At 48.0% G+C, this 144,179-nt stretch overlaps 1 protein-coding gene and 1 long non-coding RNA gene across 2 annotated transcripts; both read right to left on the bottom strand.

The window, feature by feature from the left end:
* Positions 1-9,437: 9,437 nt before the first annotated feature.
* Positions 9,438-40,619, bottom strand: LOC125945497 (uncharacterized). Its single transcript, XR_007466935.1, has 3 exons — positions 40,513-40,619; positions 40,363-40,433; positions 9,438-9,568 (listed from the first exon to the last, which is right to left on the bottom strand). It is a non-coding gene; the product is annotated as an uncharacterized LOC125945497 (long non-coding RNA).
* A 6,788-nt stretch (positions 40,620-47,407) lies between these two features.
* Positions 47,408-110,489, bottom strand: LOC119461841 (frizzled-5). Its single transcript, XM_037723216.2, has 2 exons — positions 110,248-110,489; positions 47,408-53,054 (listed from the first exon to the last, which is right to left on the bottom strand). Exon 2 carries the CDS (start codon positions 52,977-52,979, stop codon positions 51,228-51,230), a length of 1,752 nt encoding a protein of 583 aa, XP_037579144.1. The 5' UTR covers positions 52,980-53,054; positions 110,248-110,489; the 3' UTR covers positions 47,408-51,227.
* Positions 110,490-144,179: the final 33,690 nt, after the last annotated feature.

Genomic DNA, 144,179 nt, shown 5'->3' on the forward strand with positions numbered 1-144,179 from the left:
AACTTCACTTTTCTTCTGTCGTTGTAATGGGGAGGCCGCGTTTACGGGGGTATGAGCCATTGCTTAAGGGGGTATGAGACATTCATTGTCTGACCGTAAAAGACAGATTTAATTTTGAAGCAATTAAATTTTGAACCACGCCGCCGAGCATACTCGATACATCGAACGCAAGCTACAACGGCGGACTGCGGGCATACCATCATGTAACGTCGTTCTCTCCGTCGCAGCGGAACTTGTGTGTAACCTCATTAAGAAACACAAAGACGTAACCAATAATTGAGAAATAGTTCAATGAACCATCGGGATTAACCCAGTCATAAACACCGAGGCCGCACGTTTCAGCTTCGCTATCTGTGCGGAGTGCTTGGGTGGCGATTTTTTCTTCATCGGTCTCCACTTGCCCCATTCCTACGCCAGCAGAGTCCACCCTATGCCTGAACATTTTCTAAAACTCATTACTTTATCTAATCCTGTACTCACCTTGTCACCAATAATCTTGTGGCGTAAGCGTGACGGCCGTGGGGTAATCGGCAAGAAGGTATTTTTGTGCATTCGCCTTTTCAAAGCGATTAGCGTTTCAACATAAGGAGGCTTGTAGCGCTTTAGGGTTGCTCAAAGGTCACAACTGCTTCTGACTTGTCGAAAGTATACATAGGGCTAACAGGTACTTGTGCTAATTATGTTAGTTTAGGGATTGTTAATGGAAATAAATTAAAAAAAAGACCGTTACTGTCACCTGGTCGCGCACTGCACTTAGAGCATTTGCGTGCCTCTCTTGGAGGAGATGATTATTATTCGTAAGAGAACGGAATACAGGATCAATACAGTACTGAATATCGCACAACCATGGCACAACGCGATAGTACCGTCACTGAAATGCTTGACTAGTACATTAACTACTAGTACATTACAGAAGTAACAGAGCCAGCTGTTCATATGCAACGTGAAAGGCGTTGCTCAGGCCACGTAGAATGCGTGGCTTGATCAACTATGACCCTCCTCTAAAGGTGATGGTGATGTCTCCTTCCGGTTGGCTACAACCGTGTGTGTTCCCGCCTGTCTGTTTGACGAATCTTTTTTTTTCGTTACTGCGCTGGTGTGGCCTGAAAATGTTTACGTGGAGTCCTTGCGTGCTCTACAGCGTGACGCCACGGCAGGTGATTTAGCAGGAACATTAAAATACTAGCTCCGCTTTATGAAAATACATGAGGAAGTAAGTATACAGCGTTAGTAACATTCGTGTTTTCTTGTCTGAAGAACACATCGGCTGCACTAATTTCTATGCTTGGGTACGGGATCACAACTTTACGTGAGATAACCTCATCCACGACCCACTAGCCGCGGTAGCCACCGCGCATTGTTTCTGACCCCTCCCTTTCTACATCCACGCCAGATGCATGCCCAGCGTTGTTTTGGACTTTCAGGATCCTGGAAGACGTTGGCGACCTTTTTTTTTTTGTGAATCATCATGAAAGTCTAGTTCCCTGTTTCTACATTTCAACATTACCATGTAGAACAAAGTAACAGCCGTCAGGTCATTTGTTAAATTCACCTCATTACGCAAGCGGCACCGCGAAGGGCGCCTTGCTGTGACGTACGGGGCGGTGTTAAGTGAAGCTTCGTCACATACCACGCGATAAGGCGGACTGTCTCGACCCTGCTGCTGAAGTGGTTAGGCGTTTAATCTGAAGCCATGCAAAGCGCCAATCGGGCAGCTCTCGCGGGAAGAGGGAAATGCCAGTGCGCGGCTTCCTTTTAAGCAACCCATCTACGTCACAGAGGAGGTAGACGGCGAGCCGCGCGTCGCGGTGCCGCGTGCGTGATCAAAGAAATTGAACGATTAAGTTGACGCCTATTATTTCGGTCTACATGGCCATATTGAATCGAAGAAACGCGCAACTAGACTTTTACGGCGATTCCCTCCAGCTTTCTTTCATAAACACGTGCCGCACAGTTCGTAGCTAGAAAGCTAATAATGTAATTAGTACTAGTGAATTGATTGCTTTCGTTCTTCTTGCAAATTATCTACGCCTGGGCAGATAGTTCATCTGTAGTGACGTAATTAGGGTAAAATTAGTCGGCTTTTTTTACAAGCGTTTGAAGTAAAAAGAACCCACTGTATATCCCACGAAGGCATTTTGTTCAATCTTACTGAACTTACGCAGGGTAGAATCACCTCTTGTGTAATGAAGCTCGCTTTTGACTGTCGTATATCTGTGCTGCATTGTTTCATATGGGCATCTTCCTTATCGGTGCACCTGCTCATCTCAGACTGGATTACAGCCTCGTCTATGCGTTTGGAACTCGGCATACACGCATATTTAGAGAGTCTGTGTGGTGTCAACTTGTCCTCGCCTTTTCTCTGTATATGTTTCTTTGTGTATATACTGTAGATATGTTGAACCTATGACGTCATGTCTTCGTATCTTACTTATTATTAATATTTGAAAATGAGTAGCAGTTACTATTATACGATGACTACATCTCTTTCATTTTCATTTCTATAAAAGAAATGCAATACACATTTAAAAACTATACCACACCCAATGGATATTTGCAATGGGAAGTATAGGGGCTCGTATATGAATGGTGCTGCGTTGAATGTTGCCAAAAGCAAACCAAATACTTCTGGTGCTGACGTCACTTTCATAACACCGTATATGTCAATGCGCTGAAAGCATCCTTGACCCCATCTTTCTACCTTAAAGAGTTCTCCCCTAAGATGTCAACCATCGAGTGAGAAAGTCACCGCGCTTTTCCGCCTCCAATGATTACATTCCACTTCTTTGCTTCTCCTGCGCTGTGTTTGCGTGCTGTGCTACCGAGCACGAGTTCACGTTGCCGGTATTTCAGGACGCACTGTCAACTCGGAAGTACTGAAATGTGGTTGTGCGGGGGTACGCTGCGGTCCGTAAGCTCGGTAGGCTCAGATGCGCCGACGGTTATCACTGGAGCCCTCGCCCCACATGACCAAAAGATTCCGGCACTTCTAGTACGACAACGTGGCTGTTTTTACCACTGGTACCAACGCTGCCTTACGAATAAAAAAATTAAAAAAAAACCACAAAAAACGCGACTTTGATCACATGGTCCATTTTTCACGAAGGTTTTCGTTCGTAAATGCGATTTACAATGACTGGCCACCTTCACTGTTTTATATTTCCAACATCGCGATTGGCTGGCAATTGTTCTGAAAAATATTTCGCTAGAGCTGTTTCTATAAATACGGACCCAGTTTCTCCGACGCAGCCGGAGTAAGCGGGGCCTCTCCTAAGCTTCTATTTGCCAAGCGCTGAATCGTTCGGTTTCGCTAGGCCGCAGCTGCGCTGTACAAATGCAATCGATAGGCAGATGTAATTCTGGCGTTTATTTACAACCGCCGGTGATTATGTTGGTCAACAGGTCACCACAGTCGTGCAGGAGGAGGCCGCCGACGCTTTTTGCACTCTGAGTGAGGTGGATGGGAAGGATTATAGCGGGGCGCCCGGAGGTCCTCGGAACCCACAGGACGCCCTGAACTGAGATCTGCGAGTGTGCGAAATTAATGTGCAGTGATGATAATTTGTTCTGCCCGTTCGCCCCGGCATTGCAGGGATAACTTACCAATGAGAAATTCCAGGGCCCCATATTTGCAGTCCGAAGCTGAGAGAGGAGATTGGCGCGGAACTTGCAATATCGTGCGTGAACCCTTTTCTCAGTTCAGAAAGCCTGCTCTGTCAAAAATGTCACGAAGGAGCGTTTGGGAGCCTATAGATTCTTGTTGTTCCTCCCGCGCAGTGTTTTACATTTTCTTGTGCATTTTCATTGGTGGTTGCTGAGAACCGTAGAATGCGTTGGGGTCTGCAACGTGAAGACGCGCTTGGTTGTCATGCCGGAAGGAGAATGCTCACTCTGGTCTTCGTAACATAGATTTGACTTATCAGGTTTCCAAAGCATCCCTCCTTTGTCCTCCTGTCCTTGACCACGAGGCAATTTAAGGATCGGCCGAGAAGTGAAACACTTAGGATGGGACGCAGTTCGTTTCTTCATTATCTTCCTTCTTGTTTTGAAACAATGAAAACAACCCAGCAACGATGCAAAAAGTTGTCTGGCATCAGTTCAGATACATGAGGTTTACGACAGCTTCCAGCTCTATCTAGATTTGAAGAGCGGCTTCGCGCAGATCCCAATGTATACCGGTGCATATGTGACCATCGCCAATGACCATTATTAATAACAGAGTGCTATATGCGCCACATTTTGCAGTGTAATAACATACGCGCTATCATATAGTCACAGCCCAGAAAGATCGAAAAAAGGTGTTAGAAGCGATATCTTTGCGTATATTTTCGTGCTTCACCACTGTCTTGGTGCGCCGTTTGTGATGTGACTACTCTGCAACGCTGAAAGTATCACCACTATGGTGGGCCTACTTGACCATTATAGCGGAAGAGCAGGGGCGCTGTTGTATTGCAGTGGGCAGTGGTTGGTTTGGTCAAGGCTGATGTATACATTGGCCTTGTCTTGTTCCGTATCTCCAAATTGGTGTCATTCTGGAAATTCATTCCAAGTGGATAGCCTGACAAGCTCACCGGCTACAATTCGTAGATTGCAATATGTGTCGTAAAGTAATTAACTAAGAAGTTAATTACTGAAGTTTTGTTAATTGCTTGAATTTGTGTTTCGATTTCTAGTGCTACTAATGTCTGCCTCATCGAATGACCCAGCTCAATGATAAGAATTATTGCTACCTGCCACAGGCGATTTCTAAAAATTCTGTAAAACTGATGTATATCGAATTGCCTCCCGAATGGCAACAATCTCTGCCGTCGTTAATGTAGTTTGGTGGCAGATATGGAAGCGCTTACTGATTTTCATATTCGGTATTACGAATGCCGCGGTTGGAATGAGGAGGCGATATTCATGAAAGCTAGCCTTCGCAATGCAGCTAATACATGTAGGAGGTATGCATGGAAGCGAGGAGGTATGGAACAGGAGGCATACATGAAAGCTAGTCTTCGCAATGCAACTAATACATGGAGGAGGTATGCATGGAAGCGAGCAGGTATGGAATGGCAGGAGGCATATATGGAAGCTATCCTTCGCAATGCAACTAATACATAGAGGAAGTAGGCATGGAAGCGAGGAGGTATGGAATGGGAGGAGGCATACATGGAAGTGAACCTTCGCATCGCAACTTAGTCCAACACTGATTGTTTTGTCTGCTCGCTTATCACCGTGCCATCTCAAACAACGGCCGATGCACGACATAATCGTCCGTACCCGCGTTTCGTTCAAGACATATTTCATAGCGAAGATATATTCAAAACCGCTTTAATATAGTACTTTGCGGGCCCAAGGCACTGTGGGAATCGGATGTTTTGCGAAGCATTGTGCAGGTGGTTGGCTTTACGATAGCATGATGGCAACGGGGATGACCTGATGTCTGACTTATTGCACTCTGGTGAAGAAACGTTGCAACCTGTCCGTTACGACTCGTATCAATCACAAAAGTGGCAGAATGTCACAGCGCGTCTACGCAGCGTTAGATGCTAATCGGGAAAAGAGTAGGGCATATGGGCTTATCCCGAAGACGGTTCAGCGTAACACAGCTCCTGGAAGTGAAAGCAAGCACGTTGCTTGACAAAGGAATGCACTCTGCCAATGCGTTCGGTGAGCCTGAGATTCCGAATGCGATAGACGCTTAAGCTACGACGACAGCAGCATGCGAGGCGATGACGACAGCGACAGTATGACGGCGAAGGCCTGACAACCTAATTTGTAGTACTCTGGCGAATTTCAAAGGGAGCGGGAACATTAAGAGGTCACTAAGGCAATGTTCCCATTAAACGGCAAGGCACGACATGCTATAAGTGCCACCTCTCTCTACCCAACGCCTATAGGTAACGTTAGGTAACATGAGCCTGGCGAACTCGACCAGCGACGCCATCTTGCAAGCTAGACGCTCGCAGTGCAACCTATGCTTTGGAAATGAATATGATTGCGCATGCGTCCCCCGAGACCCCCAATGGAATGCATGAACTCTCGGCCTACCTGCGAAGCGTCGCGGTTGAAAGCTCGCAAGCCTCCTGATATCTATGAAGTGCTGAACCGTTATCCTTTGGCTACATGCGCTGTCATGTCAGCCCACTGGAATGATTCCACGACTAGTGGCGTAGCCAGGGGGTTGCACACAGGGCACGTGCATCTCCCGAAATTTCTGTGTTAGTATATACAGCCTTCCCCAGTCCCTCGCAAAAAAAAAAAAAAAAACGTTCTGCTTACGCCATTGGTCACGACTTATAGACATATCTCGGACGTGCTGCCGCTATGGACGTGCTGCCGCTATGCACACTTTTCTGCAGGCCAGTCCGTGATTGTTTCTTCGTTTGTTTGTTTTTTTTTTTTTTGGTTCAAGATGCCCACAAGCGCGTCATTGAACAAAGAAGCCACATGTGGCGGGTCTCACTCCTCTCTCTTTTAATTGCGTAAGCATTTCTATGCCCTACCCAACAAGGAAATCCGTCCGTCCGTCACGTGACGATCGCTTTCAAGATAGGCCCCGCAGCAGCGACGGAATTGACCTTCGTGCTGCCTCTCGCTTCAACGCGAACTATGCGACGAGAACACAGCGCACACGAAGCTAACAGCACTCGCCGCACTAGGTCCCCATCGCAGATCGCTTTCAAGATAGGGCCCGCGCGGGCGTGCCATACGCAGCCGCCGCCGCAGTACGGTTGATCAGGATTCATAATGGCTTGGCGCGGGTGGATAAGGCGCTAAAGAGCGATAACGGCTTGTAATGATCGGAACGTTATCAGCGCACCTGGCGCCGCCGTCCGCGGAGTTCGTGTCGCCGCAAGCGCTGTCGTTTATACTGGTCGGATCAAGTTTCCTAACATTGATAATGACACCAGGCAGCGTGGAGAGGAGCAAGTGGCACAATGCTTACGCATACTTAGACAACAGTTTCTGCGTGAATTTCTTGAGAGAAGGTAGCGCATAGCTAATTCATAAGTTGATCGGTAGAAGAAATAGGAATCTGTACATTGACCCGTCGGGCTGGCGTATAGTGGCTTTGGCGGTGCGCTGCTAAGCCGGAGGGCGCGGGATCGAATCCCGACCGCGGCGGCCGCATTTCGATGAGGGCGAAATGCAAAAACGCCCGTGTACTGTGCATGGGGCGCACGCTAAAGAACTCCAGGTGGTCAAAATTAATCCGGCGTCCACCCTTACAGCGGACCTCATAATCATATTCTGGTTTCGACACGTAAAACCCCAGAATTTAATTTTAAAGATGATGTACTGCAATACAATTACTACGTGGCATGTAATTCACCGGGACCCGTCCATCAAATTGACGAAAGGAGATGGATAAGACAGCAAGTCGGTTTGTGTGAAAGCAGTGATGTGGCTGCGTCTGTGATGGGCGCTGCAGAACCGTTTTGAAGTGTCCCGCGATACGAGACAGCCAGCGAGAACGAAATGCAACTTGGCGTCAACGCTCTAGATGGCGCTACATGTCCTCGTTCAGTATTCTGGCTCGTTCTCCGACAAATTCGGAAGATGCGAATGGCTGTAGCGCTTTCGGTGGAGGTGCCATGTGAATGAGTGGTGCTATCTGCAACGCTTATTCCTTCGACGCGGCGTAAATATTGTAATTTGTTTACAGCTTTAATAGCGACAGCATCACCATTCGGACTCGCTTTCCTCGAGAATAACATAGGCATATATATATATATATATATATATATATATATATATATATATATATATATATATACCATATTGATAACTAAGCGAAATTGCATAGCCCACTTACTGATAGCGCAATAATCTACAAAACACAAAAGAAGATGCGCATACACAGCAAATATGTGCACTGTTCTCTGTGCTAATAAAAACTTCAAGAATATCGTACGACAAATATACACAAGTAACACAGGTCTCCGTATCACTGGAGAGCTAGCTAACAAATAAAGGAAGAAAACCAAATGTGAAATACAGTTTGGATTTATATGTGGTCGAGAAAACATTAAGAATTGGGTCAACTTTCAGTTTCAGTTTCAGTTTCAGTTTATTTCTTTCGTAAGTAGAATACAGCTTACATAAGTATACAGAAGGAGGTCCCAGAGCATGTAGCTGAAAGGGGACCTCCTGACAGAAAATATACATTTGTGTTAATATATAACTTAAAACAGCAATGTAGTAATCACTAAGTGGAATATTAGGCAAAGTAAATAAAGTACGAACTGGAAATAATACAGAGTCACTAGCTATTAGTACAATTAAGGTAGTAGCTAAAGCATTCAAAACAAAACGAATGAAAAAAGTTTATTATGTGCATAATTGTAAATCATATAAAGGAAATAGACAGGAAAAATAAATGAGCCGGAGTGAAGTGAATAGATATGTGATCAATTTTGTTTTACTAGTAGAAAAGTGAATAAGGTTTTCTTGAAGAGACCTAATGAAGAAGAGCGCTTGACATCTAGTGGGAGGCTGTTCCAAGTGGATAATGCTGCGAAATATCCAGATTGTTTTCCATAGTTAGTATGAATTAGTGGCAATAGGAAATTATTGTTAGCTGCAAACCTTGTGCAGTTCAAGTTTACCAATGGCACCTCCAAAAATATATTTACTGGGGGAGGACCATTTATTACTTTAAAAAGCATTACGGCTAAATTATATTTAACAAGTTTATTTATTGGCAGTAGATTGTGGTTTTGAAGCATATCAGAAGCACTGCAGTAGAATGAGCTGAACGATAATATCCGGATGGCCTGATTCTGCAAATGCTGTAGCGGTGCTATATGGGTTGGGTATGTGTTACCCCACGCTGTAATACAATAATTGATATGGCTATGAATAAATGAATAATACAGAGTTAGCATTGTTGTTTTGCTAAAATAATACCTAGCTTTAAGTAGAATTCTAATACCGGGAGCAAGTCTGCGCTTCAAATAACAATACAATACTTACAATAATACTTACAATAATACTTACATACTTACAACAATAACAATACTTTCAAATAACAATACAGGTATACCGATATTGTTATGTATAAGAAGACGTTGTATAAGAAAACATATGTATAGGAAGACGTGGATTGAACGTATATGTTCAATCGACGTCTTATACATACGTATTCCACGGTAACGCTGTCCAAGACGTACATTAGCCGTGACATCACTGCGTAGACGTATCACACTGTACATCCACTTGAACTGCTGTTTGCATTTCGGCATTAGCTTGTGAGTGGCATACTCCATAAAAAATAGCCGGAAATAAATGTTGTGACCTTTGTGGTGGATAAACATAAAGAGTGCATATGAGGCTGTACACTGCATAGGATGAAAGTACACAAAGTTGTACGCTTCATTGTTGGTTCTATATGATTTAATACACACCGCTTCAATAAAGTTTCGCTTCACATAGATTCCAACATATGGGCTGGACCTGCGTTTTTTTTATCGCGATAGCAATTATATGGCCACTCCAGGTGAACTTGCGCCTTGGTCGTCGTCGGCAGCGTCGCCGTGAGGTTCCGTATAAAATCCTAATACCATGTTGCGCCTTGCGTGCCCTATGTTGTAAGTGCGAGGGAATCGAGGGAAACGGGCGAGGATGAGCCAAGAAGCGTTAATGCGCGCTCAACATGGCACTCAATGTTGAAGGTCACATAGTAGGGATTTTTAGTATAGCGGAAAACAGCAAATGCAAGGATTTAGCGTTAGCGTTGCGTGCTGCAAACTGCGCATGCGCGGAACGTAAACGAAGCCAGAACTCTTACGTACGTACGCTATTTCCGGAATATAGCGTTCAGCGCTAACGCACGCAAGGGATTCCGTACGTAGGGCAAGATGGCGACGCCTGTTGAAGCGAGAGCCGTCCACTTCGGATCTATCGAGTCGTCGGCCTGCACTGTTCGGCTCATTCGTTTGCTACTAATGCTCGTGTTTGCTTTAGATTTATGTGATTATGCTTCAACAGCGGCGTACAGTTGACAAACGGATGTTGTTTTCGATATACGTTCTCGATTAGCGGCGGAGTAGGCTTAACGAGAAGGTTTGCTCATGTTTGCTGTATCCGCCTCGAGATGGCGCCCAAGTGTATTTGCGTTAGCGGTAGCGTTTTGCTCCGTTCCGCTATTCTAAAACACTACCTTGTAGCGCGCAGTGCAGCCTTTCTTTGTGTTGGCGTTGCGTCGCACGCTAACGCTAACGCAAGCGTTTTCCGCTATCCTAAAACTCCCTGGTAAAGCGTGTACAAAGCTAAGGGGGGAGTGTGAGGGGTAGGTGCGCGCGCTACCGTGAATATGCGCGCTAAGGGGGGGGGGGGTGAGCGCGCATCTCCTTCGCTAGCCCGGCCGTGGCTGCGCATGGCTGTTCGAGCGTCTGAGCGCGTACACCGCTCTCGCCCTATCTTTGAAGTAATCTCAGGCGGGTGAAAAAGTGGGCGAGCCCAGATGACTGGTGGTTTAATGTGCGCTGTCCTCACGCGCGCCTGGCGCCTGGACGTCGCGTGATCTCAATTTTCGGAGACGTGTTGAAGCGAGAGGCAGCCGAACCGATAGTTCCCCTCTGCCTGCGCTCTTTTGCTAATGATGTTTCTGTGTAGTCCGACACTTCGTTGTATAAAATCTGTTTAAATTATGTTAATATCTTCAAGTAACTGACTGCTGCATGTTAAAATTTAACATCATATGTCTCATTAGGGTGTCCCCCCCCCAGCTTTTAACTTTGGGACACCCTATCGTGCTACTTATCTGTAACTGGTAAAATGTACCACATTACTGTAATAAATCGGAATCGGAATCTTAATCACGCCAGCGTTGTGACAGCGAGTGTTCGCGGTCGTCAAGTGAGATCTGTTTATGTTTGCCTGTGCATGCGTGACACCACGAGTCTTAATTTAATTAGTAAGTGAATGTTTACTTTAAGATACTCGCATACGTACGCAACCTGTAACGTTGCTCTTACGTTCTACGCATGCGCACCTTTGATATGCAACTGGCTTGCGTACGCAAGGTCTATTTACCCTAAGCTAAAGCTGTCTCATATTGATGAGGGAAGGAGAATAGTGAACATAAAAAGACGCAGTTTCACCCTAAAAACGAAGCATCGATTGCGATAACAAATTAGTGGACAGCTATACAAAGTAAGGATAGTAGTTTTATCAGCCGTATAGACTTGTAACATAGGCATACCAACTAAATTAACAACCATGGTGTCATGCGCGCACAAGCAAACATGAACACATCTCACTCGATGACCGCGGAAACTGGTTGTCAAAACGCTGGAGTGAATGAGCGCAGCAGCAGCGAGCCAATTTAGCTTCGTGCCGGCGCTCGCATCAACGCGCTCTTCCGCGAAAACGCAGGGAGGGCGGACTGTGCCCCCGCTGCAGATGGCTTTCAAGATAGAGCCGGGCGGGCGGGCGCTCGCTCGCAGCGCAGAACGCTCTCCCACCGAACCCTCCCGGCCCGGCGGAAGCTCGCGGCCCCAGTAAAGCTCGGCCCCTCTACCTCCCAACCCTCCCTTCGCAGCGTTGTGCGCGACTGTAAAAGCAGCACTTGCTTCCCGCTTCCCGCCCTTGTGTGCGCGAACCGCGATTGCCGGCTCAACGTCGCATGCTTTCACTCGCACACACAGCGTACGGCGCGCGGCGACGATTTCATCGCCCGTGGACTTTATACGGAACCTCACGGCGACAGCGACGACGGTGGAAATTCGCCTAGAGTGTCCATATAAGGCTATCGCAATAATAGGTTGGAACCGCAACAACGTAGCATGCCTTTTTCTTTGAAGGAAATGATGACACACGAACGCTCGACGTTCTTGAGGTTATCAGGGAAAATACGGGAAACATTTAGGCTAATTTAGTAAAACAACGTGAACTCCACTTCTTGGGCCTTAGGTTAGAGTTTTGCTATTATGAAGTACGCTGGGTGTGTGTTTCATGAAAGGGGTTATCACGCTTTATGGGGTGGGGTGTCTCTTTTTTTTTTCAGACCATACACAGTTTTTAAATATCGCCTGTGGCAGATGGCGTAATTTTAGCCGTTGAGCTGCATCACTCGAAGCGGCGGACATTATTCGAACGAGGGAACGAAATGCAAAATCCACTAATTAACTTTTTAATTGATTACTTTACAGCAGATATTGCAATTTACGAATTGTAACCTGTGAAATTGCAAGGCATATCCACTTGTACCGAATTCTAAGGATCGCACGGGTTTCGAGATCTGCGCCTTGAAACATGCTGTAAGACTTAATTATTGTTGTACTTACCTTTCTTTTTTAACTAACCGCCGTTTTATGCTTTGAAGTACAAAAGTAACTGGAACGCCCATGTATTCAGCCACACACTTTGGGAATGAATATCTCAAAACTCGTGTCACCCTGAAAATTCATACCGAGTGGATACACCTCGATAACTCACCGGCTGTACGTTACTGGTAAATTGCAATATCTACTGTAAAGTAATTAATTAAAAAGGAATTAGTGATTTTTGTTAATTCATGGATTATGCATTTCGATTTCTCGTGCAAGTAATCTCTGCCTCTTTGAGTAATCCAGCTCAATGACTAGAATTATGCTATCAGCCTCAGGCGATAAAAAAAAGTCTGTATAGTCATGAAGTGGCACGCTGGTTAAGTCGAATGTAAGGCAAGCAAGAGATAGATGGATGGATGGATGAAGAACTTTATTAGTGTCCTTTAGGGCGCGCGCTAGCGCGCAGCGGGCCGCTCCCACGTCGGGACAGAGAGGCCGAGCCTCTCCAAGAGATAGAGAGAGAAAATAATATATGAAAGGCAGGGAGGTTAACCAGGACTGAGCCCGGCTTGCTACCCTACACTGTGGGAAGGGAAAAGCGGAGGGAAATATTAGGAGAAGAAGAGGAAGTCCATGCATTGTGAACTGCGAAATGGCTAATTAACTTCCGTGCCATATGTTCACAGTTAGGCAGTCAACTCGAACAACGCCGCCTCACGTTACGGCGTCAAAGTTGTGTTTTCAGCGTCTTGTAACTGAACAACCCGCCGCGGTGACTCAATGGCTTTGGCATTCTGTGCATGGGGAACACGTTAAAGAAAGCCATGAGGTAAAAATCAATCCGGATCACCCCACCGCCACTACATGACGTTTCTCAAAGCCCCCATGACTGGTTTTGGGAGATTAACAGCAGTAGCACGGTGTGCGATAAGCTTGCTAGCTACATGACTGAATGAGTACACCAACAGCTTTTTCTCCCTGTTCCATGATTGTTGATGTAGATGGCACCAAGTTGTGTGGCACTCACCACTCAGGAACGACACGTGCGCGAGAAAATTTCAGGTTATTTTTTTCACGTTTCATGCTATCAGGCCTGGTGATGAGCCAATCAGCCAATCAGAGAACTCATCGTCAGCACTGTCTACTATGGCACTTGGTGATACATTCACAAATTAGGAAAACAAAACAAAAATAAATAGATCTAATATGGTGCAACCAATGATACAGGGTGATCATTTTTAAGTTTTATGGAATTTTTAAAAATCGCCTGTGGCAGACAGCATAATTCTTGTCCTTGAGCTGGATTATTCGAAGAGGCGGACATTACTAGCATGAGAAATCGAAACACATATTCAACTAATTAACGAAAATAAACTAATTATAGTTCTTAACTAATTGCTTTACGGCCATATTGCAATTAACGAATAGTAACCAGTGAGCTTGCAAGACGTATCCACTTGAAATGAACTTCTAAGATAACACCAGTTTCGAGATATTATTTCCCAAAGTGTGGGACGAAATACTTGGGCGTTCCAGTTACCTTTGTGCTTCAATGCATAAGAGAGCATTCTTTTAAAAAGTAACTGCAACAACAGTGAACTTTAAGGGCCAGTTTGATGATTGTATATCTTCAAACTGGCGTCATTCTGTAAATTCATTCCAAGTGGATACGCCTTGCAAACTCACCGGCTACAATTCGTAAATTGCAATATGTGCCGTAAAGTAATTAATTCAAACGATAATTAGTGGATCTTTTTTAATTAGCTGAATATGTGTTACAATTTGTCGTGCAAGTAATGTCCGCCTCCCTGAATAATACAGCTCAAAGTTAGAATTATGATACCTGCAACACGCTATTTTTAAAAATTCCGTAAAACTTAAAAATGATCCCCTTGTATAACATATGTGTATAGTATACATGAGTCATAACATATGGATACAATGTTTTGCGGGACTGTAATATACATTAAAAAACGAAAAGAGAAAACAACAACGCATCTATTTTAAATTGTATTGTTTACAAGAAGGCTTCTGACGTGGTATTTGAATTTGTGTTCAGTAAGATTAAATTTTACTTTCTGCCTTGTGCGATTCAGTAACACAGACACACGATAAGTCAATAATTTTCGATACCACGTTCTTGTGGCAGGCATCTGCATTGCAAGCCTCCGCAGTGTCTATTTATGCGAGCATTGATATTCCGAAGTTAAGTGAAATCTACATTTGTGGACGAAAAATAATAGCTTGTACCCGTAAATATGCCTCGTTTTAAGAATGTAATGTTTTATGCATAATGGATTCGTAGGCGATTCCCTGGGATGGGCGTGTCATTTTTTTAAAGCGTTGTATTTCCTTTGGAAGAATGTCTAACTTGTTGAAATTCTTCCACATTAGCCTCCACACTAGCATGCCATGGGCAAAGCGGGAATACACAGCTTCCATGCCATTCCCACCCAGACGAGGCTGTTCGCAACAGCAGAAGTGCTTCCGGACAAGGTAGACCAGTGAATGGCGAGACAGGGGGCGGAACAGCTCCACGACACAGTGGGGAGGCCAATTTCGGCTGGCTGAGCCTGACTTGACGGGCAGCCGAGACGTGATTTTCTGCAAGGCGGCCGCCACGCTGTCGAACATCGAAGGCAAGATCCTGCTTTGGTGAGCATCGTTATGAAAGTTACTGTAGATCAGCAGCGACAAATGGCGCAACACAGTTAACTAATGCAAACACAACTTGAGTTACGCATAATAGAGAAACCAATTGTGAGCTACTCCACCGACGTAAAGGCATTCTGCACCGGTCAGAGGACGTATGCCGGCCTTCCAAACGCCGACATCGATGCTTGTCCGAGAGTCCAATGCTGGTCAAGCTTTGCCCAGTCCAAAACCCAACCTTGATAATGCTCGTGGGTAACCCTTGATAATGCCCAAGGTGACCCTTGTCTCCCGATAACGTTCCGAAGCGTCATCGGATACTGAATCAAGTCCGAATCACGTCCCTCCAATTTTGCTTCTTTGGCTCGCGAGGCTGTGGATTTTGGCGCCCCTGTCAACTATGAAATGCTTCAGCGCAAGGCGCTTATACGCTACAGAGGAATATTGTTTATTCAAACTTGCTTCGATATACGTACGGCCGCTCACCCCGACCACGCCCACCTTCGCACCCTTCTCTTCTTTTAAAAGCGGAGCGGTTTAAGCTCTTGGTTAGGCGGCGTAGTGCGAACAAAAACTGTGGACCGATCCTGGAGGTAGTGCAGAAAGAGTCCAAGCGCAATGGCACATACCCTTGTGAACTAGCGAAGCTGTTTAAGCTTGAAGATGGTCTGTCGAGTGTACGCCGCAAAAGCTCCGCCTGGCAATGACGTCACCATCCGTCGACCGCGCCGAGCCTCGCCACAGCTGCGTGAGCCGTGACGTCGTCGCTCGCGCCGCATCACTTCGCCTTAGCTTTGCTGAGCCATGACGTCACCACGCCGTGCGGACTGGTTGCCGCGGCTGCGCAGACACGGAGCTAAGACGTGACGTCACTGCGCCGACCCACCTGATATATAGCTCCGCTTCGCCGCTTCGCCGCCACGGCGACACCAAAGCCCCGCCGTCTCCGTGCCGAGCACATCGCCGCGAAGATGGGGCGGCCGAAGAAGCGCGTCACTCCCGAAGAAGAGGAAGCGCGGCGCGAAAGCCGCCGTTCCGCTACTCAAGTGCGAGTGAGACAACTTCGGTCCGATCCCGAGTATCGCGCCACCGAAGCGGCGGCGAAACGTCGAACCCGCGAAACCGAGCAAAATCGTTTGAGCGTCCAGAAACGTCCAGATACTTTAATGACCGAGTGTTCGTTGCTCCTTGGGCTTTAGATGATTCTGAGGTGATGTTGCGCAAAACGTGGGTGACTCTCGAACCATAACCTCGCAAAAACTTGGCCGAACCGAGATTAAGCTAGGTGGGGTCGCCAGCTTCGCTGTTTGCCAAGTCTTCACACCACTAGTGTGAAGCTGTCCCTATTTTTTTCTATTGCTGTTCACCGCCCTGACATTAAAATTATATAGTGGTGGCGCTAGGGATGAATAAATATTGCTTCTTATACTTTGCAGAAATTCCTCCGGCCAAGTAGTCGAAAATCTCTGGTCCAACAAGTGTGTCCTGCCAAGTGTTTGCCTACATCGACGTCGAGCTTATGAGATCCAAAGCAGCCGTGACGCAGACGGAAACTGGAAAGAAGTGCCTGCATTCAAGTTTAATTTCACTGACTGTGCAAGCAAATGTTCCAACTCCAGTGCAGTTCTCCAACTAGCGAACGCTACCGCGTGAAGAATAATTTTGGAAATGCGCTCATTTTTTGTGCCGTTTGGAATTAAGACCCTCTTTAGACTTGTCGGTTTCTCCAGCAAATGTATAAAAAGCTACTATTGGTGAATGGTATCGAATATATTTAAGCAAACCCCGTTTAAGCGTCATGTCGTCTAATGATTTGTAACAGCGTTCACATGGTGTTCCCTGCGCCTTGTGCATTAATGATGATCTTGTAGCATGACGAAACAAGAGAGAGGTTCGTAGGAATATGGTGGCTTGAATTAAGTGATTAACAGTGCTTGAACACGGAACGTCGCTGAAGCCAAGGTATTCGACAAGGGGACTTGTTTTCGTAAAACGGAGTAAAATGATAGGAGTCGTAGAACTACGTGGCCGCAATCAGGAGTACTCGTGAGATATCTTGTCACTGTGCATGTGCAAAGAAAGCAGGGACGTTCTGTTTTAATGTATAAATCTTCATCATCGTCGTGTTGCTTATGTCAACTGTATGACGAAGGCCTCTTGTAACGATTTCCATTTACCCATGTGCTGCGCCAGTGAAGTCTATCCTATGCCTGGAAGTTTCCATAATCTCATCACGCCATCCGATCCTTTGCCTACCTTGTCACCACAAATCTCTTGGTGTCAACGCATCGGTGGTGACTAATAATCGGCAAGATATTTTTGTGAACTCGCTTTGTTTTTAAGCAAGCATTCTTGCACCAAATAGAGTGTTTTTTTACTACATACATTATTTAAAGCCTACCAAATTTATTCGGATTACTTTAATGCAGATGAATTATCTACCTAGGCTAACACGCAAGAAAAACCTGAACACTCTATTCACTAATTAAAATAAATACATTAATTATCTACAAGCTTTACGGCTCATGTTTACATTGGAGAGCTGAGGGGAATTGTCATAACAGACTGGTTCCGTGTTTCTACATGTTATGACTGAAATAACTGGCGCATAATTATGCAACACCCGTGTGACGTAGTAGGGTGGCGTAAAATAAAGCTTCGCCATACCACGCTCCTGCTGCTGAAGTGACTATACGCATGCGGTCATTTACGAGTTGTAAAAACTGCCAATCGGGATCAGCTTGTGGAAAAATGAAAGTGAGATGGCCGCCGCTTCACTTTACGCCACATATTTACGTTACAGAGGGTTTGGATGGAGATCGACCTTTAGCGGTGCTGCGTGCGCAATCAGGTAAATTATACTGATAATTTGATGCCACTTATTTCGACCTTGATAATCATTTAGAAATGTGGAAACTTGTAGCTAGACTTTTATGCTAATTGCCTTCAACTTGCCAATATCAGCATGCACCGTAAAGTTTGAAACTAAGAAGTTAAGTAATGTATTTAGTTTAATTAGTGAATGAATTACATTGTTTTTTTTCTTGCAAATGATGTCTGCCTCGGCAGTAATTTATCTGTAGTGATGTAATTCAAGTGAAGGTTATAGTTGATTTTAAGAGTTTGAAGTTCTAAAAAAGAAAAGAAAAACACCCACTGTATTAAAAACGCGTCTGGCCTGTCGCGGATGCTCTCGGGGTCGTATAGCGGCGTCTGACGTGTGGAGGACGCCTACATGGGGCTAAGCGGTGGAAAAAGAAATAAAAGAAGACCCGCTATTTTCCCCTACTCGGGCACTACATTTCGCGAAGTTGCGTGGAACGATTATTATATATACGCGAAAAGAGCACAGTAAAGGATTCATTCTGCATTCCATGTCATATAAAGCATTGTCCTAAGCGACAAGATCAATCACAGAAATCCGGGAGTCAAGCTTGCTGGTATGTCGCATAGGTAACCGGGTCACTGATTATGCAACTTAAAATGCGTTGCTCAGGGCACGCTGGCACGCGAGTGTTGTGCACTTCCGGTGTAATTGAACCTGGTATGTTCCCACGTCTCTTTCTGACGCATTTTTTCTCGTATCTGCGGTGATGCTGGCCTCAAAGTGAAGTGTACGTAACGCACTCGCATCTTCTACAGCGCTGTACATTTCACTCCTTGCACACACCAGAAGCGCAGAAATGCGAGTCCTGGTTTCTGAGAATACATATGGGGATATGAGTACACCACTGGCACCATCACTTATTTCTGTCCTTGAGGTAAGGATCACAGGTTCGTGCGAGATAATACCGGTGGCCTCCCACCGGCGCCTCTTTCAGCAATGCACATTTATTAAGTGTTGTCGCTTTATTTCTCACTCCTCCACTGCCTACACGCAGTCTTACACATGTATCACGGAGTTCATATTTTTGGAATAAACTTTTATTTCGCCCCATTCGTCTCTCTCGCGTACAAGTGTCCGTGTACGGACCGCAGCTGCAGCAGACAATCCGCGTTCTCAGGAGGAGATGCAGCATTAGTTTCAAGAAAACATTCAAGTTTGTTGCGTTATTTGTTTACTTAATTTCTGATATGCTACCGTTGCGCCACCGAGTCATGCCCGTTTACTTAATTTCTACCAGTAAACAAATTACGTATACGTATACAATTGAAAACAGTATTAGAGGAGCTCCATACTTGAATGTTCCCAATGACGTTTATTTTTTTTTCCGTTTATTCGTTTATGAATTACTGAATTATGAAAAGATAGGCACAAATATGGAGACAAGTTCGCAGTCTGAAGCCAACGCTTCGACGTATGGACAACCAAGGAGTTCCTACGAAGAGAAATTCCCTTGTTCCCTCCCGTCTGAGGCTTCCCTTGTTTGGCTAAGAGTGGCCTCAAGTACCTCCTCGACAAAATTCATGTGATCCTACACAAGACTCTGAATCATTTTAAGGCACCTTCAAGCAGAGCGAATCTGAAAATGCAAGAACTTTAAAATTTAAGCAAAGTAAATTATTAGTTCATTCCGCCAAGTTACTTTTGCAGGACTCGGCTATTAATAGAGAGGCAGTGAAAATATAATATTTGACATTATAGAAAGTCATTCCTGCATGCAATGATTACGATGTCCAAAGAACGAATATCTCGTGCGCGTGCATGCTCACCAAAGTATAAATTACCAAAGTAAAGACATGAAATCTGGTAAAGCTATCGTAGGCAAAATATTTCCATAGACCACCGGCGCCGCCGCGGCAGCGTTTCAAAATTTGTGCGTATGGCACGTGCTGTGCTTGCTTTCCTATGCGACAGAAATGCAGGTGTTGGGTTGTGGCGGTCGCATGCTGGGCTGTGATAGTGTAATATTTGGTGTAGTATTTGCTTTTTAATGTTAATTTCAACACTGTTAGTTTCATTTTTCAGATGCATAGTTTTGGCATTGTAAGCTTGTCGCTTCCTGTTGCTCATGTCAAAGTGCAATTATCGGGTGTAGAACCCCGTCAAGCCTTTTTTGTCTTTTAGTCTGTGCCCCCAGCATTTTGTACATGCTATAATGTACAATAATGCAGAAACAAAATGAATGAATGAATGAATGAATGAATGAACATTACAATCGCCCATAGCCTGAAGAGAGCGCGTGGAACTGGCGTATGAACAGCGTGCTGGCCACGTATGCAGAAGGAGCACGCAAACACGCGCCAGCTAAATGGCTCCAAAGCGTGCACTCAGCGTCGGGGTCAGTCCCAGGCCGGAAATAAGCATCGCGCGGTACAGGAGCGTCTTCGCTACGCATTGAAACGTGGTGCAGACCGCGAATGTATGCTGGCTCGAAGACGTGAGGCAAGGCAACGAGGCGTGGCGGCCACGAAAGACGACTGTCGTGAGCACTACGACCAGAAGCGAGAAGCGGAACAACAACGCGTGGCGTCCATGGAAGCCGAAGAGCGTGGTGAGCACCATGACCAGAAGCACAACGATAGTTAGAGATAGTCAATCAAAGCAAACAGCATACAAAGCTTCGCTTACATCGATTCCCACAATGCCTGGGATCGGCATATATATATATATATATATATATATATATATATATATATATATATATATATATATATATATATGCGGTAGCTCAATGGTGAGAGCATCGCACGCGTAATGCGAAGACGTGGGTTCGTTCCCCACCTGCGGACACTTGTTTTTTCATCCGTTTTCATTTCCATTAATTTATCATTTCTTTAATTCAATTAGTGTGTGCAAGTAATTTCCCCTATGTTGTTCTTGGTGTCAATGTTTGTTGGCTTCTTATGATATGATTAATAAAAAATCGGGCCCCTCGGTTCCCTTTCTTCTCGTTCATTTACATAACGAGGGCTCGAATCCGGCAACATTGATGCCTTCAGGGAGCATATGTGGGTTTATTGACCAGTTGCCATCACCCAAAAAAGATCACGCGCTCGTGACGCCTGCGGCAGAAAGGATGTTCCACATCCGCCCCTAGGCTTGTGAGTGGTGGCGCTGGCTAACACTCCCAGAGTTCTAGTTGTAAAACATAAATACCCCAGAAAGCGGATGGGAAAACGGTTCCGCGGTAGCTCAATGGTGAGAGCATCGCACGCGTAATGCGAAGACGTGGGTTCGTTCCCCACCTGCGGACAGTTGTTTTTTCATCCGTTTTCATTTCCATTAATTTATCATTTCTTTAATTCAATTAGTGTGTGCAAGTAATTTCCCCTATGTTGTTCTTGGTATCAATGTTTGTTGGCTTCTTATGATATGATTAATAAAAAATCGGGCCCCTCGGTTCCCTTTCTTCTCGTTCATTTACATAACGAGGGCTCGAATCCGGCAACATTGATGCCTTCAGGGAGCATATGTGGGTTTATTGACCAGTTGCCATCACCCAAAAAAGATCACGCGCTCGTGACGCCTGCGGCAGAAAGGATGTTCCACATCCGCCCCTAGGCTTGTGAGTGGTGGCGCTGGCTAACACTCCCAGAGTTCTAGTTGTAAAACATAAATACCCCAGAAAGCGGATGGGAAAACGGTTTCCGCGGTAGCTCAATGGTGAGAGCATCGCACGCGTAATGCGAAGACGTGGGTTCGTTCCCCACCTGCGGACAGTTGTTTTTTCATCCGTTTTCATTTCCATTAATTTATCATTTCTTTAATTCAATTAGTGTGTGCAAGTAATTTCCCCTATGTTGTTCTTGGTGTCAATGTTTGTTGGCTTCTTATGATATGATTAATAAAAAATCGGGCCCCTCGGTTCCCTTTCTTCTCGTTCATTTACATAACGAGGGCTCGAATCCGGCAACATTGATGCCTTCAGGGAGCATATGTGGGTTTATTGACCAGTTGCCATCACCCAAAAAAGATCACGCGCTCGTGACGCCTGCGGCAGAAAGGATGTTCCACATCCGCCCTAGGCTTGTGAGTGGTGGCGCTGGCTAACACTCCCAGAGTTCTAGTTGTAAAACATAAATACCCCAGAAAGCGGATGGGAAAACGGTTCCGCGGTAGCTCAATGGTGAGAGCATCGCACGCGTAATGCGAAGACGTGGGTTCGTTCCCCACCTGCGGACAGTTGTTTTTTCATCCGTTTTCATTTCCATTAATTTATCATTTCTTTAATTCAATTAGTGTGTGCAAGTAATTTCCCCTATGTTGTTCTTGGTGTCAATGTTTGTTGGCTTCTTATGATATGATTAATAAAAATCGGGCCCCTCGGTTCCCTTTCTTCTCGTTCATTACATAACGAGGGCTCGAATCCGGCAACATTGATGCCTTCAGGGAGCATATGTGGGTTTATTGACCAGTTGCCATCACCCAAAAAAGATCACGTGCTCGTGACGCCTGCGGCAGAAAGGATGTTCCACATCCGCCCCTAGGCTTGTGAGTGGTGGCGCTGGCTAACACTCCCAGAGTTCTAGTTGTAAAACATAAATACCCCAGAAAGCGGATGGGAAAACGGTTCCGCGGTAGCTCAATGGTGAGAGCATCGCACGCGTAATGCGAAGACGTGGGTTCGTTCCCCACCTGCGGACAGTTGTTTTTTCATCCGTTTTCATTTCCATTAATTTATCATTTCTTTAATTCAATTAGTGTGTGCAAGTAATTTCCCCTATGTTGTTCTTGGTGTCAATGTTTGTTGGCTTCTTATGATATGATTAATAAAAAATCGGGCCCCTCGGTTCCCTTTCTTCTCGTTCATTTACATAACGAGGGCTCGAATCCGGCAACATTGATGCCTTCAGGGAGCATATGTGGGTTTATTGACCAGTTGCCATCACCCAAAAAAGATCACGCGCTCGTGACGCCTGCGGCAGAAAGGATGTTCCACATCCGCCCCTAGGCTTGTGAGTGGTGGCGCTGGCTAACACTCCCAGAGTTCTAGTTGTAAAACATAAATACCCCAGAAAGCGGATGGGGAAAACGGTTCCGCGGTAGCTCAATGGTGAGAGCATCGCACGCGTAATGCGAAGACGTGGGTTCGTTCCCCACCTGCGGACAGTTGTTTTTTCATCCGTTTCATTTCCATTAATTTATCATTTCTTTAATTCAATTAGTGTGTGCAAGTAATTTCCCCTATGTTGTTCTTGGTGTCAATGTTTGTTGGCTTCTTATGATATGATTAATAAAAAATCGGGCCCCTCGGTTCCCTTTCTTCTCGTTCATTACATAACGAGGGCTCGAATCCGGCAACATTGATGCCTTCAGGGAGCATATGTGGGTTTATTGACCAGTTGCCATCACCCAAAAAAGATCACGCGCTCGTGACGCCTGCGGCAGAAAGGATGTTCCACATCCGCCCCTAGGCTTGTGAGTGGTGGCGCTGGCTAACACTCCCAGAGTTCTAGTTGTAAAACATAAATACCCCAGAAAGCGGATGGGAAAACGGTTCCGCGGTAGCTCAATGGTGAGAGCATCGCACGCGTAATGCGAAGACGTGGGTTCGTTCCCCACCTGCGGACAGTTGTTTTTTCATCCGTTTTCATTTCCATTAATTTATCATTTCTTTAATTCAATTAGTGTGTGCAAGTAATTTCCCCTATGTTGTTCTTGGTGTCAATGTTTGTTGGCTTCTTATGATATGATTAATAATAAAAATCGGGCCCCTCGGTTCCCTTTCTTCTCGTTCATTACATAACGAGGGCTCGAATCCGGCAACATTGATGCCTTCAGGGAGCATATGTGGATTTATTGACCAGTTGCCATCACCCAAAAAAGATCACGCGCTCGTGACGCCTGCGGCAGAAAGGATGTTCCACATCCGCCCCTAGGCTTGTGAGTGGTGGCGCTGGCTAACACTCCCAGAGTTCTAGTTGTAAAACATAAATACCCCAGAAAGCGGATGGGAAAACGGTTCCGCGGTAGCTCAATGGTGAGAGCATCGCACGCGTAATGCGAAGACGTGGGTTCGTTCCCCACCTGCGGACAGTTGTTTTTTCATCCGTTTTCATTTCCATTAATTTATCATTTCTTTAATTCAATTAGTGTGTGCAAGTAATTTCCCCTATGTTGTTCTTGGTGTCAATGTTTGTTGGCTTCTTATGATATGATTAATAAAAAATCGGGCCCCTCGGTTCCCTTTCTTCTCGTTCATATATATATATATATATATATATATATATATTACTGGATGTCTTTTTTAGTAAAGGCAGTTTTCGTCCAGACACGGCAGCGAGCTTGGGGTGCTTCCGGGCACGCGAAAGAGCGGGAACAGCGGTGGTCCACGCGAAACCGGAGACCGCGGCTGCGACCGACACACGAGTCTTGTGGCCATGCCAGCGGCGGCCGGCCGATCCATGGCCGGATGTCGCGCGGCACTCACTAGTGCGCGCAGCCTGCTCACGGTTGTGCGCGCGCATATCGGCTCCAGCCGCTCATCACGTGCTGCGGGCTCATTTGTGTGTGTGTGTGTTTTTTTTTTCTCCGGCGCGCGTACGCGTCGCCCTATCACCGCTAGCCCGTATCTGGGCGCAATTAAGGCCGCCACCGAAGCAGGGCGTTGGCTCCTTGTCACCCTATGCAGCGTACTCGTTAATGCGCAGCCTGCCGTATGCTGCCCCCGGCTACTACGTCTTGTTCGTTGCGCAACCATCGAAGTTGCATCGGTGCCGGCCACCAACCCGCATATTCTTAGTTTTCAGCTAACGGCATTAGAAGTAGAAGATTAAAAAAAAGAGAGAGAGAAATCACTGACTCAAACGGCTCACTCTATATCCAAGTTGGAAAATCTTGTACAATGTGTTCAGTGCCTTGCAGTTTTCTCCAATGCTTGTCATTATATGCAATTCCCTCCAAATCTACCTCCGAATAAGTCCCCAGTTTAACCTGCACAATCTTTCTACCTGATTTTTGCTGACTAGTAGTATACACTGAAAATACGCACGTGATTGACCCACCCGTATCCCTTTTATGCATCTGTCCCCAGTTTTATACGCCAGCCCTGCTACGTAATGCTGCAGCGCGAGCTGCGCTTCGCAGTGCTGTCAGCCGTAATCAGGTAAATTCAACAAATGATTTGAAGCCAATTATCTCGTTTTACTTGGCCGTTTTGAAATGTTGAAACACGGAACTAGACATTTATGGCGATTCCCTTCAACTTTTCAATATAAACATGTGCTGTATAGTTCGTAACTAAGAAGTTAATGTAATTAGTTTAATTAGCGAATTTGTTGGCTCACTTTTTAATTCACATGATGTCCACCTAGGCACATAATAATATATCGTGACGTAATTCGACTAAGTTTTGCGGGCTTCCTTAAAAAAAGTGTTCGATGTAAAGAAAAAACACTGCGTCTTGATTAATATTCCTACTGATAGCCTATTTTTTAGATTTCAAAAGGCATTTGATAAGACACCACGCACTCGTCTTTTGCTGAAGTTATCGTGCCTAAATATTCACCCTGTTGATTTTACCTGTATCCATGGTTGCTTAACTAACTGTAAGCCGTTCGTATATGCTAACAACCATGCATTTTCCGTTTCCGCCGTTCTGCCTGGTGTACCTGAGGGCAAGTGTTCTTGGGCCTCTCCTGTTTTATTGCGATAGCAATTATATGGACACTCCAGGTGCATTTCTTCCATCGCCGTTGCCGTGATGTTCCGTATAAAGTCCAAGGGCGATAACATCGTCGCCGCGCGCCGTATGCTGTATGTGCGAGTGAAAGCGTGCGAGGATGAGCCGATGCTTCGCCTTTCGGGCGAAACTGCGACTTTTTTTTAATATAATCTATAATAATGACCTGCCATTTTCAGTAACCTCTGAGATCCGTCTTCTTGCCGATAGTTGTGTTCTTAGCCACCCTTTCAACAACTTCACTGAAGTCTCTTGCCTCCGGAATAATCTTTCAAATTAAAGATTAGTGTGCAACTTAGCTCATGTCACTAAACGCTAGTAAGACTGCACATATTTACACCCATCGTCGTCCTCCCTATACCTCCCCTGCGTATAAGAATAATAATAGTACTACAGCTACCACTTACTCCTACAAGTAGGCTACTTAGGCATACTCCTCTCCAAATATTTGTCTTCGACGAATCATGTTACCCGCATAATCAATTCAGCTAACAAAGTTATCGGTTATCTTCGCGAGTAATCTCTTGCGTGACACCGTCTTCCGTAAAGACAGTTGCTTACAATGTACTCGTACGACCAAAACTTAAATACGCATGTGCTAGCTTTAACCCTCACGCCAATCTAATCTCACTAAAACCCTATAATCAGTTCAGAACCGCTCTGCTGGATTCATTCTTTCGGATTACTAATACCACACTATAGCACCTCTTCACCAAAATCTAAACTATAGCTTTAGACTCTTGCCTCTCGTGGCCGAATTATTTATGAACACTACCGGGCTATGACGTTGCGCAGCTAAGCCCGAGAGTGCAGGATCAAATCCCGGCCACAACAACCGCATTTCAATGTGGGCGAAATGCAAAAACTCACTTGAGCCATGCATTGGCTGCATGTTAAAGAACATCAGGTGGTCAAAATCAATCGGGAGTCCCCCACTACGGCGTGCCTCAAAATTAGATCGTGGTTTTGGCGCGTAAAACCTCACAAATTAATTAATTTACTTAGTAAGAGAACGTTCACAGCTGATAAAAGGACTAACCTTATACTTCGTGTAGCTGTTTAAAAATTTGCTATCGCAATCAATGCTTCGCCTGTCGGGCGAAACTGTGACGTTTTTGTTCAAATGTTATTGAATGCGCTGGTTCGCGATGGGCTTCCCCCCACCTACAGATATTCGAACTCAATAAAAGTTTTGTTTGGCGTCTTTGTTTCATACCATGAGAAACTGTTTCCCTGTATGCCGCATCCTATTATTTCAAGATCATCTGCCGACACTTTAAACAAACATTGTCACTGCGACTGATGCATCGCGATGCGAGGAAAAGTCCGGCATTGGCACCTTTTTGTCCAGCACTTCACTGGTGTTCTTCTTTTAGATTGCCCGATTTAGGGCCTTTTTTTTTTTGGCCGCGTCCATTGCAGCATCTCTAGCTCAGCGTAAATTAACTAATTTGAATGCATACTGCACTTTTGCTGTCGTATTTTTCGGTGCTTTTTGTGAGTTCATTCTTTGGCATTCGACGAGGAGTAGCTGGTGCTAAATCTAACGGCGCCAAACTCTATATTAAAGTCATGCTATTAAAAGCAGTTATTTCTTGCTTATTGATTCCTCATTTGTCGGCTCTTCCCTTTTAACAAATCAAAAGAGACTTGGCAGAAAAAATTTCAGACATTATTTTGCATTCATTAGCGGGAAATTGAAAATTGACGAATATCTCAAGACTAATGCTAGTATCAGAATTATTACTAAGAGCACATGCATTGAGCACTGACCGGCTTCAATTACACATCTGCAATACGTGTCTTAATTAACATACTCAAGGCTAAACACCAAATAATAGTTATAAATGCGTTATAAAACCATTATAAATGCGTTGCAGAAAAGTAGGCGTGTTATCTATACTTCATTCTCTTTAAAAATTACGAACCTTCCCATTAGGGTCTATTGTGGATCTCCCCATAGCGCGAGCTAAGCATAATATCGCTCACCGTGATGCCTTTTAGCCTATACCTGCAGATTAGACCACCGAATTATGGTCACAGCAACGCGAACATATGCACAGGACGACAGCAAGCCCAATTCCAAGCTAATAACTGCTGTCGCAGTAAAAATAATTTGTTTCTTTAAATAGGAAACTATATGAAACCGTATGAGATGGCTTTATCTGCGGTTTGAGAGATTTTGTCACTTTAAGGGAAAAAGAAAACAACCGATTACCGAAACGGGACTCAATTATCAAAGCCTTTCGCTAGTAAATGATCTTTGTCATTGGCCATTGGCCAGCATCCATCACTAACAATACGTCCGGCATCGTACAATGGGCTTGAATTTTCTCTTACAGTATATATATATATATATATATATATATATATATATATATAGCTTGGGGCCTTTATATATATATAGCTTGGGGCCTGTGCGGAAAGAGTGTGCATCTATACATCAGCGCCCAGCGGCAACGGGCTCAGCTCCACATCGCCAGCGATAGATCCAGTATAACCCGGTCCCCTGTATTTCATTCTCATAGTTGACAACAATATGATTCAGACTGAACGCTGCATGACTTCTGGACAAGCACGCAATTCAGTCATCGTATGTGCTGCAGTCACGAGTACGTGGTTTCGAACGCAATCAGGATCAAAGGGGGTTGCTTTTAGCATGCACGCGCAATGAGAGTTCCCAGGGCTCGTACAAGCCACCCCGCAAGGGTCCGGAGCTGTCATCTTGGTCCGTATGCTCGCGCCCTTGTGGAATTCGCGGTCACTTTCAGTGCTACCGAAATGCGCCGCCAGGTTTCCCTCAAGACCCGAGTGAGCCCGACCAGAGCTACAGAAGCGCCGACACGGGGCTCGCTGACAGCTTTTGTAACTCGCGCAGCGGCCTTGCAACTTTTGGAGAAGAATGAGTATGCCGGTTACGGCTCCTCCGCCAAGTACGTGAAAGACGCCGCGGCCACTTTCGAGAGCCACGGGCACGCAGCCGACTCAGCACGTGGCGGCAGTGGCGCCCTACAGCACAGACGCTTGGGAGGGGGGGGGGGTTCACGGGTTCTCGCGCATATGAGGGCGCCAATCAATAAATCAGGCAGGCTGGCTGGTGCAGCTCGCTACTGCTGCTGCCAGGCGCGCGGCTTCGTAACAGGATGGGGTTCGCGACCGGTAATCCATCAAATGTGCTACGCTTCTTCGGCGGTTGCCATGGAAACACTGCCACCGACAACACGCCCCCCTTACGCTGGCGGCAAAGAATGAAAGCGGAGGGTGTCACTTGGGGTGCCACCGTAGTGAACCGACGGTGGCTACCGTTTTTGCTTCTTTTTTTCTTTATGTTGTTCTTCACGGGAATATATTAGTTCTCACTTGTGTATCAGCGCTTTATTTGCGTTGGAGTCATAAAAAATCTAAAATGCAGCAATCACGAAATTCACTTTCAAAAGACGTATGTCGCCGGCTGAACGCCTAAGAAGCCAGTTCAGGCAGAAGAATGCGACAGGTGCAATTTGACGCACCCTTGTGACCTTAAGCAATAAAACTGCGTGGTATCAATCAAAATTTACTTTTAATTTATATATTTATATAACCTGGTCAACAGTTGATACAAGGTCCGTGACACCATTCGGCCTAGATGCCTTTGTGTCATAAAGCATTATCAATCATCATCAAAAATGCACGAGAGTGATGTGGCTTGACCGTGCCGCAAGTTGATTGTAGTGCATTACTGACTCAGCCAACTAATCTTTTTTGATTCTCTTAGATATTTTTTAATTGGCCTATTTCATTGCGCTGCAGTTGTGTGCTACCCACTTCAGTATTTTGCCGTCTTTCCTTTCCTCTTTTTTCTTTTCAATTTTTTTCTTTCTTGCGCTTGGCAGCTTTTTGGCAACCAATCAGCGGATTTAATTTTTTGCGTTAATGTGTTAGCGAGGCTCTTCAAATTGTTGATATATAAAAGGGTCAAGGCCCCGTCCTGTCTGCCTTGCTGCACTGCCTGAAGATAACCACTCAGTACATGTACTGCGGTAGTCGTGTATGCCCACTGGCACACTGCATGCACCCGCATATTGGCCTCGAGGGCCACCACTGGAAAGACCGGCGCTGCCATCGCTGTGACGTAGAAAGTGCCATCACGTGACTCGCGGTCGCGCCTTCTCCACCTTTGCTGCCTTAGCCGCAGTCAACGCATACAGAAAGGAATTCTAAATTCGTTTCTCTATGGTCAACGCAGCTCTCTAGCTGGGTGACTGAAGCCTTGATTGTAGGGTTCTGGGTAACGTGTTTCATTCCAATGGCAGCAATTTACTTGCCCACTCTTGCAGCATCGTTTACTGCTCGGTGTGGCAGTGTCGGACGTATTCGGCCGAGCCCGGCGTGAGTTTTCACGCGTACCCCAAAACGAAGCGGCAGCGAGATGCTTGGCTGATGAAGTCACTGAAAACGTAACAGTATGATGATCGTAAGAGTCGAGCAAGCAATGCACACACGGCTTGTGGCGCGCTCGCTTTATATGACATCAGTCAAAATACCCCGCGCAGAAATGCATGCGACTTGCATGCGCGCACACGGCGGAAAGCGCGGATTGAGGCGATAAGATATAAGCAGTTGAATTTCCAGTTAATATAATAGACCGATGATAAATAATCGTGATGGGAAAAGCGCTACTAAAACGGAGACTTAATTAGCAAGAAGACCGAACAAAGCGCTGTTCTTGCTAAGTCTCCGTTTCAGTTGAGCTTTTTCCATCATGAAAGTTTACCAACAAGCTCAACTGACAGCTATTCTAAATGCTATTTCTAGTACAAAGGACCCTTTTCCATGTGTTAATAACGCCTTCCTCTAAGAAAAAAAAAGTGCTTTGTCCTGTGTTCTCGCTAAGTATCCGTTTTAGTAGCGCTTTTTCCATCATGAACGTTTACCAACACGCCCAACTGACAGATATGATAAATCATCAACCCGCGGTAATTCTGGCGAAATTGGCAAGCCACACTACCCGGACGAATGTTGTGAACAGCACTGTTATTGCGGCAAAAGTACTCATAACTACTTTTATGAAAGATCATGCGAACTGAATAGCCAATAGGTCGCTCGCTCGCTAAAATCCTTCGCTTCCCTATACACACCAGACTGGGACGTGCGCGCTAGGTTGTTTTGCAGCCAGGACGCCGGCGTACGCATACACCACTTAAAACATGCAAGCGCTCGGAATTAACCGTGGCTGCACCGCTGGAGATGCCGAACCCTTAGCAGCCAGTATCGCGTGAAGTCGCTTTCTACGTCACGGAGAGATTTCAGCAGATGGAGCCATGGTATGTCCTCGATGCCAATATAGGTGAGGAAGTCATATGAACGAGGCTGCAAGTGATGAAGGCTGTGTGCGCTCTTGCCTTGTTACGAATATTTGTAACTTCTGTAAGACCTAGAACTGAGTGCTCTCAGAATGGCTCGTATACTTCGTGAGACGCGCACGCACGCACACAAGCATGCCTTGTGCGCGCGCACGCTCACAAGTGTGCGGCATCTTCCCTGGCCGCATTCAGCTGCCGCCTCGCACCGCTGGGTGCCCCGGTGTGCACGTGACGTCGCGATCCCATTCATCGAAGGCGCATGCTTCGTCGCCGTTTTACTCGGATTTAATGAAAACGCGCACAGCCGAGGCAAAGTTTCAGAGTGCGTGTGGGCCGCGTTTCGTGCAGACAGGCCCCACGTACGAGCCCACCGAGTTTTTGAGATTGTCGAGGGAGGGGGGATGAAAATGCGCGCGCCACGACGCAAAAATGCGATGGCTTTGTCCCGAAGGAAGCTATAGCGCTGCGGGCACCTTTTCAGGCGTCGTCCTCTCGTCAGTAATTGATTCCGTAATTAGATCCGGATAATGAACCCTGTTACAGCGTGCATTGTGAGAGGGGAACAGCACGGCTTCCGCCTTTCGCGCCCCGTTTAATCACAGGAACCGAGCAGAGGAGCGCCTCTGATTCTTTGCGACGTGGCAGCTGAGAGTCCCAGCGCGGCATCCGTCGTCATAAGCGGTCATTCATTCGCCTCCGTCTCTGCGCGCGGAGTGCCGGCGTATTGACTGGCTTCCGCAGCCGGCCGGTGCTCCGCCCAGGCTGATTCATCTGAATAGACTCGGAAACTCCGGGAAGCCCGCATGCGGTACTCGTGAAAGCGTGCTGTTAGCATAAAAGACTGAGGTCAGTTAGGATTGCTTTTAAGAACACCGTCTGAATTATTTCGCAGCAAACGTGTTCGCGTGTGCTATATATGTTTTCTTGCACATGCATGCACACGGCGCTTTTATCATCGAGTGGAGTAGGGGTGCAATATAAGAAATGAATAGCGAGTGATTCAAAGGCTAAAATGGCTTAACATTTAACATGAATTGGCGAATGAAGTTTTCTGGCTCAAGAGAGAGGTGAGATTTTTTATATAAAGGGCAGAAAGGTCGGCCTGAGCTCAAACTTTTCTAGCTTGCTATACTATATGCGCAGAGGGAATGGGGTAAGTAATGAAAGGTATCACGGTGGATGAACATAGTAGCCAGTAAAATAAATGCTAGGGATTTACGTGCCAAAACCACAATCTGGTCTTGGTATGCAATTTTGACCACCGGGTTTTTTAACAGTGGAGCTGTTTAAGCCGGCCGTAATTTGTGCCGCGAGCCGCAAAACCTCGCCGAGCGATGACGTCACTGCGTTGCCTAGCAACCCCATACAAGCTGTGCGATAGTTTCGCAAGACTCCGTGCTTAGACACTGCGCGCAGCGCGTCTGCTCCGCTTGCCATAAACGTTCCGTGTAGCAGGTGCGAAGGCGGTGTTGCTAGTGTGCGGGCGGCAGTAGCAGCCATGGGAAGACCGAGGAAGAACCGCACTCCCGAGGAAGAGGCCGCTTTCCGGGAATCACGCCGCTTGGCCGAACAAGAATACAATCGCCGGCGTCGAGCCTGCATGATCTAGCACAGAGAGCCGAGGAAGCCTTAGCCAAGCGATCGGCGCAAAGTCGAAGATCCCGAATACGCCGATCGAGAAAGGGAACGAAACCTAGCAAAACCTAGCAAAAACTTAGTAAAACTACAAGAACTACATGATCGTCACGAGCGTTTTTGCATTCCGCTCCCATCGGAATGCGGCTATGCGGCCATGGCTTTGCGCTGCTGCAGCTGCACAACGCCATATAGCCACTGTGCTTTTGCAGCTGCTATGACACGTAGTAAGACTTTAGTACACACAAATTCGCGACTGAGAGGCCGTATATCACTGTCGTCACGAATAAAAACCCGTTTTGCCTGCTTAGTTGACATAAATTGTGGCCAAGGGCCCAATGCGACGCTCTCTGTCTCTGTCACCTGCCCCACACAGGCATATTGGGTGCAAACAACAACAACGGGCTCCACAGTCTCGGGGTCTTGGCACAAATCACAATTTTGCTACACGTTTGGGTATTCGGGTGTCCTCGCCGGTGTCCTTTATGCGCACCAAAATCTCAGTTCACGGGTGTTCTTGGTTTCCATTCGGCCGCCGCTGCTTGGAATAACGGTACTCACTGCCTCGTGTGTGTGTGTGTGTGTGAGTGATTTTGAAAAAGGAAGAGAAGAGAAAAGTACAGCGCCGTAACTGCCTCTCGTGAGAGGGCACCTCAACAGCGCTGTACCGCAGCCCTACCGCAGTAGGTTTGCACCAAATTATGTGAAGTCATATTGACGCGTGTACATTGGTTCACTTTTGTTACTTGCCGGCGGCCGCTTTCTCCGGATGATCACTGTTATCAAGTTAGTGCTTTTGCGTTCGCTGTCGACATTCTATATATAGAGAGAGAGGTGAAGACTAATCAGATCGAAAGCGTGACGAGAATACTGGGGCGCGATCGGAGATCTTCGTTCGTTTCGCGTTCTGTTCAGTTGCTGCGACGTCACAAAGTGGCAGCATGCAAAATACATTGAGAACGGGAGAGAAAGAGAGCAGCCAATCGGCAAGCGGTAAACCATTCCGTAGCCGCAGCCGCCGTTTGGATCCAATCCACGACACGTGCCATGCGAAGCCGGTCGCGTAACGAGCGGATGATCACTCGAACTTCACATCTCTCGTCGCGTTCTGCTCCTAGCAGACGACGTGCTCGTAGTAAAAATGATTCATAGGAGCGTGTCGTCATTTTCACGTCACCAAAACGACGAACTCCGCGACGTTTGTCGTTCGGGGAGTTCACCGCTTGCCGATTGGCTGCTCTCTCCCTCCCGTTGTCACAAATTTTGCATACTGCCACTTTGTGACGTTGCAGCAACTGATCAGAACGCGAAACGAACAAAGATCGCGCTCCGGGGGCGATATAACGTAAAATGATTCCAAACTGTTTTGATTCCAAACTCCTCACGTCAAATTTACGTAACCACCGACGCAAGCATCGGGCGGTGACCCGCAGCCTTGTCTGAACAACCCAATCAAACACTCTCCTCGTTTATAGGAGGTCACCTTTGTTCGCTTTCAAAACCAATAACATTGTGTACACTCAGCGGTTTTTCTTATCTAATTGGCTGACAAGAGGCGAGGAGCACGCTCCAGTGGAGAGGGTTTCGATGGGACCGAGCCAGCACAGTGAAAATAGATAACCGCATGAAGAGGGTGGTGCCGGCTTCTCCGATTTTTGGTCCGCTTCGCCTTACTTAGCTTGCGGTGGCTGGTCGAAAATCGCGGCGGCGTGCAACGGAAGGATAAGAATGCTGCTAAAACGGATCCTCAGCAAGGAAGAGTTGGCAGAGCGATGTCGTATGCAGGCCGAAAGGGCTCGATAACGTTTTACTGCCACGCAAAAAGGTTTATCATGCGCAAATAAATACATGCTCACCAGCAGGTGCGAGTAGCGAGGGCCTGAGCGATCGGCGGGCAGCCATCTTTCTATTCCTTTCAGAACGGGGCAGTCTGTGGCTATTCAGAAAAATTTTCAGTTTTGTTCGGCATATTAATGCATTTTTTTTTCGCGTACACGTCACTTTGACGTGGTGAGTTTTCGCGGTTTTGTGAGGTCGCGTGACAGACAGGCGAAGTGGGCGTAGCCAGAAAACATTGGACCAATAGCAGAACGCTAATGGTGAAAAGCGTCGAATCAGGAATGATTATTTTTCTTTTGTGCGGTTTAATCATGCATATATAATCAGTGTGTACATGTTATATCAGATGGGGAGCTTTCGCGGTTTTCGTGACGTCGCGTGACAGACAGGCGAAGTTGGGAGTGGCCCGAAAATGTTTTGACCAATCGTGGAGGCTGATTGCAGAAGTTGGAAGCAAGACAGTTTGGAATCATTTTACGTTATAGCGCCCCTGGTCTCGAATCTATGTGAGCACCAGCAATTGCTCTGGAATGTACGATAACTCGTGTAGGTGAACGGACTTGACCGCTGCCATGGTGCGCTTGGTTTTTCGACGACCGCCGATCGTGCTCGCCACTAGCGCTGTCACGTTAGCGTTGCTTTGCTTTCTGGATACAAGTTGGCCCCAATAAAGCCCTATTATTTGCTGACACTTTCTGGAAGTATTTCTGTTTCTTTACCGTCGCAGAACCTTGACAATCGTATACCGCGCGTTTCAACGGTGACTCTCAAATTAGTGCAATATAACGGAGTCTAGACACGACGTGTTATACTATAGTTTTCGCTGGCCAAGTTTCACAAAAGGCGAGGGCAAAAAACGTTGTGATACATAATTGAGCAGCTTAATTAACTCATAACAAATCGGCTTTCAAAACGAATAAAAGGCCATTACCATTATTTAAAGCACGTTGGCACGTAGAGTTCCGAACACCCACCGGGCTACAGCTTAATTGGCTATGGCGTTGAGCTGCTGCGTACGAGGTCACGGGGTCGATTCCTGGCCGCGGCGGCCGCATTTCTAGGGCGGCAAAATAGAAAACGCGTCTCGTCTGCTTGGATTTAGGTGAACGTTAAAGAAGCCCAGGTGGCCAAAATTAGCCCGAAATCACTCGTTAAGGCGTCCCTCACACGTTCATAAACCAACGTGAAGTTTCGGCCAGTTATACCCCTCAATTTAACAGAGTTCCTACTCACTTTCAGAGAGAAACCGAGTGCGTCCGGAATACGCTTGATCACGCCTTAAAAGCTACGTCATGTGGTGACGTGTCGCAGCATGTGACAGCGAGTAGCGTACCGGCCGAATTATCAAGCATACCCACGAAAGGCGATCTCCACTGGCTGCTGACACTTGTCGCTCGAAGTGCTTGACACTCGAAAGTAATGCCATTGGTGCCAGCTGGTCGACAACCGATTCGCAGTGTTTAGCACAGAGAGCCTGCTTTTCAGCCAATACTATCTCGTCTCTGCAAGGTTTTCTTGTTTTTGTTTCATGGCGTGGCGTTCAATTGCCATGCAATGTAGCCTTTGTCATGCGTCGTAACGACGTAACTAACGTGGTTACACGCACTCCTGACGCGCTCGGTTGTGGCTTCACGCTGAAAATAAGTCAGAACTCTTCGTACAAGCGTGCATGCTTTAAATAAGGGCTTTTGGTCTGTTTTAAAAGCTGATATAGTATGAGTTTGTCATTAGCTAAAAACGTCCAATTAGCATAGGCAGCCTAAGAATGAGACAAAGAGAAATGAGATGCGAAAGGCGGCGAGGTTAACCGCAAGATAAGGATCCAGTTTGTTACCCTGCACTGGGGAAGGGGGAATGGGAGACAGGAACATCAGGAAAGAAAGCACAGAGAGAAAGAACCACGCAGGCACGCACGCACACTCACACGCACACACGCACACACACGCACTGCGTCTATCGCATGCGTGTGTGTAGATAAAGGAAGCGGGAGTGTCGCAGTCGTTCAACTAGATGAGCCTAAGAATAAAAAGAAAGTTAATTAGAGAATTTTAGGTAATTAGGCTACTAAGTGATCCGTCACATAGTTTTCTTTTGTCCGGCCTTGTTGCGAACCTTGTCCTGCAAAAAGCATAACTGCGTCTCAGGTATCCTGTTTTTAATAAGGGACAGCCGTCTCTGAAACACACATACCCATATGCTGCTGAACTCGAGCTGCTCACCAGTGTCTGGGCCCAGTGCACGCGTGAACGATAGACGCTGACGTCCTCTTCTTTAAAAAGGTTCTGACCGAAAGTGCTTGCGTAGACAGAAAAAGTCGCGTCGACAAAAGTGAATCCACAGTAGCATGCATGCTGCGCGCCGGCGGTGCTCCGCGGCTCCGGAGTGGATGGCGGAATAATAAAACGTCATTGTGTACCCATCGACGTCTGCGCCTCGTTTTCTTGTGACGTCGACATCGCTCTAGCGACGTTTCAGCAGTTGTGCTTTGGTCTTGCTATGGCCAGGGCCGGTATTTTGTAGCGATGTCTTATGACTTATTCTACACTAGTCTTATCATCCACCGCTCACGGCGGGCTGATCCCGTTTATAACGCGAGTGGACCGTCGCTCTGACCACTGACAAAGCGCGATACGCGCGAAAAAGGCATTAGCACCGGAATGGCATCGCTACAAAATACCGGCCCTGGACGCCCTAGTCCGTACTGAAGAAGAACGTGCATGGAAAGAGCGCCGCCGTGAGCAACAGCGTGAATAGGGGCGAAGGCGACGGGAAGCCGCTATAGCCGAACGCGTGTCGTCCGAAGGATTCGTAATGTCGGACAACCGCTCTGTGACCGATGAGGAACAACATCGTGCCCGTGAGGATCGCCTTCACGAACAGAAGCGGGAGTGGGCGCGAATGCATCGGCGACCAATTGCAGTATATCACAGCGACCACAAAGCAATGGTTACCATATAATGACAAAGTAAAGAGAAAATAAAAGACGATAACAACAAAGAAGTTACGTGTATGTGTCTTTAGTCAATCAATATAGCAATTAACCATATATAACTCAATATAGTTATTAACATGTACAGCTTCGCTGGTCTTCCATCTTCACATAGTGGATGGGCTCTGATTTTTTCTTTATTATTATTATTATTATTATTATTATTATTATTATTATTATTATTATTATTATTATTATTATTAACTGCGACAGTATGGAAAGTTTGGGTATACTGAAGAGCCGGCGACGTCAAGATCGTAGCTAAACACACACACATTTAAGAATGCACTACACTAAAGAATGGTATAAATAAAAATAAATTGCCAAAAGCTTTTAGAATCCCTTATAGAGTGAAATCAACACTGTATAATTCACTCTACAAATATACAAGGAATTTGATATAAAGTTGTAAATCTATGCAAATCATGCATAATGCAGAGTCAGCGTATGACCTGTGACAATTAGGCCCGAGTAGCCTCTGCTTATGTTTAAGTATGTATGTTGAAAGCACAGCGCATAAGAAGTCCCTGACGCGAAAAGTTTTCATAATAATAAATTGAAATGAAAAAGGAATAACACATCAAAGCAAGCAAAATGTCGATGAAATGACAAAGCCACGATGACGTTACCGTGAGTCAAAAGATTACGTCACTCAAACAGCATTATTCACAACGAACTAATAAGGTCACCCTCAACAAAAAAATCGCACAATGCTTTCACAGCTTCTCTGTGTTTATAGGGACAGGACCAGTAACCAATCAATTTTTTGTTTAATTTTTGTTATGTTTTACTGCTATACTAATGTTTACCGCTTACGCGGTAAGATACTGCACCGCAACTTCAGGTATAGTATACGTGTTCTGTTATACGGGCTCTACTTTGTTCTGTTGCATGTGCGGCCTGCTCGTATACGTTCGAGCTCTATTGCATCACACTTATATTCTGCCTCTTTCAATGTTTTTCTTTTTTTTTTTTTCCTGGCACTCCAAGTGTAACGGAGTCTCAATCACTGGTTTATTTAGGTTAATGACAAGTAACTAAAACTTACCAATCAACGGATTGCGTGTAACTGAAACCACCGACGCCGTCTCGGGCGAAAACTGTGCTGGATAGGGCGACGTCAAGGACGCTGCTTTGCGCCACCCCCAGTTGGGTGCCACGCACGTTCTGGCCACACCTCTGCTTTGTCTCCCGCGTCCGCGCGCAACTTGCGCGCACGCCGGTCGATTGCGCACATCGCGCCGAACTTTTGTGCCTTGCGTCAGCAGCTGGCATTTATTCTTTCAGATGGTTGAGTTTCCTTATCTACATTAGTAACGCCGGCTGATGGGAACATGGACACGAAGGCCCGCCGCAGTGGTGTTGCTCAGCGCGACCGGCGCCGTTTTGGTTCTTCCGAGCAAGAACATCACGCGAGAGACACGCCATGCGTGTCCGACAGCCGCATATCGCGGTGCACTCTGGAAGTTGAATGCTTGCGACATGTTCCGCAGGCCGCAACCGCCCCGGTTCGGACACTGTTGCGGCGCTCATGATTTTAGGATTGCGCCTCACGAGCGTACAGCTCGCTACAGTGCTTGCCACACACACATATGAGGACAGAGAGAAAATGAACTCCGTTGTATATAATTTCGATGATGGATGTTCTGGGGTCGGCGGCGCGCGCAAGCAGCTGAACGGGCTGCTGGAGATATCGTGAGCAAAACTAGGGGCGTGGGTGCATCGGCGGCAGTGTTGCGGAAGCCGGCGGCGGCTGTGAAGAAATGCTCTGAACGAGCAAAAAAAAAAAAAAAAAAAAAAAAAAAAAAAAAAAAAACAAAGGAAAACTGTAGACGCTACATTTACTTCGACAGACATAGCCCGTAGCAAGAGTTGTAACGTGCCTATAACGCTAGTATCGAAAAAAAAAAAAAAAAAACGAAGCGGTTCACTTTCCATTGTGCGTCTTGCTATAAGCGTCTTCTGCGGCGGAAGACTGTGGCCGTATTTTTGACAGACGACTTCCATAGACGCTGTCACTTTTGCGTGACGTATACGTCGTGCGCCCAGAAGTACAGTTAAGGGAGTACGACACATACTTTTGTCCTGCAAGTTCTGCACCAGTTTACGGTTCTCCTGCACTCACAAAGTGCTTTGGAAGTGCAGGCGTCGTCGTGCAAGCTTTCGGATAGCAGACGACACGGCGCAGCGCTGGTTTAATAGCGCGTGGACGTAAATATATCCCGCTTTGGCTACAACATTTCTATAGCTGGCATAAGTATGTCAGCTACAATTTCGATGGCTGAACGGTTGTGAGGGTATTTAGTAAAGTCATGTGACGCGTTAAATTGCTTTAGATCGTCAACTTGCTTGGAACGTTGTCTGACTTAGAAACCAGCATCCACGTCCCCCATTCCGTTCTCACGACGTAGTACGGTAGTACTATCACGATAGCGCTTACCACGATAACGAAAAGAAGATGCACTTGGTTTGATACACTGGGAATTTCTCGAAATGGTTCACGACAGGCCTGCACCAACTAGGTTGATAAGAGGCGCTGCCATATTGCAGAAGCATGCCCGCACGGGAGCCAAACTTCGAGCACAGCGTAGCGCCGCACAAAAGGAGCCGCACTAACTCAAAAAGCCCCCGTAGAACGATGTGGCGACAACAGCAAACGCTACGACACGCCCCACAGCACGCTGTGGCGCGTCACAAAAGCCGACGCTTCGACGCAATGCGCCTAATGCTCGAAGTGCACCGAGCAGACAAGTATCGCACCTTTCTATTAATTTTTGAAATAAACGTACAGTGCTAGTGCAGGTATACTTCACTTGAAATTTCTGAACTGGCACTGCACGCTGCTGCACTCGCACTTTCTATACGAGTATATGTATACCGCAACGGAACTAGTGCAGCCAAACCGAAGAGACATTGTGACTCCTTGATGTAACGCTTAAATTTAACGAGATTAATGGCGTCGAATGAGCATTGATATTGTCGAACAAACAAAGATATAAAACTTTAACTAGCGCTTTTGGCAGTTATATTATTCACCGTCCCTACAACGTGACGCTATCTATAGTTCTTGATGTACGTACCTTGAGGGAAAAAGCTGCAACGCCGATAAATGTGATGCCCTTCCAGTATACCTATGCGTATATCTCCGCACCTGAGTGAAATAGGCATTGATTAAAGCGCTCATTCCATGCTCTGTGTAAATATACAGGCTGCACACTGCACGTACTCACAGCCTGTTGAAACGCAGCTGCACATTTATCGACAACAACGAGTTGAATCCATCGTCGGTTGTGTATGCAGCTCACGAGATTGTGATTGTAACGCTTAAAATGAAGTGCGGTCGTTGTCTCGAACTTGTTTAGCATCTGTGCTGCCAAAGATCCGCGCTTTAAAAAAAATACACCTAGTCAATATTTAAACTACAAAGCTTTGCTCCTCCCTGACTGAGTATTATTAATCCGTCCTTCGGAGCTCATGCCACCGTGTCTTCGACGTTGCATATAACAGTCATGTAACTCGGTGCCGCTCTTTTGTCAGCAATCTTTCCGGCCTCATTCATCAAAAGTCTCGCCTACTGTCGTGACCTCGGATGCGTAGGCTGCCCGAGGATCCCGCGAATGTAACCAAAATGAGAAACGGGAGAAGAACCCGGCAACAGGCGTGCAGCGCCTATGAGGCCTGAACTGCGCGCGCGCGTCGCGGAAGGACTGCCGAGCGTGGGGGCAAAGCGTCGAAACCTGCCGGTGGCGGAATTTGCGCCCCCCTAATCGCCTGCTCCGAGAGATAATTTGGGAAACTTTGCGACCGGGCCGGGGCGTCATCAGTATTCCGCGACGGCAGCAAACCGCGTTGCCTTTCTTGGTTTTTCGCTCTCCGCCTCGTTGCGCCGCGCGTGTCGATTTGAAAGCGAAATGCGAAGACACGCTTTGCATCCTAATGGCGCGCGCGGCAGAGCCCCGAACAGGTCTAGCCTCACGTCGTCTCCCGCACCTCCCCGGGCGAGCCCGAGGGCGCGAACGGCCCGAGCAAACATCCCGCGCGGAGGCGAATCCAATGAGTGGTCGCGGAAGCCGCGGCCTCTATCAACGCTACCCCACGCGGATTTGGCACCCGATATCTGTATGCTTGCCACCGGCAGAACTCCATCACAGTCTCCATGTATTTTGTTTAGTTTTAAACAGCGCGGCTTATCAGTCAACGCCTGCCGAGGGAACGCTCGCGGTGTACGCTCAGCCTTCAGGTTCAACTATCTTCGCTGTAACACCCAAGTATACGACTATATACAGTGGAAGGCGTCGCCGATATGCTCGTTTTGCTTTCGTATATCAAATCGCCAGGCTTCGAATCCGCGAAGCTTTTCTCCAACTAAGAACTCATTTTCACTGGCCGACGTCGGTTCTTATAAGCCGCTCTAGTGCACAAACGGCTCTGCAAGTATACGAGTCAAGGTTAAGGTGGCATAAGTGACAGTGTAACCATTCTGCGCACGCACATTTTCACATTTAAATATTTCAACTGCGCTGTTATAGCCAGTTATAATAACATCTTTACTGGTTTTGATGTTCTCGGTGTTTCTGATGTTTTTAGACAGGTTTAAATGTAACAAGGGTCGGAACAGTGTAACGATTCCATACCATTGCTATTCCTTTTTGCGCTTCGTCAGTGGTGCAAGCGGCGTTCCATCCACGTTATCACCGAGATCGGTCAGCCGTGAATGGTGGTTCATTAGAAATTGAACCGAGCGAAAAGAATCATTGTATTACACCGACCATTGATAGTATACTGACATTTTCGGGAGCAGTTACTAAACGTAGCGCCAGGCGTCGCGTTACACGCGTTATGTAGCGTACGAAATGGACTCTTGATATCGCACGTCCCCAAGACACGCCAGTCGCAATAGCTGTGTTGAGAGCTGCTCTGCGAGGTGGACTGAAAGCGTGTCCACACCGAGTACTTTTGTCCTCCCTTCGGGCTAGTCTTCCTGACCATCCTGCGGTTGTGGTGCTAAATATACGTGATGAATTCAGGTTCAGCGCTTCGTATACAATGTGACTGGCATTTTTTTTCCTTTAATGCGACGCATTCATTGGCTCATTTCGGCTACTCTGCGGTAGGTTCCTATCCGGTATCTTTAATAGCAAAATAAATAAATAAATAAATAAATAAATAAATAAATAAATAAATAAATAAATAAATAAATAAATAAATAAATAAAGTGTCCGATGGTGGTCTCACAGCACAACTCCATTCTCTATCCATTAGGCCACGTTTTTTTTTCTTTATGATAGGATTTTAGCAATACACTAATTGTGGTACATATCAAGAATGTGAAAAAAAAATGTCACAGTTTCGCCCTAAGAGCGAAGCAATGAATGCGATAGCAACACAGCAATGTCATACGAAGTATGGTGAGCGGCTTTGGTAGCAATATGAATTGTAGTAAACATGAGCTTATTAAGTAAGCAGGTGTGCTGCGGCGTAAGTAGACCGACATGAAAAGAGAGAGACTCGATGACCACGACAAGGCGCGTGTGAAACGGAGGTGTTGATGAGAAGCGCTTTCCGTGGGCAGCGCGTGCGAAGGGACACACCTGTAGCGCTGCACTGCCGATCCGGGCAGCGTTGCATGTGTAGCGTGCGTTGGAAAATGTGGCCCGACTATTACTAACTGAATTAACAAGCGTGGTGTCAGCGCGCACAAGCAAACATGAATAGATCACACTGAATGACCGCAGACAACGACTATCAAAACGCTGGCAGCAAGCGCACCCGCCGCAGCGGGCGAAGGTTCGTGCGGTCTATCGCTTCCACGGAAACTGAGCGGCGAATGCACAGCGCATACAAAGGTCAGAGCCGTGTGGAGATAAGAGACGGTGCGGGCAAGCGACACAGCTGGTTAAAGTACGAGCGCAGTTGTTGGCAGAGTAGAAGTGCGCCCCCCCGCCGCTCCCTCCCGCGCTGCCTTCCCGCTTTCTTGCTTGCGCGTGGGAGATTGAGTGGCAAGTTCCCCTTGCGTCCGGTTGCAAGATACGCCTTTGGTGCCGGAGCACCGCATCACCCCGCCTCCCTCCCTCCCCACCATCCCCCACGGCCTTTCGCGCGACGGTCGCGTTTGCTTTCCGCCGTGCGTTCCCTCTCCGTGATAGCGCGCGTCCCCCGCACGCTTTCGCTCGGGCATACGGCGCGCGGCGACGATTTTATCGCCCTTGGACTTTATACGGAACCTCACGGCGACGGGGACGCCGACGGCAGAAATCCGGTTGAAGTGTCCATATAATTGCTATCTCAATAAAAAGTCGACATAACAGACATCAGTAATTAGAAGTGCCTAACGCGGCAACTGGCGTTGTCATTTATGATACGTTTGAGATTGTTAGGGGTTCCCCCCTAGTCTGCCACGGCAAGGTCAACTCTGGGTTTTAATTGCCTCTAGAAAACGACTAACATGATCTGGAAAATACCTACGCGTGCTGGCGTTCTGTCTGGATCGCAATAGAAGCCAGCCATGCGGAAGCGCAATACGGGAGCGGCTTACGAGAGCACCATACACATTAGAGACCAGTTTCCATTATAATGTGAATGGATATACTATTTTCATTATCTATTGCTATTTACCTGATAACTGGGTGATCTAAATAAAATTCTTTCTTTATTGTGCGCTGCAGTATTTCCCAGAAATAAAGGCCTTCCCATCAATGAAGGAACACGTGATCTATTATTCTTTTATGTTGCTTAGATGTGAAACACTGCGAGTCACCTACGCATACTTCTCTCGCCAACTTGCTTTTCGAGACGACTGGCGCGACTAACACGCCGCATAGCACGAGTGATAGCACGTGCCAGTTTCCGTTCGGCCACAGACTTGTCACTGTCTTTCGCGTGCGTCACGTTGCATATCAACAAGCTGCTTATAAAAACGGGAGCGTGTCAGTTCCTCCTTTTCTTCCATTGTGACAGTCAGTACCGTTGAGAAGCAGTGCTAGTAGCACGCCCGCCTTCGATATTGGCCCACATTTCCCAGTCCTTTCCTCCTAGCAGCTAACCCTAAGTATAGACGATGTGCGTTATTCTACCACCTACGGAAACGGCCGACTTCGTAATGGTACAGGTGCTAATGTTTCTTCGCCGGAGTGCGAAAAAAATTCACCGATTGATTACGATATTCCCTAATGCGAAATTTGAGCGCCGTTCTATACGTGTTTTTATTTCGCGATATATTGACTGGCGCGGACAATCTATCTCGTGCGGCACGTTCCAAACGGAGCGAAGTGTGGGGCGACTGCCTCGCTAATCGGGAGATCGCGAGAGCCAACGCGTGGCCGACACGTGGGCGCGATTCACAGCACCCGCCGCAGACAGACCTCCGCTCATGCAGCGCTTTGATGAACAGACGACGCATGGATTGCCTCGATGCGCGCGCGCGCCCCCGCGAACGGAGCAGAGGCGAGCGAGCGCATCGAGGCATCCTATTATAACAATGATGATGATGATGATGATGATGATTTATTGGCATTAACCACGCACCGCAAACTGCGGCTCGTGGCCCAACATCCCTACGACGTAAAAGAGCTGCTTAAAATGAATCTGCCTTCACGCTTCACTCTTTCCACAAGGTTGAAGCCAATTGCCGCTTTGTGCAACTCTGCGGTGCCAATGCGCATAGTTATTTCACCTGCAGGTGCGAGGCAGGCCTATTTATCGCTCGGTATGACGAATGGCGCGAATTAGCGGCAATTGAATAATTGAAGGCCTAGTTTTTCAACTCCTGTTGGGATGTTAGCTGTGACATCCTGCAGGCACAGTGTGTTGTCTGTAAAATGAAAGTGCACAGCCTTGCATATTCATATGTCTTTGCGTCTTCTTCAAGTCCAAATAAGATACAATTATGTTTGATGCAAAATAATTTATTTAAGGAAACCGTCGTTCGCGCTCTTTTTTGTGGCATATCAGAAACGTCCACTGCGGGTCTCCAGAATTGTACTTTGCAATCGCGTTTTGCCGTTCGTAACAGGTTTATTTCAGCGCTCGCAACACATCGTCGACGACATGACCCCCGACAATTCCACATTGTTGTTCACCCCAAAACTGCCCTCACTTCACCTTTATCTACTTGATCCGAAACCCTGCTTTCACTCACTTACCTTTACCTCGTGCTCCGCGATAGCCTATAGGCTTGACTGCTCGTCTCGTACCTGAAAGGCGCAAGAGGATCTCATGCTGCTCTAGTATGTGTGACACGTGTGGGTGAAGCTGAGCTGGGAGGACCGAGTGCACATTGTGGAAGCAACTTGGTTCCAGGCAGACATTTTGTTTATTTATTGTTCGTTTTTGCAACAAACTGCTAGAAACCACGCCAATACCCCCCCCCCCCCTTTCCCCTTCTTCGTCCGCATTGTGTAGAAGCGCGATTATCGTCAACAACACTTATACCGGTGTCACACGTACACTTCTGATCACGATCGGGGCCGATCCACATTGAGCTTGATCCGGATCGAGTGTTGCTACACGCTCATTTGCCATCGCGATCTTGCGAGATTCGGATCCGCACAATCGCGATCCATGAATCGCGATCAGGCCTCTTGATCGCTATCGCAGGCTGACGTCTGCACCCCCTAGCGCAGTATTCTGAAAATGCTTTAAAAAAAGGTGAAGGCAGCTCAATAAAAAAACGCTTAAGAAACTTTTTATCAGCAATAGTAATCTGTAAAATTGAAATATTGTCCAAATGTAACCATATTTTGCAAATCTGAATTTAAAACCAAGACATGATGCAGTTCTGACAGTTGCCTACTATCAGCAGACAATAATAACTCGATCCGCATCGTTGTACCGTGTAGCAGCGACCATTGTTGATCGCGATCAAGAAATCTGATCCGAATCGGCTCCGACCGCGATCAGAAGTGTACGTGTGACACCAGTATTACACTTGCTATTCCCTGTTTTTCTGAGACGACTGTGAGAAGTTTTTTTTTTATATATCGCTTCGCTAATCCTCGCAGCTTTAGTGGAAATGTTTATCGAAAATTTCTCCCGTGAAGTCTACATATAACTGGATTACTTGAGGATGTGAACATTACTTGCACGACAAATCGCAGCTACGTAACAGTGTTTCACTTTACAACTTTGTAATTATTAACTTTAAGGTACATGTACCATGCACTTGCGTTATACTGAAGCCGAACAGCAATGAAATTATATCCATTTAGCAGAAATCCCGTGCTTAGCACCAAGTTTCTTGAAATACGCCCTCCAAATCTCGCTCCAGTTAACACTTCTCATCACTGTCAGAAAATAAAATGTTATCTGCATTACGATATCTGAGGAGCGATTTTCAAAATTTGTTTCGAATAAAAATCGCACGATACTTTAAAAACACCCGTAATGACGCCTCTCACTGTGAGTGATGGCTTTCGGGTGAAAGGTTTGCGAGATATACATGTTAGACTTCACTCCAGCCGCCTGGATAGGAGGGCAAGCCACACAGCCCCTTAATAACGCATAGCGTCCGCGCTTGGAACCGCAATATCACAAAAGTGCACTGACGTATCTAAAAGCAGTTTGCGTGAGTAAGCACCGTTGCTCTCATTTCGTGCTCATCTATGGGCTGTCTGTCCACCGCTGTGACGTCGAGGCTCACGCAGCAAATTTCCCCTCACTTTGCCCAGGTGGTGCTGGTCAGGCCCTGCAATCCGCACCAGACAAAAGGACATACGTGACTCGAGGGCTGGAGTTGTTGGCAGAGATCCTTGTCGCGCCCATAAAAGCTGCGCAAAGATCTCGGGTGATGGGTTCATTCATCATGCTGAAATTAATGGCAAGTGTTACCTCGGCTGCCGTTGCAGGTCTGTGAATCTGGGCCGGAGAAATGTGCTCAGTGCTCTCATCTGTATTACCTGTTAAGTGTTGTCTGCACCTATTCCAGCCGGTCGTTCGCGTAGAAAGGACCCCTTGCCTAGCTCCACATGTGCGCTAAGGGGTGTGCAGACACTCGCTAGTGCTTGGCTCAATCGCGGTGAGGAACCTTTGTGAGTTGTGGGAGAGAGAAGTCCCAAACTCGTTCGCGTCGCCCTCGACGGCAGTGCCAAGGTGAAGGGAGAGAAAGAAGAAACAGACAGCACGCACATATTATATCAACAATACGGTTCTTTTCTTTAATGGTAATGTACATTAAATTATACACACTCAACGGATGCCCAGCGAACGTTGCTTAATGACGACGGAAGTGACAACGTCTGGTGATAATTGGTAATAGCAATGACAATAGCAATATTTCTTTATATATACATAAACAAAATGTACACGAGTTATGCTACACCTAAGCGAACAAAAAAATGGCGTGACAAATGAACGTGGAACATGAGCATGTATACATACACCTGTAACGTATAGCACGCACGGATAATCTTTTTTTTTTCCTCTTCGTCAGCGTAGACCCTGTGGTTTGTGCAAAGTGGTAGACACAGAGAAAGTGTTTGTACAGCGACGCGACTCGTTCCAAATAGAGGTGTAAACTGTTGGCCACTTATGATATGTTCCTTCTTCTGCTGCCGTCCCGATGGCTGGGACAGCGGAACTGAAAAAAGTTGGCCGAGCTTCGAGGACATTGCATTCGAGACAAAGTGAATGGGCTCGCGCTGAGGCGGCTCAGCTGCAGCAATACGTATGGCGTAACGAACGACACCCGACCCAGAGGGCCTGCAGACTGGCAGAGCCCCCCCTTTGGCGATCGCGTTGACACTCTTGACGGCTCCTTCTTATTGGGCCCGAGCCGCAATGCACAAACTCTTCGGGAAGATACCTACGGCTGGAAAGAACTAAGGTGAGCGCCGATTTAGCGGACTTTGGAGCGCACTGGGCGGGGCGACTTTCGTCGTCCACACAAGATGTCGCCGGCCAGTGCTGAATTTGTTCAGGGCCGGAGTAATGTAACTATTTTATTCATGCTCAATTAATTTTCGTTCTACGTAGTTGGCTCGTGCGGCGTCCCATTTACGTTTATCAGCAGAGTAGGCCGGTCCGGACCAGCGGATGTTAAGAATAGAAGAGAACTGGATGAAAATGATCGTTACATTATGCCGGTCCAGAGTTATTTCTTCAATTCAGCTGCGAAACGGCGATTCAGGCTCCAGCCATCTCCAGTTACCTTTTTTTTTTTTTTTTTTTTTGAAGCCATGGCAGATGTGTGCGGCTCTCAGGATGGGACCAGAACATGCGCAACTGTCCCTGCAACGTTACAACATGGCAGCATTTCTTCGTTTGGTTGTTCGCCGCAGGATACGCGAAAAATTAGCCGGCCTCCAAATGCCCAATCAATGGTGGCGTCTTCTTTCTTTTTCTTTTCGCTCTTTTTTTTTTCTTTTTTTCGCAGTGTGCTGGGGAGTTTCACAAGTGGTCTGATTAAAGAGCGCTGAAAAGAGGCGGTATTCTTGTTGCACTAATTCGACATACTGTCTGCAATATAAAATGAGCGCCGAACTCTCTCCCGAAAAGCATGTACAAATCTGACCTGAACCACTCCGTATGAACGACGAGGTGCAGCCTTTGACTCACCCGTGACACGTGCCACACAGCGCGTCGAGGAGCGCATCTGTCGGTGCTCGGTAGGTGTACAGTACAAGAGCGCCGCTGCTATACACACAACAAGATTGTTACCTGGGCATTGGAATCCGCGGCATCGAGCCCAAGTCGTTATCGGCATACACGGCGCTGATAACAGAAGGAAGCTGACACCACCTAATAACGACGAGAAGTTTCACGTTGGGCGGCGACACTCCTTAGTTGTATTTTTTTTTCCTTCGACCTGGAGACCACCTAATACATGAAATACATGATGCACGGACTTTGTGATAACATACAAAATGGATTTGTGTACAAAGAATAACCTATGCACATGCGGTATTTTGGCGCTACGTTGAGCAAGTGCACAGAATATTTCCTTCTTAGCTCGGCCTTCGTAGACCACTTGACACTTGAGCCAGCAAAATTTACCCAAACGCTGTCGAGCACTTTTCGCGTGCTCAGCTTTTTGGAAAACATACCAGGCGAGACGGTACAGTAAAGATTGCATGGACACTAAAACAAACTTCTCTTGGCGCTTTTTTTTTTTTTTTCGCAGCGTCGGTGCACGATTCTCCATCTAGCATTAACATCGAAACACACGCTTCTTTGTGTTGTTTATGCTAACACCAGCCCACCGATTGCGAGGTCGGAACCACAAACAAAAGCATTCATCTACAAACGGCTTCACTTCACCACAGCTCGGTTGCAAAGCCCAGGGCCTTTCACAAACGACGCAAGCTCCGACATCGAGGGGTTGTGTGCGTGTAGGGGCGAAGCGGTGTGGCAGGGAGCCGGTACTGACGCCGTGAAATAGGTCAGCCGAGGTACAGAGCCCACGCGGCGTCGCGCGCTGCATACAAATGGCAGAAGGGCCCCTCGCCCCGTCTTGAAGCTTTCCAGAGACACAGCGCGGACAGCGGGAGTCGCGGCGGGCATTCCTCCGTCTCCGTTTTTGAGTCGCGTTCCTCTCTGGAAGGGCGCAGTGCCCGACTCGCAGCGAGGTGGCATATCCGGCGTCGCTGCCGGGGCATTGGGCGAGACGCCCTGTCCGCGACCGCTTGGCCCTAGTCGCTTGCTCTCCCACTCGAAACCAAACACCCAACATACATCAACGTAGCCTTGCTGGGGTCCCCCCGCTGGGGACTCTTCTCTACTATACAGGACAGCTGACACCAGCGAGGTGACCCTCTCGTTGTGAACAGCGCCGGCGGCGCGCTTCGACTGCGGTAAGCTCCTACTACAGGAGAATCGGGGCGATCCGTGACGGGTACGCCCCAGGAGACAAAACAGATATCAAACGTGCACTAATAATCGACACACATTTCAATCACGTATCACGCAGGGGACGAGCCTTTGTCCACTGCGAAGAATATCCAGCAATGCGACAGAGTGCGCGCCACAGTATTGCAGAGTAAGCAGTACGAAGAACCTACAGAAGGGTGTTCAGTCATCTAAAAGCAAAGGGTCAAGGACGTATACACGGATGTGATGGAAGCGTTTGTTCGCGCCGATTTCTAATGTAGATTGGTATTACCCACGGGAAGATCAATGCAACGTCAATAAATCAAAAGGTAAAGCATGTTCTAGGAGTAGTCGGGATAGACGTATCTACACTACACACAGCCGTAACGATAGCGTTGCATTGACTTTCTCACCTGTGTCATACACTTTTCTTACGCCTCAGCGATCCATGGCTACACATAAGCCACCATTATGATCTCCATTCGAAGTTCTGCAACCTGAAGTCCCCTTTTTGAGCACGGAAAGGTGTGCTACCGCTTTTCAGTGGCGAGCGAAGTTTTACACATCACACACAGGGTACAACAGATAGTGTGGTAGTCATTACCAGCGTCCAGAACCACGCGACTACATCAACTGCGCTAGGTAACATCAGGTGTAGAATCACATAAAAAATTATGTTGCGAACACGTATATGAATAAAGTTGAGACACTGCGTAAAACTGACCATACGGTTAACAGTTTCCAGCTCAGCCAAGTTATCTGCTTGAATGCTAAGCTAAGAGCGCTGAAGGTTTCAGTGACTGCTTCTTGGTGCGCTCGTAGGTTACGTAACCTTTCGCATGTCATTAACGAAAAAGTTTCGCGGACTTTTAGACGGTTACTGCACGTCGTAGTTCAGAAGCACTCCAGCTGTAGCTTTCCGCTCTCTCGGAAAAGAACAAGGATGGGCTCAGCGGGACTTGCGCGGCACGTATTATTTCGCTGACCAGCAGCGCCTGGCCTCGCGGGCGTGATATCGGAGCGCAAGTGAGCTGCTGACGCTGCTGCAACATGCACTGATAATAAGCCCGAATCCGGGCGGCGGACTAGACGGAAGGTGTTGGAGATGCACGCCGGTCAACTCGGGCACCAGCAGGAAATGTCCTCACACGTGTGACAGCGGCAACTGCTTGCCGCCATGGCTGGACAACTGCCCGATGTGACTGACCGGACTCATGGACTGTTTGAATGTTCGTACATGCGGATCTGGAAAATCTCCAACGCCTCCACCGGCCACGCTGCGGCCTCGTCGACGGCGACCTCCGCAAAGCCTGGCGTAGAAATTCCACCAGGACTCCAGCGTCTTCCCGGACCATATCCAGAAGCCAGACGTGATGCCCACGACTAGACACATGAAGTACTTGACCATGAACATGAAGAAGTGCGGCCTGGGAGCCTCGTTGTTGCGTGGACAGGGACAGCGCAAGCGGCGCAGCCACGGCTCTCGGTAGTGGTGCTCGTAGAAGTAGCAGGCGATGACAACTGTAGCTGGGACCGTGTACAGCACCGAGAAGATGCCGATGCGAATCATAAGCTTCTCGAGCTTGTCGGCCTTGGCGCGCGCCTGGGCGCGAATAACGGAACGGATGCGGAAGAGTGACACGAAGCCGGCCAGCAGGAACGAGGTGCCCAACAGCAGGTAGAGGCAGAGCGGTCCGAGAACGAAGGCTCGCAGGTTGGTCAGGTCCTGATTACCAACGTAGCAGACGCCGGCGACCGAGTCACCGTCCACGGCGCTCAACAGCACTGCCACGATGGTCTTGACGGTGGGCACGGCCCAGGCCACCATGTGAAAGTACTGCGAGTATCCCGCAATGGCCTCGTTGCCCCACTTGAGGCCCGCAGCCAGCAGCCAGGTGAGCGTGAGGATGACCCACCACATGGAGCTCGCCATGCCGAAGAAGTAGAGCAGGATGAACACGAGCGTGCAGGCGAACGGCCGGCTGCTCACGTAGTAGCGGACCACATTGCCATCGCAGGCGATCGGCTCGTGACCCATGGCCAGGCGCACCAGGTAGCCGACGGACACCATGAGGTAGCAGAAGGACAGGAAGATGATGGGTCGCTCGGGGTAGCGGAAGCGAGCGGTGTCGATGAGGAACGTGAGCACCGTGAGGCTGGTGGACACGCAGCACAGTACGGCCCACGTGCTCACCCAGTACGTAGCGAAGGTCTGGTCGTAGCCGTTGAAGTACACCATGCGGCAGGGCAGCGCGCACTCGGGCGGCCTCGACGAGAGCCCGCGCGCGTAAAAGTGCGGATCGGACGTGTTGATGAGCGGCGCTTGGCACGGGCAGTCGCAGTCGCCGCTCGACGCACCCCGGCCGCCGGGCTGACGCTCGCGCTGCCGGGGCCGCGAGCCTCCCCTGGGCTTGCTCGGAGGCCCCGGAGGGGCCACCACGAGGCTCGTATCGGCGCTGTCCGGTCGCGCACCCTCCTTGGCGTCCATGCACAGCTGCTCCGGGTCGCCGTACTGCGGCAGCGCGTCGCAGTTCATGCGCTCGGGCCACGCGAATCCATACTGGCGCATGATGGGCGCGCAGCCCGCGCGCGCCCGTTCGCAGACGGAGCGGCAGGCCGGCACGCTGCCGGCATACTCTTCCATGCAGATGGGCGTGTACAGCGAGCAGAGGAAGAACTTGAGGTCGTCGGAGCATTGGATCTCCACGAGGGGCCAGAACTGGTGAACCTCCATACCGGCCTCGTCCTGCGTGTCCTGGTTGAACTGGTTCGGCATGGATGTCTGGTTGTAGCCGATGCCCTTGCACATGGGGATAGTGATGTCCTCGCAGCGCTCCCGCGACCAGCCGCCGCCAGCCGAGGCCAGCAGCAGCAGGACAAGCACGTGCAGCCGCATGGTTCAGCGGTCACGCATGCCGGCCCGATCACGAGTCCGTCGGCTGCGCCTTCGTCCGGGCGCTGCACCTGCCACCTGCGAAGAGCAACCATGCGATTACAGCTGCCGCACGACGCTTTCACCTGGCACGCGCTGCCCATAGATCATATACAGTGCATGGTCGTTGGACCACCGCAATAGGCTCACGGGTTTCGGCTCCTCGAGCGGAGATACGTGATTCTTTTCGACAAATGAAATCAAACAGATTTTTCAGGTTTCAGAATCTAAGCGCCTATTGAAGCGAAAAAAAAAAGGAATACTCTCATTCCACTGAGGCGCATAACGGACATAGCATGCGCATTTCGTAGCCTCAATAAGCCTGATTCTTTTCAGTTTTTTTTTTCTAAATATAATTTCGATTATAATCCATGTATCATCACACTTAACACATTGATTGATTTGGCAAGCAAACGGAAAATATTGAAAATTAATGGACGCAGGACAACAACAACAACGAAAAAAATCCAACTGGTGCTTCCACTAGTTTAGGTGCTGATGTCAGCCTTTCCTTAAAATGAAATATGAATGCACTTATAGAGCCACTCATCTTAATTCTCTATCAACGCAGTTGTATTTTACATTGTTCTGTGGCGAAAGCATCGCCTTCGTGAGATCTGTTAGAGACATAAGTTGCAAAAATATGTGACATAATTAGTGCCAAAATGACACACCTCAAGATTTTTTTCATCCTCACACACACACACACACACACACACACACACACACACACACACACACACACACACACACACACACACACACACACACACACACACACACACACACACACACACACACACACACACACACACACACACACACACACACACACACACACACACACACACACACACACGAAGTAGTAATTGTAACCACAGAACGCTTCCGCTTCGCGCTAAATGAACACGAACTGTAAGATTGAAAAGGAGGTTTGGACCTTTGCACCTGGCAAAGTTGATTTGGGAGGCAAATCTCTACGGCAAGTATTTCCGTGCAACATTTTCTTAACTTGCGGCAAGTCGCCAGTTTTACTATACTTTATTTTGTCCGTCCGGTGTATAATGCAAACGGCGCATGTGGACCCCGAAATGATCAAAAGTAGAGATTTCTTAATGGAAGTTTGCTAAAAATATATATAAATATATATATATATATATATATATATATATATATATATATATATATATACTTGTGAATGGCCGAATGAGCTGCAGTAAACGAACGCCTCCCTACGGGCAAATCTGCTGCGTCACGACCACGATTAACAGCCACGTCGGGTCGAAATGACAGCGAGTTGTTTTGGAGACAGGATGCAGGGGCACGAGGAGGGGGCAATCGCGAGAAGGGACCCGTCACCTGAGCCGCTAAGCCCGGGGCCATTAGTGACCCCCAGTGTCTAATCCCAGCTTATCTAAATCCGCACTTCCGCACGATAGCACCGGTCGGCAAATTCTCGGCCGACGAAAGAGAGTAACGGGCCAGGAAGCGGAAAGAGGAGCAGTGCCTCAGCCATCGCGACAAACGGCGCCCGCACAGTGGGCAGGCCGGCGCCTTGGACTGTCTGTCCGTGGCACTCCGCCAGATGCTGCTGTTGCGCCTCTCCAAACACCCGCGTTGTTTCTTCTGCCGAGAATAACAGCCGAGGTGCTTCTACGAGTGTGTCACAGTGAAAACGTACGAGGCGGGGAAAAAAAATAAAATAAACATGGGGGGGGGGGGGGCCTCGGGATAGCCAGCGGTGCCTATATAGTAGAGGACGGCGTTTGTTTTCATGCCGCTCTCTGCTGAGCGTACTTAGGATGTAATTAATAACTTCGAAACGGGCGCAAATCGTGTTGCGGTACCGGGACGGTTTAGCATAACGCGATACCACTCTAGTGCAACCGTCACTCCCGTTTTTACAGGTGCCATCTGCACACGTGGCGTGGCCGGTAAAGCTAGCGTGCTAGCACATGGCACCTGGTTTGGGTGGGAAAGTCCGTATACAAGATGAATTCCGATATGGCTGAATCCTATCGGCTGAATGAATACGATATGGCTGAATGCTACGGGCTGAATGAATACGGTATGGCTGAATGCTTGCATCTGTCAAAACAGAAAGTCTTCATTAGGCGCATATATCCTTTTTTGTTTTTGACATATGAAGCGCGTCGTTTGTGCACACATTTGATTTCCTTATATTCTTCTCTTACCTTTCAATGTATAGATACGCCCTTGATCCAGTACAGGGTATAACTAACCGCACCTTACTCTGTTCAATCTCCGTCTTTACCTGTCGTCATAAGTCTCTCTCCTCACGCACTACCATTTCAACAGAAAGTCAATCTTAGGAGAAATGATTTTCGATGTCCGCCCAGCTGCGCCATAAGAGTTAGCGCAGAAAAAGTGCCTGCCGCAACAGTCTATCATCGGACATGGTCCTTGATTACGGTGTACACGCTGGCAGGCACCCAGACATGTGAATTGTGTGCATCCACAGACACCGGCTGCCACGCAGGCCAGGCCTTGAAGCTCTGCAGTTAGCAAGCGATTACCTAGACTCCGTCGAAAGCCCAGCAAAAAAGGCGTAATTGAGCACTTTTTGATGCGCGACCCTTCCGCCGACTGCACCTCGTTAACTCCTGCGTTCAAAAACTGTGTGTGCGCTTCGCTGCGCACGGCTTCGCTGAGGCGGTTGTCAAATCTCCGTGAGTCGAACCCCCGGAGTGCGTGTCTTTTCGGTGCGACCTTCCAAACATGAACTTCTGAACAACGAAGTGGCCTCTTCGGCGATATCGACCATTTCTTCTGTCATTTCCCGCCCTTGCTACGAACCGCACTTTCGCACCGGCAGAAAGATAGGGAAGCCAAATTCAAAGCGTTCTACAATAGCAATAACTGCTAAACGCTACGCTAATAAATGTTGCACTCGATGTCACGGTTGGTCGGCACCTATTCTTACGGGGGCCTGTGTGTATACTCGCGGACAGGTTTTCAACGCGACGGCGTTAAGGGCCCGGCCGTGTCGCAGAAAATCCGGCGTCGGCGTAAGCTTCGGCGTCTGGCGGAAATAATCACGCCGAACCACATCATCACGAACCACCCGACCGGGCGGGCCCTTCGAGTTGCGCAAGGCGTTAGGGAACAAAAAAGTTGAATTCGTGAGAAAAATCGTAAGTATACGACTCGACCACAACCTACAGACCTGATAGCGTCGGATTGTAATTTGAATATACGAGAAAAGAGCCTGATAAGCAGCCAGGGATCTTTGAATGCTATCGCGTTCCACTCTTAAGTATAAACCGCATTCACGCGATCTTGCGCGCGACAGCGACAAGCGACGCGATGGAGATGGCTGTCGCGGTCGCTCGTCGCCTACAAGTCGCACCGCATGCGAGCGACGACTTCGAGCGACGTCTCCCCGGTGTTGCCGATATGTGGCAGCAAATACTCGCCGAAACTGGCGTGACGCTTGCTTTATTAATTTAAGTTGATGTGTTTTAGAGTAAAGAACAGCATAAATATTTCTAAAGGTCTTGCACTACGTTATTATCCTTGCGCGTATCAAAATCTAGTCGTTTGCTCGTTCCGTGCGACAATCGGTAGTACTTGACTGATGTATATCCAGTTCCGGCTTCGCGCTATTGGCTAGTCGCTCATAGCACTTCCGGGCGACGAGCGACGAATTCTAGATTTCTAGAACCGAGCGATTGAGCGAAAAGACCAAGCGATCTGTTCGCGCGACGGCCCGTTTCGTCGCTCGAAGCCGTCGCTCGTCGCCGTCGCGCACAAAATCGCGTGAATGCGGTTTGGGCTTTAAAGGCGAAGCTTAAGCGTATACTCCAAGTTTTTGTTGCAGTGAAGGGAAATCTACGGGGCAGAGCTTCAGCACACGTGTTACCGCGCCAAGTAGCCCGGTAGCCTTTTATCCTCAAATCCTCATTTCACATTAGGACAACGGATGATGGCTCTGAAAAAATTGTTGCATGTTTGATGCTGTCCGAGCTGTTATAATGGTGGCTTGAATGAGATAATGGCATACCCGTGAAACGTGAAACGCCCAAGTCCACCAATCGAAGTAAGCATGTTTTGAGTGGTTTCGCGCCACGCCACGTGCCGTCGCTTGTTTGTAACACTTCCGTTTTCGCTGAATGGAGGAATCGGTCACGAGAGTGTTCGGCTTACGGAAGTCGCGATGGATGGGCGTTCACCGCAGAAATAAGAGGTACAATCCGCGTACAAACTTTTGTTGTATACAGGTACAGGTCTGCGTGTGCTCAGCATGAAAGGGTATAACGGACGCCCTCGAAGGTGAAAGTGCGCGTTCAATCCCTGGGTCCGAGTGCGGCGGCACCAAACGTACAGCAAACGATGAAATAACGTCTCTCGCCATTAGAAACGTCGTTTGTTCGCTGAAGCTCGTACGGCTACAGCGTGTAGGGAACTGCCAGTGGCTGCAGCGCACGCTCCTCCCTGTCAGTGGAGCCCGTTAGCCGCAAAAGTAAGCGAAAGGACCCCGTGGCCGCCACCACTGGACTGGCGCCGTCTCCCGGGCGGCGGCCAGGCGTGGCGGCAGGTGCCCGATCAATGCGGGGCCCCGAGCGCGCGGTCGCAATCCGACGCAACCCCCTCGCTTATTTCGCCGCGCACGGAAGAGACGTGCGGGGGCCGTAAATCCAGGCCTGCGTGATTTTTACGAGCTGTTAACGTCCCGGGCCGTTTTGTCGAGCAGAACCCAACAGCGTGTGATCGCTAGCCGACGCGCGGCGGGCCGCTTTTGTTATTGGCGCTGGTCACGCTCGCCGCGACCGCGCCGCAGCCGGCGATTTATGAGGCGCGAAAGCTCGAGTAATAAGTGCTTGCTTAAGGGCACTCACGGCGCGCTCCCCTTTCCCCTGTGTCGAACACCGGCGAGCAGGTGAGGCCGGCGCGCATCCCGACGAGTTTGGGTCGTGGGGTGCAGAACGCGGTTCGAGGGCGGACCTTGCGGGGTGCCGGAAGGATCACGTGAGACGCACTCAACAGCGGCTATACGAGGCGAGGTGCAATACCCGGTGTGCCGAGCTGCTGAGTAAACATTGCACATCGATTGTCAAAAATTATGCGACTGCGCAATACCAGCGCTATGACTTGTGGATTTGCGTGTGCGTGTGGACTGCGAATGCGTATTGGCATGCAGCGCTGCGACTTCATTTCCGTACGCAAGTAAATGAAGGTGTAATTTTATGGGAGGCAACACACAGGAAGATCTTCACATTCCCGAAATACGAGCGCTGTCCCTGTTGGTCTGGATACTGCCGGAGTGATTAACTATTTGATTAATTGATTGCTATTCATTTCTGCGCTTGTACGTTCCGAGTATGAGTGTGCGCCTACGATGCACCATCATCATAAGCATCATCATCATCATAGCATCGTCATTGTTATCAGTCTAGTTAAGTCAACAGTAGCAAAAAGTCAGTTTCACCCGAAAGGCGAAGCATTAATTGCGATGGCAAATTATAAGACTGATAAACGAAGGAAGGTTAGTCGTTCTATGAGCTGCATAAACAGATGTAACATTCGCTTACTAACGAAATTAACAAGCACGTTGTAACGCGCGTACTGGCAAACACGAACACATCTCACTCGATGAACGCGGACGCCCGCTGTCAGATCGCTGGCCTGATGAAGAGCGGTAGCAGCGGCGAGCGAATTCACCTACGTGCTGCCTCTCGTTTGACCGCGAACTAGACGCGCGAGAACACAGCGCACACGAAGCCATCAGCTATCCCAGGTTGGCTAGCCTTCGAACCCACCGCAGACTGCCTTCAAGATAGGACGCGCACGGCCACCCTCAGCCGTCGCGCAGCTGGAGTCGAAGAGGAGATGCGCACTAACCTGCCCTCCTTCCCCCCCCTCCCCCCCCCCGCCTCTGAGGTGCACACATCTCCCCCATCATTTATACTTTCCGGGACAACCAGCTTTCAAAGAAACTAATCTTCGAGGTATACAACTGCATTGACGTGTCGCTAATACAGTCTCGAGCCCCCCCGCTTCTTTTTCTTTTTTTTTAAATATGAAAAGCTTCCAATAATTGCCGAGCCGTCTGATACTTGCTCCTGCCGAGAATCTTTATCTCTTGAAACCGTGGCTCACATTTGCAGGCCTTGCAGTGAGCGGGCAAATGCGCCAGCTCGTTTTTCTTTAAATTTAAATCATGCATCCTGTTTCGCTCATCAAGACAGCAGCCAATCTGTCCCACATAAGACTTGCCGCACGTGAGGTGTATCTCATACATAACTCCAGTCTGGATGACGTTTCTGGATGACTTAAGGGAAAAGGAAAAAAAAAAAAAAGACATCCGTACACGACCCCTGCTGTTACATGAGTGAAGCCATTACACGCGTCTATACGGTACCTCCTTGGATGAGTAGGGCTTGCATGACTGCACACATGTGAACGCATAATTTCTATGCATGTGTGTGTGTCTCGTCTACATAATCAGTATTCAAGGACACCTTAGAAATGGGAAGATATTGCATACGTTCGCTGCATGCTCTTCCTTGTTCTATCTGTTACTTTTGCAAAAATATGTTTCTTTCCTTCTTTCTAAAAGCGTTAGAAGTGGGGCCGGGCCATGTTTCACCTTAGAATGCGAGCTTGTACTACTTCACTGCTTGCGAAATAAACTTCTCTCTCTCTCTTTCTGAGCTCTCTAGGTGCTTGTTTTGCTCACTTTCATGTACTCGTATATCTCAGAACAGATTGGGATCTCGTCTGCTCTTTTTTACTGCTGTTACGGCTTCCATTATTCAAATTTGTGAAGTAGGATCCTATTTATTTATTTATTTATTTATTTATTTATTTATTTATTTATTTATTTATTTATTTATTTATTTATTTATTTATTTCAACATACTGCAGCCTCAAAGGGCTATCGCAGGCGTTGAAAGCAATAGATATTGCAAAGATAAAAACAATATACAAAGCAAAATAATTGTTTAACAACGTATAAGAAATTCAGCAGTCGATATACATATAAAGGTCGGACATGACCAGGAAGCATTCCAGTGTTATAAATGTATAGTTCGGACAGAAAACTGTATTTAAAAGACTCGGTGTGGTGGTGAAAAGGAGATACATTCAACTCACAATGGCGTCTAGTGGACGTAGACCTAGCGGAAGTGATGTATAATTGCTGTGTAGAGGAAATCGTGGAAAAGATAATCAGACTTATTGTTAGATATTTTTCTTCACTGGAGAGAAAAGTAGCCATCGCCACTACAACATGGCCAAGCCTCTTCCACCACGGCGGCTCAGTGGCTGTGGCTTCCTGCTGCTGAGCAAACGTTCCGGGTTCGATTTCCGGCGGTGTCAGAGTGCGAAAACTAAAGTACCGACCATAGTTTAGGTACACGTTAAAGAAAGCCAAGTGTTCAAAACCCACCCGGCGATCTCTACTGCGGCGTCTCATAGCTCGTATTACGGGGCAGTAAAATCAATCAATGAATCAGTCATTTGACCAAGTGTCCTTCTGTAGACTAATTTGTATAATACAAATAAATAAATAAATAAATAAATAAATAAATAAATAAATAAATAAATAAATAAATAAAATAAAATAAAAACGAGCCTCTCTTTAGAGCTCGCAGGTGCGGTAGAGGATGACGATAAAATAGTGAGAGGTGATGCGGGAGGAGTGGGAAAGAGTGTGAGGTCGCATAGCATGAACTCTCGGCACCTGGCGCGCCGAGGTCGATGGCTCACCTCGGGGTCGATTTGCGCTAGCTTAAGCACGTCTCAGAATGCCGAATGCGTAGCTCCTCTTCTGACGCGGAAGGCGTTCAAAAACGGCCGTGCAATGTAGGAAGCCTGGCGAAAAAAAAAAAGGTGATTGCATTTCACACCCGTCGGTCCGGGCGAGGAGGGCCTACAGCGGCTCGGCCGTAACCGCTTCCCACGACATTTATCACCGCGCTGGCTGTCATCGCGCCGATCACCGGCGGAATCCCCAACGGGGATGGCGCCGCGGCTCCCCCGGTGCGCGATAAGATCGCCAACTTATCCGGTGCTGAACGGAGGAGGGGGGATGTTTCTCCGGCGGCGGTGACGACACGCGCCCTTCAGCGGGGCCGCCGCCTCGGAGGATAGCGTTTATTCTCGCGTTAAATGCGAAGGCAGAAGACGATCGCGTCGTTACACAGGCGCCCCATCTGCTGCTGCACACCGCAGTGCCATAATAATAATAATAGAAAAGACGCATAAAAATGTGTGCACCGCCTCTTAGATGTGAACACACATTAGTGTTGCTTTCATTTAATCCGGCTCTCTCTCTCTCTCTCTCTCTCTCTCTCCATCCTTTTGTAATTCCGGACGAAGGGGCATTTTTCTTTAAGAGCACTCGCATGTTGCTATGGTTTAAGGTGCGATTACTATCTTTGGCGGTATTGTGGACGTGCTTATTACTTCAGCTGTAAAAAGCGCTGCCGAGTAAAGGAGCAAGAGCACTTTAAACTCCTCCCGTCGGACCTATGCCACCGCTTCGGGACGGAAAGACGGTCATTTTCTGTAGACGGTCATTTTCAGAGAGAGATAAAAATAAAAGGAAGGCACAGAGGTTAACCAGAGGATATCTCTATAGTTGGCCACTCTTTACTGGGAAAGGATACTAAATTTAGAGTAAAGGTCTTCGAGAGAAGCGTGCTAAGGAAACAGGCCAGCTTAGCTTTCCGCCTTCGCGAAGCCCTCTCCGAGTGCTGAGATAAGCCAGTCTGACATAACTGACGAATATTACATCTACACCGTCAATTCGCGAGCACTTTTATGTAGATCCCATGCACTGTGGGAATCGATCGAAGCAATTTGCAGCTAGCTGGCATCGTTCGGGGTTCTGCAGAGCTTTACCACGTGGACTAGCGAATTTGTGTAAAGCGAGCAACTGTGTCGGTGACGCGTGCATGTACTGCTGTCGTCACACAGACACTTGCGTCACACACGCAATTTCTCGCCTTACGCAAAAACGTTGGTCCATATGGTGACGCTCTGCAGAACCCCTAGCGATGCTGGGCAGCCAGCTAGCTGGAAAATGCTTCGATTGATTCTCACAGTGCGTGGTATGTGCATAATTTTCTTTACAGGGTGCATTTATTTACAGTGTACGCCTTAGGGAGAAGCAAACATTTGCGCCTTTACTAAAAGTGTCATTTCGCTCATAATTCCTGTCACGCCTTCCTTGCCCGCCCTTGGTTTCCAATTCTCATCCTCCCAAGACACTCGCGATCCTGTTTTTAGTGATATTAAAAAAGCACGATTTTCAACGCAATTTCAAATACCCGCTGTCCCGGTGTACGCAAGAGTAATTCGCAAGAACATTATTTCAGTAAATTGTGATCTCACAAGAAGGCGTGGATCAGTGATCAAACGAATGAAAAACTTCGCGAGTCTGCAGGTTCTGTGACGAAAAGCATATACATGCCAGAATTTGCGTCACTCACTGTATAAAACATTCGAGCACGGTCTGATTAGAGGGTGGGTATCGGGGCGGAGCGAAAAGTGTATGATTAGTTCACACAAGTAAGCAATAACTGTATACTAGCTTGATTTCCTTGTCACTTTAACGTTAAACCACAGGTGGCATACAATGTAACGATTCTATTCCAATTATTTCCCTTTTTGCGCTTCATCAATGGACCAAGCGGCGCCCCGCATTTGTTATCAGCAAGATAGATCTCTCTTTAGCCGTGGATGATAATAAAGGAATACAATCGAGCGAAATTAATACCTTTAGCAGATAGATCTCTCTTTAGCCGTGGATGATAATAAAGGAATACAATCGAGCGAAATTAATACTTACAGGCCCACCACGCGTGCGAGAGGACACTTGGTGATAACAGCGCCGATGCCAATTGTCAAACATGCTGAAACACATTCGGACTTCCTGCGAGTTTATACTCTGTTTCGTACATTCCAGGCGGTAGAGAGACTTCTTTCTATCACCTGGAAGAGAGACATTACGACGGTAGAGAGACTTCTCTCGCTGCTCCATTCGCGACCAAAAAAATAGTGCGTCACACATAGAAAAGATAGATGTATAGGTATGCGTCATGTAGCCTGATGCAACATTATTTCTCACACTTTTACGTAGCAAGATATGACGCATTTATTATATGAAAGGCGTCGCAGATCTGAAGCTATTCATTACCGAACTAGCGGAGTTACACTTTTCTACAACTAGCGGCCACGTCAAACAACTTGCGCTCGTGACCAAAAACTAGTACGTCATGTCGCCGAAACTTGAGTTTACGCGATCTCCGGCACTAGGCACGCGGGAAGGCAGCGCACATGAAGCCACCAGCCATCTCGGCTCGCCCAATCTTTGCACCTGCCGCAGATTACCGCCAAGATAGGACGCGCGGTTCGCGTATGCGATCAGCCACGCCATGCATCCATAGCCACGGCCGGGCTAAAGGAGGAGACGCACGCTCGCCATACGCATCTGAGAGCACGCTTGATCGCGTGACCTCAACAACAAGCCACCACCCTTCTCAGCTCACCTTCACACGTGTTCCCTAGCTCCTACATCATAAGGCGCCCGGAGCGCGATCTTGTCGGACACAAGACTTTATACAAAACATTACTACGACGGCGGCGCCAACGGCGAAAATCCGCCTGGACTGTCCATATAATTGCTATCGCAATAGAACATCTGCACTGCGGTGAGACTTCTATGACCGCACTATACTTGCGCAGCGTTGCCTGCTAAGTATGACATGGACTGTAGCGGCCATGAGAGAGAGGAAAGGGATAAGGCAGGGCGGTTGACTAGAAAGAGATCGGTGTCTATCTCTCAAGCCCGGTAGACGGCAGGAAGCGTACTAGCGCACTGTCTTTAGCGCAGACGTCCGTTCTTACCAGTGTTCTATTTTTTAATTTTTTTTTACAGTGCCGATGATACAGAATGCAGGGAAATTTTATTTCCGGTCCAACAAACCAGCGTGGTGTCGGAGACCCTGAGATTGCTACGGTGCGTTTAGTATTTGTAAAAGGCGAATTTATAATTCTGCAGGCTCCCCGAAAAAGACTCCCTGGTGATCCAATCGCAGAATCCTGCGGCTGTCCATCGCATCGTGCACGACGCGTCGTTCGTATATTCAAACCTGTAACTTTGTACTTCTCTTTAAGAGGTGGCTTGGCGGTAAGCTGAGTATGCATAGTGTAGCGAGAAGGCTAAACGAAATCGTCGCGATGCTTGCCAAACCTTCGAAAAGACTCGGGAGTGCAAGGGTAAATGGAACTATGCGCTAGTAAAATATACATGCACCGTATTTTCTTTTTGTCGATCTTGTGCAATTTCAGTGCGACATTTTGGCTATTTCAATGTCTGCACCAGCATAATACGCGACACGTTAAGTTTCGTCATAATCTGTTTCCGTACATTTCTATATCTTATATGCCAGGGAGATTTTCATGCGACAGAAAGTGCCCGTTCCGGTGCAGCAATACTGGTAATGGTAGAAGGAACACATTTAACGAGGCTGATTAGTTTCGAGCCGTTGTCAGTCGCACATTGTTCGTGTTGCATGCGGCGCCCAGGCGTTCTGAGATAAAATGTAGTTCTTGGACGCGCCAGGCTTCCATTCCTACCAAAGGCTATCCTGATGAACCAAGGTGGAGCAGGTGGCGTAGTTGGAAGCAGCCAGCCCGCAGTGTCTCGGAACGTTTGTTCCAACTGCTAACGAATTCGGATTTCCAGTTTCGAGCTCTGGTTCTATGGTGCTCCAAGCATCGCATTTACGTGTATAATACTACGTTATCGCTTAACGGACTGGCGATTTCCATGCACCTCAAGGAACACGTCTGCAAAGACCTTTACGTTACCCTCTGCAACTGTCCTCAGACCGAGAGTTGGAAACTCGGCTATAGTCGAGTTCAGCTCCATCGCGGAATGGCATGAGCCCATATCACCCTTGAAATCGAGCAGGAAAGAGTGACGGGCGCCTTAATAAAAGTGAACCAGAGTCGGCTGCTACGGCGGCTGCGCACGTAGCTAAGAGCAGTGACGCCGGCAGACCTGTGAGACGAAACGCTGATCACTCGGTGGCAATGAGTGCAGCAGCGTCCAAATGGCGGATCCATTTCTGCGAGGCGTCCGCGTCCATTAGCGCGCGGCACCAAAAGCCCGCAACGGCGTGGGGACCCCCAAAAACGCGGCGTGTGTGTGTGACGCGCCGCCTCTGTGGCGTCACTATCGCGAGGTGCTCTTTTCCCCCCTTTTCATAAGTATCAGTAGCCACCTCGTAAAGATACGTGGGAGCACGCTGGCTTCTTGCAGCGGCCCCCCTTAAGTGGATTCTCGTGTTTGTCCCCATCTGCGGGGCCGATCGGAGATGCGTCTCGCGACGCGAAGAGGGGATGCGCGGGGCGCGCTCGGCGACGGTCAATGTCACCGCGGCTCTCCCCCCACCACTACCTCCACTATGACGGAGTGTTCGTCGGGTTGCGAGCGTTTCGGGCGGCCGGCCGGTTTTTTGTTTTACTCGCTGCCGCCAAGCGCCGTAAAAGAACGCGGCCTGAGTGTTGAGGAGGGGGGGGGGGGGGGGGGGGCAAGAATGGACCGCTTCGTCTTAGCGCCGGATGCCCTCATTCCGATCGTATCGGTATCGCAGGGAGTCCGAAAAGTCGCGCCTCCAAGCGCTGTCTCTCAGCCCATTTAGAACCTAATCATGACGCCGATGGACGGGGTCGACTTTGCACTTTCATTTTCTTGCTTCTTTCTTTTTCAAGCAACCGCACCATATCCGCGCAACCTTGCTTGGTATCAGAGTTCGTCAGGGAGTCAGCGGCTCCTCAGTGTCATGTTTACGCACGCGCGCAAGTCCGACGCCATCGTTGCTTGAAGTCGGTCACAACGAATATAATTATCGCCGTCTCTTTCTCACTTCATGAGAGCGCAATCACTCAGTCGGAGTCATTAAAACCACGTTTTCTGCGGTGCGCGAACTAATTTGTGTAAGGCGCGCAACAGGCTATCTGAACAGCTGGCCTCTATGTCCCGAGACAAAAATCTTGTTGAATGACTAGACAGTGAAAAATGGCGAATTTTTCTCGGTCCATAAAATGGACTGGACTAGTCAGAAAGTTGTCTTGGACGTGCGTACACATAAATATAAATTCTAATCATGTCACTAAAATTGACTTACTTTTTTTTCTTTCGCCTTTGAAACAAAACAAAATACATTTGAACCACCGCGTATCTCAAGTGTCACAGAGAAGCTATAGTTGTGTCGAGTGTGTTGTTTCCCTTTGAGGGACAACAAAAGCACGAGACGCGGCTGTAAAACATTAACATCAACACTAGCGAAGCGGCAGGGCCTACAGTACGCGGCCATAATGGCAGACATTCTTTCCCACGACGGGGGCCCGAACCCTTGGTGCGTTCGAACACGGCAAGACAGCGCGCGCTTGTACAGCTGCAAAGACCCCGCGGAACCGCGTCAGCAGAAATGGGTAACGTCACCGTGCACGCGGGTGGCAGCCAGCGTCAATCGAGGCTGTGCGCCTGACACATTCTTTCCGCCAGCCGATCCATAATGGTCCTCCACTCAGGGTTGCCGCTAATCTCCAAAGCCGCTCGCGCCGGAACCGAACGTCTGAAGGGGTCCCGCTTTCTTCGCCGGCTCTGCTCGCTCGCCCGCGGGAGTTTGCGCAACGGAGACAGCGGGAAAAGGACACAACCGAGAACGGCCCTCTGGTCTCTCCGAAGCCTGCAGACTGGCCGTTGCCATCTCTGTGGCGCAGGCAGGCAGGGGTCTGCTCAAGGTCGCCAGCCTTCTAGACGGATGCGCGCCTCTTCAAGAGGCCGAGGCGCCCGCGCGCTGGGCGCTCAATGACAGCTTTGTGTGCGCGGCGCTGGGGCGCGCTGCGCCGAGTGTTTATCTCGGGGCCTGAAACATCCCCCCCCCCCCCTCCCCGACCCCTCTCCCAGGCGGCGGAGCCTGCTGCAGCGCAGAGAAATCAAATGAGGGCGCGAAGTGGCGCGTATGATAAGACAGCCGAATGATGCTACGCTACATCATGGTCTCGGCGCTGTTATATAGTATACTATATGCCACGCAGTGGGCGTAATCGCTACCGAAAGTGAGCGAAGAACAACACTACTGAATTAAAGCTACCTTGAAGTCGCAGTTGCAACACCGACATTGAGAGCAATTGGCCCAACTAACACCAGTTGACGAGTTCGCAAGCATATTTGTGAGGGTGCGCGAATATTCGAAATTTTCGAATAGCGAATCAAATAATGTCCTATTGATTCGGTTTGCCGAATCGAATAGTCAGTATTCGTAATTACAAGTATTTACGAATAGTTTTCGAATAGTGTAAATCCTCTTGTGTGCGCAGTGGAACAAAATTTGAGCTAAACTGCGATAAATTTCATCCCGCCGGCCATATAAGGGAACAAAAACGCGATAAATTACGTACTAGAGCACGCTATATATATGGCTCATGAAGCTAGACTTTTCCTTGTGAACCGCGATCATTCGCGCTCTCTTAAGGATTTCGTGGTATGCGAATAAACTGCCTCTTTGTTACGAATGCTCCATCTCGACATATAATAAACAACGCTTCATAACGTGCAATGTTATGACAGAAACTTGCTGACATAGTGAATACTAGGTAGGATTTGAACGTTGATTTATATAAACGATGACAACGACTGTTTATTATTCGAAAACTATTCGAAAATTATTCTACGTATATTCGATTCAATTCTGACACTATTTGATTCGTGTTCGATTTGATCTCGAAAATTAATTACTTCCCTAAATATTTGTTAGCACTCCCGCGGAAATTCCGCGCCAGCAAAATTGTGACAGAGCAGTTGTGGGAACTTTTCGACCTAACTTATTGACATCGACTAAGTGAGAAGAAGAAGAAGTCGACATTTATTTCTGTCGATGCGTTGTCCGCTTCGCCACTAAAAGAGAGAAGGACAACCGGCCGACCGAGCGGTAAAGGAGATGGAATGAGAAAAAGCGAAACATGCCGATAGAAAATCCAGCTACACCGTCACTAACGCAATCGCCTGGGGACAAACGTGAGAAACTGCAGCAACGCCGTTGTAGCCCAGCGTGCACAAAGAGCGAGAAAAAAGAGAGGGAAAGACAGGGAGGTTAGCCCGTGTGAGTACCGGCTGGATACCCTGTGCTGGGGAAAGGGATGAAGGGAATAAAAACTTGGAGGACGCTTAAGCTTCGCCTTTAAGAGTGGAACGCGACAGCATTCTAAGATCCCTGACTGCTTCGCACGCTTCGCGGAAACTTCAGCTTATGTAACCGCAATGTTTACCTGGAAATGCTGGCGACGAACGCTGTGCACGAAGGCGAGCTTTTTGGTTCTTTTTATTTCTCTTTCCCCCGCACGGCGAGCGCCGCCGCTGCCGCGTATGCGCGGAGGCGAGCGCCATCTGAATGTACGTGTTGCAAGGAACCGAGCGGGGCGCGCTGCTCGCACTAAGACAGACCTCATACGGCAGCTGGAAAAAAGGTTGGTGTTTGAGTTTCCACCTAAAAGAATTGTGTTTTCTCGTATATTCGAATTACATCCCGAGGCTATCATGTCTGTAGGTTGTGTGTAAGTCGTACTTCACGAATTTTCTGACGCATTTTACTTTGATAAATTCAATTAGTTCAGTAACGCCTATGTGCCACGCGGAGGGCCCGCGTGGGTGACGATGATTTTTCTCTAACGGACAACGCCGCCGCCACCGTCACCGACACCGAATTTTCCGCGACACGGGGCCCTTAACGCTGTCGCGTTAGAAGGTGACAGAGGGAATTAAAACTAAAGACAGAGTAAATGGACACAACAACGCGATGCAACGCTCTACAACTTTCAAAGTCGGTCGCAAGACCTTGTGAACAAAACCGATAGCACCAAACTACCTTCGCAAACTGTATGGTGCACCGCATACCTGTGAGCGGCAATGAGCGGCCGGGGGCGTCGCGAAGCGAGTTGAGTGGTGCCACAGTTGGAAGCGCTACAGGTGCAAAATTGCATATATTCGAAACCCTCGACTACAACATCTCCCGTGTAACTGATGGGCGTTGACCTAAACCACTTAATGCTAATCTTGTTGCACTCGGGCATAAGTTCGCGCGAAAGGGCGATATCTGTAAACTAAAAGCTGTAAACAAAAAGTTGCATATTCGCACAAACAATACCCATTTTGAGTTCAGTCTTTGTATTGACATTGTAAGGAAATGTAGACTGAATTCGCAACGGTACGTTGTAAGTAATACAATGGAGAAACAGATTTTTTAACAATGTTTTGGTAAAGTATTAAAGCGCAGATTGAGCGCCTCGTAATGAACTGGCAACAATTCTTATTTGTACACTTTGGTAGACGAAGCAACGATTTTTCTGTGCTCATGCGTTATTAAAGATCATTTAATGTCTAGCGATAAATCAGTTACATTAGAGTTACAGAATGGATACCAAGAGAAGGGAAGCGCAGTCGAGGACGGCAGAAAACTAGGTGGAGTGATGAAGTTAGGAAATTCGCAGGCGCAAGTTGGAATCAGCTAGCGCAAGACAGGGGTAATTGGGGATCGCAGGGAGAGGCCTTCGTCCTGCAGTGGACATAAATATAGGCTGATGATGATGATGATGAATCAGTGAAGGGAGGAAGAAGGTGAAAACGCAGTCAATGTTTTGTGTGCGCGCGCATCAAATTCGGACACTTTGCGCGTCTTATTTCCTTCGTGCCCCTTTTCCTATCTTCAGTGCAGGGTAGCAAACCAGAAGCGAGCTTAAAGATTTCAGGGTGTCAGAAAGAGGCTCCTCTTTCTAGCACCGTCACAGAAGGTGTGTCATCTACCGCTTCGACCGGTCTCGCGATGATGAAGGAAGCCTGACCCACTCCCTATCGCGCTTGTCAAAACACCTCATGGGAAGGTTGCTGAGGCGAGGTTGGTGCGGTGCTTGTGAGACAGAGTCGCACCGCGATCGCAAGCTACGTACTTTCGTCCCGCACAAGCCAGCAAAGCCGCTTTTAACTGAGCCATCTTGCAAACGCGATCCGCAAACACGGTTCCCACAGCACGCGGCTCTCCACACGGCTCCCTCCGGTGTCCCGGTTTCGGCGGAGCGGTTGACGGTAGGCCACGAAATTTCGCTACTGTGACCACGGCGTTTGTGATGAGGTTATGATAAACTGGGGTCCCGTTTAAAAAACCGTAACTAATGCTGTTAGATGGGCTAAATGGTTGCTAGAATTCTTAAACATGTCACTAGCGCAAAATGAACGGCACACACGGAATACAGTATAGACACAGGCACCACGAACGCTGGAGTACAACTTATATTTACTTGGCTCTGGCCTATACACCAGGCAGGAACCACAATAAAGAGAACGTTTACCGTGCACTCGTTGCTAGCGCTGCTAGGCGATGCTAGCGCAGTTATCTCGATCTTTATTGATGCCAAATGCTTCAAAGACAAATCTGTTCTGTCTTTATTTAGGATGCGTGCGTTATATATATAAAAAAGCGGGTATATAGACACTGACGTCTTCGAAAGATAGATGTCCTGGCCCTGCTGTTGCTTCTGCGTGGGTGCGGTATTCTGTCAACCTATCATTATGATCATGAAAGACCATAAATGTGAGCTAATTTTTCTCCACCATCGTAAAGACGATAATGATCTTGCGTACGAAGGAAATGTATGTCGCCGAGTGCTTAAGAACGTTAATTAGCGCAGAGAAGCCGGCTGTTGACAACAGGCCTACTGCTTAATTCGTCTGCACACGTGCTTTGCTCCGTTTCTTATGGAGTTTTGATTCCCCGAGTTGGGAGCAGGAAGCTTTCGCTCTTCTTTTAGACTGCGGAACTCCGTTCGCGATAGATGCATGCCGGGAGGAGTTCAGTGCATGAATTAATGAATTCTTTTATTCAGAAAAGGGACGACCAAAGGTCGCTGATGGGGGAGGAGGGAGAACAGTGCAAGGAGTCAGGACAGCGACGACGCCTGCGGTGTTATCTGAGACTCCGCAGGATTCAGAATGTCTAAATGGGACAGAGCGAAAGTGCGAGCAATAGTGATAAGCAATTCACCAGGTGCCCCTACGCCTTCTATAGTAACTTTCTATAAAACCGAGGATATATATACAAGCTTAAGGCGTGCAGAGCAATACGTTCGTAATCGGTGGGTGTCAAGGTTCTTGGCACCTTGCGAGGATAAGTGAGGGGGACCCGCCGCAGTGGATTAGCGGCAATGGTGTTGCGCCACTAAGCACGAGGTCGCGGGAACGAATCCCGGCCACGGCGGCCGCCTTTCGCTGCTGGCGCAATGAAGAACGCCCGTGTCCCTTCCCTTGGGGGCACGTGAAAGATCACCCTGGTGGTCAAAATCAATCCGGAGTCCCCCACTACGGCGTGCCTCATAGTCAAATCGTGGTTTTGGCACGGAAAACCCCAGAATTCATAAGTGAAGGGGATACATCGAAGAGAGCGAAGCTGCAATATGTATAAGCGAGTGAGTTCTCGCACCTTTCGGGAGCACTATGGGTCTATTTGCGGGCTCACGGCCTCGCTGTTCTCAGTGACGGCTCCCACGCAAGCTGCACTAGGCAATCAACTTTCGCCGCCGCCGCCGTCCAAACTCCTATATAGCTAACGTCCAATGTGGAGTCGGTATTACGCGACGTGAGAAACAAACATTGCGGATTACTCATTAAAAGAATAAAAAAATAAACGCGCGTATAAGTTGTCTGTTTGCACGAGATTTACGCAAGGTAACTTTTATTTTATAATGATTGATCCTTACGTTTCAAAGCGAATTTGGAACTCTGAGACACGTTGCGTTGCATTTACATTTGATATCGCCGTCACACGACAACCGTCACAGCCGCACGAAAACCGTGGTAGAACACCCCATTCGCTATAATAAGAAAGATTATGGCTTGCGCAATGACTACAGGGTTCTCACACATTTTTGACAGCCTCCCGTAATCATGCTAAGTTTTAACTCACTATAGTCAAGCATGTACTGCTTTATAAGAGATTACTACATTTTCTTTTTGTTTTTTTGTTTTGTTTTGTTTTGTTTTTTTAGCTGAAGGCTGTGTAGGGTAAAAGCCAGCGTAAGGTAAAAGACCGGAGCCAGCGTTTTGACAAGTACACGTGGGCTTGTTGAAACGTCGTCGTTGAGTGCAGGCTTCTACCTGGTTTACAGTACAGCTCTCACAAGCCGGCATGGCGCTCAACCACCAGACTTATTTACTTCCTGCATCATATATTAAGCTTATTTGCCCTTCGGCATTGCTCGTCAGTCGCAATATAGGATGCGTCACACTATAATTAACAGCTGTGCGAGACGAAATAACTAATCCGATGTTGGTTCATCCTGATGACCGCGGCTTCCCCAAGTGACTGCGCTCCAATATTGCGCGCGGGGAACCTTTGCATCGTTTGCATCTCAATAGTAAAGAAAATATTCTCCTCAGACTCTTCTAAACAAACGAACAAAATGAAATTTCGCGACCGCCATATTTACGCTTACAAACGTATGAGGTTCGACATGCCACCTTGCACTACGGTGACCACTGACAAGCAGACATCGGAAAGGTGCATAAACGGCCAAGCTTTTCGACGGTAACGACAGCGCGAAGTGACGGACAGGAAATGACGAGCGTGAGAGAGTGCATGCGCGGACGCAGATATCTATTCCTGTGGGAAAACAGTGCGGATGTCGTCGCGCCGCGTGAGAATCAGTCGGTGCAGTCGGTATGCAGTCGCCTTATATTCACACGTCGCAATTCGCGCGCGCCGTGCCTGCGACCACCGCGCGTCACGTGCCACCCGATATGGTGCGATGGGCCTCGCAAACATTTCCGCCGTCGGGAAGCGCTGGCTGGCACCGATAGCCCGGGATGACGGGAAGCTGAGCTGACATATACTTGTTTTCGCCAAAAACGAACGCCAAGGTGCCCTTGGAGGGAGCCGCTCGAAAAGCAGGGCGCGCTCATTGGTCGCGTCTGTTTGGCTTTGGTATCCAGGCGCTGCGTCAGGCGCGGATCCTGGGTAGCAACAAAGGGGGTTTCGGGAAGGGGGGGGGGGGGGGACGCCTTTGGATCCGCCAGTGCGCTCTGTATAGTTGCGCGGATGCTCAAGTCTGTTCATCCACACTGCAGGATCCATGAAAGAGAGATACGATACAGGCGGAAGTGCGCAGCCGCAGGTGTCTGACGCTGCGCCAGTTTCACACGCAGTGTGCTGCTTCCGGTGGTATATGTGTACCTGCTATAGGTTTTTTCTTATTACATCGTGCTTAGTGCTAAGAAGATATTGTCGCCTTTAACTAGCGCCAGCTACGCCCTTTCACATAGAGATATCAAAAGACGAAGAAGAAAGAAAGAAAGAAAGAAAGAAAGAAAGAAAGAAAGAAAGAAAGAAAGAAAGAAAGAAAGAAAGAAAAGAAAAGAAATCCCCTTGAAAGCATTAAAGCTAAAAGTCAACTACGAACCCCGATAACAACGCCCAGCCACAAAATCTCATTAAGCACTCCTTTTTAGGTCATGAATATGAGATATGTTGGCTGGCGCTTGCTCGTTTTTCGCAGATTGTATTTTTCTCGCATACACATGATGCAATAAATACCATGTAAGAAAAAAAAAACGCCCAGTCACATAAATGCACTAAAGTCCACACTTGCCTCTACAGATTCGCTTTTCTTTCTTTCTTTCTTTTTTTTTTGCACAACGACATGTACTTCATGCGAACATTCAAGCACCTTCCTCGTACGTAATACATTAAACTCATGGTATAATATTCTTCGCTCACGTTCGCGCAAAATTACGCTCACATATTTGACCTGTAGAGCACATAGACGAATCTTCGAAACACATATCCAGGGAGGTAACTTACGCCCAGATGTGCGGCCCTTTATGCGTACTACGACAACGCGTAACTCGCAGTCGGCATGCCAAGGAAGGAAGGAAGGAAAGAGTGGAGAAGGAAAGGCAGGGAGGTTAACCAGTTCAGCACAACCGGTTTGCTACCTTACACAAGGGAGCGGGATGGGGGAGAATGAAAGATGGGGTGGAGAGAGAGAAAGTACATATAGCACAGCACGCACATCGTCAGTTACAGTCCGTCACGTACCACGCGCACTATTTTTGCACAGAGCTGGTGCAATAATTTCTGCCCTTCAAGGTGACGGCATGAAAAGTCAGTTACAGTCCGTCACGTACCACGCAAGAGTCGGCGTGCCAAAGTAACAAAATAAGGTCGCAGCTGACGCGGTGGCACGTTACACGCGCTACACTGAAGATTCTGACAGGAGAGAGCGACAAAAAACACAGTCGCAGTCAGCAAGTCGACTGCGACTGTGTTTTTTGTCACTGTGTTATTGTGTTAGTTCTCGTGTTAATTCGCGTTGGATCTTTATAGCTGGAACCTCCAGTTTAGCTCGCCTTACTGACCCATTCGGCCAGTTTTTTAAATGCCGGCGGCTCTGTCCGTCCGTCCCGCGTCCCACACCCCCACAGCGCATGCGCGTCCCCTCCCCCTCTCTCTCCTCTCCTACGCTCCCCCCTTTCTCTCCTCTAGGAATCCTCTACGGAGCGGCGCCCGCGTGCCACACCCCCACGCGCATGCGCGTCCCCTCCCCCTCTCTCTCCTCTCCTACGCTACCCCCCTTTCTATCCTCTAGGAATCCGGAGCGGCGCACCATGGGAACCATCCACACATGGTTCCCTTTACCGGGAGATGGAGTAATTTTCACTACGCTCCCGCTCATTTTAATGCGATAACAATTATATGGACACTCCAAACGGATTTCTGCCGTTGCCGTCGTTGTCGCCGTGATGTTCCGTATAAAGTCCAAGAGCGATAACACCGTCGCCGCGCGCCGTATGCTCTATGTGCGAGTGAAAGAGCGCGAGGGGAGGCGACGATCGCGGTGCAATCTGGCGCGCGCGAGAGAGGGAAGCTGACATGAAACGCACCGCCTACCATCGCGCGAAAGGCCGTGGGGGGATGGTCGGGAGGGAGGGAGGGGGGGCGTTGTTCTCCGACAGCAACTGCGTATTTCACGACCGCGCGCACGGGGAACCGACGATCGTGTCTCAATCTCGCGCACTCAGGCAGGGAAGCGGGGAGGCAGCGGGGGAGGAAGGGAGGCAGCGTTCTACTCGGGCACCAGCTGTGTATTTTGCGCGGCCGCGCACGATAGCACGTGCCTTATCTTGAAAGCGATCTGCAGGCGGCTCATACTTTTGTGCGTGGGGTGTTCTCATCGCTAAGTTTGTGTTGGAGCGATAGACAGCACGAAGGTCACTTTGATCGCTTTTGCTGCCGTGCTTCCTCACGCCAGCGTTTTGACAGCGAGTGTCCGCGGTCATCGAGTGTAATGTGTTCAATGTTTGCCTGTGCGCGCTGACACCATTCTTGTTCATTTAGTTAGTAAGCGAATATTTCCAAGTTTACACGGCTGATGCATCTACTATCCTTACCTCGTATAGCTATCTACTAATTTGCTATCGCAATCGATGCTTCACCTTTCGGGCCAAACTGCGGCTTCTTTGAACCGCAGAATCATTTTGAGATCAAGGCAAGTATCGTGGTAACAGTGTTGCTTGTATTTTTTACGTTAGTATTTCTATGACAGTTTTTCTGTCATTCCAGGTACTTTAAAGAGAGTTTTGGTTCTTGGTCTAACCTAACGACCTAACTAATGTAGTTATATCTAAATATATGTTACCTCCCATCACTTGCTGATGTGGAGGTGCAACTCCCCATCGCAGGTTGGAGATGCCTATATTGTACAGTTGCTATATGGATGTTTAACATTGTGCTCTGATCAATCGTTGCAGCGACAGACGTACACATTTGTGACGGTCAGTATTTCAATACTATATTTAAGATACCTTCGGAGTTATTCACGTTAATAACTAACATTAACACCCTCTAACTTAGACACAGTGGATGGATCTCCAGAGTTGTCATAATGACTTTAGGTCCTCATTCCAGCGCCATAAATCTCTCTCTACTCAGCCTACAAACGCGGGCGCACTTTTTTTTTTTTTTTTTTTTTTTGCCAAGAGCTGGTGCAATAATTTCTGCCCTTCAAGGTGACGGCATGAAAAGTCCAGCATAAAAGGCAATTGAGTATACGCGCTTCGCGGGACTGTCAGACGAGGCGTCTATCAAATTTCATCGCTGTATAAACGAAGAGACGCTTGCCTCTTCTGAACAGGCGCCAAGGCGTCCATTCCTCAAACCAGACAGCCCACAAGGGTCGGACTTCCTCATTACATGGGCTCCGACGCAGCCCCCGGGTGCCGGCTTTGTTTATCGTCGCGCGAGGATCATCGGATGCGACTTTTCTCGCTGGAGCCGCGGCGATCGGTCCGAGAGTGTAAACGGAAAGGCCGCCGCCCCGCACGCGTGCGGAGAATGCGGCTGTCCACACGCGGCAGTTGGTGTAAACAGGCCGCTTGTCAAGAGGCAGGAAAGGAAGGGGGAAGTTGGCGCCGTAAATCACGCGGTCGCGCGCAACCCCGGCAATTAACCCCTCATTTGGGGTCCGTGTAAACAGCGCCCGATAGGCAGCTCTGCGGCCCGTCGCACGGCGCGGCAGGAGACCGCCGTGTAAACAGGCGAGCCCGCGGCGCGCGTCCGTGCTCGAAACGCGCTCGGTACCGCGCCTCGGCGCGCACTTTCGGCGCTAAGTCCTTCGACGCCTGCACGGAGGCACGCGTGCGCTGTTGTCGAACGCAAGCGGCGTTGGCGCCATCGCACGAAACGCGGCGGCGGCGCCTTCATGCTGAGGCGAAGGGGGTCGTGGCGAGGGACGGGGTGTGGAGGAGGCGGCGTTCCATTACGCGTTTTGTAAATGCTCTCGCCGGGCCGTCCGGCCCATCATGGTTAGCGCTGGCTCAAGAAAGCGCCTTGAATATGGAATTAACCTCTGGCGCTGACTCCCTGCAGGCTCTCCTTCCCCACGGGGCCGCCCTTGGTTGCGCACAACGCCGAGGACGACGACGGCGTTGTTGTTTTGGATCCAAATGATGATTGTGTTGCCTCGCGCCGTCGTTCCACAAATGCCCGCGCGGCAGTGTCTGGGAATGAGCGTATAATAACAATAAACCGGATGGCCACTTTTCGTCCCTTCCCACTTCTTTCTTCTTCTGATTCTTCTTTCTTTCTTTCTTTCTTTTTTCTTTCTTTTTTTGCTGCTGTTGGTCCTGGTTGCTCCTTAATATTCATGCTCACACCCTCTCCCCCATGCTTCAAACCTACAGTGAGCCTTTGTCAGTGCTTTGTTGGCACGTAAGAGTGAAGAGAGGGAGGGGGGGGGGGGGGGGCGTGCTAAGCCGATTCCAGCGTGCTTGTCGCACTTACGTGGGGCACTGCACACTGGCTCCAGCTTTCACGCAGGTCGCTGACCTCCTCCTCCTCTCTTGGTGGCTTGATCAAATTCACGCAAAAGTAGTTGCATGCCGCACATAAGACGCCGGCCCAGGCGATCACAATGGCCTCTTTTCGCCTGATATTGTTCGAAATTCATTCTTTGTCAAGTGCTCGCCGTGAACGTTTGCACGTGAAGTTCTGAACGCGGCGCTGGCCACTTATGCTATGCGACTGCACGAAAGAGAGGGGAAAAAGAAAACACGCCTGCGCGTACTCATGTGTATAGCGCTTTTGTGGTTAACGTGCGTTTGCGACGACCGCTGCTTGCGTGCACGCCCGCCAAAATACACAGAACTTCTACCACTTCTCCGCATACCTCTATCTGCTTATATGTAATTTTCTGTGTTAGTCCGCTAATACCGGCGTCACAGAGACAGCGCGAGATGCGGCGACATCACGCGTGCGTCGGCCACGTATGCTTTGGCGCAGGCATCGTCGGGGCGCGGTCTGGAACCAACGCGCAATCGAAGCCGCGGTCGCGTTGGGAGAGCCCGCAGGGACCCGTCGCGTGTCGGACCCAGCGGGGCGGCAAACGGCGCGGTTGTCGCGCTGCATTACCTCAGCGCCTCGCCCCCTCCCCCAGCTTCGGTGATCTATTGTGCTGCGCTCAGCCGCAGAACAGATTTTCGCCGGGGACTGAACGCACCGCATTCGGCACACGTGTCGCTATACGCCCGTCGTTGGGCGCCAGCCGTCGTGCAGCCGCCCTGCAGGGAAGCCCCGCGCCAGACGAAAGCCTTTTGGAGGAGAAGCCGTGTGTCCGAGCGCCACACAACACCGCGCAGCTGGCCACGGCAGAGCTCGGAGCCGCGACCATCCGCGTGCATCCAGGTCAACTCGTGAGACTCTCGCAGCTAGTGCATCTTAAGAGAGTATACTGACAAACACTGTTTGTTTGTTTCGCTTGTCTTTTTGCTTTACTATAGATACCTGCCGACGTCACTATCGCAGTACGATGCCTCAATTCCTCGAAAGCGCAACAAATAGTCGCATATACCAGTTTTTAACGCGGCCAATTCAAAGCGAACGCGAGCCAAGCAGAGCGTGGCTTCGGGATTGCAGAACTATAGGATTGGCTGGAGTTTGCTCTTACGAACGATCCTAGCATAAGAGCTTTTTTGTGAATGCAGGCCAATATTATCACTCCTAGCTGGAGAACAAGCTGCGAGCGGACGGAACTACAAGTAGACAGACACCGTGACATCGGTATGTAGCCAGTTGTTGACAAAGCGTTACGCTTTAACCTTCGCTTTGAAACATCATCATCATCAGTCTATATTTATGTCCACTGCAGGCCGAAGGCCCCTCCCTGTGATCTCCAATTTCCAGCGCTAGCTGAGTCCAGCTTGCGCCTGGAAATTTTCTAACTTCATCACCCCACCTAGTTTTCTGCCATCCTCGACTGCGCTTCCCTTCTCTTTTTATCCATTCTGTAACTCTAATGGTCCACCGGTTATCGATCCTACGCATTACATGGCCTGCCCAGCTCCATTTCCCCTCTCTTAATGCCAACTAGAATATCGGCTATCCTTGTTTGCTCTCTGATCCACACCGCTCTCTTCCTGTCTATGAACGGTAGGCCTAACATTTTTCCTTCCGTGGCTCTTTATGCGGTCCTTAACTTGTTCTCGAGCTCCTTTGTTAACCTCCAAGTTTCTGCCCCATATGTTAGCACCGGTAGAATGCAATGATTGTACACTTTTTTTTTTTCAACGACAGCGGTAAGCTCCCAATCAGGATTTGGCGCTGCCTGCAGTATGCACTCCAACCCAATTTTATTCTTCTGTAAATTTCCTTCTCATGATCAGGGTCCCCTGTGAGTAATTGGCCTAGATAAACGTACTCCTTTACAGGCTCTAGAGGCTGAATGGCGATCCTGAATTCTTGTTCCCTCGCCAGGCTATTGAACATTATATTTGTCTTCTGCATAATAATCTTCAACCTCACTCTTACACTTTCTCGGTTAAGGTCCTCGATCACTTGTTCTAATTCGTCCGTAATAGGACAATGTCATCTGCAAACCGAAGGTTGCTGAGATATTCGCCGTCGATCCTCACTCCTAAGCGTTCCCAGTCTAAGAGCTTGAATACTTCATCTAAGCATGCAGTGAATAGCATGGGGAGATTCTGCCTCCTTGCCTGACCCCATTCTTTATAGGTAACTTTCTACTTTACTTGTGGAGGAACAATGTAGCTGTGGAATCTTTGTAGATATTTCCCAAGATATTCACGTATGCCTCCTGTACTCGATCCTTGATTACGCAATGCCCCCATAACTGCTGCCGTCTCTACTGAATCAAATGCCTTTTCATAATCTATTAAAGCCATATAGAGAGGTTTATTGTACTCTGCAGATTTCTCGATTACCTGATTGATGACATGGATGTGATCCATCGTAGAATATCCCTTCCTGAAGCCAGCCTGTTCTTTTTGTTGATTGGAGTCGAGTGTTGCCCTGATTCTACTGGAAGTGATCTTGGTGAATATTTTATGCAATACTGAAAGCAAGCTAATGGGCCTATAATTCTTCAATTCTTTGACGTCTCCCTTCTTATGGATTAGTATAATGTTGGCATTTTTCCAGTTCTCCGGTACACTTGAAGTCGTGAGGCATTGCGTATAAAGAGCCACAAGCTTTTCAAGCACGATCTCTCCTCCATCTTTGATTAAATCGACTGTTACTCCATCTTCTCCCGCCGCTTTTCCTCGGGTCATGTCTTGCAAGGCCCTGCTAACTTCATACCTAGTTATAGAAGGAGCCTCTGTATCCTGTTCATCACTACTTCGAATGAAGGTAGCGTGGCTGCTTTGGGTACTGTAAAGGTCGGTATGGAATCCTTCCGCTGCGTTCTCTATATCGTCGAAATTGCTTATGATATTACCCAGCTTATCTTTAAGTGCATACATCTTGCCTTGTCCTATGCCAAGTTTTCTTCTCGCTGGTTTCATGCTGCGTCATACATAACGCCAACTCCTCACATGGGCGCATCTGGAACTGCGAACCGAGATCCTGCTCCGTATTTACAAAGTAGTTCGCAAGCTAGAGTATAGAATAGATCGCAAGAACAAGCCCAACGGTGATAACGAACATATTAGGAAGGTGAAGCGAGCCAATAACAAATCGTTCTGAAAAACAAAACACGGAAATTCAGCCAGCTGTCGAATTATTCACAAACACTTTTTTTTTTTTTTCGTCAAGGCAGCACAGGATAATCAACGTAAGCCCCGTTGAGCTCAGGTTACCAAGGTTGACGAAAAATAAATACAGAATAGGAGAAAAGACGGAGGAGAGAGAAAGAACGCGCGCCCGCGTTGGAACGCAGCGCCGGACGGCAACACAATGACGGAGGCCAGCCGCGGAAGCCGCCGCCAAGTCTCAAGTCGCATCTGAGTGACGGAGCCATTGTGGAAACTGCAGCCGCCTCCATATACGACACCGTCCCTTCGCCGTCGCGCGATTTCCCGGAGCGCTGAAGTGGCCGCACTACTTGAGGCAGCTTTTGTGAAGAGCCGCGCAAAAGGCGCGGGGAGGCCGAGCTTGCTTCTAGACAGCCTGAAGTGCGCGGTCTTCATTCGAAACGACGAAAGGGAAAGGATCGTATTGGTTCGTGCAAAAATAGACATTGAGAAATCTGTGTTAGGTTCAGCGAATCCTCGCTACGGATAAGGATAAGAAAAGCGCGAGCACTTCAGAACTGGGTTGTGCTTTACCATAAAGGGAAGTTTGAGCGGCGCGCGAAGAGTTTCGATTGCACCGGAAGTAAAGCACGCGGCTTCTCAAACGCCGAGACGAGTTGCAGCGGAAGGACCCTGTGCCCGCGAAAGGTGACAGACGACTGATTTCTTTCTTTGACGTGTCTGCTGCCGGCCTCTCGGCTTCGACGCGGACAACGGAAGTGGGGCGCGACTCCGGCTGCCAAGCGGTAGGGCCTAATCGTCGCGATCATCTGAGCAACGACCGCCCAGGGCGCCGTACGGGACGCGACTCCAGAGCGTGTGTGTCGCCTACGGCCAGGCCTCGTGAAATAAGGGCGGCCAACCACCGCAAGCCGGCCAGTGCACCCGCGGGGGCCGTAAAAGCGCGCGTCGCGCGCCTCTTCCTATTTTCACGTCTCGCCGCGGAGTCCACTGGCGGCAGCGCTGAGTTATGGTCAAGGCGGGCCGCTGCGCGCGAGAGATCAGCGTCGGCGCATCCAATTGCGCGCGCACACATACATCAGGGGACAGTGTGTGTGTGTTCCCGGTGCCGGTCATAAACCTGTTGTTGGTGCCCCGGCGAGAAGCTCACACTGTTTCTTCCTCTGCGACCGCGCTTGTTTGCGGGCGGCACGGCGCGATGCATATCCATAAGTCTCGATTTCCGACCGGCACCAACGACTGCACTCGAAGTGGCGCGCTCTCCCCTCCACGCGCTTGTCAGCTCGCGAGAACTGCCGTATGGCGTCTGCAACGGAGCGGCAGCCGTCAAGTCGAGGAGATGCGACAGTCGTTCCGGTCTCCCGAGCAGTTTCTATACGGAAAGGAACCTGGTCTTATCGTAGAAGGAAGGTTACAGGACGCGAGGAGAAGTTACAGTCATCTTACTTCACTGTAAAGCTGCAACGCCAGAGAGGGTTTACCCGCTGTTTTCTTTCGTATTTAATGCGACGCCATTGTACCAACCGAAACTGGGCCGTCGGCATTGTATCCGGCATTGTAACGGCTGGTTGATATGAGAGGCAGTCTCCAAGAAGCGATAGCTGTGGTTCGCATAGGTATATCTGTGTGCGTGCGTGATTATATATAGCGCTAGTATGGTCATTCTGTAGTTAATTCTATAGAGATAGCTGTATCTTGCATGGATCGCGTTTAAGAACAACAAAAAGCAGTCGTTGTGCTGTTGTACGTGTTTCGGTAGACCATATATAGGGGACGGTGTAGGCACGTACACCAAAGCATGCAGTGGATCGCAGTGTTCACTTAACTCACAGATGACCGTGAGGTAAGAAAGGTCATGCGGATGTCTATATATAACCATCGAATGACATAGGGTCAATAGAAGCGCAGTCAATTTTCTCGCTGCGCGCTTATGCGCCGCTGAAATCATACCGCGTGTTTACGGGTCACCCTACGTGTTGCCGCGAGTGTAAGCCATAACACTCTATGACCAGCCGCCAAATAAAGCGGCGCAGAAAGGAAGAACAATGGATGACTTGGCCGGCTAACGATCAACTAGGGCGTCAAGAACGGTGCTGTCAACTCCTACCACCCTCAGTACAACGAGACCCGTTGGACGCAGGCCAATGAGAGAACGTGGACGCACGCGATCTTGGCCAGAAACGCCTGCTGCACAAAGCGGACATTCGGTATCACGTGCACATATGCCAGTCACCGACGGCCGCTACACTCCGTTCGACCTTCAATGACGGCAACGTTGGGCGACCACGGACGCACATGTGCAATCTGAATGGCCTACAGTAGGTATCAGACGCCTCTAAATTTCCTGGAGGGCAAAAAGTCAAGATGGTTCCCTGCAGCAACGAGACCGTCATTGAAATAGAAAACCACACATAGACTGCAGGAGTCGGAAATTTGCGGGAATGCTGCATCTCAGAAACAAAGAAGCTGAATCTTCGAGAATTTTAGGCCCACAACGAGAAATTCAGAGGCTCAGTCCGCAGTAATATGCGCGGTCAACGAGCCAACGATAGCTTTTTTTTTTTTTTCCGTTAATTTAGGCCATGCATGCCCAAACTGAAAGAATCTATTTTTTCGCGTAACCAGCGTTTCGTAAACTTTTGACGCAGACTGTACAGCAGTCTGTTGCCGCACTGCTAGCTTAAATCAAGCATCTGACGACATTGTATGCAGTTTACCCACTTGTCCCCCCCCTCCTTCTTGGTTGTCTTCATGTAACCAAAAGGTAATCATGTAAGCTGTCGCGTGTTCGTAAGCGCAAGTAAAGCAAATCTGCACCGTGCAGAGTGCAAGAAGAAGCCTAATCCTGAATGGTTCGAAGCATGCCGAGATAACCGTTGAAACCAGGTGCATTTCATTGTTACGTGTGACAATTTCACATCCTGTTCGGCCACAAGCAAATTGAAAAAAAAAAAAAAAAAAGAATGCGAGGCTTCTACCTGTGCAAGCAATGATGACCGCGAGGTGACGCTCTCTGCTTTTGCGGAAAAGAGAAAGCTGGCAAGCAAAAAGTCGGAGAGAACACCCGTTCCACCTTAGATGTAGTATTACGGGACGTCACAGCAACTGGAAAATAAGAACTTATAATTTCAAGAAACTTTACGAAGTGGCTGGAGGTTCCTGCCCAGAGAGAGCGAGAGAGAGAAAAAATAGTAACAGCAACATTTATGTTCTGTTTAATGGGTTGTTGTGGAGAGAGTGCGGTAGAGAGTGTCACGGCTACTCCCTTTCTCTATGTCATAAGCAAATAAAAACGACAATGAAAATAACGAAGAACGCCGCGACAACATCACTTTAACAAACGTAAACAACACAAAACACTCCTGCATTCAACCAGCACTAGCGTTCTACAGCGACTACATGATGGCGCTGTTCCCTCTTCCTCGCTCAGGCCACACCGCTGCCGGCAACCAAGAGCCGGCACGTACTAGAACACACAATGGGCTTCCACGGTAGTCCAGTCACCGTGCAGTCCACCTAGGTTCGTATGCAAGCCGGCACATGTGTTGCGCGGCGTGGTCGCATGCATTACACCGGCCGACGAAGGCGGCCGCCGATCGCCGCTAAACGACCGGGGCGGGGCCGCCAAATTACGGGAAATGAGTCTCGACTGCCGGCGGAGCGCTCGGGCGAGGGGAGTGCTCCAGCCGCAACGCCGAGTCGCGTGTCGCTTCGACGAGTGGGGCCGATAAATCGGGGCAGCCGACGCCGCGGCGCGTGCCTCTAATCGCGCATGTGCCCGGAGCGCGCTGCTTTAATTAGCAGCGCCTTGTCGGCGACACTGGCCGCGTAAATCAGGCGCGCCGGCCGCCTCGGCGACACGGCGCGCGCGGCGCTCGTCACCGGCCGTCTCCCTCCTCAAGCCTGCTGCTGCCTACAGCTGTCAACAGCAAACGACAAACCCGAGAGTATACGGCCACCGCTGAGAGTATATACTTTCGCTGCTCCCAAATTGTATAGTATCTCCCTGAATTTCCTCCAGTCCCCACCTGGCATCCGCGCCTGCGCGATTATTGCCATATCACACAGGTGATCAACTTGGTCAACTTTTCTGCGAGACACCGGTCTCAATAAGACACTTCAATACAGGTATGTGTTGAGTTGCGATGTAGTTGTGCAAGCTGTGCTATCTACAGGATCACAGAAAGACAGACAACACGGGCGCCTACTATCGACTGGTCATTTATTCGCAGAAAGTTATGTTCAAATGCAAACTTCGCAGGAGAAAACTGGCAATCGATCCCCGGTGCTATGGACTGCGCTAGTCGATGTACCAGGAGGTTAGGAAACGGCGGCGGGAGGTCGCATTAACAATTCGACGCAAGAAAGCTGCCAGAAATTACTCTTGCACCTGACCACCTACACCTTTTTGAATTTCCGCAGATATTTCTTGGTCAAAATATTATGTAAATAGCACTCGGCAAGCATTTCCAGGCTATAAAGTTCTGTACCCTTTAGGTGAATGCCGTATCAGGGCACTGACCCTTCTAAACTGTAGAAGTTCAAAATTATACGAGCAGCGGAAGAAAAATAGGTGTAACAACAGAAGATGCCTTAAAAAAAAAAAGATAAAAGGCAATGAAAAGGAAAGGAAAAGTGGGCAGCGGTTGCTATCAGTAACGTTAAAGAGGCTTTCGTGGGAGCTTATTTCTTTTCATAGCAAACTGGTAAACACTGGCATCGGATGGCCATAAGGTATGCTAGAACAACGCGCACCCTTACATCTATTGACCAGAAGGTGCTAGCTGCCCAACTCAAACTATAAGCAGCCCAGTTCAACTATCAAACATAATAATGCTCAGGGCAGTTTTGAACAATTGCTTCCGCGATCAATATTTGTTTACTGACTAATAAAGATAGAGCGCCACCATTGATCGCTTTCTCTACCCTGGGTTGCGATTGGCATGCGGGGCCCACAAATGTGACGCACGAACTGTGTACGTCATTACAGTATGTCACTAGAGACAACCGCTTGCAGCGCACTACGTAGCGAATACGGAACAATAAAAGATAATTTGATAAGGAGCGTTGTTAGCACGAACCTATACCGGTGGAACGCGACTGAATTTAAACAGGACATAGTATCGCAGGAAGACGGGGACTTGGAAGTGATCGAGCAAGTGATGTACATAACTGGAGCCAGCGTTTCCACAGCAGCACGTCTTCCACTTGTGTGTAGACAAGTCCCCTTGCCAAAACGATGACTCCAACCTGACGTCCCTAGTTCAACCACTGCTGTTCGCTGCTGAATTTAGTACGAATAACTAACACTCAGAATTCAGCACGTTCCAGGAAAGGATGCATTTAAATTCTATAGGAACGTGGTTCCGACGTATAAAGTCCAAGTGCGATAATATTCCATCACGCCCCGCACGCCGTTCTGTGGATGCCAGTGGAACCGTGCGAGGGTGAGCCGAGAAGGATGATGGCTTGATGCGTGCCCAATGTTGGAGGTCACGTGATAAAGCACGTGCAAGGCGGGGGGGGGGGGGCGCAGATGAGCGCGACTACTAGCCCAGCCGTGCACCGCCCGCGCCCTATGTTGGAGGTAATCTCCGGCTGGTGCAAATATTGGGCGAGTCGAGATGGCTTCTGGCTGCATGAGTGCTGTCCTCGCGCGCGACTAGTGCTGGAGGTCACGTAATCTCAAGTTTCGGAGACGTGTGGAAGGGAGAGGAAGCAGAAGCGCTCGCTCCATTCCGTTTGCGCTGTTCACCACGCCAGCGTTGTGACAGGAAGTGTTCGTGGTAATCGAGTGAGCTCCGTTCATGTTTGCCTGTGCATCATGTGACACCACGCTTGCTAATTTAATTAGTAAACGAATAATTACGATAACTTATACGACCGATAAAACTACCAACCTTACTTCGTGTAGTTGTGTAATACCTTGCTATGCGACTTTTTCTTTTTGTCGATGGCGCCTGGGAACTGTAAAGACGTGACTTCTGCATTTGGCGTTATGTGCCCATATGAAAGAAACGTTTAAAACCTGAAACAGTAAATGGCTTCGCAGGCACACTCTATCGTCAGCAGTTGTGGAAAGTATAGCCCCCGCGAAAGTCGATTCAGTGTTTTAGGGAGAAAGCGTACAACCTCGGGCACGTCGCGAGTGCTAATTATCTCCTGGATATTGTGATGTCGTCCTTCTCGCGCCTCGTACAAAACGTTTCGTTCACCTAACCAGCCACTAATTGCGTGTCTGGCACTGCTAGACCTGCACACCAACGTCACAGATGCTATCGCAATGCGTTATATGCAGTTAAGTAATCCGCAGCAGTGAAAGAAAGACGCTGTTTCACCCGAAAGTCGGAGCATCAATTGCGATAGCAAATTAGCACAGAGCTATACGTAGTCAGGATAGTAGTTTTATCGGCTGTATAAAGCTGGATTCATTCGCGCTGTAAAACCTCGTTTCATAGTACCTCTGTATGTGCATGCGAGTACTGAAATAGTTCTGGTTGCCTGAGTCAATGTTAGAGAAAGAAATATCTTGGGAAACCATTCCGTGTCGGCCCTTACACAGATAATCGCCGCCTGATAAGTGGCACAGTACGTTCATTTTCTTTTTGTTCACGGATGGTCTCTGCCTTGTTACAGTTTTGGAAGTGGCGGCCATTCCTCTGATGCTTGTGCACAGCTGACTCAGCAAGGGTTGCTGCAAGGCAGTTGTTGCATGCGTTCACCTTTAACCCTTGAATTTGAGCAGCCAACGGCGGAACATAGCCGACGATAGTTTTGCTAGGCACCTGCAACCCGGTAATCTTCGAGTGGGACAAAGCCGGACTGCAAGAGCAAGTGGCTCAGTCAGCTAAGGCGTTGCGCCGCTGAGCACGAGCTCGCGGGATCGAATCGCGTCCGCTGCGGCCGTATTTCTATGGAGGCGAAATGCGAAAACGCCCGTGTGTTTGCGTTGTAGTGCATGCTAAAGAACCCCAGGCAGTAAAAATTAATCCGGAGCCCTGCACTACGGCGTGACTTATGATCAGAACTGGTTTTAGCACGTAAAAACCCAGAAAGAATAACGGACTGCAATCGCATCAATGGACTTCAACGGCGAAGCGGTGGTGGCGGCTGCGCTGACTCGAACCGGAAACGGCTAGCAGACGGCGCATCCCAGAATCCCTCGCTGTTTTACGGGTCACCTATTGAGTGACCAGTTCCCCTTGCGCCCGGTCGCAAGACACGTAGTTGGTGCCGCAGCACAATGTCGCCCCCCCCCCTCCTCCCTCCCTCTCATCCCCCAAGGCCTTTTGCGCAACGGAAGACGTCGCGTTTGCTATCCGCCGTGCGTTCGCTCTCTGTGAAAGAGCGCGTCCCTCGCGTGCTTTCACGCGCACATACAGCATACGGCACGCGACGATTTTATCGCCCTTGGACTTTATACGGAACCTCACGGTGACGGCGACGTCGACGGCAGAAATCCGCTTGAAGTGTCCATATAATTGCTATCGCAATAAAATGTGTAGATGAATCCTGATGACAGGATTTCGAAGCGTTTGACAGGATATGAAGCGTTTCGCGCTCACACCTATATACGAACTAAACGGGTACAGGACAGACGGGCTACTTTCCCGTGTTGAATCACAGTGATTTCTTAACTGCGCTTTTACGTGCCACCTGACAAGGACAGCTCTTGTTCTTTGTTCCTTATGCTGTGGCCCTTTAGGCAAATTGATTGAGTTAAGGAATGTTTATTGTAGAAGGTAGCCGAAGGCCTTTTAGAGAAAGGCGGTAATGCATGCGTAAATAAATTAACATGCTAAGAAACAAAAGGCCATAACACTGTGAGACGCGATTAAAATAAAAAGGGGGAGAGGCGCTAGAGCATAGGAGAAGGCTGCCTGCTTCGCACTCGGGTTGTTAATCGATCCTAATTAACGGCGAGAAAATTGGAAGTTTGGCTACTAAACAGCCCGATATCGCGATATTGTAGCTGAAAAGCTAACGCTAAATGTAACCAAAAAATTACAAAGCGACACAGAAAATACGTCTATTAAACAACAATAAATAAACAAAAGGGACCCCTCGGTGGGTTGCCTCGTATAAGTCCACTGTTTTACTCCTTAGCAGGTATAACAGTATAAGCTGTGGTAGATCGCCTCCCGGTGGGCAGGGGCCCCTCTTGAAAAGATCTGGTCGTTTAACGACCCACCTCTGTATAGTGTGGATTAGGTCAAGACTCGAGAAAATTTTTCAAAATGGCTGCAGTTGTTAAAACGACTCCTAAACGAGTCGTCAAAACGTTCAACCAACTCGTAAATCTTTGATCCTGGCTATAATTTTCTCACGCTATAAAGTGTTCAAGTAATATGGGTTCGCATTCACAAAATTTCGCCTACCTAGGTGCCGTGTGCCGCTGGTCATAGCCGTGTCGATTGTTTCGATATCACGCCAATTGCTATGACTCGCGAGCGCTGGCCAATTAGCAAACGGTTTGAGGAAGGAGGAGTTTTGGTGAATACAGGCCTTCCTCTGTCGCTAAATGTTTATTGTGTGCGTACGTTATTCCTGAAAAGACATATGCCTCTATACTCGTATGCTGCGATCAATATACTATGAAATCGCGTTCGCTGGCCTCCTGCTGATGAGCACGTCGCCCCAGACAAAACACACAATCCCGCACAAATCATTATTAGCTCTTCGCCTTCATTACCACTAGCATATAATAATAATAATAATAATAATAATAATAATAATAATAATAATAATAATAATAATAATAATAATAATAATAATAATAATAATAATAATATCAGCAGCACGCAGAATTATTCGTTGTAGCCCGCCCACAGACAAGCAAGGGGTGTTCCAGTGTTTCAGTCTCCCCTCAACTCGCTTGTCTAAGCTTGCCACCGTATAGAGCCACAATCTCAAATTTGGGCGCGCCTGACGCTAACTAACAAGAACCAAAACGTTCGCACGAATCGGGCGGAGGCGGTTATAAGAGCCGGCATTTTTATCTGCCTATGAGCGTCGCGAGAAGCGCTGTCGTATGCGCTCAGGCGCCTTTTTTTCGTTCAAAACTCGTTCGGCGGACACGGCACTTCGTCCTAAGAACCGGCGGAACGGTGCCGCTTATCTCGCCCACCGAAGGGGACCGAGAAAAAGCCAGGCGCGGGTCCCCCACAGCCCCTCCATTCTCTTTTCTGAGCAGCTCCGAGGTGGCGGCTAGCTAGCTATACGCACGGGGAGAGCGCGCGCCCTTTTATCTTTCGCTTAATTCCAGTTTCCCGCATAATTGCGTCCGATACGAAAACGAGCCGAAAACGGGAGCTCCAAAGTCGTCCGCGGACGGGGCACCCCGAATGGTGCCACCGGACGGCCCACGCGATAGATACAAGACTCGCAATGGCGGCATTACAGATAATTAAAACCGCGCCCCTCCTCCTCCTCCTCGTCGTCCTAGCCCTCGCCGGGGGCCCCCAACGCCGCGGCGATCGATAGCTCGACGCGGGTCCCGAGAACAATCGCGCCGGGAGGAATGCCCGCCGATTTATCATGTCGCCGGCGGCAGCGGCGCGCGCGCTTGCCGCTTTCGCCGTTGGGGCGCAGCGCACCTGCCGACGTGGTCCGCCCAAACACACCTCGCGGGACGCAAAGTGGACATCATTCGACCGTGCCTTTTTTCCGCAAGGGTTGTCGTCAGGAGGCAGTGCCGACTCGCTTGAAGTAACACGGATGACACCTAGTGGCATTGGTGTGGCGCATATACATAGGCGGCCGAATATGACAACTGCGCGCAAGCGCCGTGGTATACAGGCTGCGCCACCACATGCGTCACCACCACCCGTTATACCATCCGGTGGTGCGGGCTTCCCCCATTTCTATTTTTGGTTTTTTTTTTCTACTCGGGGGACACAAAAAAATTTTTAAAAATTACAATCATATTATAAGAAAAAAAAAAATACGGAACACCGACCAAAGTGGTATGGTCAGAGGCGTTAAACGTTTCCGCTTCCATATGCGGAAGTATTGTTCACTAAGCTGTTCGCTACGTTCACCACACCCGTCGGTCGGCGTTCTCAATTTCCTTTCCTTAAGACGAGTTTACTTCGCGACCAGACGAGGTATGATGTCCAGTTATCAACTTCAATTACCGCCATGCTTTAGTGCAAACAGCGCAATACCAATGGAAAGGTGCCGGCAGAATGCAACACGAGCATGTGGCGTGGGCTCTGTTGAAGATTGACAGTTGACTGGCTTAGATCGAAGCGGAGATGCTGCGCTGTCGCACCTTCTGTAATCGGCTTGGGCAGCTTTAAAACACGTTACGCTCGAACCTCTATACGTAACTATTATGCCACCAATAAAGCACGGAGGTCCTTGTCGAAACGATGTTCACTTTCGTCAGGATAATTTTGTTACGGTTCTAGTTGTGGCCGTTGGATTTTCTCGGTGTATATACTATTTTATTGCCTCTAAATATTGCCACTGCGTAGTGCGCATGTCGACGCGGCCAGCATAGTGCGGCCGGCGACTGAGTTTTCTGTAGTGCTGACAAGATCTTGTCGAATAGTATTCGCTTAGTTCTGACCAAAACTCCTCTGTAGTAGTCGACTTCTTAAGTATGCTGTATGAGACAACAAGAAAACGGAATGCCTTCTGAAAAAGCAGTGATGAGGTCAGACGCTTTTCGTGCATTCAGCCAGCTGTTGTCTCTCGTATCGCGAAATCTGCTGCAAAAATAACTCTTGCAAAGGATCTTCCCTTTCGACAAGAAAGCTAAAACATCGCTGTTCGGTACCACTTTTGGTAAGAATCGGTGGAGCTACAAGCTCCTCGATGATTACCTTTGAAAGTTGAAAACAACGAGGAAGGCCAAGCCACCAACACTGATAAGATTGGCTTAAGACTGAGATTGTGACGAGCTAAAAGAAAAAAAGTCGCAGTTTCGCCCGAAAGGCGAAGCATCGATTGCGATAGCAAATTAGTAGAGAGCCATAGGAAGCAAGGACAGTAATTTAATGGGCCGTACAAAGTTATAAAGATTCGCTAACTAAATAGACAAGCACGGTGTCACGCACGCACAGGTAAACATGAACACATCTCGCTATATGACCACGGAAACTCGTCAAAATGCTGGAGTGAGAAAGCGCGCCAGCGGCAGCGAGCAAATTGACCTTCGCGCTGGCTCTCGCTTCAACGCGAACTAAACGTCGAAAGCACAGCGCATACGAAGCTACCGGCACTCGGCGCATGCACTTTGCACCCATCGCAGATCGCTTTGAAGATGAGGCCCCCGCGGCGCACACTTCGGCCACACCGCAGATCGCTTTCAAGATAGGCGCCCGCGCGGCAGCTCCAAGAGCAGAACGCACCCCCCTCCCCGCGCTTCGCGCGCGGACTAAGACCGCGCGCGCTTCCGGCCGCCTTCCTCTCTCGCGGGCGCGAGATTAAGCTGCGGTTGCCGGCTCACTCTCGCACGCTTCCACTCGCACACAGCGTACGGTGCGCGGCGATGGCTTTATCGCCGTCGGACTTCATACGAAACCTCACGGCGACGACGACGGTGACGGCAGAAATGTGTCCATATAATTGTTATTGCAATAAAACACCATGCATGGGGACTCAGCTTTCTACTACAGTAGTGATAATATATACAGCTGGCCTTCTGGCCATGACTATATACCACGAAGAAGATTAAATGCCTGAGTACTCAGCACAGTGGAAAGATTAGACTATATACGAGTACAATATGGGAGTATATAATGTTGTACATGCCTGTTAAGCAAATATTTTCTAAGGAATTGTGATCTAGTCTGAAGACCGGGTAATACAGTTGTCCACCAATTCTTTGTTCGACAATTGGTTCCGTGAACCATTTATGCGGTTAATAATTTGCAGCAATTTAGGGGAGCCTGGATCCACCTTGAACATGAACTTTTTGTATCGTGATCCTTCGTGGAAGAGTTGAAGAAAGAAAGAAAAATAGAACGTGCGCACAAATGCTTGTTGATCAAACCATTAGATGCAGCTGCGCTAAATATACTATCGGCTGATGAAGCTGAAGGGTAATTGATACGGCAAAGTGAAGAACCTGTGTACCAAAAATAGTGACGAAATCGAATCTAGCTGATCGAATAACCTGTTGTTAAGCTTGTATGGTTACGCTTTTCCACGTCTAAGAGTTGCCTTTGCTTATTTATAGTACGTTTCAACGCCCCGTGTTACTTTTGCATGCGAAAGAAGGTGCCGTAGAATTACAGGAAGGGGAGGCGGGGGTAAGGATTCGAGTTTCCCATCCGAGATATCGTACTTCGTGGGTACGCTTTAAAAAAAAAAAAGGAAAAAGAAATCTCTTGTGACTGCAAATGTCACTGAAAGGTTCGTAGCCGGAGGAGACACAAGCATAGGCGAACGTATTATGACGGAGAGTGAATTCGGATGACCACTTCATCGCCATTTCTAAACCACTCTCCCCGCTATGTATAGCCAGGGCACCAGCACCCTCGGTAACGCGAATGAATCGCTTTTTTCTCGAGCAACGTTGCCCCACCCTCCCGGTCGGTGTAACGAATGCGTAGCGGCGGGCGGTTCGCTGGACGTCAGCCAAGCAAGCTCGGTTTTCAGAGCGCAGTCCACGTTGCCGGAGCGCATCGCGCACGCGACGTGTGGCAACGAGCGGCGATTCGGCAGTTTCCGCGGTTTATATCGTCCAGCACGCTCGTTGACGTCACATATGTCGGGGAAGCCGCGACAGTTGCGACCTTAGCGCGATTCGGGCGGAAAGCGTGTTCTGTGGCGTCTCCCGACCGTTCCGCCTCTCCATCCCAGGTGACGCGGGCAGCTGCCCGGGCGGCGGCCGCCGCGTCGAGCGATGGATGGGGGTCCGTTTCGGAGGGAAAGCGGGCTGGGCGCGCGCGTCACGGCAGCCGCCGAAAGTGTCGCCGACGCACAAAGGGGGGCCCGCGGCGCGCAGTGTGCTCCATCACGGGACAGAGACCGTCCTCGCCACCCTCCTCCGGGTTTACGCTTCGGCCGCGAGGCGCGCGCGTGGACCCCGGGCCATTTATATGGATCAGGACGCGCATACTGCGGGCGCCTCCCGCAGGCGGCCGGTCGCCCGCGGTTCTCCCCCCTCTCGCCTCCGAACACGCGTCTCTCTCTCCGCCCGTGCCTCGGTTCCAAAGCGACGAAACAAAGAGAGACGCAGCGGAGCCGTGACAAATGTGTGATCACGCCTGCGTGAATGGAGAGGAGCCTCGTTGTTTGAAGACGTCGGCCACGTTGGGTTACACTATTGTTTGCGGAATTCGCTAAACAACCGCTGTTCCATGCATGAGTTGCTGCGCTCTAGTGCTTCGCAGACGGGACGAATATCTGCTGACGCTGGTGTTCTGCCTGCGTGAGCGCTCTATCATGCTAATTAAGGCGCGCTAGAGAGGATGGCTCTACACGAGTTTCAATGGAAAGAACGAAAGCGCCCTTGCTGTATTACGATTGGTTACAGAAGAAGGCTTCCATGCAAATCCGTATAGTCGAGGCGGTTTGGTCAAAGGAAAATTTGCTACCTATTGCAGGAGAATGTCAGAAAAATAGCTCTTATGCGGTTTCATAAAAAAAGTGAACTATAGGGTCTTTCGTTTTCCGGTTTTATAATTTTTTGAAAGTGTCGGGGGGTGAAAATTGGGTGTTATTTTTAAAGAGCAAAACCAGGGATAAATTGAGTTTTTTTTTTCTGTCTGGCACGAACACCGGGGAGAAATCGGTGGTTTTGTTTTATGGCAGCCCAAAGTTCGGGATTCTTCAGCTAACATTTACAAACAATTAACACAAGCAATGGTCTCCTTTTGGACGCAAGCTTTCAATTGAAACAAGCGAAATCACTCGCAGGAACATGCAATGGCACAGAGAGCTGCTCGCAAATAATGGGACAAACTCATCTATACAAATCCTCATTCACAGACATTATTAGCACATTTAAAAGAATCTGTGTCAATAAAAACAACAAGTACAGATGGGTTTGGCGATCTCTCTCTCTTTTTTTTTTTTTGCTTTATTCACTTAACTTATTAAGAACAAAAAAAAAAAAAAAAAGTTGTGCTCACATCCATGTTCCGAAGGAGGTGGGATGCTTTTCCTTATCTTACAAGTCCTTGTTGAAGTACTTTCCATTTCTGCGTCCCTAGTCAACTTTCCGCCCCCGTCTGTTGTCCTGTTTTACTGGTTCCCATTATACGCTCTTGCAACAAATGGGAATACCAACTAGACAAATGGAATACCGACTAGATGAGCCAGCCACCCCTCTTTGAACGTAACGTAGTTCGGTAAATATATCCTCTCAACGCCCCAGCTACCGTTCGTAATGTCAGCGCTTATCTACGAGATTTGTCCTTGTGAACATGAATTCATGAAACATCTGTTACCAGCTATAGTCTCATGGACCCCTATAGTTTCATATCGTGGTGTTAAGCTACGCCACAAAGGCTAACTTAGGCCTGCGATTATAACACTTCGCTTAAGCATGTGAACTGCCGGAAGAACATTCGCACGACCTATTCTTGCCGTGTACGGCACGGATCGCTACCATCTAATATCAAAGGGAGGTGAGCAGGCAATCAAGACTATAGAGTAGCTGGTGGCCACGGCGCACGAAACTACCGGGGCAGGCGAAAAATGCGGGCGTGAAGCACGGCGCTGCGAATACGGCCCTCCGGGGAGTTGCAACACGTTGTCGAGCGCATAAAAAAACACACGCTCACGAGGGCACAACCAGAGATCACCGCGGTGTAACAACGTATACTCCGCAACGTGTGCGCGAACAGGCGATCCACCAGACAGCGTTCTGATAGGAAGCCCTGTGGGTAGCGTATAGCGAGGCGTGTGCCAACGTATCCCTTCCGCGAGGCGTTTCTTTAGCCCCAGCGGCCCGGGCCACCGACGAGCTCGCCACCAACGCAAACAAGAAACGACTGACGACGCTCCGTCGAATGCACCGCGGGACCTATTCCGGAAAACGGCTGCGATCGTGTGGCAACTGAATGGCTCCACTGATTGATCGGTGTTCGCCAAACAATCCTTGGCGCCTGTAAACATTCTGCGCGACAACAGAACAAAGGGCTCTCCCAAACAACCACGCGATGCGCCTGTTGGCAACGCGTCTCCTTGTGTATATACACTCCAAGCGAGCGGATAGACGGTGCGGCGCGCTCACCTTTTTTGCAACGTACGAGTCTTTCACGCCAGAAAGAGTATCACTTGTAAGATCATCGGCAGATTTGCGATTGACTCCAAGCCATGCACTTTTATCAAATGTGGTGCTATGACCTGAGAATTTACCCGCAAGTCTTGGACGTTTAATCAAGGTGCAATGCCTGATAGCGGATGGTGACTGCTTTTTCATCTTGATCCTTCGCGTCTTCGATATATAGCTAATGCGGTAACGTCCGTGGTACCGATCGCGGTAGCACCAGACACAAAGAAAATAAATGAAACGTGATAATCAAGCTGCTGAAAATGACTAGTTTGTATTGTTCATTCGCATGTTTCCACCGCCAACCCGCCGCGGTGGCTCAGTTAGCTGAGGCGTTAGGCTGCTGAGCACGAGGTCGCGGGATCAAATCCCGCCCGCGGCGGCCGCATTTCGATGGAGGCGAAATGCAAAAACGCCCGTTTGCTTGCGTTGTAGTGCGCGTTAAAGAACCCCAGGTTGTCAAAATTAATCCGGAGCCCTCCACTATGGCGTTCCTCATAATCAGAACTGGTTTTGGCACGTTAAACCCCAGAAAGATGTTTCCACCGCCATCAGCAGCACCCTCGACGTGACTATACTAAATATATATCTAACGCGTCGCTGATGAAAACGCCACCTTGGTTTACACAGCTGCACGACTGAATACATGCGCGGACAGCATTTCTTGCGAATTTTAACTTGGTTTAACCTTGCAATTCGATAGCAAGTGGCTTCGATTGCTCAGAGTTTCATCCGGACTTTGCAATTAGAGAAATAAGCTTCGTATCCGACAATCGGCAAGGCACCGGATGCGTAGTCGTTCTAAACCCGAGTTACTTAAAATGGTGCCGAAAAGATTAATAGGACCGAAGCGTCGAACTTCCCCACGGGATGAACAATAAGCATTTAAAACATTGCGCAATTTTTCACAGTTCGAACGCAATTACAAAGGACTGGCGTTAATCCTGTTACGGCACTGAGCGCATAGTATATGGCAACTTATGACAAGTACTGGGACTTATAGGTTCAAACAACTGCAAACTTAAGATGAAAGAGAGATAGACACAGGACACGCGTTCCCTTTCGTCCTTGTCTAAACTGTCCGTTTGTTTAAACCTGCAAGTATGACCCAACCAGCGGAGCAACACGTTCTCTGAAATATTGGGAATCTTGGGCTGAATTTACAAAGCTTTTCGTTGGAAAGTGTCCTTTGCCATTGGCTGGCCGCCTTGCTAATAATATGTACCGCATCAGTACTGACTGGAATTTGCTCTTTTGAACACTGCTAGCTTTATAAATGTTTTGTGCACCCGGGCCCTTGTCCACTTTATACGATTACGAGTGACACAAGGATACCGCATTGCCCTCCTCCACAAACATGAGCCCACGCAACAGGACGAATGGAACTTGCGGTGAAACGAAGCGCTTGCTGAATGAATATATATGCTATAGGGCGACCGGCGAGACAACGCGGGTACTGACATCTTGTTAATATGTATTATGTTGCATAAGTGTGTGTGGCTGAATTTTGGGCGTGCTTATATTTACGCGTTTAAAACATTCCTTCATGTGTCACCCCGAAGGCTGAGCGCTGGCTTTTCCGTTACCGTTGCACGTCACCACCACGACGAGGACTTTCCCTAAGTGGCCAACACGCCGTATAGCCAAACACGTACTGCTACGATATGAAGCAAAAAAGTTGTCAACTTCGAATTCCATCCCATTTCGTAGACGGATGTATATGCACTACCATGAGTCTTATTTCTGCACACACAGCTATGCAACGCAGACAGAAAACAACAATAACCTCACCGTGGTGAAAGCCGCACATCCGTTTTCCTAAGCTATAGGCTTTCAGTATGCGCGTGCGCCTTGCTGATATGGATGGCCCACTCCGCGCTTCTCAGCTCATTCTGGATGCGCAGTCATTGCAGATGTATTTCAGTTCTTCTTCCTGTCTCATACGTAAAGCGCGGATTCTCTAATACGGCGTTTTGGTGGGCGAGTGAAGAGAGGATTGAGGAGTGCGCGCAAAAGTGCGCGCGTCGCAAGAACGGCACGCCCGTCGATGCCTGTTTAAGAGTCGCGACGCCTTGCCAATGTGCTCACAGCATCCGGCCTGGCGGACGCTTCTCGGCGTTCACGAGCGCAATCGATCATCTCGTCATCCGTGTGAAACGCTTTTTATGTCCAATATCTGAGAATTTCGCCCAAGGGGCCCCTCGCTCCAAGCAAGCGACGGTGACTGCGCGTGGACGGTGGAGACTTGGGCAAACTGGAAAACCCGGGACGACACATTCATTTGAAGGAAAGCGAGGATGGGGCGACGAAGAGGAGTCTGGCTTTTATTTTTCATTGCCCTTTTCATTTCCAAGGAGCCGTGAGTTCGTTTTCTTCGCTCGAGCTTTCCCGCTCGCTGTGGGAGGCCCGCCCACCGTGTTTCAAATTGAAGCGGCGCGCTGGAAGAAGACGAAGCACGTAGCGGCGGTATCGACAGCAAGAAGAAGGACGTTTATTCCGATAGAAAGGCCGAGCTGTTCGGGGCTTCAGGGGGGGGGGGGGGTTCAATCGATTTATCGATATGCGCGTGGACGGGGGGGGCTCCGCTCGGGCTCTAGCTCTCGCCGGCGCCGCGCGCGCCGCGCCAACGACCGCGAACCGTGGGACGACGATGCCCCTCCTGCTTTGCATGCGCTCCCGTTCGGCAGACAACACACATCGCGGGGCCACCGCGCACTGCCTGCTCGAACAGCGGCTCGTCCCTCTACGGGGCCGCCAAGCTGCTGCGCGACCGACATGCGCATTCTACGTCGACGCCAGCAGCGTACGGCCGACCTTAAAGTAAAGGAGCACGAACTTCTTAAAGGACAGCTTCAGCATTTTTTTTTGTTTTTAGCATGTTAATATAAGTGATTGTTCAAATTACATATAACCTCCTGTCACACATACCTTGGAGCGCCACCTTCGTGTGGCGCCACCAGCTTGGGTGCCACCTTCGTGTGATGACATCAGAGCCTATACCCTTCGTTTACGCGAAGAGCGCCGGCACAGAGTCCTGCTTCAAGTGCCTGCCGTATAGTTTAGCTTTGCGAGCCCGCGAAAGCCTACATCATGTTCAAATGCAAGAAATTTAAGACAATCGAAGAAGCAGTTGAATACCGTACGTTGTTCAATTAAATGGTCTGTGTGCTTTAGTACTCTGTGCCAACAGGAAAAGTAATGGTTCTTGTAAGGATGACCTTTAAAAGCCGACTATACTTTCCAAGAACCCATTCCTCGGTCATCGTTCTCTGCCATAGTAGGCGCTGATGGCAGCAAGCAAAGGGTGGTCAGTTAAAAAAAAAGAAAAGAAAAGACCGAGATAAATTATACACTTGTGTGCACGACATGAAAGCGTGTATCACAACCTTTAAAATTAAATTTATTTGAAACTAAATAACTTAATTCAAGTCGTATTCGTTTTGCACGCGATCAGAGTGCGAAGGAGAACACATAGTACAACCTCAAGACACGTTGACCTCGAAAAATTGCCGGAGTTGCACTTTAAATGTTATATGCGCCATGGAAGGAGATAAAGCGCAGGCAGTTTAGGAGGCCCACAAATCCGAACCTGTGCATGAACCCCGAGCCAGCACTGTTCTTTTCCCACGGTGGGTGGCGCAGCGATTATGGTATTTCGCTGCATGCTGAGATCAAGGACGCGGGTTTGATTGCTGACCACGGCTACCACATTTCTACGAAGGCGTAACGCAAAAGTAATGTCCGTGCACTGCGGCTACAAACGTTTGGGGCCCCAAAGAGATTTGCGGCTGTTAGCGTTGAGGCATGCAGGAGTGAAGAGTTTTAGAATATTGCTTTGGTTTGTGAAAAGCGTCTTGCGCTTGCAGCGCCACTATGCTGTCAAAGAAAGAATATTATAAATATTAAAATAATCTATACCATTTTATGATAAGAAGAGTAATTTTGACTTTTGTGATTTTGTGTTTAATTACAATTTAGAGGTTATTCTATTCCCAGCAAGCCGTTTGTTGCGCTTAATTTTGAGTAAACAATTAACTTTACGTGCCTTCACCAGCCTAGCTAATCCATGTTAGGCCTACGAGCCATGAAATTGACAATCGAATTCGGAATCAGCGGCGTCTAATGAATCAATCTTCATTACACGCGTTAGTTGGGAAAGCAATAACCGCAGTCACTTCTCCTGTAGCTCACGAACTTCACGCGTTACCACCAATCGAGCCCAGTTTGGTGCTCGGTTAGAGTCGTCGCTTAGATGGTTGCCGCCATGTTTGTTGGCGCAAAGCTTTTGGGGCAGCCTTTTGGGACTCCCGCTAAATTAGTGAAATAGCGTGTCCAACGCAAAACCCAAACGCAGTTCGCGTCTCGCGCATGTGCAGTGGCTTCGATGCTATTTCTTCGGAACCCCAAAACGTTTGGGGCCCTTATTCTAAAACTATCTATTATTATTGCTGTAAGAGTGCATGTACAGTCTGAAATTATTTGAATGATGTCCATGACTGCGATTACTATAATCACTATTTTTCGTTTCACCTGTTCTATGAGCACTTTCTAATATCACGCGGCCGAGGCAACATGCAGCAGGAACAGGGCAAATGAATGAATGAATGAATGAATGCTTCAAGAGTCTATTTGTACACGGAATTAATATGCAACTTAATTATAGCGTCGGTGACTAGACGCAATTTGCACCTGGCGAGAACTTTACTCACTATTCTCTAGTGATCCAAGAGGCATACACATGTCTGAAATGAAGCCTGTCTCGCAACATTAAATGCCGCTTACAGCATATCTTCCATATATTCGACAAGCGTTGTCGTCTCAGTTGGTAAATTAAAAGGAAAGAAAGTGTAAGAAAGACGAACCCTACAGGTAGAAGTGGGCCTGACTTGCGCGCTAAGTTGCCAGTATTTTGAGAACAACTACACAGGAAATGCAGTCAAGTTAACTTGACATAATGCCTCCTCCTTTTTCGCACGCTAGAATATGGGCTATAGGAAGGTGGAGGGGGGAGGGGGGGGGGCGTTCAGAGAGGGTGAATTTTACCATTCGCGACATACCCGCGACATCTCTTCGAGATACAAGCGCATCGTGCACAAAATGCGCGGGTATTGCGGAGTAATCTCGCAATGTCAAGGCGAGCGACTACAAAAAGCGGCTCCTGACGTTAGGAGTTTCTTCCGAACAGAAAGAAAACAAACCCACAAGGAGCTTAGTGTCCCAAAACAGATCCGTATAGATTCAGGAAACTCTTTTTTTCTCGTTAACACCGACTGAGACGTGTTACGAACGTCAAGGAGACCGGTCCTCAGCGTGGTTGATGCTTTCCGTCACAGCCGACAACTGCAAGCAGCGCAGTTGTCGTATGCTCTATAAGCATACAAACTCTCTACGCTGTCAAACTGTCATTATGATTTGAACTGAATTAACGCAGGCTACCTGTATGTATTGTTTGATACTGTAATAGAATACACTATCAGCTACACACTACCCACTAGGATACTGACAGCCCACGATTGTTTATCAGCTTCTATATTTCTCGAGCTAGCGTACTTCAGCCACACGTACTGCTCCACTTTTCTGTAATTTAGCGCTAACGTTCCATTGCTGTATACATTTTCCATTTGTTGTTCTGATGTACCTTGTTTTCGCGTAATTTGACGTGCACGAATTGGTATTATTTTTCCTCGCGTAATCTGTTGGCGAATTATTTGTTGCTTAGCAAGCATTCAAATCAATCAGTAAACCAATCAATCCCTCAATACGCACTGCGTTATTACAGAACATTGCTTAATCTACATCTTCGCGCAGGTAAGCGAAGGATCGAAATGGACACGCGGCCAGCCCATTTCCACGATGCCATGCATGCACGCGCATGTGTTCACGACCTGTAATATACATATATGCTCACGATTCCCGGATGAGTATTGTGCCCTTGCGCTGCGGCAAACCAGTGACTTACACAAAAAAAAAGCAAAACGAAGAGCGAGAAAATCACCAAGAAATATAAAGCGCTTTTCGTATGCCGCTTCTGTATAGGCACCACGAAAAGTATCGTGGTTGCAAAAGCGTCGCGGCTGCGACCCATCTAGCTGCCATATCCAAAAAATTGCCAGCTCCTTGCGTTACACCGAGAGGCTGTTGCATGTTTCACGACAGGCTTTCACCGGAAGCCCTCGCTGCCTTTCTCCTCCCGATCACATGCGCTCGTACACAAAGCGCACGCGAAGTAAGCAGACGCACGGAAAGCGGGCGCGCCGTCACCGTCGCGTATACACGAAGCCTTCTTTTTTTGGAGGGGGCGTTCTCGGCTGGCATGTTTAGAAAATACGCCCTAATGAGTAATGAACGGCGTGACGTCCGCGTATTAATGGAGCGTCACTGAAGCAAGATTAATGCGCGAGTCCATTGGGCGCGCAGCGCCGCGGACTTCCGGTGTCCGTTTCCCATTTGCGATTCGCGCATCCATAGCGCACAGAGAGCGTCGCCGCATTTGGGGTCATGCTCGTCGCATGCCCCCCCTCCCCCCCTTCCATTAACCTCCGCTGGCCGCGCCGACTCCCCCGCACACCTCTCGGAAAGTAGGGCTTCCCAAAGAGAGTCTGAAATTTTCGCTAATGTGCCCCAGCAGCTCGCGTCACCCTTCCGAGCTGCAGTCTTCACGACATTTTCGAAACAATAGCCACGCTTGGGGCTGCAACCGGGTGTGCGAGGCGAACTTACGAGCCCTAGTTATTACATTATGTTACTCGTCTGGCACAATACTGCATTAATATACTATACGTCAGCGAAAATTTGTCTTTCTTCCGGGTGAAGTTCTAGACGTGCTCCTTCCTGCTTTGTCTTTGAATTTCGGACATGCCCACCGTTTCCTTTGTTTGATACTTGTAATGGCTGCCTATAAAGTTACCGCGAATATCCGCGTTTTTTTCAGCAGCCCCCCGGTGGCTCAGGGGGCTGTTCTGCTGCCGATCACAAGGACGCGGGTTTGATTCCCGGCCGCAGATATTACATTGCGATAGGGTCGACCCGCGCACGGCTTGGGACGCACGTTAAAGATAGTCAAAATTAGTCTGGAGCCCTCCACTACGGCGTCTATTAAAGCCTATGTGCTGCTTTGGGGCGTTAAATCAGTCGATACTTATTTAAACCGTGTTTATTGTCGAGCAATGCATTGTCCGAGAACTTCTGGACCGCCTCAAACATATCGCCGATAGTCATTGCTGTCGAATACGGAATAACATTCGAAACTGGGGCCGAATTCCCAAAGCTTTTCGTTCGTAAGTGCTGCTTGCCATTGGTCAGCCGCCTTCACTAATGATATGTCCAACACCACGATTGGCTGCCACCTGCTTCTACGAACAGTTTTAGCGTAAGAACTTTTTTGTGAATCCGGCCCCTGATCCAGTGCAGCGCCGAGCCGCTGAACTGACATGCTGCGCACGCTTCACATTTTGAGGAGAAAATAAAGCGTATTTTATTTTTGTCCGTATAGTTTGAAAGTGAGAGAGTCGGAAGGTCGGTGTCTGCGCACGTTGTCAAGCGTGCGGCGCGGAGGGGCCGTAATTTAGGGTGGCGCTTTCCAATTCCTTTTATAGAAAACATTGCTAGGAGGCATTGCGCTTTATCGACGATCCTTTCCAGACCGGCCCCACAGTAAATGCGCGCTGTCCGCGTTTCAAGTCGGACTTGGCAAGGTCCGAACTAGGTTGCATGTCACCGTTGTATAGCACCTCGAAGGCGTTCGCAAGCGAAGCGGGCAAGCATACATCCGAGTCCTAACTTTCCGGTGCAGCCTGCGCACAATGTTCTCTTTGCAAGGCTTGCTTTATAGTATAAAGCCCACCGCAGCGTCCGGGGTGGCACATCGCGTGAGTCCAACGGCTCATCTGAGGAGAAGCCCTGCAAGCCACAACACTGCGATAAGGAGAGAGAGAGAGAGATAAAGAAAGAAGTGTCATAGGTCCTTATGCCACACCCGAGTGAATGTGATGCGATAGCATTGTGACAACCTATCATTCGACGACTATACCTATCCTGACAGCCATCGGTGCCTGGTCACCCGTGAACCACTTCTGACATTTTACTGTCTACGAACTTATTTTCTCTTCTACCTACCTCAATTTTATACCTTTCCCTTCTTCTGCCCCCCCACCCCCATCTTTCTATTCTGTCTGCATTTATGCTTCTTTTTCTCTGTCTCACTGTTCTCTTCTGTAACACTGATATTCTCGTAGTGTTCGCGTGGTTTATGGACTATGTCAGTAGCTCACCAATAAAAAGAAGGGAAAAAAAAGAGAAGAAAGTAAACTTTGTAAGAAGGATCGCGCTGCTCCCTTCGTGGAAAAGGTACAACCGATCCCGGCGAGCGGAAGCGCTCTCCCGACGGAGCAGGGAAAACGCGAGATGGAAATTGGCCCCCGCTGTCGTCCGAGATATGGATGGCCGTCTTAGCCCGGACGGGTTGCGCGCCTCGGAGGCGATCGATGGTCGTTAGCGGACAGCCAGCCGCGGCCCGGCTGGGGCCCTCGTCTCTCGGCAGCGGGGCCTGTTTGCACACCACCCCCCCGGCCAACCACCCCCCAGCGGCTCATCATACGAGACGCCACGCGAGCCACGTCTTAGCGCTTACGGAAACCCGGAGACGAGTGGGTCCGACGGAAGAAAACACGATCGTATCACACTTGAGCGTATACGACGCACCCTCTTTCGCGCGCGTGCCAGAGGCAAGAGCCAAACGGCGATAGCGGCCGCTTGTAAAAGGCGGCAGCGATTTCTCTCCATCCGCTGAGTATATGCGGAGTGGTATAGTTCCGGCCCGATGGTTCGTGTTGCGGAGAAGAAAAGAGCTCAAAGACGAGACGGAAGGTGGGAGGCAACGAAAGAGGGACTCACAAATAAGTCCTTATTGCGCGAGCAGGAAAACGCGCACGAGAACAGGGAAAAAATAAAGGGGTGGAATTTGAAACAAGTCGAATGGGAACGCAATAACAACAGACATGAACTATTGTATGTCGTAACAAAAAGAGAGACCTGGAGTAGAAGAAGTAAACCCCATATTCTAAGGACGTATACTCTACAAATATACAGGGTGTCCCAGCTAACGTTAGCGAAGCTCTTAAAAGTAAATTATAGAATATACGAGGACGCAACCATCATAATTGAACTAGCGATAATTGAATGGAAATAATGAACGAACTTTTTAATTACTAAATTGGGGGCGCGAATATTTTATAGAAAAGTAATAATTGTGTTTTAAAACACCCGATTCAGTAGTTTTAGTGTGCTATGTCTCGCGTAAATATTTTTTTTCCCGCGTTATGAAGAAAATGTGCGAAATATGAAACACCCATGAACGTTGTTCGATCAGAAGGGAATAGAATAGAGCGAAATGAATGCTTACATTATGCCGGCATAGATTAGAACACATCAGCACAGGACAAACAAGGGAGCACAAGGACAGAGAACGCAGTCATTGTGGTCCCTAATGTGTCTTGTGCATCGCTGCTAAATGTGTTCATTAGAGTGCTTTAAAATTTCAAAAAACTGTCTGTAGTGTTCTTGGTACGTAAATACGGGAAGTGTAGAAGACGGGCAAGTTATAAGAATCCTCACACAAACCCCCCCCCCCCCCCCCCCTTCCTCGTGAACGCTCGTATACTAAGTCTGCAGTTAAGTGCATGCTCCCCATCCACGCCTCGAAACGTGAATATCTTGAAATAGTAATGCTCCTGGTACGTACCGTGTCCTAATTATCATTGACATGTAAGTGATATACATATAACGTGTTGGGAGAGGCAGCTAGCAAAGCGCCCGTTACAATGGAAGCTGGAGCGCTTAGTCTGACCGTAGGCTTGACACGTTAATGTAGATGGAAATGTGTGAGAAGCGACGCGACACTCACCTCACGGTACTGTAAAAGGTCGATGTTATGTTCGAGGTCAGAAGAAACGGCAAGCACCGAAGTTCTCGCTGTCTTGTTACTACCCTTCACACAGAAGCAACATATTTGTAGCGTTAAAATTTGACAGCCTCTACAGCATGTATGCGGCTCGTAAAATGGACACTAAGGGACCGAATTCACAAATATTTTCGCTCGTGAGTGTTGTTTCATTGGTTGGGCGCGCTCGCTAATAGTATGTCCAGCATCGCGATTGGCCGGAACTTGCTAACAGCTCTAGCGCAAGAACTTTTTTCTTTTTTTCTTTTTTTTTGTGAATACGGGACCAAAGGCCGCATTTACAAAGTTGTTCGTTAATAGGTGTTCTTTGCCATTGGCTGGCCACTTTAGCTAATATGATGCGTCCAACGCCAGGATTGACTCGAACTTGTTGTTACGAACAATTGCAGTTAAGAGCTTTTGTGAACACGAACCCAGATCGTTTAGGCAACTTTCCCACATGCGCAGTGCTTTCGTTTGTGGGACGATTTGATGGCTCCTAAATGCGTGCTCTAACTCTGGCGATGCTCCGTCACGCCCCGCAAAGGCACAATGTAGCGAGTTGCCAAACAGCCACAACAGTAACGATCACAGATGATTCCGCACATCGCCGAGAGCCGTCCCGAGCCAACACATTTGCTCCACGGCGGCTTCCCCATTCAGCGGCGAGTATTACGTGCAAGCTGAGAGAAAAAAAAAAAGAAAGGCCGACGAAAAAGAAAAGCAATTGCTCGAGCTCCTGTCTCCGTCCGGGTTGATTCATCTTTTCCGGGGAGCGCAAGTTGTTTTGCTTTCGATCTGACTCCGGCGCTTCTCCGCCCCAGCTGGACCACTCCCGTTTCGAAGCCAGCTCGTAATGTGAGTCGCCTGTCTATATGGCCCGCTCAATAGTCGCCCAGTTGCTTCTAAAAGCGCCACCACGGTGATGGCCTTTGGTGGGAATGAAAGAAAACAAAAGACTCTCGCTTACTTTCTAAGTCCTGATGTATTCTTTTCTTTCTCCGCCAAATGCCGCGGCGATGGCTCGAAATAATGAAACCCATTTCTTTTTCCATGGCCATCTCGCGTGTCGAGAATACACTGCGCGGCTCTCGAGTGTGGACGAGCACGCGAACTTATATACATCCCGCACCCATTCAACAGCGCGCCGACTAAGGCGGCACTTAGTCAGGAAAGAGGGAGAGAGAACAAGCTGTCTACGCCTGTGGCGACAACAAACGGGCGTGTAAATGTTGTTTGACATGTCGTGAGAGCATCAGACAAGTTCGGCAGCTGCTCGATACAGCTGTTATTTTGCTTTTTTTTTTTCTTTCTTCCGAAAATGTATGCGGCGAGTGGAAACAGAAGAACGGGCTTGCAGAGTGCCGGCCACGGCACAAAGTCGCGTAAGTGCAAAGAGACGCTCGCTAATGCTTCGCTCGCGTCGGACGTTAGCAATCCTCACTGCGACAGAAAAGAACATTGGACTAGCTCCCAGACACTCCTGGAATAGTGCGACACGTTGGTACACCGTTAAAAAAATAGGTTGAATGTGTATGGTATTATGGTATTATGTGCAAACACGTCTCGCAAAGCTGGGACGGCGGGAGGTTGCGCGTTGCTTCCAGAGTCGGGCAGCGATGCTGTGTGGAGAAGCCAGCTTATTGGTGTTCTCGCATCTGCGGCGCGGGAGCAGTTCGTTCCTCAGAAATGATGCTGCGTATCCGCCACAAAGTTGCTTCGTGCTGGTAGGCCCAACTTGCTCTTTCAACGACGTCAGAGTACTCTACAAGCTAAACTCAGCCTACTAGATAATAAGAGTGCTCTCAGAGGAAAAGATCCTGGGACAATGGCCTATGCATTCTTGCATGCGAAAGGCCACAAAAGCCCTTCTGCACTTCTTGAAGGCGATTGGACTGTATGAGCGCTTGTGACAGTGGACCTTCCTCTGCGACTGACTATTATTTTTTTTTCTCGCTCCTTCTTAGCTATTCTTCCCCTTTCCCTCTCCCAATGCGTAGGGTAGCCAACCGGGCTCGTCCTTGGTTAACCTCCCTAATTTTCCCTTCTCGTTTCTCTCTCTCTCTCCCTCTTACCCTGTATAAACCTTCCATAAACCTTCCACCACATTGCGGTTTTCCGCCGAACTCACAGATCACCCACGGTTCGCGCTATCCTGGCTGCTGCAGATTGTGCGTTCACGTTTCTTAATCGCCCAGGGATTCACTCAGTGGCTTGCGCACTCCTTTGTAGGTTGAAATATTCGAAAATTCTACTTTGTGTTAACACTAGCAGGCCTCAATTCGCTCTTACCGAACTGTCAGGTTCTATATCTGCAAAGACATTGCCGTCATGGTCTCAAGCTAAAGGTGCTCGTATTGTACATAAATATCAACTATTGCCTATAAGAATGGAGTTAGTGACGGGTTTCCATGTGTTCATTTCAATACAACCTCGCCGGTTCTTCAGCGTATGAAAGGTACTCTGCGCTCGCGACATTATTAAGCGGCGTGGGCGCAGCAAGATGTGAGAGTAACGACGACTTAAAAGCTACAGACAACACAAAAGCTAGCAGTACAAAACTGCCGTCTGAAAGGGCAATCAATTATGGCTGTTTCGCACATTATCGCACGCCCACGCGGAAGTCTGTGCGGAAAACAATATTTTATGGCGTCAGAATGAATACAAGCTACGCTACCGTCGTTGCCAAAACCAGAGTAATAAATTGCGTTTTATATCAGAGAGACGCCAAACATGACGCTGAAAGAAATTCCGTGAATGTTCTTTGGTCGACTATAGCTAAATACCCTGAAAAACAACGCTGCCTGGAAACGGTTTATGGAGAGGTACGTGAAGAAGTCATCTGAAAATGATTCCACGTTACCGATGACGGCATCGAGATCATTTTCTATATCATCAACACCGCTTGCTTGGATAACAGTATCCCATTATGACCAAGCCGGAAAATGAAGATGATTTAACATACATCTCTCCTACCTTAAAAATTTTGTCTTCTACCGTTAAATAACACGTTTTCCTTCGCTTTAGAACTGAAGAATGCGTGACGTATTAACTAAGCTTATTATATGTCACTATTTCAATTTTCTTTAATATTTAGCAAGCGTAAAACATATGCGCTTTGTAGCGATTATGGTCAGAGCGTAAGGACATAAGAGCTACCTTAAGAGACAAAAAAGAAAAGTCAGACTTTGTAAAAAACAAGCTGTAATACGTGAGCACAACTCGCCCGCTAAAAGCCAAATATATAGTTCGGTAAGTTACAAAATAATTTCAACCACTGAAAGACAGAAATTAAAAGCTGGCTAGAAAGAGAGATAATGGACCGAAACGTACTACGGAGTCCTTATTCAACGACGCAAACCAACGAACTTGCACCAAAATTACCACGTGCTTCCCGTAAAGCCTATATTTTCCTTTTTGCCGATCGCATTATAACCCGGCTTTCAAGAACCGATTACACTAGCTTAACCAGTCTAACACGGACAAGCGCGAAACTAAGTAGTGCGCAAAGAGCAGTTGTAGTTTGCGGGAGAACTATAAACATTGAACGTGCCGCGACGCGATACACCAATTGTACAACAAAAATACAGATTGTATCTTCCAATCTGAACTGCTTCACAAATGACCTAGCGCACCGATCCAGCACACCGTTACCCGCCAACGCCTCGTGCTCGAAGCAAGCTCCAATTAGCAGGTATTGATATATATGATAGCACCCATCGGACGCGTCTTTTCAGTCCCAAACGTGCTCTTTACATAAGCAACCAAAATGTTTTTCTCGAGATGAAGTACTTGGCTCTCAGAGCGAAGTATTTCATCTTGAGAGGGTTGGATACCGCGCAGGTATCGGTCGAACAAACTCAAAAGTTTCAAAACCGTTCTGCCGGTCACTTTGGCATGTCTACAATAGGTGCTTTCCGAGGAGACGGACAGGAGTGCGGGGTTGAACAGGCACAAGCGAACGCTCTATCCCTACAACCATGCTATACGTAGAAAAGGGGAGGTAAGGTGGCGCGACGTTGGGGACGTGGGTGGAGCCACAGAGACAAGGGAAGCGGGGGCAACGACCGGTTGCAGGGAAACAAGTACGGGATACGGTTTTTCCCGCAAGGCCCACTCGTAGGAGGGCGCAGATATTCCGCGCCAACATGATTTACCAGAACGGTGCCGCAAACAAAGCGACACGAAGCACAGCACACATGGGTGTCAACACACATGCACGATGTCCCCAACGAGCGCTCGTGGTGGTGTCGCAGCGGCTGTGTCGTGAAGGGGCTTTGCAATCGGGCGCCAATTGAAGCTTCCAACGGAGCTAGCGGGCAGCCGCTGTGACAACACCGACGCCGCTTCTCCGATCTGCGGACACGACGAGCCACCGAACGGATCCATTGCCGAGCGGGGTCGCGCACACAGGGCAGCGAACCCGGCGAGGAAAGCCCGGGTTGGGGACGCGCGTCTGCGGCTGGAAGCGCGCGCGGCGTGGGCGACTCACCGGCATGCCACACCTTGGAGCGGCGGAGATCGATGGGTGCCGGCGTGCGCCGCGTGCAGCGGAATAGGTCAGCCTGGACAGGTGGAGGTCCGCGGTTCGCGGTTGCCGGCGCGCACGGACTGTGGAACACTGGAGGCAGAGTCGTCCCGGTCCTTCGCACGCGCGCTGCGGCAGCCACTCCCAGAGGCAGCGGCCACTCTGGCTGCTCAATATACCGGCCGACTCTTCTCCCGATCGCTCCGAGCGTCGGCGTCGCCCTCTCCCGCCACTGTCGCCCCTAGTGTCAGGCGGCCGAGGCGGTTGCCACGGCGACCGGACGGCGGCTCCGTCGCCTAGGCAACGGCACGCCGGAGGAACCTGCATCGCGGCCGGCACCGGCACAGGATGCAACCTGGATGAAGGGGGAGCACCTCGGCGAATTTATTTTATTTCATTTTTCGCCTACGCCTCACGCATTCGATCAACATCCGCGGCTCGTTTTTGCCTTCACCGGCGGCGCCTAACGTTACGAGGGACTCCAGAGCGGGCGCCCTTGTCGCGTTGTCGCATCGCGCCGACCCGCCCGGCCGCTTTTGACTCGCGCGCGCGCTCCTCTGCTTGTCACATGCGGGCAAGTACGGAGTCGCGCTCAACATAAAAAAAAAGAACACTTTATATCAAAGTTAGCGTTATGAGGAAAAATCTTTTGAAGGAAATACGTGAAATCAGGGTGGAAAAGTGAGAAAACAAAACAAAAGAAACGATAAAGCTATGCAGACGATATTGCTCTGTGAAAAAGCGGCCCTTCACACCTTGGCCCGCGGCTTCGTGCAAGCTTGCAAAGAGCTCTGAACGCGACTTCGGCGTACTTTGGGGAAGTTGGCCGGCAGATATCGATCACCTGCTAAGTCGGCTGCAATAGCATACCACCCTAAACAACGCGCTCGTCGAACAATGAGCCGACTGTACCTTGACGAAACGCCGATAAGCTGGGTGCGACAACACCGTTATTTGGGCCGTAATTGTGGATGATCGCATCTCTTGGCGTCCTGCCTTTAAATTCGTACGACACAAATCGCAATCCATTCTTAAGTATGTGGCCGCCTTGACTGCTAGAGGTGCTGGCTGCGACCAAACAACGGCTCTGCAGGTGTACCAGTCATCTGTACTCCCAGGCATGATGTACGCGTTACCTGTCCTGAACGAATACTATACCTAGTTTGATGGCCCAACTGGAACGAGATCATCGTGTTGCCCTTCGACTAATGCTGGGATTACCTCGTGAGGCGCAATCTGTTCCATTACTCACTGAAGCGCATCAGTTACCCATGAGGCTGCAAGCAGACCAGAGAGATCTATGTATCATATTGAGCGTATGCACCGCGCATCGAATTTTCATTCGCTCCTTGATCATCTGATTCACCACCAGTTTTCTAGCACAGGAAAAATGGGGACATTATTTATAAACACTTCTAATATTTATGAACATGCTGCGTCAGTTACGCCTCCGCCTCCGAAAGATATCACTAAACACGTATTCCCCATTTACCTTAAAATCCCTGACATACACAAAAAGTCTGATATGCCTGTTTCGGCAATATTCCAATTGGCTCAGTTGCACATGTTCGAAAGATTTCCAGATTATCTTCAAATGTTCACAGATGCATCTGTACACAGCGACGGTCAAGGTGCCTCTGCAGCTTTTTTTCTGTCCTTCGACAGAAGTACGACGTATATTTCGTATACCCCATCCAGCGTCCTCAACAACTGCGGAGCTAGCAGCAATTAATGTTGCACTGAAATACGTGCAAGAGGAGGTAACCACATCGAAGATTGTCATCTTTACGGACTCCCGCGCTGCACTTAGCAGATTACAACGCAATCATATTGATTGTCCAGTTGTGCGCAGGATTACTGACTCTGTCAACAAAATTTCATCACGTGGGGTATCTCTCGTTGCTCAATGGATACCTTCACACGTATGGATCGCCGGATCGGCTGGCATCAACTTGCACTCATAACGACTGTGCTTGCCCTGAAATTTTGTGCAAGCTTGATGACGCTCGTCTGCTGATTCGTCGCCACCTACTCAAGCAGCATGCAGACCAGCGCGTCGCAAATGGAACGTTCCCGCCCCGTGTTCGCGGTCGAGGCTTGTCTCGTCGCGCTTGAGCGCCACGACTCAAGCTAAGGGTTGGCTGTGTGAACGTGTGCAAACGTTTATACAGACAAGGACGTACGTGTGGCCAGTCCATCGTGTACGTCTTGCGGTTGCTGCGAGACACTTCAGCACCTGATATTGGAGTGTCCCGCTTTCAGTGCACAGCGCATGTCGCTAGTGAGGGACTATCATTTCCTTGGCCTGCGGTGTACCACACTAGACGAATGTTTGTACCACAGTGGTTGTGAGTCTCGACGCGATCAGGCTCATCGCGCTCTCCTTACTTTTCAAGACGTAACGAACTTAGGGGCACGTTTGTAACCCAGAAACTATTTCTTCTATTTAACATTCATTAGTAGCGTGACCTGCAGTGACGGGCCCTACTGTGTGTACGAACCTGTGCTGTGTGTTCTGCTTTATTCTTTGAGATTTGTCATTTCGCTCTTTCTTTCCTCTTTCCTCCCCTTCTTCCTATATCTTCCGTTTCTATGTTTCGGTCTCCTCCTTTCTGAAGAGCAGGCAGGCGTTGTGCCCCTTCCGGTGGCAGTTGCCAGCCTGCTCCTCGCTTTCGCTTTCCTGTCGAGTGTCTATATGTTTTCAAATCAAATAATAATAATAATAATAATAATAATAATAATAATAATAATAATAATAATAATAATAATAATAATAATAATAATAATAATAGTTTGTGTGTAGCATAAGGAAAGAGAGAGAGAGAGAGAGAAAGGAGAAATGCAGCGAGTTTAACCATAACGGAAAATCTGGTTTCCTATCCTACACCCTGGAAATGGGAAAATAGGGAGCGAGAGAGGGGCGCAGCAAAGACACGTGATTACCGCTGGTCACGATCACCGCGCGCTATCACAGCAGATGATCATGAGCAACACAACGAACGCCAATTAAGCTAAAGTAGTTTGTGCAGGTCTGTGTCATAAAAATTCTCTAGGATAGAGAGCTCCTATTCGGTGGATATTGTCAAAGAATCCAGCAACTTTCCGTCCTAAAATTTTCCTATTTTTCTTCCATTTTGAATAAGTAGCGCGTTAGGCATCTCTGACACTGTTCGACTGTCGTAGAGCCGTAGACACGTGAGAGCGCGGAATTTCTGTAGTTTTTCTGTTGTTTTTTTTTTCCTACTTCCGTTGCGCTGTCAAGGAATACGCCAAAGGACAAATACAGTGGGACCATTTGAACGCGTTTGCGAACATGCGTGACACCAGCGTGCGTTAACTATAGCTACAAACTGCCCGTCATAAATAGGAAGTAACACACACATGCATCCACGCTCGTGAGCCAGTACGCACTTTGATTATGTTTGTTGAACTTAAAAGAAGGTAAAATCTAGTGACTGTAGCAAGGAAATTTTTATTTAGGCATTCGATATTCTTATAAACATCTTTGAATATTGCAAAATTAAAGAAAAAATACTCATGTACCAAGTTTTCAACTGTGTAACTCAGTAATAAATAATAATATCACTATGTAGGATATACATATCGCTATGTAATAATTATGTCGGATAGCCATTCAACAAAGAGCACATGCGCGAAATTAAACACGAAATTAAACAGGGCTATCACAACGGTGTCTACACGTGCGCGCGAAAAAGAGCTTTCTATTGTACAGGTTGATCGACGCATTGCTGACACAGTCACTCCCTCTCTCCGATATGAAAAATTCTTCAAAATCAGTCGAGCGTTTGTGTTATTTTCTACTCCTACCAAGAAACATTGTCTTCGCTAAATCGGGAATCAGAAGGGCATGTGAAGAAATGCCCAGCTAAAGAAGTCTTTTCTTTCCTCTTTATATTCTGCAAGTTTTAAAATCGCCCTATCGTTAATGCACCGTCCAATTTAGCCTATGTAGACCTTCCCGCAAGTAAGTGGTATTTGATATACCACGCCGACGGGGCAATTCACGAAGCGCATTACGTGCTTTCTGTCGCAAGCCGCTGTTCTTTCCCACAAATGGCGGGAACAAAGCTTTGACATCTTCTTTGGGGCCGATAGAACAAGTGGGACCCCATACTTGTATGCATTATACACCTATTATCATACATGCTGCTACATTTTGAGTACTTGAGGATTTTGCAAAAGTCTTAAGTAGGACTTTCGCAATATCCTCAAGCATCGTAACAAATTCACGAAAGCTGTCAACTTACAACAAATGTGTCCGATTTATAGATGCTCTAACAGGTGCAGTTTACAGAACTGGGATATCTGTTTTTGGTGCAGAGTTTTGGATTTGTAAACTACTTCAGACTTCAATTTTTTTTAACTAACCGATTTGCGGAGATTTTTGTACTAAACCAAATTCTGCTTTCTACTGATGCTAGAATTTAACTTTCTCTAATAAAACAAGTTTCATTTACATTGGTCCAGCGGTTGTCTTATGAGAGCATTTCTGCGTTTTACGTGCATTTTGATATCTTAGACCACGGTAGTGCATAGAGAAAAGAACGTTTCAAAAATTTGTATAGGGGTGGCTCCATCCACTTCTGCGTCTTGGATGCAAAAAAGCCGCCGCATATTGCGGAAACATTCGCTGAGCCAGATCACCAGGAGGTGTTCTGTAGTGCAAAATACTTTCATATCCCTTTACACACATCCAAGTTTGCGAAGGAAATAGTCTTATTGTGTTGATTGCTTGTTTACAAATATACGTGTAACACCTTGAGCACACTTCAAGAGTACTCAAACGGCGTTTCTACACGGGTTGACCATTTTTATGTTGCAATTAGTGTAAGTATGTACAGTTCGTAAGTTTCACTATTTTCCGTTAAGTAAATAATTATGAAATTAATTAGGGACTCTTTGTTAATTAGTTGAATATATGTTTCCATTTCTCGTGCGAGTATTGTCCGCCTCTGAGTAATCCAGCTTAATGACTAGCGTTATCTGCAACAGGCGATTTTAAAAAATGCCGGAAAACTAAAAAATGATCACCACATGTTATTGCTTCTGTTTTTATTTGGAACACATTTTTTATAAATCCTACAACATTTACTTGAATTACGTCACTACATGTGAATTATTTATCCACGCGGACCTCATTAGCAAGAAAAACCAAGCGCAACCTATTCACTAATTAAACTAATTGCATCAAGTGACTTCTTCGTTACAATTTTACGGCAAACGTGTATATCGGAAAGTTGAAGGTAATCGTCTTAAAAGGCTAGTTGCATGTTTATACATTTAAAAATGCCCATGTCGACCGACGTAATCGGCGTCAAATTGTTTCTACAAATTGTTCGTCCAATTCGTCCAAAGCGTGCTGTAATCCAATCCTTCTGTGACGTAAAAGCATGGCATAAGATGAACGTTGCACTTCCCTCTTCCCGCGATCTGATTTCGATTGGCGCTTTGCGCAACTCCCGATTGGACGCATATAGTTACTGCAGTAGCAGGAATGAGACAGACCGCTTTATCGCGCGATATGACCAACTTTATTTTACGCCATCTTCTGCGTCACAGAAGTTGTTGCACCGCGAGCCGCGCGCTTCGTAATGCCACGTGCGTGATCAGGTAAGTTGATCGAATAATTTGACGCAGTTATTTCTGTCTACATAGACATTTTAAAATGTAGGAACATGGAACTAGACTTTTACGACGATTTCCTTTAACTTTGGCTGTGGCTATGGTGTTTGGATGCTGAGCCCGAGTTTGTGTGTTCGATTCCGGCAACAGCGGCCGCATTTTTACAGAGCTGAATCCAAAAATGCTCATCTAATATGAACATTTGTGAGAAGGAGTGGTTGCATACGCGCTCTTGAGCTGATGGACGAATAGCGGCAGGGGAAATGAGTACAGGCTTCTAAATTACTTCCCCTAAGAGTTTGGTATATAAATGATATCTAGAAAAAAGAAAATAAAGAATAAAGTTGCTGCGGTGCTTCCAAACGGGTGTCGTGAGACGACTAATGCATTCTAAAGGGAAGCCGATGTCGTGGAAGTCGATGTCGGCATGTCGTGAATTGTATAAGGGGCTATATTTTGGTGTGGTCTGACGCAATCGTACAGTTCCTCATTTCGAGTCAGCAATGCTCCGGGCGCGCGTAAGCATCATGGGGGCGACCATGGCGGTTGCGTATGAACGGATGCCTGCTCGCGGAGGCACACAGCGGTAGCGGATCGCGGGGCCCGGCCGGATGAAGCCGCGGTGCAGTTAATCAAAACACTCTCTTGCTTCTGGAAGGTGTGGGCGCGACAGCCCATTTCGTAACGCGCGGTGCAAGTGGAACGAAGAGGCGATGACCGCTGCGCGGGGGCGCCCGCAGCCCACGGTGGCAGTGTGCGCGAGTGCGTGTGAGAGAGTTTGTCGTTTGTGCGTAATACGCGTGTGCTATAGTCTCGTGCGGCGCGCGTACTGCGGTTGTCCTGCAGGCGGCGGAAAGACGGCGCTCTCGACCACGCGGAAGCCGTAACTCCCGCCGCCGACAGCAGCCCGCTGACGAGCGTTTACGAGGGGTCGCGGTCTTATCTCTCCGGCCAGTTGACGGACGCGGGGCGGTCCGAAGCGTTCGGACCGCGGGTCGTCAAGGTGGCCGCGCGTCCAAGGGCGCAGCTGGCCGACCGTGCGAGCGGCCGCCCACCCCTCATACCTCCCCACTCCGCTTCGGGGAGGGGAGACGGACCGGCTCTAGACGCTGGCGCGCGCAGCTGCAGAGCCACGCTCGGACGCAGGTGTTCCGCTGTCCCGCCGCGCTCGTGATGAGGAGCGAATTCGGAGGAAACGAGGTTGGCCGCGAACGCGCTCGCCGACGAGCTTCTGGTTTTCTGCGTCACGGGTCGCGTAATTACGCGGTAATGCGTAACGACGTTGGTTTTTCTCCGCGCTGTAGCTGAATGGTGCCCCTTTCGCTCTCCTTGAGTTGCTAGCGTGTCATGCATACAGTAGCGCCTAGCGTGAACGAGCCGTGGTCGAATTTCACTATACGACGAAGCGCGTGCCATCGGCATATAGCTAAAGACAAGTTGGACTCAGTGGTATAGTACACGAGGCGAGATGAGCACTTGCATGTGGCTCGCGTGGCCCTTCTGAAAAGTTAGCCACCCCTGTTTCTTGCTGTGTTGTCATTGGCGATTGCCCTGCCCTCAGACTCTCTGACCACGTCAGGTCCCAGAGCGGCCAGCCCTGAGGATGTGTACTGCATTCGCGGCCCGGTGCTTGATGTGAGTTTTAGAACCCTGAGTTAGAGGGTTACCTACAGTATTCCGTATTCCAACAGTATTCCGACCTCGACAAGAGCTTGGAAAAGGTGTCCATCAGATTGATCAAGAGCCATTGAATCGATGGGCCGTGTTACGCGACTCAACCGCACAGTCTTTAGTTCGCACTCGTTCGTGGACGTCACGAACAAATGCAGGTGTCTAAATTTGTCAAACTCAGAATGCCGCTGGTGATAATGGACACGCCATAGTTCAGTGTTTGTCGAACCACTGGGACATCATCGACAAGGACAGAACGGACAGTCAGTTATTCATCAGATTCTCAATCAAAAAGACCAGCGTGCTGTTACAGAGCTGGCAAGGACAAGGGCAACACGGCTGCATGCTACGTTAGCTGACTGGTCACATTACCTTACGACCACTTAGACCGTAGAATTCAACTGTTTCAGCGACAGTCGATTGCGCTCACTTGGCCGTTCCTTGCGAATTCGATTGTCAAGCGGACTTTTACTGCGAAGTAGCCTTTTCCAGCGCAGGCGCTGCCAACAGTATCCATTCTTCGTCTGAATGGCCGACAGTGATTCCAACAGTGACCTCTTGTGGTTGATAAGAAACTATTGAACGCCTCATACGTCACTGTTCCTAGCCTATCAAAATCATACTACTCTGACGGCGCTTTCGATCAGGCGCGTTCATACGCAGCCCAAGAAGTGCTCCCGTGAGCAGTGTTTCTTGCAGTATACTGCCTAGGGAGAAGTCTGGCGTCACCGTCGGCACCAGTTTCTTAACGCGAGCTGTGTCCGACAAAGGTAAACGTCCGAAGCCACCACTTGTCGGCATTCCCATGTATGCAATGACACTGCAGCACCACTTTTCTTTTTAGACAATTGTAAGAAGATATGTCCTGGCGAGCGCTCCCTCCAGACTCGGCGTAGTCGCCGAAAACGGCCACAGCGTTCGCGAGAGCTGTTGTCCAACAGTTCTGAACTTTGCTGTTCACACACTTGAAGACGCCGTGGGAAATTTGTTAGGTTATAGGCCGTTTTGCAGTATATATATCTTGAGACCCTGGATGCACATGAGCTGCGTAAAAACAGCTAGATTTGCGCCACGACGCTTCATATTCTGATATATTTTTATCAGTATTTACTACGTAAGGGTATTGCTTTGTACTTAGTAAGATGTTATGACTACAATATTTTTCCTCTGTGTTAATTGCTCTTATGTTTAGCCAAGTGCATGGGCCCGAAGAGGGCCTGCATGTATAATATAAATAATATAAATAGAAAAGGCGCAGTCTACAGATCTCTGCTACTATCAGTGAATCTGTAGCGAAGGCTTATGCACGTGTGGACTCATGTGTCGTTTTTTTTTTTTTTTTTTGAATTTTCTCCTTGCCTTTCTATCCGTTTTCTCTTTAAAAGTGGCGTATTCCTAATTCATAATCCTTTCTTTCTCTCTCTCTTTCTTTCTTTCTTTCTAGAGGAAAGCTGTGCGATGTGAATGGCAAACGAAGGGTTGGGGCAGTCTATAGCAATGTCCTTTTTTTTTTTTTTGTCGGAAAACTTTAAATGCATCTTGAAATTATGGTAAATCAGTTGTGCTGAAATCAGCACTGTGGGGGAAATTTCACGAACGGTAAAATTAGCATTCACCGACGAGTGACCCGAAGCTACGAAGGAGCGATCACCCATTGGTCGTCGATAGTGATTACGCATATTGAGTGTGTTTCTTTATGTGAAAAATATCATGTAATGTCATGCTGTTGCCTTGTAAGGGGCGCCCGAATCCCCGTCAAATGAACAAAGTTTCACTTTTTGTTCGGGCCTCCCCCATTTTTTATGGGAGAAAATGGAATAACATTGAATTGAAGTGAAAACAGTTGGTCCCGGGTTCGATACACAGCCCAGGCGAATTTTTCAACTACGAAGCTTTTTCTCTGAGCAACGCATGTTGGGTTTCCCTTGCAGATTCGTGACTCTCGGGTGGATGAACATTTTCCTTCTGTAACTTATAAATAACAAAAATATTGTTACGGGAATAGCGTTTATTTAGAAATTATGACTATATACAAAGGTTATAACAACCACAAGCAGCGGCGACGGATGGACTGTATTCGCGGCCCGGGTCGCGGTTTATATTGAAGGAAATATTGAAGGAAATACACAGGGCAATATTGAGGGAAATAAACAATATCTTCAACAAGTATCTTGGAAGAACTATAGATTCGTCATCTTCTCCAGTATTCTTTCACTGCACTTAGGCACTATCAAAAAAAAAAAGTATTCAATGTTCTACGGAGTGATATTTCAGAAATGCATAGTTCCTTCATAATATTTTTGCCTAATTATATTAAACAGCAGGAGCACAACCGGGCGGGCCCCTGTGCATCCGCCAGTGATTAGAGGGATAAATCGTTTTGTCTCAAGACACCGCAACATACAGGCAGACGCACACGCACCCATACACAAAGTTTCACTGGTAGAAAAGAGTGATGATGATGAAGACATTTTGTTGTAAAGGGGGAAAGGGTAAATGGGAACGGAACGGACTACGGTGGGCAGACCGGACAGCCTTGTCAGAAAAGTCGTTGCTGACGATGCCAAAATGTACCGGGAACCTTTGAAAGTTGATGCGGTGCCATCTTTCCCAGAGCACGATGGTGTATTTTCACAATGTCGGATACCGTCTGCTCGTAGGTTCCATGACGGAAAGCAGTTCTAAAGCAGCTATAAAGAGCTGCTATAGAGTCACAAAATACGAGTACGACTCATTTCTGTGCTGGTTCATTGGTGACGTAAGTTCAAAGCGGCACCGATCGCTGCAATTTCTGCTGCCGCAGATGCCGTTATGTATGACACCTTGAAGTAAATTGTGATCCTCTACTCCGGCACCACGAAAAGGCTGCTACTGAGCTGGTAGGCGAGGTCGTATGCGTATGCATCTCTCCACAACGCGTTCAACCAAATGGACGGCCGGCCTCTGTCGGAAGAAAGAATTCTCCACCACAGACTGGACTTAACGTCACAGAAGAAGGCCGTGCAGGCGCTTCTGCGCTTCTTGCGAGCCACCGGCCTACCTGAACGACTTTGATTAGAACGCTCTTCCGGCGTGTGCCTTTTTTTTTTTTTTTTGCTTTCTTTTCTTTCTCCCTCTCTCTCTGTCCTTTTTTTAACCCCTATTTCCCTACCCCAGTGCCGGGTAGCAAACCGGATTCTAACATCTGGTTAAACTCCCTGCCTTCCTAACCATCTCTCTCTCTCTCTCTGGCATGTCTGGTGCTGTAGTAGCAGCGGCAGCTGCTTGAGAACCAGAAGTGATTGAATTGTCTTTAACCCAAGTTGTTGTTGTAAGAGTAGTAGTTGTCGTCGTTGTTGTTGTTGTTGCTTTAAAAAAATCTATTTTGATATTATAGCCCAGTAATTTATTTTTTAGGGCTTTATAGAGTTGTCTCCCAGCTGCCTCGTGCAATGCGCAATGCCAGTCTGGAAATTACTTGCGAAAGAAATTATTAGTGGCAACATGTTGGAGTGCAACACGATTGGCGATCATTTGCCTAGAACAACCAAATATCGATATAATTTTTTCTCTTTTTACGAGAAGTGCAAAAGACGTCCTATAACATTGCTTCACGACGAGCGGGCTATCGGTCGTGCCGCATATAGATTTGCCCGGCACAGCCGGCTTTCTGTTCATTATACGAAATGCGGAAGAAAGAAGAGGGAAAGAGCTGTTAGGGAAATGACGAAAGGCGGGAATTAGGGAATGGAACAGGGCAACAATGAGCTCACGCAATATTGAACTCATCCAGGGGTCACGCTATAGTATAATGCCTGACGACGTCGCATCACGCAACCCAATAAAATCAGGTCACCGAGTACTACAGGCCCGAGTTGCGAAAGGGGACAAAAGGTATGGGACAAGCGCTGCTGCTGCTCATGCGCCATAGAAGAGGTTCTGCGAAAAGGCTCGCGCGGCTGTTTCTGCTGGTCCGACATAGTTTACCGCGATTACTAAAGATATGAGCAAGCTCAGAAGGCCATTTCACGCAGTGCTGCGGAACGAGAATTAGATGCAATGCCTCATTTGGCTGACTGATTGATTCACAATGTTTAACGTCCCAAAGCAACCGCTGCAGGGGCTATGAGAGACGCCGTAATGGCGTCTCTCATAGCCCCTGTCATAGCCCCGTCTCCACATTAATTCTGACCGCCTGGGGTTCTTTTTAACGGACACCTAAATTTCAGTAGACGAGCGTTTTTGCATTGCACCCCCCACCAGAATGTGGCCGGGACTCGAACTCGCGATTTCTTTTCTCTGCGGCAGAACACCATAGCCAGTCAACCACCGCGACGCGTCCTGATTTGAATCAGGCGACATGTAGCGCTCTTGTGCACAAAAAAATGGACCACAATAGTTTTATATAAGGGTGCAATATAATGCAGGCGATTACGATACGGATATGTGCGTCTCGGCGGGGACTCAAATAATGACAAAAGCAAGAGAGTTTGCGTCGCGCTATAATGAACATTTTTTTGTACGGTGCGTCGGGAAACAGTGAAACGCTGTCCTCCAAACATCTGCGCACGCGCGTCGCTGAAGCTCTGTTTATCAGTAAGGTGTGAGAGGCGTTAAGAGGCAATCTTATGACTCATCAGTTGGTAGCAATTCGTCTTTGCTTGTGCTTCTAGTAGATCGAGTTGCCGCAAGAAAAGTAATAATAAATAAATAAATAAATAAATAAATAATAAATAAATAAATAAATAAATAAATAAATAAATAAACGTGGTAACGCTACCCTTGCATCACTTGGATGATATATGAGCAACTTGAGGCTGACAGTCCGTCTTGCCCTTTACAAACAAGACCAAACCGCCCATATTGCTTTCCAGCCTGTCGCAAACGTCAATCGAAACCAATCTCAATTGTGTCCGACTTGGCCAAGAAGCATTATTGAGAGGAAGAATCCGTCACTCGTCGACCAAACCAGCAGTAACGGTTGCCTTCATTGGAGAATGGCTTCGATCGACAGAGACTCGAAGTCGACATCCGATGACATTCTCTACACCGTTTTCTCTACAGTAGCCTCCTTTTACTCCTTACATCATTACGCGAACGGTGGATCGAAAACGTTCACTGGCAGCGTTATGGGCTACACGTGAGCGGCTCTGCCCATTTTAAACGATACCAATGTAATTGAAGCAGGAGTCCATTTCCTCTAATCGATGCATCAATCCACGCGGTAGCGAGTATGCGACATCTAGCTTCACGGAAAACCTTCTTATGGCTGTTGCCATGGCTCGCCATGAACAGAGATACTAATAGGACTGGCTTCTACGCGAGCGTTGTAGGTGCTTCACAATTTCGGTAACTGTTCATCTGAGAAAAGCTGCTGACCGCACGTCCTGACGATCGAGTCGTTGGGCCGTCACGCAGGAGAACGAACGAACGAACGAACGAACGAACGAACGAACGAACGAAGTATTTATTTATTTATTTATTTATTTATTTATTTATTTATTTATTTATTTATTTATTTATTTATTTATTTTTGTTTGAGAAACTCGCGTTGAAACATGGCCGTCGCGCAGGGGAAGTTAGCGCTAGCGTTGCCGAGGCGTGCACCACCATTGTGGGGTTCTTGGAGTACAAGACGACACTGACGTTTGGCCTCAACATCGCGTTCCCACAACTCGGGGTCCGCGGCTCTTTGCTGACGTTTCGCATGGACTTGGGAAGCCCTCACGCTAGAATCGGCGCGTTCGCGGCGCCGTTGCTCAAACGCAGCCTGCTCCTCGGCGGAACGCACCACGCTAGGCCTTTCCATCCGGACGCCGAAACTGATCTGAGGCGAGGGAAGCCCGGCGGAGCGCGCGCCAACCCCTTTCCTTCCCTTTCCCTCCCTGCGGCACCCCAAACGGCCCTGATTGGTAGCGCGCATCCCGTGATCCGGCACCGGCGCAGCTTTCCCCGCACCTGCTCTTTCTTTCTTTCTTTCTTTCTTTCCTTCCTTCCTTCCTTCCTTTGTTCTTTCTTGTCCCTGGCTCACACCCGCATATCCCTAGCTCATTCCCGCGTATGCAATGCGGGTATGCGCCACACGTGAGCTTTTGCGTGACTACAACGCCACCGAAACTTGTTAGTCAATACAAGCTTCGCTTGAAAATAAAATAAACGTGCACGCAGAACTTCACGCTTTTCCAACAAGTGTCTCGGTCACGCTAAAACACCATAAGGTATACCTACCACGCCTCCTGCGGTTTGCCGATCCATCTAGCCGCTATAGATGCAAGTGGATGTCCGAATAAAGCCACCGCTTTCGACACGCCTCCTCACCAAGTTGAGCGAAGCGCGTCGAAATATATTGTTCTGTCACGTCCCTTTTCGAATGTCACCGATTCAATATATGAGTGGGGACGGGCTGCAGTCGCGGCTTACGGAGACCACGGCCTGCTTGTTGCGAAGGGTAATTTTATTAATCAATTCATTTATTTACAAATACTGCAGGCATCCAGGGCTGCCCAAACCGGGGAGGGTTAGGGTGTTAGCAGACAACGTTCAAAAACATCAACAGTGTAGTACACGCCACTGAACCGTTGGACAAATAGTTCTAATGATCAACTCGTCGAGAAAAAAAAAAAAAGAGTGCTAGAACATCGTCGTTCGCGCGAGGTATGAGCGCACAACTTCACAGTGATTAGTTTTTAAACGCTGTGTATGCGGGTGGCAACTAAGTTTCACGATTTAAACCGTTTTTGTTGTAATATAGCAAGCAAAAAGACCTTAAAAGGCCAAAGTACACGAAAGCTCGCGCCCACGCCTCTCACGCATGTGCAGATGACGCAGGATAGATCGTACGCGTCCCGAAGCGCAGCGCGAGCCCAGATATCTTCTCCAGACAAATATCGGTGCTCTGGCTGCCTCACAGAAATACGAAACGATGTCTACCGAGGCGAACAAAGTGAGCCAAGTGGGCGTGCGCTGGCGCGCGTCTTGTAGGTTCAAACCGCCATTACTCGCGAGGCGCGGCAAACACAAGGCGCGTGGGCGCGAGCTCTCGCGCGCCGGCGCGCGTACGTGTACTTTGGCCTTAAACTAGCACTTCTACGGTGAAGGTGTAGCAGGTGCAGCTGCTGTATCTCCAACATGCGGGTTACCGATGACGTAGATTTATATTCTGATAACATAAAGAGAGCGGCTAAACGCTCAATGCGCTCTAAATTTGCAATATTGATAGCATGGAAAGGATCCCAAACTTCGGAGCGTACTCGAGCAGTCGGCGAACTAAGAAACAATACGCTTTCAGCTTGACATTAGAGGGAGACCTTTTTAAGTTTTTGTGAATAAAACAAAGTCTATTAAATGTTTTACTGCAGACGTGATTGATGAGTGTTCCGAGAAAGTTTACTGCTAATTATTACACTAGAATATTTCACTTCATTGACACTTTCGAGAGCCTGATTGCCAGTGATGTAAGTATCAACTAGAGGCATTGTTTTAGTTGTTACGGACAAACTTACAGTCTTAGAAAAGTTAATAATCATTCCCTTTTTTTCGCACCATTTACGTAAGTTCTTGTTTAGGATAGATTGACAGGATGTAGATTTAACAACAGAATAAAATAAACAGCCGTCAGTGAATAACATCACTTGGACACAATCGTCAATGGCATCGGTAATGTAGCTTACATAAATACAAAATATTGGTGGTCTGAGGACCGAACCCTGTGGAACACCGGATAATGCCTGTAAACTATCCGACCTGACGCCATCCACATCAACAAATTGCGTGCGTTTCTTTAAGTATGCTTTAATCGAGCAAACAAGACATTCAACCAGATCGACCTCTGTCAACTTTGCAATCTGCAGGTAGTGTGGAACCGGGTCGAGAGCTTTAGATAAATAAAAAAATAGTATTAGTTTGAAAGCCCTTGTCCATTGCAGAGGCAAAATCATAAATCGTAGCTATTACTTCTGCTGTGAATAGCTTTCTACAAAACCCGGGCTGATAGTGACCAAAGAATTGTTGTCTTTATAAAAGCCGATATGTGGTTAACTATAAGATGCTCTAATAACTTGCAACATGTGCTTATCAACGATATTCGCCTGTGAATTCCGGCACACAACTTATCACCCGATTTAAATACTGGCACTACTTTAGCAGTCAGACAATCGCAAGGCAGTGAGCACTGATTTAATAGGGGCATTAAAAAGCACGTAGAGGTTCTCGGAGACTGATTCAGAATACCAATGAAGAAAACCATTTGGCAAATCGTCTGCACCCCATGATTTCTTTTTATTTGGATTTCGTAGCAATAAAAAAAAATGCATTCTCGGGCTTACTTTGAAATCAGTCATCGCAAGGCGTGTGCACGTACAACGAAGTTTGGGTCACGTTTAACGCGTGCGCAGAACTAGGAGCTGTAAATGCCCGGAAAAATGCTGCATTGAGCTCATTTACAATGTCCAGCAAGTTTCTATTTGCAATTTCAGACATTCGCAGATGTTCTACGCATCGTTTACAATTGAAAGAAAGCGCCAAAACATTGTGGCGATTTCTTCAAAAACTGTGTGAGTGATTGCCCAAACAACCTGGCAGGTGCATGAGGCAATCTTTAAGACAACTTATGTGAAAGTTGTTTGTAGTTTTGCTTTTACGCTTCCGTGTTATACGTCGTTTAAAATGAATCATCTCGCGTGCTATCCAGGGGTTAAGGTTCTTTACTTTTTGAACACGATGTCTTCCATGGCGAGTCACAACCAATTTCCCGTATCGGGTATGTCTGTTTCTAACCTCTATTTCTAGTGGTAATACACAGAGCGAGAACAAACACGGGGACGAATAGCAGACACGAACCCGTATCTGCTATTCGTCCCCGTGTTTGTTCTCGCGCTGTGTATTACTAATATGAATAACCAACTAGCCCAGTCAGCCACCTTAATAAGTTACATGTCTATTTCTAGCCACTTTCGTGGGCCGATCCTGAAGATAGTGGAGACTAAAAATGTCACAAAACTAATGATGATTATCATCATGATGATCATGATGAACCATATAATTTATTCTGAGAGCACCTCTGATGATGACTATTATTATTACTACTACTATTGTTGTTGTTGTTGTTGTTGTTGTTGTGATTATTATTATTATTATTATTATTATTATTATTATTATTATTATTATTATTATTATTATTATTAAAGTTGACAAAAAATATGGATTGCGGTTCAACCTCTAGTTGACGTCAATCAAACGTTCGCGCTCCAGTGCGGCTCTCCCAATAAATTATACGGTTCATACATCCCATTCTCACCCTCAACTTGCCCAGGAAGACATTGTTCCTCAACCAGAGGTTCAATTGCTTTTGTTCACGAAGGAACAAACTGCTTAACACAAGACGAAACCGTATTTTTAAACTTGTCCCATAGATCTGCAATATTAGCATCAATACCGAAATTGTCTAAAGAAAGGTGCAGGGCGTCAATAATTGAAACGTCATCCGCAGCGGGGAAAAAAAATCGAAGAAATTCTTAGCTGAAGGGCCACCTTTTTGATACAAGCCACGTGAAAATCTGCATCGGATAATTTTGTGATCAGAGATTTCATCTGTGGTGTTGATAGAGCTATCGTCGGAAATGTCTTGGACAATATAAGATCAAGGACTAACCACCTTGCTTCTGGAACACGTCTTCGAACCGCAACCATTTGTTTTAGATGATGACAAAATACAAAGTCAAGCAAGAGTGTCACGATATCAGCATCATAAGACCCTGAGATTGACAAATTGTTCCAGTCAATCCATGGCAAGTTAATGTCTCTCATGAATACAAATATTTGCTTTGGGCACCGCAGCAGCTCAAGATGACCTACCAATGCTCCCATATAAGATATAAGGAATTCTTGGGAAGGCGATAAACAACGTCAAGCGTTAGCAGCAGTGAAGCCACGATAGTTAATATGACACCAAATGCTTTTGTTTTCTAGAATGCGATCAAGTTGAAGGCATTTTGAATTGTTCAGTATGAGCGCGACACCAGCACTTTTGCCTACGCGAGCTGGGATAAAAAAAAATGTGTGTGAGGACGGTATAATTTGACTGTCACTAATATTAGAACATAGCCACGTTTTCGTTACAGCAAGTACATGGGGATCATGTTGAAAAATAATTTCTTTATTTGGCTTGCCTAATGGACGCAAGGCTTCTGGCATTTATGAGGATAACTCGAAGCATTTTCATTTCCGGTCAACATAGCGACTTTGTGAAGGCGCGTTTATGCACTTTGCGCAGCTTTGAATTATCATGAATACGCATCATCATCCGCACCAAATTTGTCGTTGTCGTATCATAATTTATGTGCCTGAGATTTGAATTCCTTGCCATGTTGCCATAAATTGGCTCGCCTGTTCAAAGTAGCTTTGCAGTAGTCATGACTGATGGTAACAGATGATTTTTTTTAAACTCAGAACAGTTTTGCAGCACATTTATTTTTCGTTAGAATAAAAAAAGTTGAGGACATTCGGCCTAGTCTTACCGGTTCTTCTCCTACATACGTATTTGTAGTACGCGCGGTAACCTTATACACACGTTTCTTTACCGCGCAACCTGTGCGCATACGCGCCGTTGTGTTATCGTCCGGCTTATAACCAGTGCCGGTTTTATGAAAAGACAGCTTCGAGGGAGAGAGAGAGAAACGAGAAGGGAAATGTAGGGAGGTTAACCAAGGACGTGCCCGGTTGGCTACCCTACGCATGGGGAGAGGGAAAGGGGAAGAATAGATAAGGAGCGAGAATATAAAAGAGTCAGTCATTCACACAGTCAGTCATAGAGGAAGGTCCACTGTCACAAGCGCTCATACAGTCCTGTCTCCTTCAAGAAGTGAAGAAGACCTTTTGTGGCCTTTCGCATGCAAGAATGCGTAGGCCAGGGTCCCAGAATCTTTTCCTCTGACAGCACTCTGCTATCTAACATGCTGAGTTGAGCTTGCAGAGTCCGTCGTTGAGCATCAAAGGATGGGCAATGACACAGAAGGTGCTCTAGCGTCTCATCGCACCCGCACGAATTGCATGCCGCACTGTTAGCCATTCCTATTAGGAATGAATAGGAATTTGTAAATGGGCGACGCCCAACCACACACGACACAGTAAAGTTGCTTCGCTACGGAAGAGTCCAGGTGGCAGGCGAAGTCGCAATTTAGGGTCGAGAGAATGCAAGCGTGAGTTGCTGAAACCTGGTGAATTCCATCTTAGAAGTGTGATTCGGCGAGCAAGTGAATGAAGCTTCGAGAGGCTCACCGTGTAGTTATGCAACGTGCTAGCTGCCTTCCAAGTAGCAGGAATAAACGTTCACCGTTGTTTCGTCAACGCGGTGCTCCTGGATTCGAATACATGCAACTATTCTTTGTATTTTTTCACCTGAACAGTTACTCCAAGTTTTTGACGCGAAAGCATCAAATGGCCCATTGAGCGAAAAAGCCGCCGTCTGTAGCAGTGGAATGGCACCTAAATTCCTATTGGCTGCGATGCCACTTCACGTGCGCGTTCGACGGAGCAGAGCGGGAGAAAGGGTACACCTGCTGCTGTGCTAGGTGTTGCGTGAGGGGAGGGGCACCGCCGCGACGCCACGTCACCCTCGCTCTCGGAAGCCTTTCTTATCCGCCTGTTCCTTGACCGCACAAGCTGTCGCCTGCGTTCGAACTTCGCCTCGGTAATCACTATAAAGAAATTATTGTATAAGAAAGCACAATTTGATAGGAAAAACGCTGACCGCACCTGTAGGTCTAAACCAGCGCCTCCTAGATAGCGGGCCTGTCTGTGCAGTCTGCTTTATGGCATCACGATACTTGGACCGAAATTTCCATTGCCAAGCCCGGCGTGACGAAAGCGGTGAGGTCAAAATCACCGCGGCTTAATTGGGAGCGTCCCCATTAAATTCTATAGCAGTCGGGCAAGGTAGCATGACGTCACCGATCGAAGTGAACCGGCCTTGTGCTATCAGGGGCCGTATTCTGAAACGTTCCACTTCGGCGATATTTCTTTTTCGCTTGCAGGCGCGCGATGATTGGCTGTTTCAGCAAAATTCGATGAGCTGATTGGCTAGTTGAGCCCCACGTCATTAAATTTTGCTCAGCCAGCCAATCAGCGTGCGCCTGAAAGCGAAAAAGAAACATCGCCGAAGTGGAACGTTTCAGAATACGGCCCTAAGAGGCGTTGGCCAAGCGTCTCAACGCGCTCGCTTGCCCTCGAGGAGTTCATAACTCGAAGGACCGCTCAGCGGTGTTCAATAGGTCATTAGTGCTTACGCTTTCACAACTCATAAGTGCTTAGGTGTCCTCGGATGTTTTCTTGAAAAAGTTCATTAAGGACGTTCTCTTTTAAAATAATGTAACTCTCCCCGTCGCATTTGGTAAGGCCATAAATAACTAAGTTGCGCTGCCTACTTCTGTCCTCGTAATCAACCAGCAACTTCTGCTGTTCTTTTATTACTTTCTTCAATGAATAAAATCCCAATTTCAATCCGTCGATTTCTTCGGTATGTTGAGCTATTATTTTAGGTACATCATCCAGTTCAGAAAACCGGGAATTCAAGGATTTTTGCAAAGAAGTCTGTGAAGCAGAGACTTTATCTATTGAGGACTGGAAATATTTTTGCGTGTTATCTAGCAAGACCTTAATTTAATCAGGTAGCGGACAGGGCTTGCGCTTTACGTCACCGGCCAACAGAAAAATAACGTGAAAACCCTTGTCAACCATGGCAAGAATCTTTGACGGGCACGGCAGGGCAATAATGAAGCTGTCATCACAAGGAAATGCGTAGAACGAATCTGTACAAAGAGCAGTAGGCGATTCATTGATGCGTCCGTGCAGGTCGCTCCGTGCCGTCAGACACCGTTTCCTCTCCTACATAGGGTGAGGGAAATTATTTCTACCCCCCCCCCCCCCCCCCCCCCCCCGTCCTGGGCCTTCTTGTTCCTTAATCGCGAGGTGTTCCCCATGCTGATGCTATTTCTTTCTGAGCGATCATGAATGCTTCTCACAACGCCGGGAAAAGCTCGCAAATACTAAGGAGGAAATTAACATTAACAGCCATCGTTTCACAATTAACAACCACCACAAAGTAAAGCTTAATAACTTTCACAAAGATTGAGCATGAAAAAAAAAAAAGATTTGGCAGAACCCACGTCACGGTGCATGTCGACGTTAATGCGATTAGCAGGGAAGCAATGTACAGCGACATTCCGTATTGCGACTGCCAAAACGCGTCATGTAACAGGTGTGTATATGTATATGCACCCAGGCGCCCCTCTCGCGCTTCCATCTGGACACGCAGCGCCATCTAGTGGTGCCGCCCCGAAGTTCCATGCGAAGCGTATTGTGAATATATATTCAGAGAATATTATCTGAATGTATATGATGCGGGTACGAAAATTTCAAATAATTTTTTTTTTAATTGAAGAGCAGGGCATACCCTATTGGCGCCTACCCAGTCACCCAAGTTAACGTGAAAGATGTTCATATACCCACTGTCACATACCTAGTGAGCCAAGTTGATCCGACTGGTGGTTTCGAACACAGTTCCATCAGCACATCAGCCCGATGCTCTACGCATTAGACCATGGACTACCCAGTGACCCAAGTTGGCGGAAAAGCGGTTAGAGACACCAATAGATAGCTACCAGAACGTACCTGAAGTATCCCAACAACGTTTATCGCATTAAAAAATTACAAGGTCTCGTTGTACAAGCGAAAGGTGACAATGCACCATGTATTAACGTGCATGCTGTATTAATGCTTCATTGTCATGACCTCTATATATATATACAGCGTCAGAGCAGTTTGAGTTCGAGAGGAGGATGCCTTTCAGCTATAATTATAAAGCTTTCTATGAGCAGGTTACCATATTTAGTATTCATACAAAGAAATCAAAGGGCTTTACTGCATCATTGGACGCATTTAACGAAGTCTCCCGACATTTTTTGGTCGTCCGTTGTGCGGTTGCATGCCCTCTGAAAGAAAGTTACACGAAACCCACAGGAAATAGATACGACATGGAGGTCATTCGAACAAATCTGCTTATTAGACCATTCCAAGTCGCGTCAGAGCTCCTGTCGCATAAAAATAACAGGGATAATTTGTTGCTCTAAATTACAGTGGGTGTTTCGTCTCCCGTTGTTCGCTGGGCTCGCCGGGGCCCAGGCTCCAGTGACTCATTCCCTTAGCTCAATGACAACGAAGAACTGTTGGGAGCCCCCTCCATGCGTTTAGAGACTCCCACTTGATCAGTCAGTCAACGAAGTGCCGTCGTCATCGGTATCATGACTTTCACTGTTTTGTTACGTGCCGTTGTTGAACTAAAGCATCACGAACGAATGAATGGACACATTCAGCCCGTCTCCTTGCCTGTGAAGTGCTATTCGTATAGTAGAAAGAGGGTAAGCTCTTGCGTTAAGGAAACACTAAAGAGAAAAATAGGTTGAGCTCTATTAGTAAATTACCCTTCTGCAATACCGGAAAAGCCATACTTACTGTGGGAGGATGCTTGATAAGCTAGAAACGACACAATAATGAAAGGTGGTGGGACTCCCCCTCCCCCATCTTCTTCACTTCTCCTCCGATGCCGACTTGAAGTTCCCGTACCAGTTCGCCGTGATGTCATGAATTTGGACGGCATCTTTTGGGGCACATAGTTAACTCTTCTTTTTATTGATGAAGATGTACTATAATATACTACATTGTGTTCTAAAGGAGGCAAACACTGAACTTAACAAGTTTTGGTAACATTTACAGCCAGAACGGTCACTATACGAGAAGATACATTGAAATTAATAGAGTCACACCGACGTACCGGCGTTTAGGCTGCGGCGCGAAATTAAGGAAACGGAAGTGTGGTCTTCATTTCTTATTTTAGTAATCAACATCTTGCCAGTAAATCAACGAAAATAGAGTTCTGAATGAATATTTTATCAGCTTAAACTTATTTAGTGTTTCTCTTTAGTGTCCCTAAATGTCACGAAAAAAAGAAAGAAAGATCTGCGAGTTTTCTCTGCCTATCCCCCGCAGTGCGTAAATGCCATCGTTGAGGAGCATCATCTCATCTTATTTCTTAAGATAAGCACCGTAAAACGTGCGCCAAGAAATCGAAAATGAAAGCCGCGGAAACTCTGAACCTTTGTCACGACGTTCTGTGAATGCGTAAGTCGTCCTGGTGGCAACGTGCTATGACCCTGCTGCGTGTGTAGCCGCAGTCTTGCCTGCGCACGATGCAATATTCAAGGTTTGTTTAAGTATTCTTTTTGTACAAGGAGTGCAAATAACGATCTCAGTGGAGAAAAGGAGTTCGTAAATTATAAATTGTCAAGGGGACCTCCTGTGAGAACATGTAAGCAGAACGGATATGATAAAACCATATCGCAAGATGTCATTAAATCAACAGGTCGTTCAACGAGCTAGTAGGGGAATCTGCAAAGAGTAGTTTCTTCTGCGGATTAGACAATACATAGAAGAAGTAAGCGCAATAATTTAGTCATCGTAAACGTAGTAATACAAGAGTGCGCAAGGAATACAATGCAGCAATAAATAGCGCACTTTTTTTTGTTAACCGCGTAACGTGTCCTGGCATATCCTCTCGCGTATATCATTATGGAAAAGATTTCACGATTAGGCCACTCCCAATGATCAGAGCACGGATACGAACATTCGAGAGAATATAGGTTCTTGTAAGATGTGTGCTGCATTTAAAATCGTAGTACGACCGAACCACCCGGAGATCGTGAGGAAGGTGGGTGAAAAATTATATGTCTAGAGGTCGAATCGATCAAAAGCGCGAAGGCGGGTTCTGTGTACCTCAAAGGGGTGCGTTTCTGCACGTCCGAAGCATGCCCAAACGATATTGTACCCCGTCGATCGCCTCAATCATAATCTATTTTCGTGCTACACAGCTTTTAATACAGTTATTGATAGTAACGTATAATAGACTGCACTGATCAGTACTGGCGTCAACCTGGCCTTCCACGGTAAGGCTGAGAGTCAGGTTGCCTACAATGAAGGCATATTCTGGATTTCAGTGAATCATATATCGCGGCTACAAAAGGCCACTAACTGAGCGCTGCTACGATTTCTGAAGGCTACCGGATTGAGTGAACGTCGGTGATACAGAGCTGAGAACGTCGGCGATATCCACAGCGGACATTCCCTTCTTCTCTTAATTTTTCCTTCTCTTAATTTTTCCCTCCCTTTTGCCCCTCCATAGTGCAGGGTAGCCAACAGGGCTCAGTCCTGGTTAACTTTCCTGCCTTTCATTTATCCTTTTCCTCTCTCTCAGTGAACTGAGCGGTTTGACGCTGCAGCACATTGTTAGATACTCGGAAATAAAAGAATTTTACGACAGATGAAAGTTTTATGCGCTTTCTCATTACATCTGTTACAGTTTTTTTTTTCTCTTTTTTTTATTAAACGAGAAAAGCCCTGGGAAAAGGATACCAGGCCTTTGTCATCTAATCAACTTGACCATATCGTTACAATAGTTAATGGAAAAATGAAACAACAGGGGCATTTAGAGATCTTCGAGTCGGGTGTCGATCGACGTCATAGTAATTGTATTGGGTTTTAGTACACCTGTAAAAAAAGTTTCATGTTATTTAGGGCGAAAACGACGAAATGCGGACACACACCAATAGAATGAACACACAGGACGTGCCTGTGTTTCGTAGTGTTCGCGCTAAACAACATGAGTTTCAGCAAGCGCCAACTGGACCAAACCAAGATATTGTCAAGAGAAGGCTTCCTCGATTATTGTTTGTCTAGAAGCGCTTTGACAAAATCGGTACTATAGGACGCACGCAACACAAGCGCAGCTAGCGCCTTTCTCCGCCGGATGCGCGGATCTCTATAACTGCGATTAGTGTGGAACCTACTCGTGGAAGAGAAAGCGCCTGGCTGCTGCTTCAAGGCACGGTCAATATTCATTTTCCGGCCTCATCTGGAGGTGAAAAAAAAAAAAATCAACGAGAGCGCGAATTAAGAAGGGGGAGGCGGGATCTCTTCCGCGGGTACGGAAAAAAAAAAAAAACGAGTGCGCGTGTGTCCTGCTCCGGCTAATTTATCTAATCCTAATTACAAGCGCTCCAAAATAATTAATTATTGGAGCCTAATGATGACGCTGTTCATTAAAGGAGAAGGACGCTTCCATTTTCGCTCCGGCGCGACGGTACAGCACACAAATTGGGCGCAAAGTTAAGCGGAAGCGCGCGCGTAGCGAGCGATTAGCCGGCGGCCGGCGCGCGGGACCGAACCGGCAGCGGCGGCGTCTCTCGGCGTGAAGTGCTTGCTGCGAGCCGGCACTCTGCAATCGCCGCCACTGTTTCTCCGGTTGGCGAGCGAAAAACACGGGAGAAGAGGAACACGCCGGGAACAGAGAGCGCGCCGCAGCCGGGACTCGATTGGCGCTGATCGAAGCGTCGTCATTGTGTACGGCAGAGAGGGTTCGGCTCGGCGGGCAACGCTTAAGCGGCCGAGATCGATGCGTGCAGCCAAAGTAGCTCTCCTTCGGCAGCATTCTCTCGGGCAGTATTCGGTAGGTATAGCAAGCTGCCAGTCCGAAGTGCGAGCCATTTCCTTCCATACCACCCCCTCCCCCTTCCCAACCCCGTTTCCTACCACCAGTCTCGTGCTTTTTGTCTCTCTCATTTCTAAAAACTAGGCAAACACTCGGCAGGGCTCACTTAAGAGGAGCTTAATGATTTGTGCGGAGGCGTGAACCACCAGAAAAGGTATAGACGGCCTGGGTGCTTTTGTACACCACTTCGGTGCTTTTTGCTGCTTTCTTCACAGCTCTTGCTGCTAAAGAAATCGAAAGGGGGAAAAAGAAGTGAAACCATATTTTCAGAGGAGGAAATGAGAGCGAGTGGAACAACGCTAATCTTGAAGTATAGCAAAAGCGAAGAAAGAAAGAAAGAAAGAAAGAAAGAAAGAAAGAAAGAAAGAAAGAAAGAAAGAGCAAAGAGAAAATGAAGAAACGGCTAAATATGATAGCTCATTTCCTTCTTAATCTCTTGCATGCAAGAATGGCTTGCCGGCACCCCGCATGAGGAAGCATTTATGCAGCATACCTAGAAACCAAGGATGATTCGTAATTTCTGATTTCGACGCTTTCGTTTGTTTTTTACACTAAGGTATCGGAATGAGAAAGGTAATTAAAGGTACACAATACTGTGCAAATTATAACACGGCGATATTACAAACAGCTGTTCGAGAGAAAAATTCGCGGCAGACGAACGCCGATTTGTATATTGAACGGAGGAGAGCGCGGGCTCCGGGAGAGCGGAGGTGCGTGCGGCCTTATGGCAATAATTATTTCTGCCCATGAGTGGGGGATTTGCAAGCCACGATAACGCATGACTTACGCTGTTCGCGGCAAAAATAATTAGATCTTGCAGCTGGTCCGTGGGAGGCCGTGGGCTGAGCATTAATCTTCAGTTGATCCTTAACGTCGGCAGCACCGCACACGCCGTTCAGTTGCGGCCGGAAATTGCGGCCAGCTTGATCCTCCACCCACATGGTCGGATCGCACTTCGTGCTCTGTGACGTATTTACTTGCTGAACGTATTAACGTTTTCTCTGTTGCAAGTGCAGAGCATGTGGAACATGTTCCCTTCGTCTTAGTTGTTTGATGGTATCCTGCCACAGTTATAGAATGTTGATAGTTGCCTTTAGTATCGCAAAATAGTATGCTCACGATTGTTCTTGCAAGTATTACATCGTTATGACGCGTTAACTGTGCGCTAATGAAGGGAAGGTGCAGAATAATTTGGATACGTTCCACTGGAGTTATGGGCCCCTGAATTTCACTATACCAGAGCACTCTTACTAAATGCCCCAAGATGGGGTAACACAAACCAGCACTGCCGCTCCCAGTTAGGAAGCATGTGCAGTCCTGATAATTGTTAATAAGAACGCAAAAGTGCTATATTATTAACTGTTATGCTGCCATTGAAATCTTTCGCCTGGGTCAGTGAACAAAAAGTCCTGTAGAATATGACTCTCGAAATACAAGAAAGCAAGCGGTCTATATATATGGATCAATATTGATAGCAAGAACGCAGGTGCGCGTTATTAATGGCGATGCTAAATCCACGTGTTAGTGAGGTCTTCACGATCAAGGACGAGAATAAGGTAAACGAAAGCTATTAGCCGCTACGTGCAATAAAACATTACCCGCGGAAGATTTCTTAGAATCCGCCGGTAACTTGCTAGATTTACGCAATCTCCTTACGAGTTGTTCGGGTTTATCGCTATATTGTTTAATATAGGTGGTGGTAACATTAGTATAACACGCTTCCTCTCGGACCGTACAATCCTCGCAATCGATGTTTCCAACGGGAGTGCGTTGGAAAAACTGTAACAAATGACGGAGTTAGCAGGCATGAAAGTGCGTTCCTAAATCCTGATGGACGATGCATCCACAGCGGGTGTAAATTATGACATTCACGTCACCATTCCCAACGCGGACTTGCCTATCCTCGTCAAACAAGCAAGTGAGGGTGTTGTCATCACGCATGTGAACCGCCTTAGAACCACGCGCTGCGTCAAACTGATTTTCAAAGGAGATTGCATATTATCTTATGTGAAAGTCGGTCAAGGAATCACCTTGTTCGGCCATTCGTACAAAAGCCTCTTCAACGCCATCGGTGCTTTAGGCTTGGACATGTCGAGGGGGTCTGTCCGAAATCGTTACTCTGTCCCCGGTGCGCTGAACCTCATGCGGAAGACAAGCGTGCCGGGCTGATGCCCTGAAGTGCGGTAACTGTAATGGTTGGCATGCTGTCGCGTCTAAAGACTACCCTCGCATCAAGAAAGAGCTCGCAGTTCTCAAGCAAATGGTTTGGGACAATTCGTTGCACAGGAAGGCGGCTGAAACAATCCGGCACCAGTGTCGGCATCACCGAACGTCCTTAAAGAAGGCAGCGACACGAAAGGAGAGTGGCCGGAATATCATACCGCGTCTTGTGCAACCTGAGTAAATGTGCACGAAAAGGACTTTTAGATCTCTACAACGTATCCTGACAAGATGACATGGTTCCCGAAGAATGGAAGACAAGCCACTTGGTCCCTCTCCTGAAGCACGGCAAGTCCATACTTGAAATCACCATACACCGCACAATGGTACTGACCAGCGCTATTGTGCGGTGTTCCTCAGGAGCCGTGGTTTTCGCAGCGAGAGCCACCACCATCAGTTTCAAGACGTGTCACCCAACAACATCGACGGCTGCGGAACCTGCAGCTCTTCGCGCTGCACTTCGTCTCGTCAGCAAAGAACAACCTCGAAGATGGTCAATATTCAGTGACTCGAAGGCAGCACTGCAGTCTTTACTATCAGCCCTGCGACGCGGAACACATGAACTAAAGTATTCGAGATTTGAGGACTAATCCATACCTTGTCTGAGAAAGGGCACCACGTGACATTTCAGTGGCTTCCAGGTCACTGTGGCGTCGCAGGTGACGAACACGCCGATAAGGCTGCTCGGTCGGCATCTTCAAGGCGGCAAAGAGGAGTCGATACCGTTATCAAGGACAGATGCCTCTAGAAAACTTCGAATGCTCACACAGGATATCACGTTCTCCATGTGAAACACCCGAAGTTTACAAGGAAACGGGCTGCACCACCTAGACTCTTCTCTCCGCCTTCGCATCCCAGCTGGACTCTGCCGACACGATGCTACCCTGAATTGTCGAATATGGCTAGGAGTGGCGTTTACGAAGTCTTTTGCTTCCGAATCGAATGGGCCGACGATGCCTCGTGAAATGAGTGTGGTAGCGAGGAGACTCTTCAACACGTCCTCGCTACAATTTACGGAGACGATCGCTCGCAATCACGATAGTGCGCTTTGGTCAAAGACCTTTAACAGCGGAAATAATGTTATAATGCCGACATCACAAGGCCATCGCAGCGGAGGGCAACGAGGGCAACAGACTTGGGCAAGCGGTTGTAGCCTGAAATGATGCTCATAGCGCTACATGTGCTACGGTGCTGTGCGGTGATAGTATGCGGTGATAGTGACGGACTGTGATTGTGCATCTCTATCTCTACTTTCCTATCACTTTACCTCCTCCTCCTCTCTCTCCCCAGCGTAGGATAGCAAACCGGATCTTCCCGTCTGGTTAACCTCCTTGCCTTACCCCTTTCTTCTATCTGCCTCTCTCTCGCGCGCGCGGACGGTAAAGCATGCGGTAATTCTTGCTGAATCATTACAGAACGAACTCGCAGCGGCGGTACGCGTCCAATTACGTTATTTTTCTTCACTGTGATCTTCGGAATCACGGCATCGGGAGGCGAAACGGCGTCGCTTAATAAAAGCTCGCGGTTGGTTTATTCTGCTTGTTCCGCCCACCGCGGTGCTTTCTTTTCTTGTCCTTCGAATACAGAGATCTATGTGGTACCAGGAGACCGTGCGAAAGAATGGGCGCCGGAACGCCAGATGTTGCATTGGCAGCGAAGAGTAATGCCCTGCTCTTTATCCTCGCGCGTGTGACTGCCGCAGGCTACCGGGGCCGCGCCGTGTTGCAGCACCGGAGAGGGTGCCGTGTGCGGTATGCTGCCGGTAGGCGACCGGCCGAGAGCTGTGATCGATCTTCGATCGACAGTAATTTAACGACCATCAATGTTTCTTCGATCGGGGCGCCCCATGTACACGAGGAGGCCCGCGCGCGGCTTTTGTCTTGGAATGCCGCCATAATATGAGAGCAGCCCCACGACGCGGCGAATGATTTTCTTATTGACTCGCCAACACCAGCGTTGGGCCCGAGTGTGAAGTTTAAAATGAGAAAATTCTTCCCGCGTCAAGTTTTAATTACACGCGCTCGTGTCACAGCGAAGATGTTGAGAGACGGCAACGGTATATCGCGCGACGAGCCGTCAACAGGGCCGGGCTAGCTGAGTGGAAGCAGCAGCAGCAGGAATCGATGGCAGCAGGCACGCTTATGGCTGCAGACATTAGGCAGCGCGCTGGCGCGCGGAATAAATCAGAGCGCTGCTGTCGCTGGGGGGCTTGCACAAGCGTCGCATTCTTCGCGCGTCTCACCTCTGCAAACACCCATGAAAACGGTCTACAGCAGCCGTGGGCACGCAACACGTGAATAAAGATGATAGGAGAGTTTAGCTAAATATTAATGTTGTTCAGCCAAACAACGCAAAAAGCAAAGCAATAAACTATAAAAAGATCAAAGGGTAATCGGCTTTGACTTGCGCATATATCAGGGCCTGTTCGCTCGGAAAACGCAATTTGACGCCCGAAAGAGCGATACGTCTGCTGTCGATGTTCGTCTATTTTACCCTCTATGAACGAGCAATGTGACCAGTAACTCCTGACGGACATAAAACATCCATATCTTGTATAAAAGTCGATTCCTGGCAAGTGGTCTCGCTGTGGGCGGAAAATATGCAGCGTGTTTCAGCGAACCCTTTCGAAAACATTTGAAGGTTGCCTGTGGCAGATAGCACAACTCTAGTTCATGAGCTGCAGTCTACCCGAAGAGGCGGACATTACTTGCATAAAAAATGAAATGCATAATCGACTAATTAAAAAACATTCACTAATTAAGTCTTTAACATATTACCTCATGGCCCATATTGCAAATGACAAATTCTAGCTGTGGAGTTCGCAAGTCGGATCCACTTGGAACGAATTCTCGGGAAGACACCAGTTTCGAGATATTAATTCCCGAACTTTCCGGAAAAATGCTTTGGCTTTCCTGTTGCTTTCTGAACAAAACGTTGTTTTACGCAATGAAGCACAAAGGTAATTGGAACGCCAATACATTTCTCCGCAAAGTTCGGGAATTAATATCTAGAAACTGGTGTCATCCTGAGAATTCGTTCCAAGTGGATCTGCCTTGCGAACTCCACGGCTAGCAATTGTAAATTGCAATATGGGTCATAAGGTAATCAGTTAATGATTTAATAATTGAATTTTTGTTAATTAGTCCATTATGCATTTTATTTTATTTTTGTGCAAGTAATGTCAGCCTCTTCGAGTAGACCAGCTCACGAACTAGAATTGTGCTATCTGTCACAAGCAATCTTTAAAAATTTTTGAAAGTGTTCGCTGAAACACCCGGTATAGTCAAAACTCTGTCATCCAGACTGCGGAATACATATCCAAGTAGGTTGGCCTTCACAGTCAGCATAAGGTATCTATTGCTGGCTGAAGTACAACAGGGATTGTAACTGCATGTCATTATTTTCTGCTCACGAGAGAAATAGAAACATAAAGAATACGGCACATCCAGCGCACTTTCTTATAATCTACATAAGGGAAGCTTTGTTTAAATGCATAAAGAGTGCTGAAACCTGTGTTCGTTTCTCTGTAATTGCAATGTCAGTGCAAAGTAATACCGAAGGCCCCCACCCAAACCACATCATCCACGTCATAAATTTTCAAAACGCAGCCGCTTCGCACCTGCACGGGTGCGCGCGCATTTGCTTTAGCGCACCCTTGCTACCCAACGTGACACACGTACGGGGCGATAATCTCAAAGACCTAGTTGGCGTTGGCACGATAAAAGTATACGTGCGATTGTGTCCTGATGGTTGGAGCATCTTCTACACAGGGGGACCGTGGCGCAAGTGGCGCCCTCTACACAAGCACAAGCGGCGCCCTCTACAGTCCAGCGCACCGATCATGACGTTTTACAACACCAAGTTCGGCGGCCACGCTGGAAGCGCCTGATACCATTGATACTATACGAGCCTCTACTCTGTATCCTGGATCCTGCACAACGTATTAACGAAGCGAGCCATCAAGGCACTCTTCGAATTTTTACTTGACACAGGCCTAGATTGAAGACTTCGAACGGGCCTTTTGGACACGAACGTGCATACTCGTATAATTTCGCCGTATACCTATTCTAATCATCACTCCTCATACCCCTCTTTTTCTCCACCCCCATCTGAGCAGAGTAGCACGCCAGAGGATATTACCTCAGGCCAACCTCTTTGCGTTTCCTCAATAAATTCCCCCATCCATCTCTCTCTCCTGCATAAAAATTATCGCAGGGTAAATTGGAATGGCTTCGAAGGAGCTCGCACTCCTAACTTCCAATAAGTTTTCGCACTAACTGTCCCGACTTCCTGAATAAGCTTCCCATAACGCACTACAGTGAACACTTTCACGACGCGTGGCGCGCTTTATACAATCAACCAACCTACACTCCCGACAAGTGTGCGCCGGCCTGTCACCGTCTTCTTGAGTCGCACTTGGATTCCACCGAATCCGTCTCTTGTCGGCAGCCGCGGCCAGATTGCGGGCGGCGACGGGACGCTTTGATGCCTTTGTGTTCGCGCAGCGGGACCGTGATGCCGCCAAAGTTATCAAGACGCCACCGAGAGGATGCCGCTTGCGAAAAGCCGCATTGAGAGGCAGTTCCCGAGTAGTGGCCCACTCATCCCGACAGCTCGGAGCACCGGGCTCGAGACGCTGATAAGCCGCACGGCGGCGTCGGCAAGCGCGCGCCGCGGCGGCGTGCTATCGCGCGAACGCGAGAAGCGTATACGGCGAGCCCCGGGAAGCTGTCACATGTTGCCAGTGGCGCGCGTGTTTTGGTTTACGTCTTGGACCGCGCTTTGCTGCAGAAGCGCTCGTTGCCGCAGGGCGCAGCCGGGCATGGAGGTAAAAAATACTAGGAGGGAGCGTCACGTGATTCCGCTAGCCTCGGCAAGCCAACCTCCTCTGAAGCAACCCCTCCCTCTCTCAAGGGCCCCGTGCGCGGTGCCTTATGGGGCGGAAAAGGCCCACAAGGTTGCCGGAACATTCGTGATTGTTTGGTACGTGGTAACTTTTAGTGGCGCCTGTCGTCACTGGCTTGAAGGCCCGTATGCGGGTGGTGGTGTTCTGCTACTGCGCGCGTCGTTCTTCGCTTCAAATGCGATGCCTTGAAACGTGGAGCAAGACTGGGGCGTCTGACTCATGAAGACAGACAATTTTCAAGGCGTCACTTGCGCTTACCACCGCGGTTAGTGGAGTTGCCAGCGCTCGCGGCTCGAAACCCGTGCAGACGCCCGAGAGTGGTCTATTTTTCCTACGTACTCAAGTTTCGTCAAATCAGCCGTTGTGCACCTTAAGCTGTGGTGCGTATTATCTTGCTAATTTTTCGTCCCGCTGTCTTGCACCTAGAAAGAAACGAGATGTTTTGAGGGTCACTTTTTTTTTTGTCGCATTTTCGCTTAGGTAATAAAAGGCTGGTGTGCGTGTTTTATTTTGAGAGAAATAATTTTTGTCACGCTGTCTTACACCTAGGAAGAAACGAGATGTTTTGAAGGACACTTTTTTGTCGCATTTTCGCTTAATAAAAGGCTCTCGTGGGCGTGTTTCATTTTGAGGGAAATAAATAGCATTAGCCTGCATTCTAAACGCCGAAGTGATCGCCGTTTATTCAGATTTACGTGTACTATTTTGCAAGATTGTGTGGTGCGACGACGCTGTTGAGACGCGCCTCGGGGATCCATTTTCGTTATATAATAAAGCAAATGGACGGGATTTGGGCATTATCTAGAGTTTATTCAGCTGTTTCCGAATGCGAGTATAGCCCCACAGCATAATTATGTTCTAGAATCAAACACTGCCAGGGGGACCCTTCTTCCTCTGCTAGTGTCAAACGGCATGAAAACTGAATACATAGCGGCAAGGGAAAAAATGGCAGCATTCATTTGCACTTGTGGATTCATTGTGTTGCTGGTGTACTTGTACTATGGAAAGCACATTTTTATGACAACAGTAATTGTTTCATTCTTTATTCAGTGTTTATTGCACCTATAGAAGCCAGAAGATTTCACACAAATACAGAAGGAAGCCACATTTACAATTTAAATGAAGTACATTGCAAAGATAATACACAAAAGAAAATTATAAACAGCAAGTAGAAAACTTATTGTGCCCCTGCTCTTCGGTATCAGTATTAGCATACTTGTATGCCACAGGGCATTTGTATAATAATGTTATTCAAAGTAAACTATATCACACGTAATACTGATACCTTTAATAAAACTGGTCAATGGGATCAGCTGTCCTTGAATGTAGCTGCAGTTTTGCTTACAATGCCTTGTATGCAACGCCTTCAATACATCCTCTCTCCAGAGGATGTTGCTGTGATAGTTTTTTATAGCACATGCCTCCAGGCCCTTGTGGTTCAAGGGCTCTGTTTAGGTAGTAGTTCCTCTTGCCAATTACTGTATCTTAAATATTTTAAATGTATAATTCTTCTTTCTGAATGCTTTCCTCATTTCATAGTACACATCATTAGTCATTGCCATGATTTTAGTACATGTATATTTTACGCACTTTACAGCGCTTATTTTTAGGCCCCTTTACAGCCCCGTCACATCTACTTCTCAGAATTCATCACTTCACTGCGAACTAACAAACACTGGCATGGCGCTCTTTGGCCACACCTGGCCCTTGCGCCACTAAACCACACACATTCATTCAATACAGGGCTATAATTGCATAATATTTATATCTGCGCTGTCCTCACAAATATCGAAAGGCTTCGGTGATTGTGCTTGTCAGAAAAGTAAGCAATACATATGCAGAAATTAAAAAAAGAGTGGTAGTTCACAAAGTCAAAGTTGAAAC

This window comes from Dermacentor silvarum, chromosome 1 (genome assembly GCF_013339745.2).
Source record: "Dermacentor silvarum isolate Dsil-2018 chromosome 1, BIME_Dsil_1.4, whole genome shotgun sequence".
NCBI classification, from domain to species: Eukaryota; Metazoa; Arthropoda; class Arachnida; order Ixodida; family Ixodidae; genus Dermacentor; species Dermacentor silvarum.

Excerpts from the sequence above, each read along its gene's own strand:
- LOC119461841 (XM_037723216.2), bottom strand. The coding sequence starts at position 52,979 with ATGCGGCTGCACGTGCTTGTCCTGCTGCTGCTGGCCTCGGCTGGCGGC.